This window comes from Bufo gargarizans, chromosome 5 (assembly GCF_014858855.1).
Source record: "Bufo gargarizans isolate SCDJY-AF-19 chromosome 5, ASM1485885v1, whole genome shotgun sequence".
Taxonomy (NCBI): domain Eukaryota; kingdom Metazoa; phylum Chordata; class Amphibia; order Anura; family Bufonidae; genus Bufo; species Bufo gargarizans.
Window position 1 is genome coordinate 313,275,921 of NC_058084.1, and position 144,179 is coordinate 313,420,099.

The following is a 144,179-nucleotide window of genomic DNA, read 5'->3' on the forward strand; positions in this document are numbered from 1 at the left end:
ATACTTTTGTCTATCCATATAGTAGGAAGAAATATGTCATCAGGGATTTCTATACCTGTAGATCGAGGGATGTGGTATATATGATACAGTGCCCATGTAGCTTGATCTATATTGGTGAGACAACCATGGAAGTTAGGGAGAGGATCATCAAACATAAGAGTACAATCTGTAAGAAAATGGTGGATAAGCCGGTGGCAAAACACTTTGTGGAGTGTGGTCACTCTGTCAACCAACTGAGATTCCGTGTGATTGACTCAGTGGGGTTTTTGAGAAGAGGAGGTGACAGAGAACGTATCCTGTATCCTTAGAAAAAAAGGAGCTAAAATGGATTTTTACTTTAAAGTCACTACAACCCTTTGGCCTTAATATTGAATTTAATGTGAGTGGTATTGAATGATATAGAATTATATACTTTATATGTCTGATTCAGTATAGAATAAACATGATGATTTTATCCTGTTTTCAACATGTCACTTATTGTTATTATATCACTTTTTATAGATGGTGTATGAGATCTGGTGACCCATGAAGAAATCTGGATTCTGCTGAGAACTGTATAGGCGGTAGGAAGAGAAAACATATACATATATGACAGCTTTGATCCATCATGTATATTTAAATATGAGGGTGGCAGTCCCATGACTGAATTTGTCTATGGGATTGCGCCCTTATACATAGCAAGCATCTGTGTATCAATTCCGCCCATAGAAGCGTATCTCCATAGTTATTAGGACGCTTAGCAGCCATCTGTATCGGAGTAAATGGGCGGGAGTTGGGTTGAGATCATGTGACTTGCACATGATCGTTATGCTATGATGCAGAATGATGTGAATGGTGTGCGGCTGAGGCGTGGTGTGCACAGTGATGAGCTGGTGGACATGCGCAGTTGGGAGAGAGGAACGCCAGTCTGCAGCCCGGCTCTCTCCATGTGGACACCATGATGAGTTATCGCCTCTTCTTAAGGTAGACACTGTCGGGTGGTAATAATTCAATTAAGAATTATTAATTATGGTCATAAAAATTATTAACCATAAAAAAATTGTTTTTATAAAATTTGTCATAAATTCTTAAAATCATGACGTGGTGAATTGTAGACAACCTAATTGATACAATTCACATCTGAGTCCGACTATTTCCTCAGATAAATAAGTTCTTTTTGACGTGAGATGACGTTAATGATAAAACATGTAGTTCTGCATTATACAATAATACACAGGTTTTATAAAAATATGCAGATTTATTGGTTACAAGATTATAAACATATATAAGTAGATAAACACAATGATACATGCAAATGAATATATATAGCATTACAAGCTTAACAATACATGTGAGTGGAAATAACTTGTCACATTATAACAAAGCTATTATTAGGTTAGGATATCAAATAGGAACATAATTTATATACATTACTTTTGTTCAGAGAAAGCCTCATGATATCAGGACGGGCATGTCTAATCCTAGACATCAATATAGAATGCGAATTACATTCTGCCCCCCTCTAACCAACTACACATCACATGACTTCAGGCATGGGCAAATCCATTCAAGGATATAGCTTAGAAGAGATAACTGCATCCTTCCGCCCCATCCTGGGCTATTTTTTTACACATATGACTTTGGTAAGATTATTAAGACAAATAACAGGGATCTAGGATCATTGCTAGGTCATATCTTAAATGGGAAGGACTTTGAAATATGTCTTTCCTGTGGGAATCCATCACTTAGCTTGGCGAAGAATGTTCTATCAATATATATATATATATCTAAGCAATTATTTAATGCTTTGCTAGATTATGAGTCTTGATTCTTCTGCAGGTAGAATGAAGCCTCACAATATCCTAAAACTACATCTCAATATGGAGATGATCAATTAATTAATGTATTTATTCGCCAATCTAGATGGTATAATTTCACCCACACTATCAAATTAGTCTTAATAAAATTAAATATAATTTTCTGTGTCTCTTACCAAGTCCTAGTAGAAATCTCACTTCTGCTCCTAGGAAAGCTGGGTGGTCCATCATAGCACATCTCACCATGGCTTTCATCTTGATAGACCCCTCTAGAGAGCTCCACTTCTCTCTCCTCTCTTTCTCTTTCTTGTGTGTGTCTTTTTCTCTGTCTTTTTCTCCCCCCTGTGTATGGTTTATGAACACAAACTTATCAGTTAGACACACCTTCCTAGTTTGGAAGTTTCCAATCATAATCGGATGGGCGTGACTATTGATAAGAAATGACATCATAACCTTACCCAGAATGCACTTTTGCTACTGTTGTAATGTCACCTACTCATACCTAGGTGGCACTGCTGTGTAAGCTATTTGCATCCTAGTATAAAGGGTTAACTTCTGTAAGTCTGAATAAAGGTATAATATACATTTTGACCTTAAAAGCTTTAATTCAAGGCTATAGGGATTAGATTTGACACTTGTAGCCATTAGAGACAGACCTCTAGGCGTCTCTCTGAATGTTTCTCACATTGTTTATTTGTGTATCGTAAATAACTTCAATGGCTTTGTTTACTCAGGGATATCAGTACCTCCTCTCATACCAAAGAGGTGAATAATTGTTACAAAACACACATCTTCACAGACACTCTTTTAGAGACAAATATTCTCCTAATGAGAAATATATATAATATACTGGATACATGTTGTCTTCATCACATATAACAGTATAATATATATTATATGTTCTACTGATTGTCTTATGCTAAGGACTAAGGCTCATTAAATGAATACCTACATATTATATATTTGCTTCATTGATAAATGCCTAATTGTATAGGTAATTATCACCAGCTGCATAGAGCTTATCTTTACCTCCTGTCATAAATTTGAGAGTAGACAAGGAGTATTCTTCTCAGACTGGTACACTCATGAAAAGAATAACACTAAAAAGCAGAAACCTTTGTACGACCTTAATTTGGCCTACTCAAGACATACAAAATTGTAACTATAGTCGAGCATGGCTCTTAAACGTAATGAACATTCATCTTGACTAAAATAAATTGGATATCAATGCATTTACCTATGAAAAGGCACGACAACACAGGTGTCTTTTAACACATTTGATTATTAGTGTGGGAGGTTACATGAGGGATTAGGTAACCCGATTATATTTAGGTGTGTTTGGGGGTTGTGACACCCGATGGATTGGTCTCCTACCATTTGGGGAGGGACCATATTCACTATATATGGATTGTTAGAGTCACTTGTTATTAGCTTGAAAACGGCTACCATGTAGCCGAAACGTTGCTGCTGTTATGTACATATTCTTTTTACTAGAAATAAAGATGGAACCGGAGATGCTGCCGTGACCGTGTTGTGATTGCTGATTTGTGGACTGCTGAGGATCTGCGGTCGTGGTTGGGCTGTTGCATTCCGGTGTGGTCGGCGAGGTCCGTGTGTGCTGCTCTTCAACTATTATTTTACACTATCCTCAGGATAGGTCATCAGTATTAATTATAATCTTGGAAAACCCTTTTAAAGATGCTCTAGGGAAAAAAACTAAAAGTGGCCCCATGTTGTAAACAGGTACAAACAGACATAATTCAGGGCCAACAGAAGTAGGCACGGTCAACACAAATAGATGGGACCAGAAATACCATGGTGCAGCATGGAATACTGCTGCTCTAGCAGAACCAAACACCAAAGTGCTGCACAATATACTGCACCAAACAGAAAGAAATACCACAGTGCAGTAAAATATACTGCACCAGCGGAAACAAAAACTATAGTGCAGCACAAAATACTGTCACAGCACCACAAAATACCTCCCCAGAAGCTGCCCCTCTGGGTAACCAGAGCCATGTTCTGTCCTCCTTCTCATCCTATTGCCTGCAATTAAGACATGGAGGAGGTGGCTGAGGAGGTGATATGCAGGACACAGCACCAAGCAAGCCTTACCTTCAGTTCGCTACCAAGCATACAGGAGAATAACACACTACAAACCTATTACATGTAGTGACATCTCCTCTGATGTAGATGTTCTCTTTCCTCACTTTCTCCATTCGACCCAGACTGCCATGACAACGTATTTCAGCCGTGTCTCATCTCTGCAGAGTTTCCCACAAAAACATCTTAGAGTCCTCACTTTTCCATCATTCTCCCCATCCTGGTGTCCCAACAGTGCCATCCTGCTGACACCCCCAATACTGTGCTGCCCAATGCCTTTAAATACTATACTGGAGAAAATACTGTTCCTACTAGTAATAGTGGCCCCTATAGTGCCACCAGTAATAATAATGCCCCTAATAATAATGCTTCTATAGTGCTTCCAACAATAATACCCCCTAATGTGCCTTCAATAATAATAATGTCCCCTATAATGCCCCCAGTAATAGTAATGTCCATATAGTGTCCCCAGTATTAATAATGTCCCCTCTCATGCCTCCAGCCATAATAATACCCTCTATAGTGCCTCAGTACTCATAATGTCCATGTCACAGATGGTGTTGCAGAAAACTAGAAGATACAAATAAAGATCCGACTGACTTGATCCCAAACTAAGGAACATAAGGGTGAGCCCTATAAAAGCCCTAGAGCTCTCCCTGACTGCTTAGTCCATGCAAAGATCTTTATGATAGATAATTGCATGCCCTCGTACCTAGACTGTGTGACACCTGAAAACCCTATATGAGTGAGGGGACATGACCACCGGCTCCCTACACTTAATACGGAGGGAGTCAGGGTCACCTAGGATCAAGCCAACAGGAAAACACAAATAAAGGAACAGACTTTACTGAGGAACCAGCAGTTGCAGCATCTAGCAGTGAGCACAATCCAGGAAGTTGTATAAACTGCAAAGTGATGCAGTATGGGAGGGGATATAATCATTGCAACTAGATGACAGCTGAGAGAGGGAAACGAGATGACAAAACGAAACCAAAACAAATGAACCTCAAGCAAGAGGTACTGAAGAACGTCTGTCAGAGCTTCTCAGAGATCTGGCGGTGACAGTACCCCTCCTTCTACGAGTGGACTCCGGACACTCAGAGCCCACCTTCTCAAGATGGGACCTTTGGAAAGCCCTGATGAGATGAGTAGCTTTAATGTCCGCCACTGGGACCCACATCCTCTCCTCAGGACAATAACCCTCCCAATGAACGAGGTACTGGAGAGAACTGCGGATAATGCAAGAATCCACAATCCTTGAGACCTGAAATTCAAGATTACCATCAACCACAATCGGAGGAGGAGGCAAAGAGGAGGGTACAGTGGGTTGGACATAAGGTTTTAACAGGAACTTGTGAAAAACATTATGGATCTTCCAAGTCTGAGGAAGATCAAGACGAAAGGCAACGGGATTGATGGCGGAAAGAATCTTGTAAGGCCCAATAAACTTAGGACCCAACTTCCAGGGGGGAACCTTCAATTTGATATTCTTAGTAGACAACCACACCAGATCACCCACATTCAGGTCCGGACCAGGCACACGTCTCTTATCCGCCACACGCTTATATCTCTCACTCATCCTCTTCAGATTGTCATTTATTTGGCAAAAGATTCAGGGTAAAGACAAGGAAAATCTCTCCTCATCAGGTAAACCAGAAGACCCCTCTCCAGAGAATGTCCCAAACTGCGGATGAAACCCATATGCACCAAAAAATGGTGACTTATCTGAGGACTCCTGGCGACGGTTATTTAAAGCAAACTCTGCAAGGGACAAAAAAAGAACACCAATCCTCCTGATTCTCAGTCACAAAACAGCACAGATATGTCTCCAGATTCTGATTGACGCGCTCTGTCTGGCCATTCGACTGCGGGTGAAAAGCAGAAGAGAACGACAATAGAGATGTCGAACATAAAATTTTCCGTTCGCGAACGGCGAACGCAAATTTTTGTAAATGTTCGTGAACGGGCGAACCAGGCAAACTGCCATTGACTTCAATAGGCAGGCGAATTTTAAAACCCACAGGGACTCTTTCTGGCCACAATAGTGATGGAAAGGTTGTTTGAAGGGGACTAACACCTGGACTGCGGCATGCCGGAGGGGGATCCATGGCAAAACTCCCATGGAAAATTACGTAGTTGACGCAGAGTCGGGTTTTAATCCATAAAGGGCATAAATCACCTAACATTCCTAAATTGTTTGGAATAACGTGCTTTAAAACATCAGGAATGATGTTGTATCGATCAGGTAGTGTAACGGTTACGCCCGCTTCACAGTGACAGACCAAACTATGACAGACCAAACGCACCGCAAACAGTCCATTTGCGCAACAGCAAACTCCCCATTTGCACAAGGTTGGATACCAAGCTAGCCATGTCCCGTTCCTTTTCCTCACTAATGTCATTGAAGGTCTCTTCCTCCACCCAGCCATGTACAACACCAAGGGTCCCTGAAAGGTGACAACAAGCCCCCTGGGACGCCTGCTGTGTTTGGTCTTCCACCTCCTCAAAGCCACCTTCCTCCTCAGACTCCTCTTCTTCAGACTCCTCTCTCTGCGTTGCCTCTCTCTGCGTTATTATAAGGTGTGTTAAGTAGTACTATTCCTATCAGTTTAATCCCTGTTACGTCCCCTATCAGGGGACGTGTATATGAAATCGATTTTAGGAACCGGGAGATGGAAAAAGATGCTTGGTTGGTCCTCCTACTTCAAATTTGGGGCACTGCGCGTGCAATCGAATGTGCCACCAGATATGAGCGGTGTGTTAAGTAGTACTATTCTTATCAGTTTAATCCCTGTAACGTTCACTAGTATTATTATTATTATTATAAGGTGTGTTAAGTAGTACTTTTCCTATCAGTTTAATCCCAGGGATTAAACTGTTCGCGAACGGAAAATTTTATGTTCGACATCTCTATTGTCGTTCTCTTCTGCTTTTCACCCGCAGTCGAATGGCCAGACAGAGCACGTCAATCAGAATCTGGAGACATATCTGCGCTGTTTTGTGACTGAGAATCAGGAGGATTGGTGTTCTTTTTTGTCCCTTGCAGAGTTTGCTTTAAATAACCGTCGCCAGGAGTCCTCGGATAAGTCACCATTTTTTGGTGCATATGGGTTTCATCCGCAGTTTGGGACATTCTCTGGAGAGGGGTCTTCTGGTTTACCTGATGAGGAGAGATTTTCCTTGTCTTTGTCATTTATTTGGCAAAAGATTCAGGGTAATCTGAAGAGGATGAGTGAGAGATATAAGCATGTGGCGGATAAGAGACGTGTGCCTGGTCCGGACCTGAATGTGGGTGATCTGGTGTGGTTGTCTACTAAGAATATCAAACTGAAAGAGACGCCGTGAGGCAATTCTCTCTGCAAAAGTCACTCCAATCATTTATTTGCCTTGCTTGCCAATGAATGGTGGGATTATGTTTAGTGAGCCAGGGTAGCCCCAACACTAGAGGCGTAGGTAATCCGTTTAGGACGAAACATGACACATCCTCAACATGAGCATCACCCACAGTCAAACGGATATTGCGAACTATGTCCTTTAATGATTTTTGCAAAAACAGGTATATCTTTTCCCAAAGTGCATACCTGGAAACCATGTGTTATAGCAAATTGATTATCAATGAGATTGACAGCTGCTCCACTATCTACAAAAATCTCACAAAAAAATGTTCTTGCTCTCTAGCGCCACCCTGGCAGGTAGGACAAAATGGGAACTACAAGCAAACGGAAAAGCTTCAATTTCCGCAGCAACCTCGCCAATGGTAACAGATGGATTTTTTTTCTTTTAGTTTCTTTATTACCCTCAAAATTCTCCCTGAATCTTCTAGAGGGGCAAACATGTGCCAAATGATTTATACCTCCACAACAGAAACAGACCCTGCCCTGAGAGCTGAATCTTCTACTATCAGAGGCAAGCAAACCCATCTGCCTGGTTTCCTGCTCAGAGGGGATTGAGAGAGACTGAGACCCTTGCGCACTGAATGAAAATGCCCCACTGTCCTTGGACTGAATATGACAGGAAGGAGTGATCTCTCCTCTCTCTCGAAGACGCCTGTCAATATGAACAGCCTGAGACATGGCAGATTGCAAGGAGGCAGGTCTCTCATGAAAGGCAAATGCATCTATCAATCCCTCCGAAAGACCATAGCAAAATTGACTTTGGAGTGCAGCATCATTCCAACCAGTATCAGCTGCCCATCTCCGAAATTCTGAACAGTATATCTCAGCGGACTGTTTACCCTGGCATAGAAGACGCAGTTTAGATTCAGCCAGAGCAATACGATCCGGGTCATCATATATCTGACCCAGGGCTGCAAAAAATTCATCCACCGATTGGAGTGCCCCCACCGACAGCCAAAAAAGCCCAAGACTGAGTGCTATCCCTGAGCAGCGAGATGATGATCTCCACCCTCTGCTCCTCATCACCAGAGGTTTGCAAGCCTCTCTAAAACTAACAAAATTCTCACTACCCCCGGAGAATGTATCCGGAAGCGAGATCTTAGGCTCAGAACAAACTCCATGAACGCAAGCTGAACCGGTCACCTGAAACTGAGATACAGTTTTACGGAGATATGCTACCTCCAGTGACAGACCCTGCATGCGTTTAGTCAAGAGTGAAACCGGATCCATGCTTAAGACGGTTTTGGCGGTTTATAATGTCACGGATGGTGTTGCAGAAAACTAGAAGATACAAATAAAGATCTGACTGACTTGATCCCAAACTAAGGAACATAAGGGTGAGCCCTATAAAAGCCCTAGAGCTCTCCCTGACTGCTCAGCCCATGCAAAGATCTTTATGATAGATAATTGCATGCCCTCGTAACTAGACTGTGTGACACCTGAAAACTCTATAATAGTGAGGGGACACGACCACCAGCTCCCTACACTTAATACGGAGGGAGACAGGGTCACCTAGGATCAAGCCAACAGGAAAATACAAATAAAGGAACAGACTTTACTGAGGAACCAGCAGTTGCAGCATTTAGCAGTGAGCACAATCCAGGAAGTTGTATAAACCGCAAAGTGATGCAGTATGGGAGGGGATATAAAGGGATGCAATCAGTGCAACTAGATGACAGCTGAGAGAGGGAAACGAGATGACAAAACGAAACCTAAGCAAAAGAACCTCAAGCAAGAGGTACTGAAGAACGTCTGTCAGAGCTTCTCAGAGATCTGGCGGTGACAGTCCCCTAATATGCTCCCAGTAATAATGCCCTCTATAATGTCTTAGTAAAAATAATTCCCCCCTATAGTGTCTCCAACAATAATCATGCCCCCTATTTTGCTAAAGCAATAATTATACCCTCATAGTGCCCATAATCATACTTGCTATCACATCATGGAAGCTCCTTGTATGTGGATCCTATGGAAATGTGCTAAATATTTAATGTGGTAATACTTACATTGTATTGGGGAGTATTTACAATGTATCACTAATACTAATATCAGCTGTATTAAGATGCAGTGGTGAGAAATCAATTAGGCACTTAAAAGGAATTGCCTTGTCTGGATAACCCCTTTTCATAACATGATACTGCAGATGTAAAATAGCAAGTGTAAAGAATCCAGAAAATTCACTCAGGACTGGTTTATCCCTATGATACCCCACATAGTCGTTCTCAGCTCTTACTAATAGATATGGGTGCCAAATGAGGGTGAATCCTGCTCCTCGTTAAGTTCTACAACCACTAATAGGGCATTAAAGGTTATCTAAGAAGTGATTTAGCAAAATTGCAAACAATAAACAAAACAAGTATAATAAGTAAAAAATGGCCATAAATCTTGTTGGTAGGCAGTAACAAACTTTCAAAACAGATATGGTATAAGACTGGCTCTTGCTATGAGTAATGTCTCTGTCTGTGTACAGTACCCTATGTCTGAGTGATTGCATTGGTGTGTTATTACTGAAAGCTATTTATTGCTGACGAGAAGTTAGTTTCATACGTTTTAGGTTTTGTCTTCACAAGTGATTGTAAATGGATTGAAAAATTGGTCACAAATTGATATCAGGAGCCATCGCTGGACATGTTGCTTTTGCATTGACGTTGAACAGCTATTTTAGGGTATGACTTTGTTGCAAGTTGTGCGAGTTGTAGGATTTTCAATGCCTAAAGGTGGTCATACACATAAGATTAAAGTTGGCTAGCATGGCCGACCGTCATTTGAAAAACTAGCGCAAATAAGCATTCACGATTGCCGATGTCAGACTGAAAATGTAATTCACCATGCTGGAAAACTGTATGTTAATGGAATGACCGGCTGAATTCAGCCGATCACTTGCCATTGTCCTCAAGTACCAGGGAGTCTGTTTTTAATAAAAAACAGACTCCCTGTTCAGGCAGGTTAGTTGGTGGGATTATTCATATAAACAATCCCATGGACAACTGATCAGCCGCAATGTGGCTGATTATTATCTTAGATGTATGGCCAGCTTAACAGACACTCATAAAAAATGGTGACATATTACAAAGTAATCCCAGCAACTTACACTAAACTCTTTTTTTTTTGGACTGATCTGTTACGTGCTTATCACATTTCATGTAGTAAAGTGAAAATGTTCACACAAAAAAAAAACACTGGCTGCTCAAACAAATGAGTCATTTCCTGTTCCATTAAAAGCGATCAAGAAAAATTCTAGCTGTCATTATCGCTGAAACATGTCAGAAGATGTTATGGTTGGGGATCTGTTCCTATGACCCCTCACTGCGCTAGAACCAATGGGCCATGGCACTCTTCTAAGCACAATGCCCATTTGACTATTAATGCAGAGGTCTTTAGACCACCAAGCCTATCATCAGACTCTGCCATTCAGGACTGCAATGTGCATGAATCTTAACTTTAAAACTGCCTTCACGTGTGACATTCTTGTATCCTTTTTGATGCCAAAGGATTAGTAGGTCTGAAAAGAATGGGCTGTATAAAGTAAAGTGCAATACTTCTCTTTTTTTATATATATTCCTGTGTTTGGCTTTAAAACTGCATCAAAGAGTGCCACAAAACTTCTGTGATTCCAGTCTAAAGATAAATTGCTGCATAAATATGCATTCGTTTTTAACCTATTTTTCAAACGTATCTAGTATCATGTACCAATCAATACTGATACCTCATTAAAGGGAACCTGTCATCAACTATATGCTGACCTCACTGAGGGCAGTATAAAATAGTGACAGAAATGCTGATTTCAGCGGTGTGTCACTCATGAGCTAAAAGTAAGTGGTTGCTGAAAAACAGCATCATAATCATTGCAGCCCAGGCCTTGAAAAGAGTCAAATCTACCTGAGAAGAGTCCTGGTTATTCATAATCTCCTGCTCTCCAGCTCATCTGCTGATGATTGGCAGTTCTCTCCTAGAGAGAAAGGGGAAAACTAGGTAGAAGGCTGTCAGTCATCAGCAGGTGGGCAGGGTAAACAGGAATTCATGAATAACCATGATTCTCAGGTGGCCGTGACTCTTTTCCAGGCCCAGTCTGCAATGATTGGGATGTTGGTTCTCAGCAACCACCTACTTTTAAATTATAAATGACAGACCGCTGAAATCAACTTACCTGTCTCTACTTTATACTGCTGTTAGTATGGGCAGCATAAAGAAGATAGCAGGTTCCCTTTAATAAAAATAAAAAAAAACATAATGGATCAAATAAAAAATGTCAAAAGGGTATACTTGAACTTATATATAAAGCTGGATTACTTACGGTTGTCTCACTGTTAAATTTACAGATTGTGACCTTTTATGTACTCGTCATTGCTCATAACCAGAAGCTGCTCATTGAGCTCTACTGTTTATTATCCATACAAGAAAAATAACTCATCACTTGTACCTGAGGTGAACAGCATGTTTGTTTGAAGACATGAACCATGGAAGCAGTGAAGCATTTCCATGGTTAGGTTTCTCATGAAACTTCTGAAGCATTTTGAAACCTTTTAACCAACTGAAGACAAGGTTGCAATATTGTATTTGTGGCTGTGTGAATGCCTTGTAGATCTTCATGTCAATTGTTGTGTTACACTAGAGAAAATCTCTGACAACTCTGGCTGGGTTCCATGACATTATTTCTAAATACTTTCCTATAGTTCTCCCTTGACCAACTGAAAAAAAAAAGCAGATATTACTGTATGTGCCAACTCAGAGTAAAACTTTGGGGGCATTTTTTATGAAGGGAATTTTTAAAGTCAGTTTTTCTTGAGTCTGCGTAGCTGTAATTTGCACTAAATTTCTAAAACGTTGCTTGATAAATCCACTGCATCGTTACAAAGTACACTTTTGTTTAGAGATGGTAAATGGTTAAAAATAAAGATTTTTTTTTTTTTTAAATCCCTGAAATAGTAAACAAAAAAAGTTCAAAATTACACTAACCAATTCCATTTACATATCAAGGTTCATCTTGTGTGAGTCAAATGTACTTTGCATGGGAATCACACACTCAGTAAAAAAAACACATCTATATCAGGCAGAATGTATGTTACCTCAGATATATAAAACTTTACCCCTCATTTTTTTTCTAAAGCTTGGATCTATCTGACTATACTGTTGCTGAAAAAAAAAATGTAAATGCTTTACACTCATGTTTTGATCCTGCATACTGGCCAGGGAGGGAGACAGCTTAAAACTATTCTCTGTCACGCTGGACAGGATACAAGATACACAGAATACAACAAAACAAATGTCTAGGCAAGATGCTGGGGATAAAGGTCACCTCCTGACAACTCCCTACCAGCTCTCCCTAGACTTCTATGCCCACATTCAGACCCTGAAGGTGGGAATGAACGTGTCCTAGTGCCTAGGCTGAAGATTCCCTAAAATCCCTAAGATGGTGAAAGGGGGAAAGAGGCAGCCTGCTCCCTCAGAACCTGGAGGGGGCAGGCGTCTCTCTAACAGCCTAGACAATTACAAGAAAACAAAACCAATTTATCCTGTGCTGAGCAGGAACAGCAATCCTTCCCTCCTTCCTTCCTCTGAACAAGACAGAAGCTATAACCCGCACAGGACACTGGGAGTGGGCGTAATTTAAACTCATACCAACGACCCCACCCAATGCACCTGAAGGGAGGCGGATACAGCTCAACTCCAAAACAATAACAAAAGGCTACACATGTGCTGCTAACCTAGCAGACCTCCGCACATGACCTTCTCTTTTTCAGAGTAATACTAGCGTTAGAGATCATGCAGCCTGCCAGATATCTGCACACTCCGGAGATTTGTAAGGCTCCGTCCGGCCCCCTTCACTATAATGGGGACTGGTTGCATTTCGGCAAATATGGCAAGAATCGGCGGGAAGAAATCTCCTGTGTGCTGCAGTATATTATTTATTATAGTGAATAGGGCTGGACAGAGCTAGTGTGCAACTGGCCTAACCCTTATTCAGGAATATTATAGTTACACATTTGGTCAAGCACACATATTTGGAATTGCTATTCTAGGAAAAATAAGATAACGTAAAGGTGAATTCTATTGATTAAATCATATGCTTCAGAGGAAGTAACTAAGGTAAAATGTTTATTATCCCTATTAAAGTTCGATTTCACCTAGAAAACGGTCACAAAAGCTATTGATTTAGAAATCATATGGTAAATCCATAGCTGTTATAGACCCACACACACAAAACAGAAAAAGGAGCGGAAAATTGCTGTAGTCTAAAAATAAATAATAAAAAAATATCCTTTAATAAAATATTCCCAAAAAGTTAAATGCTGTTATGGTCACTGAGGTTTTAAAGCATTCCAGTCATTAAATGGTTAAACAATTTTAACATTCCTGGCAAATAAATAGATGCAGTCCCTCCACAGTACAAATCTAATAGTAATACAGTTTTTGGAATAAAATACTAATCGTGCATGTAGTACTAGCAGTGTCAGACTGGGGTGCGTAAGGCCCACCAGTAAAATTCATTTTGGGGGTCCACCATACAGATACATTCAAATATTACCTGCTTACAAAGCGGCAAGATAATCCCAGATGATTGAATGTGTGTATATGTGTGTGTGTGCGTGTGTAGCAACTTTGAGAAGGTAGGTCCTGGGAAAAAAGAGGATACTGGCTAGCTTTCCTCTATACCTAGAAGTCATCTCAGCTCTGATCTATAATAATAAACTGGGGCGTTTCTTTAATAATCTATCAAGTTTTTTATATGAACATAGGCTGGTTGTGGTGCTGTACATTGAATATATCTATGTAGTGCAGTAATTCTACTGTGTTATGTGCCACTTGTGCAGGGGGTGCAAGACTAGCAGTTCACCTTTACCCCTGTGGGCCAGTCCGAGCCTGATTACTAGTACTATATGTTAGTATATCCTACTACCTATATAGTGAAAACACATTTCATGGTGTTGTACACATGCTAATCACTGACATCATGCCCTGTATTGTTTCATACACAGGCCAAATTGCATAAAAAAACCTGATAACCTATGGGGATGTTCTTGGAGTGTGGGAGTAAAACAGAGAACCCAGGGAAAGCCACAGAGGAAATGGTAAGAAGGTGTAAACTTCAAGCAGATGTTCCTCCTGGTCACATTCTAGACTCAAAACTTTCAACAACTTAAACCAGGGTTTCACAATGTTTTAGGCCAAGTACCATACCTGTTCAAATAAATTACTTCAAAGTCCCCCAAAAGCTATAAGTTCACACTGTGTGTGTTTAAAACATGAAGGTACAGTAGGTGGAATATCCCCCTAGGGCCTAAATTGTACCAGCAAATAGTAAACAAATTAAAATGGCATTTTGTTTTTAATCTTAAAGGGGTTGTCCAAGTTATTTTTTTGATGACCTTTCCTCAAGAAAGGTCATCAATATCAGATCAGTTGGGGTATGACACCCAGCACCCCCTCCGATTAGCTGGTTGAAGAGAAGCTGCGTGCCATGCCAATACTGCCTTCTCTTCATTGTTTACCTGCTCGCCGGCACAGTGAGCAGGTATAATTACACCTAATTCATCTCATTAATTTCATTGGGATGGCTCGTTCCTACACAAGTGTATAGGAGCGAGCCGTCCCATTGAAATCAATAGGATAGCTTCTGGTAGTTACACCTGCTCACCGCTGTAATTGTGACAGTGAGCAGGTAAACAATGAAGCTGATTGGCCGGGGTGCTGGGTGAGGATAGGTCATCATTAAAAATAACTTGGACAACGCCTTTAATATTACATATAACATTTTGTTTGATATGCCAAAAGGAGTGGCAAAGCTCTGTTGGTGCCCAAGACAATGGTCCCATCAACTATGGTCTATGAAGTTCAGCAGTTGTTCGATGAAGAATCTTTCATTTAATTGTACATGTTGCTACTTTCCCCATGAATTACTCGTGATCTTATTTTTACAGGGAAAAATGTTAAAGGCACAGAATATTGTCATTTTTTTTTAGAACCAATCAACTGCACCTTCCTGATCAATGATGTTGCCCTAGACATGAGCCTACTCTGCCTACTCCGTGTCCTGACCCTCTTAGCAGGTGCGTATTGGCCATAAACCTTACAGGGGAAATTTGCTGGTGGGCCAATGCCCAGGGGCCGCCTGGGCCCTCCTCATGGCCATCCAGTGGAAGTTTTTGGGGATGTATTTTGTGCTGCTGGCAGTATTTTCTGATGGACTGTGGTATTTGGCTCTGTTGGGTGGTATAATGTGCCACAATATGGTATTGCTGGCCCTGCCTTCGATAAATTTGGACCCGACTACAAAACAGGGCCACTTTTAGTACTTTTTCCAGGGCCACTGTAAGTTCCCAGTCCGCCCCTGCTTTATAGCATGTTTCTGTTATATGGTATACTGTATATATGCATTACACTGCTGAATTTGGGAGTTTTGCAAAAAGGAAACTAAACAAATCTGAGAACATGGCCGACTTTGTGTGCTTGTTTCATATGAGGAGCTACTTTCATAAGATGGATTTGATGTGAAGTCATTTAGAGAAGATCACAATGCAAACATTACTTTTGTTACCTTTGCTGTGACATTATAGCTGCCTTCTCAATGAAAGTTCAGATTTCAATTTATCAAAGTATCTCAGTCTCATAACTGGTTGGTTTCGAATTTTCTCTGCTCATTGTTCTCATTCACTCTCACTCTTCAACAAAGTAATAAAACAATAAACACAAACAAAAACTTAGATTTTTTTATATTCTTAAAAGGGTTGGCCATCTTTTTTCAAACCCTCATTCTGTCCAGACCTGCGAAAGATAAGCATACTTTCCTGTCCCCTGTTGCTGGGTCCGGTTCCTTCTTTTCCCAGTCTCGGCTGCATCACTTGGGCCCTCCGCTGCAAACATCCGCTTTGATGCTGCTGCATCAGTGACCTGACCCCCCCTTGTAATCAATTGGCATGAAACAAGGGGGTCAGGTCAGTGCTGCAGTCAGTCATTGGCTGGAGTGGTATCAAAGCGTATGCTTACAGAGGGGGACCCAAGCAAGGTGGCCAAGGCAGGAAAGCAAATGAACTGGGAATGGCAGGAGCTGGAAAATATACTCCTTTTACAGGTCTGGCCAGGAGGAGAGTTTGCCCAAAAACAAAAACAAAAGGTAGCCAACCTCTTTTAAGGTATGTTTGGCATCTACGGTTCCTGGAGTTATACTTATTTTAGACATAAAATAACTATTTATTCTATAAAGTAATATAAGTAAATCTATATGCATATACAATTATATGTGTTATTCCTCCTACTAACAATAAATTATTCTGGGATAATATTTACAAAACGATTTATAAATATAAATTCCTTGAAGACAGTTTTTATATATTCTAGAAAATAGATTTCAATTAATCTGATAATGTCTGGTTCCAGGTATAATTTATTAGCATGAAAAGCTACAATTTTGGCTGATATTGGATCTGCTGTACAAAATGTATCAATAACACTAGTGGTCATTTTAATGAAGAACTGGTTACATTTGGAAGATCAGGAGGAAGTCACAACATTTTACACTATTAGGTCTGACAGTTCTCTTAGTTAATATAATTGCCCTTTTTGTGGAACTAACTGTAGGTAAAATGAACCAGAACAGACAAAAGTTCAGACAAACCTAATTCAAAACTAAGAGTACAGTTTATAGTTCTAGAAGCAGGCTGTTGCATGCACAAGTCAATAAGGCCAGTTTCACACTTGCATTGTAGCTTTCCAGTTTTGATATCGGGCAGAGGATCTCAAAACCAGAATTAAATGGATCCATGCCATTTAATACATACGGATACATCAGTTTCATCTGGTTGTATTAAATCTAAACTGAACAGAAAAACTGTACCCGGCATCATAGGCTTACATTGACTTTCATGCTGCATCAGATTTGTTCTGTTTTGCAGACCGGACACACAACCGCAGGTTGTAGCGGTTTTGTGTCCGGTCAAAAAACGCAACAACAGAACAGAATGCATCCTGATCAGTTTGTTCCCTTTGACAATGGGGAGAAAAGCCACAATGCAAGTGTAAAACAGGCCTAGATAAAATAGTAACAGTGTCCACAAGTAATGCAATATCCTGGTGGTTGTTAGGAACTTGGTAAAATTGTTACTGGTAGAGATATAGCAGACCTAGTATGGAGAATCAAATTGACTAGCCGCGGTAAACTAACTTCAAGTTAAGCCTCTACATGAGAAAGTAGGTCAAGAATGGTATGTTGCCTTAAACTCTTAAGAATGGGTTTGTTTTTTCCACCCTGTATTGCAAAAGCCATGTCTTTTCACTTTTCCATTTACATGAGAGCTTGTTGTCAGTCAACAAACTGCCAAGAACGCTAGAAGCAAATGAGAGAGCCAGACATTCCAGAAGTTAAAAACCAGTAGAGCAATACAAGACCAAATCGCCAGAAGCCAGAAAGCGGGTTTGTCAGGGTGTGACTCATGAAATCTCTTCGTCCACATACGGGTAAAACTCGAAAAAATTAGAATATCGTGCAAAGTTCATTTATTTCAGTAATGCAACTTAAATGGTGAAAATAATATATGAGATAGACTCATTACATGCAAAGCACAATATTTCAAGTTTTTATTTGGTATAATTTGGATGATTATGGCTTATAGTGGCTTACAGCTTATGAAACTCCAAAGTCACAATTTTGAGGTACCCTTTGCTTAGGGGGTTTGGATTAATTAGCCGACTAGAGTGTGACACTTTGAGCCTAGAATATTGAACCGTTTCACAAAATTCTAATTTTAAGCTGCATTAATGCAATTCCTTTTAATTTGCATTACTGAAATAAATGGACTTTTGCACGATATTCAAATTTTTGGAGTTTCACCTGTAGATCTCTTCAGCCAACACCCATGATCTCTCCTTAGGACCATAACCTTTCCAGTAAACAAGATACTGTAGTTAATTATAGATCCTTCTGGAATCCAGGATTCTACCACCTTCACACTCCATCTCACCTTCCACCTCCAGCAGACCATGAGAGTCCTGTGTATCTTTTTTTTTAATAAAGACTTATGAAACACATTATAATTTTTAATGAATCAGGTAATTTCAGGCGGAATGACATAGGGTTCATAGTTTCAACAATCTCATAGAGACCAATAAAGTTTGCAGCAAGTTTTTTAGACAGAACCTTAAGATGAATATTTTTAGTGGATAACCACACCTTGTCACCCAACACAAAATTAATTTCTAGAGACCTCTTTCTGGGGTCCAGACTGTGCACAGTTTGTCAGACATAACTTCAACCTCAGGATTATCAGAATTAGAAGACTTAAAAGAACCCATGCGAAAATGGTAACCATAATTGCAGAAAAACTGTGAAGTACTCATAGAACTGTTAGGACAATTATTGATGGCCAGTTCAGCCAAAACCAGATACGACACCCAATCACTTTGATTGTCAGCCACATAACACCTCAAAAACTGTTCAAGGGTCTGATTCAACCTTTCAGTCTCTCCATTAGTCTAAAGGTACAAGGCTGAAAAAAACTATAGAGTGACACTTAAATGATTGCAAAATGATCTCCAAAATTTTGACACAAATTGTACCCCCCTGTCGGACACAATATTTTATGGAATGCCACGGAATGCCATGGATCTTGACAATATCATATAAAAACACTAAGAACAATTCCTTAGTTGAAGGATGTCTGCTTGAACGAAATAAGACATTTTAGAAAACCTGTCCACCACCACTCAGATTAAAGTCTTTCCTTGGAAGCGTGGCAGATCAGTGATAAAATCCACGGAGCTATGTGGCCAAGGCCTCTTGGGAATAGGCAATGGACACAACTCTCCAGCAGGGCAAGATTTGGGGGGTTTGGGGGCACGGGTCTTACAGGTCAAAACATTCGTCTAAATATCCTTAGTCATAATAGGCCAACAATAGTGTCTAGCAACCAGCCTCTTAGTGCCCTCAATACCCGGAAATACCCTTGGGTACCTGATTCTGATTGTCGTATATTCCTGAGGCCAGATCAGGAAAAATAGCGGAAACGACAATGCCTGCAGGTAAAATCAGGACCAACTCAGACCTCAGGGCTTGGGTGGCACAGAAGCTTCTGGACAAGGCATCCTGCTTGATATTTTTGGAAACTGGCCTTTAAATGACAACAAAATCGAAAAATGTAAAAAAAAAAAAAAAGTTGTCTACATCATAATTAGAACACCAAATACAATCAATTAGAAGGTCTAAGACCGCCATCCTTTTTTTAACAAAAAAGAATCCCACCACCAGAGACAGACGGTCTAATATGCCCATTTACCGGACTTTCGTTAATATATCCTTTCATGGCCTGATGTTCTGGACCCGTCATTTTAAAAATGCACCCTTTCAAAAGCTTGGAATCAACTCAATTATGCAGTCATGGTCTCTTAAGGGAGGAAGAGAATTAGGCCTCTTTCACACAAGCAAGTTTTCTGTGTGGGTGCAATGCGTGAAGTGAACGCATAGCACCAGCACTGAATCCTAACCCAGTTATTTCAATGGGTCTGTGCTCATTTCTGGGCTGCGTGAGAATCGCAGCATGTTCTATATTCTGCATTTTTGACGCAGCACAGGTGCTTTTGGGGAGCACAGTGTGGCAGTATAGGGTGTTGAAAAGGTGGGAGGATGATGGAAATGTAGGAACCTAAGATGTCTCTGTGACAAAATCTGCAGAGATGAGACATGGCTGAAAGTTCTGGTCTGAATGGAGAAAAACTTAGAAGAGAACCTACAACAGCAGCATCAGAATAGCCTTATTTTGTTAACATTTATCACTCCGCTTCCTTGGGGGTACTCATTTTGGACTTCACACCTAAAACTTTAACCTGGCAAGCATGCAAAGAATGCAAGATACGGACCACAGAGGGAGTCCCTCCTTGGTTGGTATTTTGCATTCTTTGCATGCTTACCAGGTTAAAGTTTTAGGGCTTGCATTCGTAATTTTTTTTAGCCTACTGTAGTAATTTGATATATGTGTGCTTTGAGGTAATTACATGTTACTAGCTAATACTTTATGGTATATGTCTGGCATATGGTTTGCTTTAATTCAAAACATTTTGGGCTATTGCGTGTTTATATCTAGAGGGGCTTTCCCATTTTAATATATGGAGTTTGCTACCAAAGCATAATTTTCATCAAATAAAGGTCATAATTTGTCTATATGGTGTACCGTATACCGTATACAGTATATTGACTTCATTGTGGATCTCACTGCTGCAACCAGTGGGCAGCCATATAGAGCAGTGGTGAGAAGACACTGGCATAACAGCAGACAAAACCAAGGGGCAAGGCAATAGGCAAGGAGCAGAACAAGTTTGTATACATGCAATTAGAGGGGTTTTCCCATCTCGGACAATAGGGGCATATCGCTAGGAGGTGCATATTACAAGAGGTGGGACCAGCACCTATCTCGTAAACGCAGCCAGCAAACTGAAGGAGGGGACACCGCGCGTGTGTGGCCACCCTCCATTCATTCCTATAAGGCCACTGAAAATAGTAGAGCGCTGGCTTGGCTATTTTCGTCGGCCCCATAGAAGTGAATGGAAGCAGTGGCTGCACAAGCGTGGTGAACTCACATTCATTTCTATGGGGGATTATGAAAATAGTTGAACGTGCAGCTTGGCTTTTTTGGTGGGACAATAGGAACGCTTGGTGGAGCCAGACCCAGCACTGCCGGACACCACTTTGACGGCTTTGTTTTCAGCTGCGTTTACGATATAGATGCGGGTCTCAGAGGTGGGACCCGCACCTATCAGACAATGAAGGCATATCCTAGCAATATGCCTCCATTGTCTGAGATGGGAATACCCCCTTTATATGGAAATATAACAGGCTGAAAGCAAATACAGAACAGACTTGAAAGTGTCATGATTCAACTCATGACCTCATGATTTAACTGGCTTATATGGCAACCTTTGATAACCCCATCATGAAAGCAGCTAATGTAGGGTATTGCTTCCAGAAAAGAGAGATCAGTAGAGGAGTTAACTTATACAAGCTGTAGCTGTTGACAAGCCTAGGGAAGTCATCTGTATAACATTTATTTAAAATGACTGCAGAATCAGGTTCAACAATTATATTAGCAGTGTGCACTGACTGCCTAGCGACATGGCACAACCGCCACAAAGGAGCGAGAGATTTATGCTGGAGAATAGTGAGAATAGCTTTCAAAATTAGAGTTGAGCGAACACCTGGATGTTCGGGTTCGAGAAGTTCGGCCGAACTTCCCAGAAATGTTCGGGTTCGGGATCCAAACTCGACCCGAACTTCGCCCCAAACCCCATTGAAGTCAATGGGGACCCGAACTTTTCGGCACTAAAAAGGCTGTAAAACAGCCCAGGAAATGGCTAGAGGGCTGCAAAAGGCAGCAAAATGTAGGTAAATCCCCTGCAAACAAATGTGGATATGGAAATAAATCAAAATAAAAATAAAATAAATAAAAATTAACCAATATCAATTGGAGAGAGGTCCCATAGCAGAGAATCAGGCTTCATGTCACCCACCACTGGAACAGGCCATTATCAGATATTTAGGCCCCGGCACCCAGACAGAAGAGAGAGGTCCCATTGCAGAGAATCAGGCTTCACGTCACCCACCACTGGAACAGGCCATTGTCAGATATTTAGGCCCCGGCACCCAGACAGAAGAGAGAGGTCCCATAGCAGAGAATCAGGCTTCATGTCATAGCAGAGAATCAGGCTTCATGTCACCCACCTCTGGAACAGGCCATTGTCAGATATTTTTAGGCCCCGGCACCCAGACAGAAGAGAGAGGTCCCATAGTAGAGAATCAGGCTTCATGTCATAGCAGAGAATCATGCTTCATGTCTCCCAACACTGGAACAGGCCGCTGTCAGATATTTTTAGGCCCCGGCACCCAGACAGAGGTTCATTCAACTTTGGGTTGCCCCGGAATATAATGGTAAAATAAAAATAAAAAGAGGATTGAGTGAGGAAGTGCCCTGGAGTACAATAATATATGGTTAAGGGGTGGTAGTTATAAATGTCTAATCTGCACAAGGGATGGACAGGTCCAGTGGGATCCATGCCTGGTTCATTTTTATGAACATCAGCTTATCCACATTGGCTGTAGACAGGCGGCTGCGTTTGTCTGTAATGACACCCCCTGCCGTGCTGAATACACGTTCAGACAAAACGCTGGCCGCCGGGCAGGCCAGCACCTCCAAGGCATAAAAGGCTAGCTCTGGCCACGTGGACAATTTGGAGACCCAGAAGTTGAATGGGGCCGAACCATCAGTCAGTACGTGGAGGGGTGTGCACATGTACTGTTCCACCATGTTAGTGAAATGATGCCTCCTGCTAACACGTTCCGTATCAGGTGGTGGTGCAGTTAGCTGTGGCGTGTTGACAAAACTTTTCCACATCTCTGCCATGCTAACCCTGCCCTAAGAGGAGCTGGCCGTGACACAGCTGCATTGGCGACCTCTTGCTCCTCCTCTGCCTTCGCCTTGGGCTTCCACTTGTTCCCCTGTGACATTTGGGAATTCTCTCAGTAGCGTGTCTACCAATGTGCGCTTGTACTTGCGCATCTTCCTATCACGCTCCAGTGCAGGAAGTAAGGTGGGCACATTGTCTTTGTACCAGGGATCCAGCAGGGTGGCAACCCAGTAGTCCGCACACGTTAAAATGTGGGCAACTCTGCTGTCGTTGCGCAGGCACTGCAGCATGTAGTCGCTCATGTGTGCCAGGCTGCCCAGAGGTAAGGACAAGCTGTCCTCTGTGGGAGGCCTATCGTCATCATCCTGCGTTTCCCCCCAGCCACGCACCAGTGATGGGCCCGAGCTGCGTTGGGTGCCACCCCGCTGTGAACATGCTTCATCCTCATCCTCATCCTCATCCTCCTCCTCTAGTGGGCCCTGGCTGGCCACATTTGTACCTGGCCTCTGCTGTTGCAAAAAACCTCCCTCTGACTTACTTCGAAGAGACTGGCCTGAAAGTGCTAAAAATGACCCCTCTTCCTCCTCCTCCTGGGCCACCTCCTCTTCCATCATCGCCCTAAGGCCTTGTTCACACTTCAGTGTTTGGTCAGTGATTTCCATCAGTGATTTGTGAGGCAAAACCAGGTGCAGCTCTAAACATAGAACAGGAGCAGATCTTTCCCTTCTACCTCATGTCTATGGAGGCTCCACTTCTGGTTTTGGCTCACAAATCACTGATGGAAATCACTGACCAAACACTGAAGTGTGAACGAGGCCTAAGTGTTTTCTCAAGGAGACATAGAAGTGGTATTGTAACGCTGATAATGGCATCATCGCCACTGGCCATGTTGGTGAAGTACTCGAAACAGCACAACAGGGCACGCAGGTCTCGCATAAAGGCCCAGTCATTGGTGGTGAAGTGGTGCTGTTCCGCAGTGCGACTGACCCGTGAGTGCTGCAGCTGAAACTCCACTATGGCCTGCTTCTGCTCGCATAGTCTGTCCAGCATGTGCAAGGTGGAGTTCCACCTGGTGGGCACGTCGCATATGAGGCGGTGAGCGGGAAGGCCAAAGTTACACTGTAGCGCAGACAGGCGAGCAGCGGCAGGATGTGAACGCTGGAAGCGCGCACAGACGGCCCGCACTTTATGCAGCAGCTCTGACATGTCGGGGTAGTTGTGAATGAACTTCTGCATGACCAAATTCAGCACATGCGCCAGGCAAGGGATGTGCGTCAAACCGGCTAGTCCCAGAGCTGCAACGAGATTTCGCCCATTATCGCACACCACCAGGCCGGGCTTGAGGCTCACCGGCAGCAACCACTCGTCGGTCTGTTGTTCTATACCCCGTCACAACTCCTGTGCGGTGTGGGGCCTGTCCCCCAAACATATGAGCTTCAGAATGGCCTGCTGACGTTTACCCCGGGCTGTGCTGAAGTTGGTGGTGAAGGTGTGTGGCTGACTGGATGAGCAGGTGGAAGAAGAGGAGGAGGAAGCCGAGTAGGAGGAGGAGGCAACAGGAGGCAAAGAATGTTGCCCTGCGATCCTTGGCGGCGGAAGGACGTGCGCCAAACAGCTCTCCACCTGGGGCCCAGCCGCCACTACATTTACCCAGTGCGCAGTTAGGGAGATATAGCGTCCCTGGCCATGCTTACTGGTCCACGTATCTGTGGTTAGGTGGACCTTGCCACAGATGGCGTTGCGCAGTGCACACTTGATTTTATCGGATACTTGGTTGTGCAGGGAAGGCACAGCTCTCTTGGAGAAGTAGTGGCTGCTGGGAACAACATACTGTGGGACAACAAGCGACATGAGCTGTTTGAAGCTGTCTGTGTCCACCAGCCTGAATGACAGCATTTCGTAGGCCAGTAGTTTAGAAATGCTGGCATTCAGGGCCAGGGATTGAGGGTGGCTAGGTGGGAATTTACACTTTCTCTCAAATGTTTGTGAGATGGAGAGCTGAACGCTGCCGTGTGACATGATTGAGATGCTTGGTGACGGAGGTGGTGGTGTTGGTGGTACATCCTCTGTTTGCTGGGCGGCAGGTGCCAACGTTCCTCCAGAGGCGGAGGAAGAGGCCGAGGCAGCAGCAGCAGAAGAGGTAGCAGGGGGAGCCTGAGTGAGTTCCTTGTTTTTAAGTGTTTACTCCACTGCAGTTCATGCTTTGCATGCAGGTTGTGCTAAGGTTCAGAACGTTAATGCCTCGCTTCAGGCTCTGATGGCACAGCGTGCAAACCACTCGGGTCTTGTCGTCAGCACATTGTTTGAAGAACTGCCACGCCAGGGAACTCCTTGAAGCTGCCTTTGGGGTGCTCGGTCCCAGATGGCGGTGGCCAGTAGCAGACGGACTCTCTTGGCGGCGGGTGTTCTGCTTTTGCCCACTGCTCCCTCTTTTGCTACGCTGTTGGCTCGGTCTCACCACTGCCTCTTCCTCCGAACTGTGAAAGTCAGTGGCACGACCTTCATTCCATGTGGGGTCTAGGACCTCATCGGCCCCTGCATCGTCTTCCACCCAGTCTTCCTCCCTGACCTCCTGTTCAGTCTGCACACTGCAGAAAGACGCAGCAGTTGGCACCTGTGTTTCGTCATCATCAGAGACGTGCTGAGGTGGTATTCCCATGTCCTCATCATCAGGAAACATAAGTGGTTGTGCGTCAGTGCATTCTATGTCTTCCACCGCTGGGGAAGGGCTAGGTGGATGCCCTTGGGAAACCCTGCCAGCAGAGTCTTTAAACAGCATAAGAGACTGCTGCATAACTTGAGACTCAGACAGTTTCCCTGATATGCATGGGGGTGATGTGACAGACTGATGGGCTTGGTTTTCAGGCGCCATCTGTGCACTTTCTGCAGAAGACTGGGTGGGAGATAATGTGAACGTGCTGGATCCACTGGCGGCCACCCAATTGACTAATGCCTGTACCTGCTCAGGCCTTACCATCCTTAGAACGGCATTGGGCCCCACCAAATATCGCTGTAAATTCTGGCGTCTACTGGGACCTGAGGTAGTTGGTTCACTAGGACGTGTGGCTGTGGCAGAACGGCCACGTCCTCTACCAGCACCAGAGGGTCCACTAACACCACCACGACCATGTCAGTGTCCGCGTCCCTTACTAGATGTTTTCCTCATTGTTACCATTCACCACAATAAGAAAAAAATTATTTGGCCCAATGTATTAAATTCAAATTCAGGCCTTTTTTTTTTTACAGGCACCTAACACTATCTGCCTATCTATTTAGGAACCGTATTACACTAATACAGGCACAGCAGTAACGACAGATTTAGCTGAATATAAATTGTAGGCCTAGTATTTAGGCCCTGGATGACAGGTATCCCTTTTACGGACAGAATTAGACTTGGAAATGCACGGTAGTGTGTGAAGTTATTGAGGATGACCCTATCCGCACCTTCAATCTAATATACCCTTTTATGGATAGATTTAAACTTGGCCTGATACAGCAGAAACCACCGATTTAGGGAATTGCTAAGTTGGGAATTGTATTTCAACCCAGAACAAAAATATATCCTTTGCCAGACAGCAGACAGTATTACAATTGGCTAGCCACAGCTGAAACACCAGATTTAGGGTACTGCTATTTTGGCAATTGTATTTCACCCCTCAATAAAATAGCAAGCACAGCCAAGCACCTGATGTAGGATATAGCAAAAAAAAAAAGAAAAAAGCACTATTGATGGTTAAATGTATTTGGTGGCAGCTTGTGCTGGCGCACCACAAGACACAAAATGGCCGCCGATCACCCCAGAAAAAAGTGACAGAAAAACGCTCTAGGCAGCCTAAAAACAGTGAGCAATTAAATAGCAGAAGTTGAATGATTCACAGCTATAGATCGATCACTTCATTAAGTGTTTTTGCTGAGTAAATCCCTGCCTAATCTCGCCCTAACAGCAGCAGCTGCATCCTATCCCTACACTGATCAGAGCAGAGTGACGTGCGGCGCTACGTGACTCCAGCTTAAATAGAGGCTGGGTCACATGCTGCACTGGCCAATCACAGCCATGCCAATAGTAGGCATGGCTGTGATGGCCTCTTGGGGCAAGTAGTATGACGCTTGTTGATTGGCTGCTTTGCAGCCTTTCAAAAAGCGCCAAGAAAGCGCCGAACACCGAAACCGGACTTTTACGAAAATGTTCAGGTTCGGGTCCGTGTCACGGACACCCCAAAATTCGGTATGAACCCGAACTATACAGTTCGGGTTCGCTCATCCCTATTCAAAATCCATTATAGAGTTCAATATAAAATCAAAATGTCGACTCTGGAAATATCATCCACATGTAGGATGCTGCGAGACTAGAAACCAGCTTGTACAGTCGTGGCCAAAAGTTTTGAGAATGACACAAATATTAGTTTTCACAAAGTTTGCTGCTAAACTGCTTTTAGATCTTAGTTTTAGTTGTTTCTGTGATGTAGTGAAATATAAATACATGCACTTCATACGTTTCAAAGGCTTTTATCGACAAATACATGACATTTATGCAAAGAGTCAGTATTTGCAGTGTTGGCCCTTCTTTTTCAGGACCTCTGCAATTCGACTGGGCATGCTCTCAATCAACTTCTGGGCTAATTCCTGACTGATAGCAACCCATTCTTTCATAATCACTTCTTGGAGTTTGTCAGAATTAGTGGGTTTTTGTTTGTCCACCCGCCTCTTGAGGATTGACCACAAGTTCTTAATGGGATTAAGATCTGGGGAGTTTCTAGGCCATGGACCCAAAATGTCAATGCTTTGGGTCCCCGAGCCACTTAGTTATCACTTTTGCCTTATGGCACGGTGCTCCATCGTGCTGGAAAATGCATTGTTCTTCACTGTTGTTGGATTGTTGGAAGAAATTGCTGTTGGAGGGTGTTTTGGTACTATTCTTTATTCATGGCTGTGTTTTTGGGCAAAATTGTGAGTGAGCCCACCACTCCCTTGGATGAGAAGCAACCCCACACATGAATGGTCTCAGGATGCTTTACTGTTGGCATGACACAGGACTGATGGTAGCGCTCACCTTTTCTTCTCCGGACAAGCCTTTTTCCTGATGCCCCAAACAATCGGAAAGAGGCTTCATCGGAGAATATGACTTTGCCCCAGTCCTCAGCAGTCCATTCACCCAATTTTCTGCAGAAGATTAATCTGTCCCTGATGTTTTTTTTTGGAGAGAAGTGGCTTCTTTGCTGCCCTTCTTGACACGAGGCCATCTTCCAAAAGTCTTCGCCTCACTGTGCGTGCAGATGCGCTCACACCTGCCTGTTCCCATTCCTGAGCTAGCTCTGCACTGGTGGCACTCCGATCCCGCAGCTGAATCCTCTTTAGGAGACGATCCTGGCACTTTTTGGACTTTCTTGGACGCCCTGAAGCTTTCTTAACAAGAATTTAACCTCTTTCCTTGAAGCTCTTGATGATCCTATAAATTGTTGATTGAGGTGCAATCTTAGCAGCCACAATATCCTTGCCTGTGAAGCCATTTTTATGCAACACAATGATGGCTGCACACGTTTCTTTGCAGCTCACCATGGTTAACAATGGAAAAACAATGATTTCAAGCATCACCCTCCTTTTAACAGGTCAAGTCTGCCATTTTAACCCGATCAGCCTGACATAATGATCTCCAGCCTTGTGCTCATCAACATTCTCACCTGAGTTGACAAGACGATTACTGAAATTATCTGAGCAGGTCCTTTAATGACAGCAATGAAATGCAGTGGAAAGTTTTTTGGGGGATTACGTTAATTTTCATGGCAAAGAAGGACTATGCAATTCATCTGATCACTCTTGATAACATTCTGGAATATATGCAAATTGCTATTATAAAAACTTAAGCAGCAACTTTTCCAATTTCCAATATTTATGTAATTCTCAAAACTTTTGGCCATGACTGTACACTCAGCAATATGACTTTTCAGGGCACCGCCACCTTTCTCAAGCTGTGTGGATGATTCCCTTTACGGTGGGGATCCCTGATCGCTTGGTCAGGTTCAATACACCATGATTCAATAGACAGAACAACTGTTTAAAATTCTTTAAACTTTTGTACTGTGTACTGAATCACTGTGTATTGAACCTGATGAAGGGATCAGTACAAACCGAAATGTGTTGTTTAGTTCAAATAAAAATTTGTCCACAGTAGCACCGATACCAGTCCTCATCTAGCATCCAGTGAAGTTTTGGATCTACCTAGACCAGAGGGGCAGTGAGCATCAGCAGATACCTTTCCCATAATGTGTGCTACAGGATGTTGTGCCCTGAGCACAACGGCTAAGGGTGAATGGCTATTTGAGAATAGTCCATTGCTATACTATTGCAGTCCTGTCTATGATGCTTCCATCTTTCTTTCTTGCATGAACGAGTGTGCACTAAACATATACACTACTCACAAAAAGATTGGGATATTTGACTTGTGGGTTAAATTTCTGGATGAAACTAAAATGCACCCTAACCTTTACAGGTGAACTTAATGTGACCTTCTCTAAACTTTTGAAAGCACATGTCCAACTGTTCAATGTTTCAGTACTTTTGCTCAACTTGCTGTGCTCTAACAAGGAGCTTAACGGCGAAATTAACAATAGGTGCTTGATACATGAATCACCCAAAAAATGCGCTGATTCAATTAGAATTGGTATTTAAACAGTCCTCCTCATCATACGGTTCCCATTTTGACATCATGAGACGACACCTAACAATTGATCAACAGTACCTCGCCATTGTGAGGCTTCAAGCAGGATGTTCTCAAACGGAAGTGGCCACTGAGTTTAGAGTGTCACAGAGTGTGATCAGCAGGTTGCAACAGAGATACAGAGAGACTGGAAGAGTCACAGAAAGGCATAGAAGTGGATGTCCTTTGGCCACATCCCACACTGATGACCGCTTCATTGCAAACAATGCCCTGTGGAACCGGATGAGGAATGCCAAACAACTCCAGGCACATTAAGGGAGGTAAAAGGCACCCACTGTCACTTCAGACCTGCAAAACAATTTATAGACAACCTGCAAGGGTACCTGACCACACCACCAGGCACAGGCATCATTGTTTTCCATGGGCCAGGGAGCATCTACACTGGAAGATGGACCAGTAAACCCCCGTGCTATTCACTAATGAAATTAAATTCACGCTGAGCAGAAATGATGGCCAACAACGATGTTGGAGATGTCAAGTAGAGCGCTACTGTCACGGCGGATGAGCACTCAGACACACAGATAAACTGACAACCAGGCTCTAGGCGAGAAGCAGTGGAAGGGTCACCTCCTAGCTAATCCCTGACTCCCTGCACTGCTCAGCCCACATTCAGACCTTGGTAGTAGGAATGACGTGTCCCCGTGCCTGGGCTAAAACACCAGAGATTCCCTGAGATGGTGAGAAGGGGAAATAGGAGCAGCCTGCTTGCACAGAACCTGGATGGGAGAGATGACACAAACACAACCTAGACAGCAAACAACAAAAACTGATACCACACTTATCTTTTCTGAGCTGGAACAGACAACCTTCCTTCCTGGCTTGCTTCCATGGCCAGACTGATTTCTATAACCCGCCCAGAGCACTGGAATTGAGAGCTATTTAAACTAAACTAATGACCCCACCCAGTGCACCTGATGGGAGGCGGATCCAGCACGACTCCAAAACACAACACTAAACACGTGCTGCTATTCTGGCCGACCTCCGCACATAGTCAGAGCAGGGCATGACAGCTACGCATCAGTCACTGTTGTCACCAAATGAGTCTTTGGTGGTGGTGGTGGTATTACAGTGTGGGCAGGTATGTCTAGTCAATACAGAACTGCACTACACTTTGTAAATGGTACAGTGATTAGCCCATACTACTTGAATACCATCATTAAACCAGTCATTGTGCCTCTGAATGAACAACACAGGCCTAATTTCAACTTCATGGACAACAATGCACTAGCTCATCGAAGCCGCATCATTAGGAAATGGCTGCTGGAGACTGGGGTACCTTAAATGGAGTGGCCTGCACTTTCTCCAGACCTGAATCCCATTGAAAACCTATAGGATCAGCTGAGTCGCCGTGGAGAGGTTCATAACTCTATACCACAGAACCTCAATGACCTGAGGGACACCCTTCAAGAAGAGTGGGATGCCATACCTCAGCAGACAATAAGTCGACTTGTGAACAGCATGAGACGTCATTGTCAAGCTGTAATTGATGCTCAAGGCCACATGACAAGTTATTGAGGCATTGACATTTTTTGTGGGGGTATACCCACCACTGTTGGCTTTTGTTTCAATGATTTGTTTGAGTTGAGGAAATCACCATTGCCTGCTTCCACTTAAATGCCCTACTTTCATGATATAATATCACTGCAGCGTGAACTTTTTACATTTTCCATACATTTCACCCAAAAGCCAAATATCTCTAACTTTTTGTGAGTAGTGTATAATGATATTTATAATGCCCATAAAATGCACTTGCCACTATCCTCTTCTTCATGTTACTTCCAGAGGTTGGTCTGGTCATCACCATAAGTTTAATAGTACCTACTAGGTTAAATTAATTACAATAACTTGCCTATAGTGATCATAAAAAAAAAAAATTGTTATCTCATACACTAACTTATTAACAGTGCAGTGGCCTTGAATTGACCCCGTTGATAGTAGACGCCTGACAAAAAGTTATCCTTCAAAACTCAGGAGAGGAAAAACCCCCAGTGGATGAAACCTCTAGGCTGTAGCCTAACCTTTAAAAAAATAGTCAAAGGTGCTGTTTTTTAAGCTGCCCTCAATACTTTTCCAAAAGGGGCATGGCCAGCCACTACAACAAATTTATCTTTATTTACATCAGTTTTCTGGCACAAATGAAACCAGAAATCTACAGCAGATCCGAGCTATCTGTTTAGTCACACTGACTGCTCAAGGATGCACCTAATTTATTATATGACGAGGACAGTGCAGAAAGGGCCGGTCTTGATAAATCCCCCCCATTTCTTCACAGCTTAATACCAACTATTGGAGCTATGCAGTTCGTAATTTTTTTTTTTTTCTGGTGTGCCATTAGGAGGCTCCTTCAGAAAAAGAACAGTCAGCAGGCCTGCTAGAAGGGAGGGACCAGGGTGACCATTATGTACCTAGAAGGTCCAGTTCCAGATGCTCTCTTCCATGGTTGTCACATTACACCCAACAATGTAGCCAAGACCACTGTTATAAACAGAATTAAAATGGTCTATGTAATGGATTTAGACATTTGTTGGCACACTGCTAACTACTCCTTTCCCTCTCCCAAACCTTTCCTTTGAGTTTTAGTATTGTGTATTTTCTGTTTTCTTCACTGCCTTTTTCATAAAAATCTTGATATTTTCCTATAATCAGAATATGGCTGTAATGTGAATTGGGTTTATGGTTAAAAAAAGTGTTTTGCCTTTTGAGAAAGTTAGATTACAATATTGTCACCAATAGCTTTGTATTGATATATACTTTGATGAGGTTATTCATTTGGATATAATATCTTTAATAACAAAAACATTGTTAAATAAATAAAATGAATGACAACGTTGGCATTTTTATTTTTTTCACTCTGACAGAAAGTCAATAGAAGTGGGGGGGGAAACGGCAGTGCGTCCTATGGGGCGAATGCTGCAGTTTACACTGATACATCGCCGACCGCATGCTGCACAGCGCGGTCGGCCATTGTACTAGTGGGGAGGGAGAAGGGCTGGGGGCCGGCATCTAGTTTCGAATGGCAGCGGGCCCGATGCAGTCACTGTATTCTATTGCACCGGGCCCCGCTCACTGTAGTAATCCTATCTATAACTGTAAGCATTGTTTAACTATAATAATCTTCAATACAATCCATTAATCTTCACTTACTAACGTCCGTATCAGGCAGAAGGGCGGGCAGGCGGTCACTGGCAGCGTAACTCATTACGTCACGAGCTTGCTCCGCCCACTTTATGAATGAAGCAGGCGCGGGCCGTCTGACGTAGTAAGTTACACTGCCAGTGAGCGCCCGCCCTCCTGCCTGATACGGATATTAGTAAGTGAAGATTAATCGATTGTATTGGAGATTATTATAGTTAAACAATGCCTACAGTTATAGATAGGATTACTACAGTGAGCGGGGCCCGGTGCAATAGAATACAGTGATTGCACTGGGCCCCGCTGCCATTACAAAACTAGATGCCAGCCCCCACCCCCTGTTTTGGGGGTCATTCACACCACACAGGGACAGTGTTATGGGTGGGATCTGTGGATGAAACATAGCATAAGATGCTATATGTGTCATCCACAGATGCCCCCATAACAGTGCCATCCACAGATGCCCCCATAACAGTGTCAGCCAAAGATCCCCCATAATAGTGTCATCCACAGACCACCATTAGTTCAAAACCCACCAAAAGTACACCTTTTGGTTCAAAATTATTTTTTTCTTATTTTCCTCCTCATAAAGCGTCTTATGGGCTGGTGCGTCTTATAGGGTGAAAAATGCGGAAAATGGTTGTACGTGCTCCAAAATGGTGGCATTTAAAAATACAAGTTAGCCTATAAAAAACCCTCATATAGCTATGTCAAAAGAAAAAATATATAATTTGCTCACAGTATGCAGCAATGCAAAAATTAAAATATTCTTGTGGTCCTAAAGGCTCAAAACATGCTAGCTCCTGAAGGGAATGAAAATAGCCTGTCATCACTCTGTCTTAGTAAATACATGCTTTATTATGCCAGCAGTCCACATTCACCGCCGCCACTCTCTGGTGGGCACAGCCCATTGGAACATTTATCTTGTTTCCCTGACAGCGTTCTCCTATTCCATCCTGATGGGTATGGCCGCCAGAGAATGGCAGCTATATCCTCTCCATGCAGGCTGAGGCATGCTGATCTGCCTCCGTCCATCTGTGGAGCATGTGTGCTTGCCTCCTTTGGCTCTTAAAGGGCCAGTGTGATCAGAACCTGTGCTGCCCCTCCTGACCTTTGGACTGTTTACTGGATAGCTTGTACACCATCTGCCCTGAGCTCAGCTTGTTTAGTAACTAAGATTTTGCCTGATTCCTTTGTGCTCCACATAAATATCTCTTGACCCCCCCCCCCCATTGGTGAGCAGCCTCTTAAGAGACTACTTCTGGAGCTAGCAGCGGGGTAGTTCCCCTACATAGGAGTCTAGATACCTGCGTAGGGGATAAAGGATGAAGACCAAGGACATGTTCTATTTTTTTGCAGAGCTGCGGACCGGAAGTTCGGGGCTGCGGACCGGAAAGGCAGATGCGGACAGCTCACTGTGTACTGTCCGCACCTTTTCCGTCCCCATTGAAAATGAATGGGTCCGCACCCGTTCTGCATAATTGTGGAACGGATCCGGGCCCAAAGTGTGGACGTCTGAATGGACCCTTAGGAGTAGCCCCAAACAAAATATAATTTTGTCACGCCTCAATTACTTGCCAGCAGATGCCTGTTGGGTATATTTCTTCAGTTACTAACTAAAAGCTGTTTGGTAATTTTAACACATTTTCCCCCGACATCTGGCAGTGTAAAGAAGAACTGATCAGTTTTTGTGCAATTTCTCCACTCGTTATTGGTGCTTTATGACCCACTTTTCGCTTACCCTCTACAGTCACAGCCATGACGAGAGATCACCCACACATTGAGGAAAAAGTCTGCTTCAGGCCACAGATGACACGTTAGCATTCAAATATGGTCTATGTCTTGTACAAGTGGTTATTTTTAGTTGATAGCAGCATGTGCATTTACGAAAATAAAACAACAGTCCTTATTAATGAATTATATTTTCTGGTAACAAACATTACTACTTGACTGAACACTGAAGGGGAAATTGTGGTGCTTTTGGTCTGGTTTTGTCTTTATATCCATTTTATTCAGCGTAATTACTATACATAAAATTAGAGTACAGTATAGACACTGGGGGAGATTTATCATGAGGGGAATATTTAAAGTCAATTTTACAGCAGTCTGTTTTGCCATAATTTGTGCCAAATTTCAGAAATTTCACACAAATGTTAAATTTGATGTATCTTTAAAGCATCACTGAGCTTATATAAAACTTTTGGCATGCCATAGAGACATAGCAAAGGTTTTGATCCGTGGCAGTTTGAATGCCGAGACCCCCATCAATCGTTAAAATGAGGAGAGAGAAACGCTCTCCTTACTTCAAGAGACAGAAGCGAGATGAGCTCATAATCTTTCTATTAATTCTGTCTTGTTTCCTCTCCTGCAGCGAGGAGACAGCAAACGTTCTGCAAGTTCTTCTGTGTCTCCATTCTCACGACCAGTGTGGGTCTCAGCATTCAGACCCCCACTGATCGAAACCTTTGATACGCTGCTATGACATAAAACATTTTCTGAAAGCTCAGTGAGTTTATGTAGCTGGAATTTTGGTGTGGACATCACGCCAAAATTTAATTGGCAGCTGCATGGCGTCTACCTTCCTACCAGCAGTTTAAAGCCACGACTGTGCCAAGAAGGGACATGTCCCTTTTTGGCGCAGTGTTCAAACGGATGCCGTCTGAAGCCACAATAGGTGTCAACTCCTGGTTTATCTCCATTCCATGAAGCTAAAGTGCAAGTGGCTGCACGGCAGCAGCATCAAAATCTGCTATGTAAATGTACCCTAAGAGTGTGACAATTTTTGCAACTTTTTAAAAAGTCACAGTTGATAAATCTGGCATAAATCAGGTTGACATGCTTAGCAAGTCCACTTTCCCATTCCATCAAAACTATAGAGAGTATTGTAAAAATGCAAAGTCGCAATCTTAATTTTTTTTTACAATTAAAGGAGTTATCCCATCTCATTGATCTTATTTTAATTTGTTATAGAAGTGAGCATTTTTGTAATTATGTTCCTTTAGCAAATCCCTACCTATCTTGGAAAAAATCTTTCAATCCTACCCCACTGCTGTCTTCTGGTATCCACTAGATACGGCCACTGCTTGTGGGCCGCACCTGCGTAGAACACATTTTCTTCCCCCGGCTGGCCCGCACATCGCTGTCTTTAACGCGCATATCGCTGTCTTGAACGTGCACGCCGCTGCGCACACTCAACTTCTTCCTGGTCAAGTAGAGTACAGAGACGCGCATGCTCTGTATACAGCGCAGCTCTGTACTATACTCGGCCAGGAAAAACTCACCATTGCGCATGCGCTGCGGCATTCGCAGCTCTGTACTATACTGGTCAGGAAGAAGTCACCATGGCGCATGCGTGGCGGCGTGCACGTTCAAGACAGCGATGCGCAGCCCGGCCGGGACAATCCTTCAATCAAGCTCATTAAGCCTGCCCAGCCTCACAAGCCAGAAACCAGGAAGTGAACAGCGCAGCTCGCAGCAGGTGAGTATGAAATTGCTAGATGGGACAACCCCTTTAAGCCAGAATTCTAGAGTGCAGGACTTGATGAATACCTCCTGTGTCTAACAATGTATAAGTATTTTTTAATCATATTTATATCTTAATTTATAAAATATATATAAAGGTAACGTATCTGAACAGAAAACACTACAAATTGACTTTAAAATAAGCTATTAACCCCTTTAGGACCGCCCATTTTCCGTTTTTTAATCCCTGCTTTCTCAGAGCCATCAGATTTTTTTATTTTTTCATTCACATAGCCATATGAGGGCTTGTTTTTTGCGGGACAAGTTGTACTTTATAATGGTACAATCTACTGTTGCATATAATGTAGTGGGAAGCTGGGAATCTTTTTTTTAAAACAGGGTGGAATTAGAAAAAAATATTCTGTCACAGATTTATGGGTTTTGTTTTTACAGCATTTCCTATGTTATAAAACTGTTACCTTCATTCTCCAGGTTAGTATTATTACAACAGGCCCAGATTTATATTGTTTTTCTTTTATTTTAATTTTTTAAACAAATTTTTACTTTGCATCGCCATATTCTGACCCCCATAACTTTTTTATTTCTACAGGGCTGTATGAGGGCTCATTTTTTGCAGAACGATCTGTACTTTTCAATACCATTTTATTACATTTTATGGCGTAGATAAAGTGAAAAAAAAAATGGCGAATTGAAAATTTTGATGTTTTTTGTCATATGGGATAAATATTTTTATACTTTAATATTATGGGCATTTTTGCACACAGTGATGATTTTTTTTTTTCATTTTGGAGAAACAGGAGATTATTAGAATTTTTATATTTTTTAAACCTTTTTTTTTTTTTTTTTTTTACACTTTTTAAAAGTTCCCCTAGGCAACTTGAACATGTGATCATCAGATTGCTTCTCTTATAGACAGCCAGCATTAGCATTTTCACTATGTTCCTATGGAGCCCTGGGGCAGCCTTGGATCCTTAAAGATCAAGCCTTGGATGCTAGTGGGAGAGACTGCCGCAGGGAATGAACAGTTCCCCCAATCCCCATTAGGGGGAGCTGTTACAGTCCCGGAAACACTGCGCTTCTGGGTCTTTGGCTCTATGATGCCGTGGTCACGTGACCACGATATCTGAAGGTTACATGTCTGCAATCGGCATTATCTCTGGTCACAGACATTAGCCTGGGTGTCTGCTGTTTGAAACAGTAGGCACCCTGCGGCTATGGTGCCCACTGCACTCACGAGCGGGCGCAAAATTTAAATACCTGACTTCTGCCTTACATTTCCGGTGGTCAGTTGGGAAGGGATTAAATAAGCAATTCTAATATGCCCTTTTCATCTGATTAAAGACAATGTATAGTTCTCACTACTTTAAAGACTTAAGGAGCAAAACACTACAGAAATAACTGACGGCTTGCTTCTGATGCTGTGCTACAGCATTTCCGGCACTATGTGGGCCAATGACACAACGGAAAAACAAATAGTTGTGAAACAATCTTCTTCCATAGGTTGTATGAAAGCTATAATTTTGTCAAAGACCCGGAGAACCTCTTTAAGTCGGAAGCGTCTGGCAGCTGCTCTCTCTCCTCTCCCCATTCACTACATATGCATGATTCGCCGAGGGAGCAACAGCTATCCCATGTGCATGGCCCGCTTAAAAAGGTTCTCTGGGATTTTTATATTGATGGCCTATCCTTATGATAGGTCATCAATATCATATAGGCAGGGGACAAATTTGTGGCAGAGCTCTGTCCTCTGTATAGTGGAGGGAGCTAGTTACTGCATCAATACTGCCATTCACTTCAATGGGAGCAGTGCTGTAGTAACCAGCTCTAGCACAAAGAGATGGACCCCCACAAATCTAAAGATGGGGCATCAATATAAAAACCCAGAAGAACCCATTTAAATATATGTTTGGAAAAGGACAATCTTGTTTGAAGTCAAACAACTAATCATTTTTTTTTTTTTTTTTTTTAACAATGGTCATTAACCCTTTCACGCATATGGACGCAACTGTACATGCAAATTGCATGTAATTATACCCAGACTGTTAACTGAGGCTGTGACACCGAGAGCAGAGACGCAGGAGAAGCCGGCCAGCTTTAACATACAGCTGACACGTTGTTGTAATGACTGAGATCGGCGCGGGCACTGATCACTGCCGTTAAACCCCTTACATGCAGCAGTTGGTAGTGACTTCTGATGTAAGGGGTCAACAGAGGGAGGGAGTTCCCTTTCTCCCCCATTGGTCAGTTTGCTGTGATGGCAGCTTCCCAATGGTTACCATGACAACCATAGACCTTACAAAGGCAGTGTAAAACAGAGTACTGTACATTGCAATACGTGAATATTGTGGTGCTCAGTACAGCATCAGCCCCACAGGATCTTGAAGAACCAAGTGGAACTTGACCAATCTAAAAAAAAAAAAAAAGTAATTACATAAATAAAAACTTAAATAAAAATGTAAACAAAAAATGGCCTTTTCCCATATCCGCTCATTTGTAATCAAGAAGAAAATGAAAAAAGTAAAATAAAGTACACATAAAATTGGTATCGCCGCATCTGTAACGACCAGATCTATAAAATAATAATGCTATTAATCCTGCGTGGTGAGCGCTGTGAAAAGAAATTCAAAAACAATTATGAAATTTCTGTTTTTATCACCTTAACTTCTGAAAAAATTCAGATGTATCCCAAAATGATACCAATAAAAACTACAGCCTGTCCAGCAAAAAAACAAGCCCTCACACAGCAACATTGGTGGAAAAATATAAATTCTGTGGATGTTGGTATATGGTGATGCAAAATATAACTTTTTATTAAAAAAGAAATACATTTTTTGCTGCAAAAGTAGTAAAACATGAAAAAACTATATAAATTTGTTATCGCCATACCCGTATCAACCCACACCGCACTAGGAACCCCATAAACAATTATAAACACTGACAGAATAGCAATTTTTGCCCACCTCACCTTCTAAAAATGGTATAAAAAGAGATTAAAAGGCAATTTGTACCACAAAATGGTACCAAAAAAACCCTACAGCTTTTCATGCAACAAACAAGCCCCACACAGCTCAGTCAACATTTTTTTTAAAATGTTATAGCCCCTAAAAACAATTTCTGCAAATTCCATATTAGAAAATCCCAATGTCACTCCTTCCCTTCTGAATGCTGCTGTGTCCACAAACAGCAGTTTACAACCACATATAGTGTGTTGCTGTATTCGGGAAAAACTACATTAAAAAAAGTACTGAAACACTAGACTTGAGGATGCTCACCAGCTGTACTGGAGCCTGGGCCGTTGATCACAATCACAATTTGCTGCCACAGACGCATTTCGCAACAGTGTTCCTTCCTCGGTGGTATAAAAGAAATGGATTTATACCACTGAGGAAGGAACACTGTTACAAAACGCGTCTGGTGGCGGCAAATTGTGGATACTGTGAACAGCAACCTATTTATGAACTTTTATCTGGATTTATTCTGCTTATCCTATTGGAACACTGAGTGCATCTAGGAACTGCATGAACTTCACTGGAGCTGCTGCGGTCGGATATCGCTACCACGGGCTGTAAGCGACTGAGACTAACAAAACGGCTGTGAGTAATAACAAAAGGATCACATTTGGCACTAACCCAGTCTGTTTGTAGCTTAGTGTTCAGTACTTCAGCATATGAGGACAGACTATCACTTACACCTTGATCACAATATATCTGAAGAAGTGCATTAATTTTGCTGTAGGTGCGGCGGTCAGATATCACTCTCATGGACTGCAAACAACAGAGGATAATACGGCACTAATCCAGTGTGTTTCCAACTCGGCGTCTACCATTTCACTATATGTGGACAGACGTTATAGTCAGCACACAGAGTGCTGAAGCACAGGTGTAGCTGTGCTAAATATACGGGCTCTGAGCCATTTATAACGATGGGATTCTGTATAGCATATCTAAAAAGGTATATATTTGAAATATATAAGCAGAACTGTTCAAAAGGAAATATCCTACTAACTTTATAGACACTTGCAGTTTTATTTTTATTTTTTACTAATAATGTGAGAGCTCCGCATTTAGGGACCTGAATCATCTAATGTATTAAATGTTATATATAAGGTTTTAACAATATATGAATTGTATAGTATTCCTTGTGTAGAAATTTTTAGAACTTATAAACTTTTGTATGTACAGCAAATAAATTACTGTGAGCCAGCCTATTTTATTTTCCATAAAAAAAGTGCTTTTTCTCCTGTTACACCCTGTGAAAATGAAAAATTTGGGGCCAAAGCAACATTTTATTGGAAATAAAATATACGTTTTCATTTTCACAGCCAAGCGTTTCTAAATTCAATTTAACGCTTGTTGGGTCAAAGCACTCTCTACACTCCTCGATCAATTCCTTGAGGGGTGTAGTTTCCAAAATAGGGACTTTTTGTGGGTTTCCTTTGTAGAGGTACCTCAGGTTCTCTTTAAATCTGACACAGCACCCAAAAACAATTCAAACACAATCTGCCCTTCAAAAACAACATTGTGCTCCTTTCCTTCTCAGCAATGTCGTGTGCCCATGAAGAGATTTAGGACCACATATGGGGTGTTTCCGTATATACTGCAGAATCAGGGTAATACATATTGAGGTTTGTTTTGCTGGTAAGTCTTGCCGTGTTACAGGAAAAATTGATTCAAATGGAAAATCTGCACAAAAAATTAAATTTTTTAATTTCACCTCCATTTTGCTTTAATTCCTGTGCAGCACCTAAAGGGTAAACAAAGTTTGTAAAATAATAAGGCCTCATGCACACGACCGTATGTATTTTGCGGTCTGCAAAAATATGGATGACGTCCGTGTGCATTCCGTATTTTGCGGAACAGAACAGCTGGCCCCTAATAGAACAGTACTATCCTTGTCTGTAATGTAGACAACAATAGGACATGTTCTATTTTTTTGCGGAACGGAAATGCGGACATACGGAAATGGAATGCACACGGAGTAGCTTCTGTTTTTTTTGCGGACCCATTGAAACGAATGCCTGCTGAGGTGTTTCTCTTGGCCTATCATGTGTGATACACTGTTTGATACAACCATGACCAGCCGGGGAAACACAGTCCGTGTGCAGGTTGCATCTCCCAGGCTGCCAGCACTCTCCTGACTCGTACTGACTGTATCACAGTAATATATGATACAGACAGTTTCTTATCTGATCATAGGGTATGTACACATGATGAGGTGAGTACACAAAAATGGTCCCGTTGTCAGAAAAAGACTGGCTGTATCATAAATTACTATGATCCAGTCAGTTCGGGTCAGGTAAGCCCCGGTCAACCTAGAAAATCTGGCCGACACATGGAGTGGGGCGATCATAGTCGTTTCAAACTGAACTCGCATAACAGTGACATCCACAGCACTCCCCATCATAGTGAACTCTACAGCGCCCCCCCCCCCCTGTCATGTTTCATACTGAGCTCACATAACAGTGACACCCACAGTGCCCCCATAACCGTGAACCTCCACAGCGCCCCCATAACAGTGAACCTCCACAGTGCCCCCATAACAGTAACATCCACAGTGCCCCCCAAGTAACATGCACAGCATAGCGACAACAGAGGCTGATCGCTATGCTGTGACTCGTACACAGTGCTTACATTGCTCTGTGCATGATTCAGTACAGGGTCACACAGAAGCCTGTACACTGAGAAGATGACTGGTGGTCCTGGCGCATGCACACTAGCGTGGTGGTGATGTCAGCTATGACGCACCTTCTCCTATAGAAGAGATGAAGATGGCGAGGGAACAGAAGCCCTGGAAGTGCTGCAGAATCGTGAAAACATCAGCACAGCGGAGGGTAAGTATTCTTGAAATAATATTCCCTCCACCGGTTATGTGCAAAAAGACATTTTAACTTTGGGCAGGACAACCCTTTTAAAGGGCTTTATTCAACAGCCGTAAAGAATGTGGTGGTACAGAACAGCAGCTGCACAGAGCATTTTGCAGCCACATGTTGGCTGCCTGTCTATCAGCGGCAGAGGGGCATCCAGTCAAGAGCGGAGAAACATTATTTATTTTCCATTTTTGCCTTTTTGACTTACACAGGCCTGGTATCCTTCACTAGACCTAGGTCTGCCATGAAAGGCGATTGAATCATACAGGACCAATTGAGGAACAGAGGGAATTATCCCCCCCCCCCCCCTCTGTCTACACACTCAGGTGCCACAGCTGCTATTGAGTGGTACACTATATGGACAAAAGTATACCAACACATTACATCTACAGGAGCTTTCATACCATTCTATTCTAAATTCCCAGAGATCGATACGGTGTTGGACGTACTTTGGCCACATCCCACACAGATGATCACTTCAATGATCTGTGGCACACAATGACCTGTGGCACCGGATGATGAATGCCACACAACTTTAGGCACATTTAAGGCACCCAAGTGTCATGCGAGACCATTCAAAACCGTTACCATCAGTGTGGTCTGTGTGCTAGTCGACCTGCAATGGTACCTGACCACAGGCATCATCGTCTTGCATGGGCCAGGGAGCACTTTGGACGAGGGACCAGTGCTGTTCACTGATAATAGTCAATTCACACTGGGCAGAAATGATGGCCGCCAACGATGTTGGAGATGTCAAGGAGAGCGCTATGCATCTGCCATTGTGGTCACCAGACGAGGCTTTGGTGCTGGTGGTGTTACAGTGTGGGCAGGTGGGTCTAGTCAATACAGAACTGCCCTACACTTTGTGAATGGTACAGTGACAAGCCCATACTACTTGAATAACATCAATAATCCAGTAATTGTGCCTCTGCATGAACACCACAGGTCTAATTTCATCTTCATGGACGCCAGCTTATCGAGGTCACATCATTAGGGAGACTGGAGTACCTCAAATGGAGTGAAATGCACCCCTTTGAAAACCTATAAGAACAGCTGAGTCACCGTGTAGAGGCTCGTAACTCTGTACCCTAGAACCTGAATGACCTGAGGGCCGCCCCTTCAAGAAGAGAGGGATGCCATGCCTCAGCAGACAATAAGTCAACTTGTGAACAGCAGGAGACGTTGTTGTCAAGCTTTCAATTGATGGTCAAGGCCACATGAAAAGTTTTTGAGACATTTACATTTTTTGTGGGGGTATACACACCACTGTTGCTGGCTTTTGTTTCAATAAATTGTTTGAGATGAGGAAATCACCATTGCATGCTTTTACTTAAATGCCCTACTTTCATGATATTATATCACTGTAGCGTGAACTTTTTACATTTTTCATTCAGTTCACCTGAAAGCCAAATATCTAAAATTTTTTTGTGAGTAGTGTATGTGAGGTCAAACACCGATGTTTGACAAGAGGGCCTGGCTTGCAGCCTCTGTCTATCCCAAAAGAGTTTGATGGGGTCAGTGCAGGCCAATCAAGTTCTTCCACACTAAACTCACCCAAACATGCCTTATGGACCATGCTTTGCTGAGCTTTTTCTAAAGAACATTATTTCACAAATGTTTGTAAAGGCAAAGTGTATGGCTAGGGGCTTGCTTTTAAACATCTGAATTGAATGATTAGGAGACGTGTCCCAATTATTTTCTCCATATCTGTAGTGTATATCTGATTCCAGCCACTGCAGGTGGGTAACCCCTTCCCGACCTCCACCATATCTGTCTTTAAAGATGGTGCCCGCTCCACATTGCTTAGGGTGGCATAACCACCTGGGGCTAATGTCTGTAATAGGCAAAAATGCTGATCATAGACATTTAACTAATTGCGACCACAGGGGCCGAGAGGGCTTTCCTCGGGAGAATTGCTTTTCCAGGGCCCGAATGGCTTTCCAGCACTGATATTGAGGAAGCCATTCATTTAGGGTCCCCTGGGTCTCTCTGGGCCCCACAAGAACTTAATTTAACTCCCATATGTTACAAAAGTAATTTATTGCGGTCTATGGGACAAGAGATTTAACGATCGCAAGTCTTATGAGGGGACTTAATGTAAGTGTAAAAAAGTAACAACCTTTTTAACAGTACAAAATAAATAAAAAATATAGAAAAATTCTAACCACCCCAATTTCCTTATAATAAAAAATAAACAAACAGAAGTATCGGTAATCCTGCTCCAGCTCCCACTCCGTTGTCACTAGAGCTGCCAGGTCTTGTCTCACCTCTCTTGCTGTAGCCCAATCATGCATATCCTCCCTGTAGTCATAGATATCCCAGAACCGGGACTCTCCAGCAGCTCCAGACTCCGGTTCGGGCGAAGGACTCAAACAACAGGCCAGGGCCATCATAATCCTCCCCCTCGGGTCTGTGGTGCTCAGCCGTCCAGGGGGAGTGCCGAATCACATACCAGCAGAGTGCCTGGTAGGTGTCGTCTAGCCAAAGCTCCTTCCATACCAGGCTCTCGAGTTCTGTCACCCACTCATCCAGGGGCTGCTCTCCCAGAAGGGGCATTCACAGGGCTACTCGCATCTGCAACCGCTGCTCCTCACTGGGAAGACTCTCGCCCTGCCGAAGCTGTACATCTTCTAGGGCCTCATACCAGACGCCTTTCTGGACTGCATCCCTCCAGTCCATGTAATCCTCCTCATCAAAGTGTAACGCTGTCCGAAGACTAGCCAATTCCATCCTGCTGTAGCCAGAGGCGCTGTACGGATACTAGCGTTGCCCTCAATATGTTCCACGAACGGTGTCTCCGAAGCCGCTTCTCCTCGCACTAGGGCGCCATCCCACTGCTGCTACCACTGTAACGGATCTCCTGGCACCCCGACCTGGTACCTCCGTTGATGGATGCTCCTAGCGCTTCCGAGGACTCCAAGCACTCTACTTGACACCGTAAGCACTGCAGACCCCACGAACCACCAAAGTTTGGTTGAGGTCTCACCGTCTCCTACCCATCCTGGACCTACGACAAGGCTCCAGTGGGCGAACCTCTCCTAAATCCAGAGAGCAGAAACAGCTCTTAGAAGAGCTAGTAGTTATAGCCAGGGGAGTATAGCAAATCTTCAGCGTATAGCAATCCCCAGTGTCGATCAGTTACCTAAACACCAGCCTCAACATGAGGAAGGGTAAAACAGGAACTCTTCATTGGAGCACACAAGCATTGACTTATAAACACATTTTCCAACAAGGGTACCACCCCCGTGGACCTGGTTGGGAACTGAGGACATGACATAGCAGCCAATCCTTTACAGTCTAAAACACAAAAACTAACCCTATTCAACAAACACAATAGCATTGTCTGTGACACAATTAACAAACACAATGGCATTGTCTCTGACGCAATCAACAATGTACAACATGCAAACAGACATCTTCACCCCCTCCATAATGAATGAATAGGAAGAGAGGAGACACATGTGATGGGATTATCTCCTGAGTGTATCATAGGGTGATCTACTCATCTAGGAGTCGGCTGCTATTATAATCAACTATCTTAATCCCATCACTAACACAATCAGTGGGAGTCTCAGTGCAGAGTTTACCCTTTTTGTGTTGCTGAATCCACACCATGCCTTTTTAATAGGTAATAGGAAATATGTGGCATATAAATTACACACATAAATCAGGGTTCATAGTTCCTTGTAACCCCAAAAGGTCTTAGGGGGTCTCCATAGTTCTCGGTCCATAGTCTGTAGGAAGGAGGCTGGCCCCTTAGGCTCAGTCCGTCAGGCTGGCCCTCAGGCTCAGTCCGACGGTTCAGTCTGTCACATTTGTCACTTCACCTCCCAAGAAAACCTCCATAAAAAGTGATCAAAAAGACAAACTCTGGTATTAATAAAAACTACAGACACCCCCCAATCGCAAAAAATAACACATAGCCCCATAGATGTAAGTGTAAAAAAGTTAAGAATATGGTAATGCAAAGAAAGAATGAAGTTTTTTTTTTCCAGGAAGAAACATATAAATGTAGTATCGCTGTCATTTTACTTACCCGGACAATGAAGGTAACAGGTCAGTTTTACCACGTGGGGAACATCGTAAAAACGAAATCCATAAAAGTATGGGGGAATCGTTTTTTTCTTTTCCCCAATTCCATCCCATTTAGAATTTTTATTTCCAGCTTCCCGCTACATCGTATGTGACATTAAATAGTGCCATTAGAAAGTGCAGTTTGTCCAGCAATATCATACGAATATTTGAACGGAAAATTGAAAAAAAGTCATGGATCTGGGAAGACAGGGAGTGTAAAGCAAAAATGAAAAATCCCAGGGTCTTTAATTACCATTAAAATAAATCAATAGTAGGTTGATAATTGTGCAATCCTAATTGCTATTTCATTATACCTTGTACTATATTTTTAATATATCTGCCATGTCAAATGACTTGTGATGAGATATGCTACTATTACAATCTTGATGTTAATACTCTATTTAAAAATCCCCCAAGAGAAAGATCATAATCTATTGATTGTCCTATTAAATCATTTAGGGGACATAGACGTTAGATGGACTACCAACTTCATGCGATCTTCAACCATTTCATGTTCATCCTTGCCTATGTATTAACCCAATGCATATTTCATTTCTTCCAACTAGAAAAACCTCTTGTGAACTGCAAATGTACAAAGAGGAAAGGTGGAAATACCCCCAAATCATCTGGTGTATTTGCAATGAATGCTAATACCAAGGAGAGAATCTTGTACAAATACAAACCCTGTTGTCTTGCTTTAGATGAATCAGTGCCCTAAAATTGACAACCTGCCTAGGCCCCTGGGCTATTGCAGACACTGCTGGTGTTCTCGACCTTGAGGTCTAGGGACTTTATTTGGAGGGGCTCACTGTCCAGTCTGATTAAGAAGCATGGGCATACCTGGCTTTGCCTACTGTTATAAATCTACAATGTTGGCATCACCTCTAAATTTATAATAATGTATATAATCAATTAGAACATCCTCCATTTTTTATGGCTTATGGCTACATCACCAAGTACATTCCACACACTTGAGACAGTCTCCACATTTTTAGGCTTCTGGGATAACGACTCTTTAAATCATTTGCTTTTCATAGCCCTGTTCTGTCATTATTTCATAATAATTTTCTGGCCTGTATGACTAAATAATTCCTTCTAGGGTTACATGGATCATCAATCCCTGTTACGCCATGTCCTACAGAGCCGAGGAGGTCTATGGATGCACTGGCACGCTCTCAGCCCTTGCCTATTGCCAATTACTTACTTTTTTAACTTTACCAGCCTCAAGGGCTCATCACCATTGTGGGCTGCTATTGGCTGCTTCCCCCGTCGCCAGATGTTTTGATCCTCGCAACGGGTGGATTCAGCGGCGGCCGTGCAGGGATCCGGAGTTACGCGGGTGCAGGGGAGCAGATAAGTATAATCCATACAAGGAGGGGATCTTTTAAAATTTGGATAACCCCTTTAATTGTACTCATAGTGTACAATATATATATATATATATATATATATATACACACATACACATATATATACACACACACCTTACACTGTTTGTTCTGGGCCAACAATGGATTACTACATGTTCTTTGGGCTACTTTCAAACTTGCGTTCGGTGCGGATCAGTCTGGTATCTGTACAGACGGATCCGCTCCTATACTGCAAACGATGGTATCCGTTGAGAACGGATCCGTCTGCATTATATTTCAGAAAAAAGTCTAAGTTTAATTTGTATTCAGACGGATCAGTCCAGACTTTACATTGAAAGTTAATGCGGGGCGGATCCGTTTGAAAATTGCACTATATTGTGTCATCTTCAAACGGATCCGCCCCCATTGACTTCCACTGTAACTCTGGATGGATCCGTTTGCCTCCGCATGGCCAGGCTGACACCCGAACGCTGCAAGCAGCCTTCGGGTGTCCGCCTACTGAGTGGAGCGGAAGCCAAGCGGAGCCATACTGATGCATTCTGAGCGGATCCGCATCCACTCAGAATACATTAGGGCTGGACTGATCCGTTCGGGGCCGCTTGCGGGAGCCTTCAAATGGAACTCACAAGCGGAGATCCGAACACTAGTGTGAAAGTAGCCTATGGTCTTCCTCCTATTACTCAGTTTTTGCACAATATGAAAAAAAATAAGTATCTGGTCTTCATTGTTTTAATGGATGCTAATGCGATTTGTGCACATGTGGTTTTACACATCACTTACATTCAGTAATTCAATGCTTTTGTACTTTAACTCTTAAAAAAATCTATGATAAACTGATCGTTCATAACGATCTGTAAATTAAATGGGAAATTTGCTGTGTCACAAGGACAGCATGATGTACTCACTTAGCAATTACATTTGCATATCTGTCAAAAGGATGTAATCCAGTACGTTCAGTCATGTAAGGACAAGAATGTAACCATGTTGGTTGATGGCTATAAATACATTAACAGTCACAAAGGGTTTTTCTTCTCTATTAGATTTCGAATCCTAGGCCTTAAATACATGATTCAAAACAATATCTTAAGAAAATGCAAGAATTGATTAACCTATCCCCCCCACCCAAAAAAATTCTCAAATTAAGGGTACTTTCACAGTAGCGATTTTGTTTTCTGGTTCAGTCACAGGAGCTCAATACCAGAAAAAAAAAAACTTTTATCTTAATGCATTCTGAATGGAGAGCATTCTGTCCAGGATGCATCTGTTCAGTCCCTAGTTTTCTCTTTGGCCAAAAATACTGAACACTTGCCGGAATGCCGGGTCATAGTACCAGATCCGGCATTTTGTGTGTCGGCAAAATGGATCCCCGGACCTTTAACAATGAAAGATTTTTTTTTACCGGATACGTTTTTCCGAATGACACCGGAAAGACTGATCCGGTATTTCAATGCATTTGTCAGACGGATCCGCATCCGGATCCGTCTGACAAATGCCATCACTTTGCGTCCAGATTGCCGGAATCCTCTGCCGCAAGTGTGAAAGTACCCTTAGAAAGATGAAATCTATTCTGGGCATTTAATATATGAAGGCTGTTAATTATTTCACTTGGCTGTCACTTGCTGCAGTACAGGTACTGGCTGAAGCTGCACCTTACACACTTCCTGTTCTGACCATCCCCTGTATACATTCAGCACATAAAATACTGTTAATAGAGTGGTTTGCTTATTTGCAGATATGGCAATTCTCCCTATTTTCTGTTCTAAGGCTAAAATGGAGCAGAGACCTCTCAGTATTACCAGTATTATGTGAAGACAGTATGCAGGGGGTGAACAGAACAGGAAGCTTGCAAGGTACAACTTCATCAAATAGCTGCAGTGTCTGCCCTGACACATTTCGTCTGGATAGCCCTGAGGCCAAGGCTATCCAGCCGAAATGCACATTGAGGAGGGCACTATCTCTATGGTCTGATTTATTAAGGGATAAAGGGTTTTTCCGGGCTTTTAATATTGATGACCTATCCTCGGGATAGGTCATCAATATCAGATTGGCGGGGGTCTGACTCCCGCCATCCCCACCGATCAGCTGTATGAAGAGAAGTCCAACGGTCAAGTGGAGCGTGTCAACCAAATTCTTACCAAGTTTTTGTGCCACTTCACTAACATTCATCACAATAACTGGGTTGAACTTTTACCCTGGGCTGAATTTTCGTACAACAATCTTTTTTTTTTTTGTTTATGGTCAACAACCTAACATCCCACTCCCGGTGTCTTCTACTTCTGGTTTCCCTGCTGCGGATGCGACTTCAAGATATTTCTCTAAAATCTGGGAGGAAACCAGGGGAGTTCTCAAAGAGGCTTCTGTGCACTTGAAGGAGGCTGCTGATAAACGACGTAGATATTCTCCTAAGTTCTGTCCTAGTGATAAAGTGTGGCTTGCCTCCAAATAAATCAGGCTCAAAATACCCTCTTGCAAATTGGGTCCATGCTTCATCGGTCTATTTGAGATCCTCAAGCCAATTATGTTTCTTACAAGCTTAAGCTGCTGGCCTCTCTCCGGGTACCAAATTCCTTCCACGCCTCCCTGCTGAAACCAGTCATCCTGAATGGTTTTGTCAGCTCCTGTTGCGGTCGGTCATGAAAACGTCTATGAGGTAAAAGCTATTCTGAGCACGAAGAAGAGTAGAGGTAAAACTCAGTTTCTTGTGGATTGGAAGGGGTTTGGCCCAGAGGAAAGTGGGAATCAAGGGAATCCAAGAGAGAACAGCAATGCCCCTATTCTTTTGAAATATTTATTGTCTAGGGCCAGGCCTGAGGAGTGGGGTTGAAAGGGGTGGTGGGGGGTTTACTTGTTAGCTCAGCGGTCCATGCCGATGCCCCTACCCATGGGCGCCGGGCTCCCTCTTTCCTTCCTGCTGACAAGCACGGGCAGCAGCTAGCGTAACTGCTGTATATGTGCTCCATGCCAGAGCTTACTTCCTGCTCGAGTCCTGTACTATTTGTTAGGGCTTTCCTCTCCTCCCTTGTGAGGTAGAAAATACACGCCCTCTATCTTCCCAGCCTATGGCTCAATTGCAGGAAGTATTTGAAGGCGCTTCCTGGGGCCAGGAAGGCGCCTGAGCAATCTTGGTCACGAGCTTGTCTAGTTCCTAGTGTGAAGGTGTTTTTGGGGTATTGGCTTTTCTGTGTACAGGACCCTGCTTTTGGATTTAATGGATTTTGCTTGCTTGCCGCCTGCCTCTGACCTTGGACTTCATTTACGGACATTCCTTGATCGCTGCCTGCCCTGACTTCAGACTTTCTGTCCACATCCGTCCCCTCAGTGCTTGCACCGATATCTCTGACACCCTGGTCAGCTGTCACTGACTAGGGGACTGCTCTGGAGTGGCACCTGGCAACTACCCTAATGGCCAAAGTCTATCCTCACCATCAGAGGCTCTAGTGAAGACCAGGTAGTTGCTTAGTCACGCCCCTCCAGGGTATAGCCAGTGAGTGACACAGTGGGTCCACACCCACTTGCATAACACCCAGGCTTCTTACTTCCTCTTTTTAACATGCAGTAGCCATTTTAGGAAAAATATAATTTGTTACCACGAAGCATGAGGAAATTCGATTTCCGGACAAATTTTTTCGATTCCCTCATCTCTAGGGCTGAGCTATGGTGCAGTGAGCAGCACTGACCAATCCTCAGCAAAGAGCTAATTTGTATATGGATTAAAGGACATTTTTCTCAAGATTACATGATCGGATCTGGGAGCTAATTTGGGCACAATATTGGAAAGCAGCCCTACCAGGCATTATTCACCATTTAAAAGGTGAAATTGGTGCTGACAGATTCACTTTAAGGTCCCCATACACCATAGTGTATTGTCAAACTACCCAACCGAGAAAGGCAGGATTTGGGCGACAACCTAGTGTGTATGGGGAGCTCCCGATTGGGCGAACAAAGAATTCAGTTGTCCCAGGAGATAAACCACTGTCAGAGGTGGCTAGCAATGGTTTTCCCCTCTCTCACTATTGACAAAACAAACATGCTGGGCTGAACTGGGTATAAATGTGTATGGGAGAGTAGAGACATCTTTAGTTCTTAGTTATGACAATGATATAATAACTACTAGTAAGGCACTCTTGTGGCTATTATGTCAATTTCCCAGATCGCTCCAACAGAAAAACCTACACTCTCAATTCACAATCATTTGTTAGTTTAGGCATGAGAGTCACTTATATTTCCTAAATATCTGACTGTTGATTCAGTGGCTTTCAGAATGACCTGTCCATGCTCATAGAAGTTTAAAAGAGGTCTAGCATGGTTACAAACTCATAACAAGATTATTGGTGACATGCACCACTTATTACAATTGACATCACATTCCTCTAAAAATGTGTTTGTCAGAATGGCATGTAGGGTATGTCTATCCTTATTAGGTTCTGAATTGTGCTACATAAAACAAGTGTAAATTTAGCTTATCAAATGAACACGCTATGCATTGCACTCAACATAGTGGCTGTTGGCCAAAACTACTGGTGGAAGTTATTTTCTCACGAAGTAAGAATGACAAACATGGGCTGTTGGTTGTATTTATACAGAGGAGAACCAGTCTCTTTAGGAAAGAGAAAACTTGCATGAATCAAATTGCTACATGAGGAAAAATAGAAAACTTAGCTCATCACTACAATAACAAATGCTCTATATACCTGTCTTCAACGACATAAAAATGAGATGCAAAATATAGAAATCTAAAGGATTTAGGTCCAAACATCCATTAAACCACTCAATGAAAGGTCTAAATAACCAAAGCTTTTGTACAGGTTATAAACCATTTTTATTCAAAACTCATAAAAGGGGTATATCCTATGTCTGAGACCACAGGTGTGTTCTAGACATCAGTTCACAAGGTGCAGTACTGCGTGGTTGCTGCTATGGTTTTGGTACTGTGCTTGTGGGTTGTTGGGGTGCAGTGCCAAGAGGTCTCAGTCTGACAGCAGGGGTGCTGTTGGGTCTCACTGTCTGTGGGTGCGGTGTTTTGGCGGCATTAGTTGCCACATGGTGAAAGAGGTCATCTTGACTTGGTGAATGGGCTTATGCACTTTGATCTAAATGTATACAAATGGCCTTGTGTACAGTTGGTGGATTATTGCGTTGTAAACTAGTAATTATGCTAAGACGTAACGTAAATTCTGCAGAGAAGCCACAGATCAATGCATAACCTGTGGATGTATGATACACGTTTTTTTCCCTTTCATTTGGAACATAACTTTTTTATTTTTCATTGGATGTAGCTGTCTAAAGCCTAGTTTCATGTGGGATTTTTTATGTTGGATCAGAGTAAATCATATACATTTTTTGCTGCAGAAATATAGAAACGCAATTTTTGCCATTATATATTTTTTTCATCATGTTTCACACTAAATAACACAGATATTATTATGGTTGTGTGGATATCTATAATGTGTTATTTTATTTTTATTTAAGTGTGCATAATTAAATGCATTTTTCATTAAATAAGTGTTTTATTTTTTTTTGGGGGGTGCAAGCATACTCCTATGTGCTAATACAGTATGCTATGTGCCAGTTTGACACAGGCTGCTGTTAGGGCAACACTATAGAATGGACTACCCTGGGTCCTTTATAGGTCCTCAGGGCTGACTGCAGAAGACTCTTCCTGTCTACGACTGGGTCACTGGGAAATGAAGTGACCCAACTGCAGTTAAGCATCGTCTACTGCAACAATGCCAAAAGATGTTGCTGCAGACTGGAGCCCTGCACAGCCAACAGTCAAAAGACAGTGGGCAGTCATTATAGGGTTACATTTTTATTTTTTTTTAGCTTTTTAATGTCCACACCAAGCTGAAATATCTATGGAGAAATGCATTATCACCTTCTCCCCACATTTCCGTTCCAGCTCCTTACTAGGGAGCCAGAATGAACAGATGAGTATGGATTTTTCCACAGATATTCCAGTCTGGGGTGGAAATTATTGGAAATTCCTTCAAAAAGGTTTTCCGAGGCTTAAATGCTAATGACCTATTATCAGTATCTAATAGATCGGGGTCTGAGAATCGGGAACCCCTGCCGAACAGCTGTTTAAGAAGGCAGCGGAGCTTGCAGTCGCTCCGTGGCCGAATCTCAACTTCACCTAGGCCAAGTGACGACATGATCACATGTCCTAGGCACAGCTCAGCCTCATAGAAGTCAATGGGGCTGAGCTGTGATACCAAGAACATCAGCTATACTATGTAGGACGCTGTGATTGGTGCAGGGAGAAGGCCATAGCGCTCACAGGAGCACTGATGCCTTTTCAAACAGCTGATCGGAGTGGTAGAAGGGGTTGGTTTCAGGTGTTGGACCCCCACCAATAATATACTAATGACCTATCCAGAGTCTCAGAAAATCTTTTAAGCTTGAATTACATGAAATCTCCGTTCTCAATAATACCTGCCAACTTTGTGGCATGTGTAGAGAGCTGTCAATATTTGCCAGTTCATTTACAGTACTCCATAGCAAATGTGCTCCAAAAAAAATTGTAGTCATTTAAATACATTGCACCATATGCTTCTGATTGAAAAAAAAAAATAATCAACACCCCAAAACAGTACAACAAAATTTCAGTTTATATTTACACACAGGGATTGGAAAATTTATATATAATCATACAGTAAATACAGTGGTTTTGTCCAGTAACCCAACAGGAATTATCAAAATGTCCACAATAGTCAAGGATTTACCTTCTCAATCATAGTTTGTAACCCTCATAATCCACTATGCTCCCCTACATGTTGCATCTCTGTAGGTTGTTCCTTTTGCTTTAATTTCCAAACATTTGTTCTTCAACATTATACTTAGATTAGAAGAGACAGTTCCTTAAGAATCCTAGAGCGCTAGTCCCACCAAAAAAGAGGTCCGTGAGGTTACCACTTGACACTACAATGCATCAGGGAGTAAGATATAGGCAAACCAGTGTAGAATTGGGCAATCTAAGGTTAGTAACCCAGCAGAGGTATAATAGTCTTCTGCCATGTTTAGCTTTAAAAATGCATTCTAGATGGCCTTTCATGAATAATCTGATATTTAAAAAGCAGTTTTTAATGACATCAAGTTTGATTATATGACTTTGCATGAAAGGAAGTCTTGCCCACATTACAATAGTGTATGGAACAGAACACGTTAATATTAATATGTTGGTCCATTTTAATGGCACCACAGTATACAAAATACATTGCTTAAGCAAGTCCCATACTGACCATGGCCCACATGGAGTTCTTTAAATGCATAACCGTGGGAGTGACTCACATCCAAACTAAAACTATATTGACGTGATAAATGTCGATATATATATTTATTTTTCTATATATTTTTTTTTTAACCGCATACAAGAAGACATTGTTTGATGTCCACTTCCAGGAGAAGAGTGCTGATGTACAGATACTTGCCACTTTCAATCTCAATACATTGAGTTCTATAGTAAAGTCTACAAATGTGTCTTTGTCTTCCTAATTCATAGTGCAAAGTCTTCCTGTCTTTTTAATCACTCATTTTAGGTATAACTGAATACTTCATCAATTTGAGCGACACAATATATCAATGTTTTCAACCATTATATCTGCATCATCCTTTTGCCATATTGCAACCGTGTACCAAATGGACCACTGTATATATAAAAGTGGGAATAAATTGACTTTGCATATTACAGTATGAAACAAGCCTTTTTGCATCCAGCAAAATACCAGGATTGTATTCACATTTATTCTGAGAAAATACTTAGCTTTAAGCTAAAAAATAATTTTATATTTTATGCAGGCAATGGTTTTTTTTTTCATTACCTGCGTCTCTTTCGGCATAGAATTCACAACATATTTGTGTTGGAACTGAATGGTTCAACCCTTTCTTATGTTATTCCCTACCTGAGAAATACAGTCTGTTACTTCTTTTGTTGGTGAGGGATAGTCGGGGTGTTTGTTTTCTTTGAAATAATTGTTATCTTGAGGTAGAAAATGTTAAAATATACATTTAAACCAGAAGCACAGTAAAAGTGATGACACAGTTGGTACCTATAACAAAGCTTTAAGGAGACTTGAGTTTAAGATTTACTGTACATATAATAAAGTGGCAAGATGTCAATAAAACACAATAGTGGAATTAGACCTTTTCCTGTGTCAAACTAGAACTTCATTCAAGGTCTGCACTTTAATTTGTAATGCACCGCTCATCTCTGCAAGACTGCAGACAGAAACATACATCTTAAGACCTCTTAACTCTAAGCTCTTGCTTGGATGGCAAGCACCTATGTGGTGCTTGCTTTTATATTTGTAGTGACTGTTGAAGTACATTAGAAAGTAGATATAAGTGTTGTGATAGAAAGTTATGTCTCTGTAGTGTAATTGCTGTATGCCATTGATGAGAGAGAGGTCAAGTGACTGCTCCATTGTCTTCCTGAACTTCCAGCACTCGATTCTTCTTCTTGTTGCTTATGTTTGGCAACAAGTTGTTTGGCTTCTTCTGCATCAAGAAAAGGGCTTTCACCATACGTCTCCTTCAACCAAGTTTTTAGCTAAAGAAGTAAAAAAATAAAAAAAATAAAAAAATAAAAAAAATTATTAAACGAGGCATTACCACTGTCCCAATTGTGTCTTTTAGTAAAGAAGAACACAAATTATGATTAATTTTATATTTTTACACTTAGGGCCTATTCACACGATTGTATATTTGGGTCTGCATTAATTCCACAATTCATTTCAATAGGGCCACAAAGGATGCGGACAGCACACGGTGTTGTCCACATCCATACTTCCATTCCGAGACCCTGCAAAAAAGATACAAGTCCTAGAATAGGCATTTCTATCATAGGGCTGGCCACACCATTCCACAAAAATGCAGAATGCACACGGCTGGGTATCTGTGTTTTGCAGAGCCGCAAAAACGGATAAAGTCAACTGAATGCCCTAAAAGGCATCTGTCAGCAGATTTGTGCCTATGAAAGAGGCTGACCTATTGCATGTGTACTTGGCAGCTGAAGGCATCCGTGTTGGTCCCATGTTCATATGTGCCCCCATTGCTAAGGAAAATTAAGTTTTAATATACGTAAATGAGCCTCTAGGAGCAAGAGGGATGTTTACATTACACGCTGCGGCCATCCAGCTGTTGCAAAACTACAACTCCCAGCATGCCCTTATAGCTGTAGGCTGTGCAGGCATGCTGGAAATTGTAGTTTTGCAACAACTGGAGGGCCGCAGGTTGCGTATTCCTGACCTAGAAGGACCGGTCAATCAAAGTGCAGAGAGCACAGCAGATGCAGAACGAGCAGAGCCCTTATGAGTAATGCCTGCCCCCCCCCCCCCCATTTGCATATATTAAAACTAAATTTGTATCAGCAATGTGGGCACATATGAAAGTGAACAACACAGATACCTTCAGCTGCCAAGCGCACATGCAACAGGTCAGCCAGTTTCATAGGTACAAATCTGCTGACAGATGCCCTTTAAAGGGGCCTTCTGGGATATCAGTAAAGTAATCCTTAAAACACCTTTAATAAAAACATGGTTATACTAAATGCCATACATATTTAACCCCTTAAGGACCAGGCAATTTTTTTGCAAATCTGACCAGTGTCACTTTATGTGTGAATAACTTTAAAACGCCTTGATTTATCCAGGCAATTCTGAGATTTTTTTTCCGTCACATATTGTACTTCATGACAAAATTAAGTAAAAAAAAAATAATTTTTATTTATAAAAAAAATAGCAAATTTACAAAAAAAAAATCTAATTTTCAAATTTCCAAGTTTTAATTTCTCTACTTCTATAATACATACTAATACCTCAAAAAATAGTTATTAATTTACATTCCCCATATGTCTACTCATGTTTGGATCATTTTGGGAATGCCATTTTATTTTTTGGCGACGTTACAAGGCTTAGAAGTTTAGAAGCAAGTCTAACTTTTTCAGAAATTTTCCAAAACCTAACTTTTAAGGACCAGTTCAGGTCTAAAGTCACTTTGTGAGGCTTACATAATAGAAACCACCCCAAAATGACCCCATTTTAGAAACTACACTCCTCAAGGTATTCAAAACTGATTTTACAAACTTTGTTAACCTTTTAGGTGTTCCACAAGAGTTATTGGCAAATGGAGATGAAATTTCAGAATTTCCATTTTTGGGAAAATTTTACAGTAACAAAGCAAGGGTTAACAGCCAAACAAAACTCAATATTTATTGTCCTGATTCTGTAGTTTATAGAAACACGTGGTCGTAAACTACTGTACGGGCACACGGCAGGGCACAGAAGGAAAGGAACACCATATGGTTTCTGAAAGGCAGATTTTGCTGGACTGGTTTATTTACACCATGTCCCATTTGAAGCCCCCTTAATGCACCCCTAGAGTAGAAACTCCAAAAAAAAAGTGACCCCATTTTGGAAACTACAGGATAAGGCGGCAGTTTTGTTGGGACTATTTTTAGGGTACTTATGATTTTTGGTTTCTCTATATTACATTTTTGTGAGGCAAGGTTACAAAATATTTAAATTCTGAAATTTCATCTCCATTTGCCAATAACTCTTGTGGAACACCTAAAGGGTTAACAAAGTTTGTAAAATCAGTTTTGAATACCTTGAGGGGTGTAGTTTCCAAACTGGGGTCACTTATATGGAGTTTATACTCTAGAGGTGCATCAGGGGGGCTTTAAATGGGACATGTCCAGCAAAATCTGCCTTCCAAAAACCGTATGGTGTTCCTTTCCTTGTGCGCAATGCCGTGTGCCCGTTCAGCAGTTTACAACCACATATAGGGTGTTTCTGTAAACTACAGAATCAGGGCAATAAATATAGAGAGTTTTATTTGACTGCTAACCCTTGCTTTGTTAACGGGAAAAATTTATAAAAATGGAAAATTTGGCAAAAAATAGCTGTTTTTTTTTTTTTACTGTTCATCTGAGGGGTTAGGTCATGTGGTATTTTTATAGTTCAGGTTCTTACGGACGAGGCGATACCTAATATGTATACTTTTATTTTTTGGAAAAAAAAATAATAAACATTTGGTTTTAGTGTCTCCAAAGTCTGAGAGCCATATTATTATTTTTTCTGGGCGATTGTCTGTAGCCAAATAGAAATAAAAATTGAGGAAAGGGGATTATAAATTTAGTACTCCATGGAAGTGTGGTACTCCCTGAAGCAACCGTCAATGCAGAGGCCAAGATGATCGGGGCACGTGTCACACTGAGTGGTGATGTCCTTCTGTATCCCCCTCCTGTGATACACTGCACTTTTTTTGTGACTGTCCCTTCTTTCCAGTATGGGGAACCACACCTGGAAAGCGTTGGCCAGGGACGATCCAGGCGCCTCCAGTTCCCGAGGTACTCCGACCTGCTCTTTCCAGGTCAGAAAAGATCAGGGCCTTGAGAACTGCCTCATAGAACTGCAGGAATTTCCCTGTGTTGCCAGCGCTCCGAGACAGCACAAAAGAGTTGTACAAAGCAACCTGTACCAAGTAGACCGCAACTTTTTTGTACCATGCCCGGGTTTTGCGCATGTCGTTATATGGCTTGAGGACTTGATCAAAGAGATCAACTCCTCCCATATACAGATTGTAGTCCACTATACAATCGGGCTTGAGGACCGTTGCCGCAATACCTTGTACAGAGACAGGGGTGATGCAGTTACCGTGAATTGTGAACAATACAAGGACATTCCTCTTGTCCTTATATCTGACCAGCAACAGGTTTCCACTGGTAAGGGCACGGGTCTCACCCCTGGGGATAGGTACCTGGAGGGAATGGGTAGGGAGGCAGAGTTGAATTTTCCGCACAGTCCCACAAGCGGACGTGGATCTGGCGTCGAGGGACTGGGATACTAGTATAAAAGTTATCCACGTACAGGTGGTAACCCTTATCTAGCAGTGGGTGCATAAGGTCCCACACAAGTTTCCCGCTAACACCCAGAGTGTGGGACATTCTGGGGGTTCAATACGGGAATCTCGCCCGTCATACACATGAAACTTGTAAGTGTACCCTGAGGTACTCTCACAAAGTTTGTACAGCTTCACGCCATACATCGCACGCTTATAGGGAACATACTGGTGGAAAATGAGTCTCCCCTTGAAAGCAATGAGACACTCGTCAACAGCGACCTCCCTTCTAGGTACATAGGCCTCCAAAAATTTGGCTCTGAAGTGATCGATCACCTCGGGGGGGACATGTTGCCTTATAGTTAAGTCATATTCAGTGAAGCCCACTGTGCGAATCTGGATTCCTGGTTGGCCAACAAAGTCAGGATTTACGGGCTCAAAATCCTCTGGGGTACACCAGACAAGTTCACTGGTAGGGGGCTCAGGTGGACTTATCTGGTGGGCCGGAAAACTAGTACGAGCCCTAGGGCTGCTCACTAGTGTGGGCCACAGGGTCCCTGGCATGGGCATTCCCTGGCTCCGGCCTGGGGCTCATCATCACTAGATGATGAGGAGGACGCGGATGACAAGAGGAAAGTGGGAACATCCTCGTCCTCACAGGGGCTCTCAGAGTCGGAGACAAGCAGGGCGTATACCTCCCCGCCCAAGAACGTCTGGCGGGCCATAGGTGAGTGTGTGCGTGTGTGGAAAACTTTATTTAGTGTGCGTGTGTGTGAGGGGACGGGTGTTCACGTTCACTTATAAACCTAACAGAACTAAAGTTTAGTTTATTTAACAAAATTAAAAAAAATAAAAGCCCCAAAAATAAATAAAAAATTATTAAAACTCGCTAATCAGCATCGCTAACAGTGACCGGACGCTAAGAGTGCCGGCCACAGTCAGCGCACGCACACAAAGAAAAAAGCGCTTGCGCCCCAAAAAAATGTGTGTGTGTATGTGTGTGGAGGGGAAGGGGAGGCAGGCTGCAGCACCCCTGGGACGTCTTGGGTCGCACAGCTCAGACACCCGATCAGGGTGAAGCCCAAAAAAATAAAACCTTTTTTTTCCCCCTAAAACTGTCCCTCAGTCTCCCTGCCTAATCTAACCTTTCCCTAAGCCTGTCCCGGCAAACTTTTGAGTGCCATATGGCACTATGGTGGCTCACGTGGGGGTGCTGGGCTCAGAGGTAGACGGACGGGCTCCTTTCTCCTGGCTCCACGGAAGCAGTGTGGCGGAGGAGAGCAGAGCTGGGGGAAGTTAACCCCCGCATGCCCATCCAGCCAATAGGATGCGATCCTGAGAGGTGATGTTACCGCCACTTCTCAGGATCTAAGGATGGTAATTGGTGGTGTATTATCACACCACTGATCACCATCCTATTCCGGGTTATCTGGTCACCGGAGACCCGAATGACCTGGAAACGCAGCAAACCGTAGGTCTGAATTTTTTCTCATTTTCCTCTTCTAAAACCTTGATGCGTCTTATCGGCACATGCATCGTATAAGGTGAAAAATACATTACTTACTTTATTCTATGGGACAGTATGATTACAATAAAATACCAAATATGTATAGTTTTATTAGCTTTTTTCACACTTTTTGCAGAATTTTAGCACTGCTGCACCCCCAAGTGTGTGCAAAAAATAATAATATTTGTGTGAGTTGTGGATCTCCAAGTCTGAATGCACTTCTATAATCCCATCCGGTCCAGAAATGCTTTTAATTAGTGTGATACACGTATTTGAGTTTTCTCTTCCTCTCATTGGATACCTAACTAACAGCACACAGAGTAGGTCTGTTCTCCTGAAGTTAGATGCCCAATGACATAGAGATAGATATTAAATTAAGTAGGTTCCAGTCTGCATTGAGGTAACTTTGCTGTAGTGGGTGGGCACAGATATTTTTTGATCAAAATATATTTGCCAAGAACCTCATATGTATCATATAAAATGTGGTTTTATAATAGAGAGTTTGCATTTAGGGTCTTGAAAGTACTGTTATGTTTAGTGTTTTTCTCTACAACATGGGCTACCAGGTAAGGTCCAGGAAACCTTATGGTTCCAATAAGAGTGCCTCAGGGGGTTCCCCAAAATTTTTTAAAATTATATTAGAAAAAGCTCACATAAGATAGACTGAGGTCTCATCAAATAATACATGACGCCTAACATACAGATGCAGAAAGTGCCAATGCAATTACTAATAAACTTAAGTCTATGTCTATAGCTTGTACCCAAAACAACTGGGAAGCTTTTAAAAAATGTAATGCTTTGGGCCCATTAATTTATTTTATTTTATTTTTTTCATTTAGCAATACTACCGCACAAGCCCACCACAGAAATGGTGTAGAACAAAATGAAGGAAGTGGAAAACCCCAATTATTTTCATCCATTCATAGAGTGAATTAAAAGACTGGGAAAAAAAACTGTACAAACAATTCTTCACGGTTGACATCATTCAATGTTGGACTAACACATTTACACTGTCTAGATGGAATAAATTACAATTTGAAACTTAAAGGGCGCAAATAAGTTTCAGAAATTAGGCTTTTTGTACGATTCATACATATTATATACAATAAGCCTGCTGGAGAAGACCAAGTCTGTGTGTGAGGTAATGATTGAGAAAATGCCTTGCACAGATATGGGCATCAACATGTGAGAGGTGCACCCAAAAAGAAAACGGTAATAACTAGCAGTGGCTAAAATCACTACTATTTTAAATTAGTGTACAACATTGAAAGAAAAAAGTAAATGAAAAAGGAGCCGATAAACTACATAAGACATGAAAGGAGACTGAAAATCAAAGCTTCTCAAACTGGGTTCCAGGGTGACTCAGAGTACCACCAAAAAATTATAAGGATTCCCCAAGATGAAAAGGACAATGAATCCATTACATTGGGGCCTTGTTGGCAGTTTGGAATATAAATATATATTTTTTTTATACAGAGACAATTTTCCAACTACCCTACTATTTACTCAGATAATAAGTCTCTACTCTTAGGAGGGCACTCTGTAGACATGGGGATGTGAATGTTCATTTGGAGCACAGCTTGCACGTACCCAACACACAATGTCAGTTCTTAAGACCAGCTGTGGGTAATAAAAGGGCATCTCTCAGCATATCTGTACCCATAAAACTGGCTGACCTGTTGCATGTGCATTTGGCAGTTGAAAGCATCTGTGTGGTTCCCATGTTCATATGTGCCCACATTGCAAAAAAATTGCAATAGGGAAATTGCCGTTACCCCTTGAGATTAAGCTCCCTCTGCAACTGCTGCTCCCTCTCCACTCTGATTGACAGGGCCAGGCAGGCATGAACATGTTTACACTGCCTGGACCTGTCGATCAAAGTTCAGAGGGCGTGGCAGTTAAAAACAGAGCAGAGTCTCTAGGTTTAATGGCAATGCCCCCATTTCTCCTAGAGGCTCATTTGCAAATATTAAAACTTCATTTTTCTCAGCAATGTGGGCACATAAGAACATGGGACCAACACAGATGCCTTCAGCTGTCATGCACACATGCAACAGGTCAGCCAGTATCATAGGTACAAATATATAATTTTGCATAGTACCCGCCTCCAAAACAGCCTCCGGCAGCGCTAGAGACAACCCATCTGTGCCAGTGACGTCATTGGGCTCACTGTTAGGCGGAAGTATCCGCTTAGCATAGTGATGAGAAGCTCGGTACATCACCGGCACAAAACAAATTGCGCTGTGCAATGCAGCGTGACAAAGGGGAGAACTGGAGCAAGGCAATGCTCCTATTTTCCATTCATAAGTAGTCTATAAATAAAGAGCAGCTTATAACCAAGAATCGACCCTGAACCTGGAAAAAACTAATTAGGGGATCATGATAACAAAAACGAAGTGAGTGAGCTTTGTCACTCAGTGGCGGTTCCTATGCACACAGGGCTGTTGTCAGCCACTGCCTATTAGGCTGTGCCATAGGCCAGTTTCAGACTGTGCAGGGACAGACCCCCAGCCAGTTATCCCCAGCTGTACTTTTAGCCATAAACTGTTAGCAGGAATCAGAGAAGAATGGCATAACAGTCATAAGAATAGATGCCCCAGAATTGCTATTACATGAGCGATGCAAGTAGTCACTAAAACAGAGACATCAGGAGAGGCGACGGTGCTCTTTAAAGTGTACCAAACCTTTCAACAAGCTTTATATTAATCAATAGTACATTGTGGGACATGAGAAATAATACTATTTCTCGCCATTAAATCACTTGTATTTGGTATTTTTGGACAGTTTTCCCCTCTGAATGCTGAATATCTAGTTTGCAGTTCTCCCAGATTTGTTGGGTGGAGATTAGCTGCCATCCACCAGACAGAAATCAGAGGAGATTCAGATTCCTAACCTTCTCTTAGTCATAAACAGTCCCAACGTCATGGAGGACATTGTAGGAAGGTGTTGATGTGGATGTGAATACAGCACTTGGGCTCAGATATAAACTTCAAATGCAATAGTCTGTTTGTGTGTGTTTCACTCAGCTCCTGCTCCCTCCTCATCCCTCCACAGACTTGTACTGACATGTGTAATACCTGATCCTTCTGTGAGCTGCACACATTGTGGTTGGGTTTAAAGCATCTTTCAAAAAGAAAAGCATTTAGCAAGGGGAAGGAGGATGGTAAATGGTAAACGGCTAATAACATAGGATGTAGAAATTTCTGATAAGATATATTACAAATTTTGTTATTGTCGCTTGTACTATTGATTTTTAAAAAATGGTGAGAAAAGTGACCATCAAAAGACCCATTTTCCCCCCTGTATTCCATTGGTCATAACTTTTTTATTTTGTATTTAGCTGTGTGAGACCTTGATTATTGCTAGACAAAAGGGGGGTGGGGTTAGGGGTAGAAAAAATACCCTACACCTATATCAATACTGCCTCTGAACCGTGCGGCCATATGCAGGAGTTCAGTGTGTCATACTTTTTTATTTTGTAAAACAAATTGAAAATGATAGTTCATGGTGAGTGTCAAAAATATATTAGATATTCACCGCTTGTGCTAGTCATTATCACTATTACAGCAGTGTGTATCAGAGAAGCATAGAGAAGCAGTCTGCATGTTTTAGGCTGAACATCCAGTATGGACAGAATGGGAACAGTGTAAAATGGCAACTTTATTGATGTGTGTGGGAAGGGGGGGGTTGGGGGTTCAAATGTTTATTGTGACTTGACAATGTGATCCTCACACTGGTAAAGGTCTGAGTCATGGCATCAATGAATAGCTCAGTTAGGCACAAATGAGTAATTAGACGAGCAAGAACTCATCTTTTCATTCATTTTCGAGGAAAAAAGACATCATACATCAAGCAAGTATGCTGTCTTATGGGAGATAGAGAAGGGGAGAGATAACATGCACAGAAGTCCATGCAACCCTCCTCCAGAGGATATGTACAGTAATACGGGAGAAACATCCTATGTTACTCGTGTGCAGCTGTCCCCCATCTCCTACTTCAGACTAGCTGACATCTCATGCAATTGAAGGGGGAGGGCTGCTTTAGCCCTTCATATCTCAGGATGTGTATCAGCTAGAGGTATGATCCTGATCTTGTTGGAAAGCTGACAATCTAAGATTTTAAACCATAAGTAGTGCTGAACTACATACAAAGATAAAGCCTTTAGAAATCAGGTCCATAGTGAAACCTTCAGGTATTGCAGCTCCAATGGGACACATTTCTAAAGACTCTAACCTGCCATGTATTATGGCTAATGCTGTGATCTTGTCAGTTTTAAAACAAGACTAAAATCATGACTATATAAGATATAGTCCTCATAATTCTCCCCCCCCCCCCCCCCCAGCAGAACTGATTACCTCCATAGCCAAAGGGTTGGAGAAGAGCCTCACAACACACTAAATTCCAGCACTTGTATACACTACACATTGGTGAGCACTCCTGTAAGAATGCTCAGCCGTTATGGTATATCATAGGTAGGATGGCATCATTACCTTCTATTGTAGAGCAGACTTACTAGTAGTATATACAGGGCGGCCGATGAAAAAGTAGTAGTATGACAAGATAAATGAGCAAGTGGATTTTATTTTTTTTAATTACCCGCAAGTCACAAAAAATGCTAAAAGCAGTCCCCGTTCGTGTATCTTTGGGCATTTTGGATTATGTTGGCCGATATGGCTTGCAGCTCTTCAGCAGCGATGCTGCGGATAGTGTTTGTGATGTCTACCTTGAGTTCATCCAGGGCAGGAATGGCCAATCTGCGGCTCTCCAGCTGTTTTAAAACTACAATTCCCACCATGCCCTGTTGTAGGCTGATAGCTGTAGGCAGTGAGGGCATGTTGGGAGTTGTTGTTTTGCAACAGCTGGAGAGCCGCTGTTTGGCCATCCTTGATACAGGGGATGTGGATTGTTCGTGTACACTTTGTTTTAAATTTTCCCTCAGATAAAAATCGCATGTGTACAAGTTTGGGGAAGGTGGGGGCCACAACCCCTTGCTCACAGTTCGCTCTTCCGTAACCAGTTCATGAACCCATGCCAATTAGTTCCCTGCAGTGTGGCATGTTTTCCCATCTTGTTGGAAAAGGCGGGACATTTTTTCTTCTGCTCATCACTGTTGATGAGCTGCAAGCAGTATCAGCCAACATAATCTGATGTGCCCAAAGATGCATAGACGTAAATGGGGATACCTTTCAGCATCTTTTGTGACTTTTGGGTAATTAAGAAAAAAAAGAAAAAATCTTGTCATACTATCGCTGGAGGCGGGCTACTTTTTCATGGGCCACCCTGTATAATGAGGCCACACCCTCTCACCTGCTCTGCAGGTGGAGACAACCAGTCCTACTCACATTTTAGGACAGGTTGCTTGCAGCCATTGTAAATCCTTTCTGGAGAGCCCTTTAACCTGCAGCACAGGTGCAGGACTACATTCAGTGGGATCCCGAACAATCAGTCAGTCATCAGAGGACTAATCAAAAGAAAGGTGATTTTTTTTTTTTTTTTAAACCAAACTATTCCTTTGGGACAATCTGATAGTACCAAGTGCTTTTGTGATGAAAGCGCTCATGTTTTAAGAAGGCATTGTTGTGATCCAAGAAGCATACTACAAAATAACTATACTGTAATGGTTTTAAGTCACAACTTGTAATGTAGCATTAGTGGAAATAAATAAAGGATAAGACGGACTGAACTACCAATGATATCTGAGAGACAGCAGTCAAGAAAAAAGTAAACTGCCGATAAGAGTGACAATGGACTATAACACACAATGTAATGCAGGATAAGTGAAGACAGTTATTCATTATTCTGCCCTTATTAAACCCTTGATTCTTAACAGAAACATGTACTTTAGTTAGACAGAATTTAATGGTGAGGGAGGGGGAAGCAAATTATTTTGGTCCTAAAGTGGATTTTTTGTGCCTAATGGAAATGAGTCAGCATTTAAACATAGATTTCCACAGTTGACTACTGAAGTTGCCTGTAGACTTCTTTTGCATTTTGCCTTTCCTGTACAATACATAATTTAATCTTACATGTCAAAAAGCATTAAAGAGGTAAAAGGTGTTCTCTTAAGTTATTTACACTTTGTGCTAAGCACGTCTTACTAATAAAGTACATGCTATGTTTACTTACGTGATGGACATCATGTTTTCCAAAGTCTTCAAGTTGCTTCTGAAAACCCATGTTGGGGTTGGCACACGTTCTTGCTCCCCTAACAGCAGCCAACGCATCTTCCCAACCCAAATCTGTGATTGTCATAACATAGGCTACTACCAAAGTAACACTTCTGGACACACCTGCCAAACTTAGAAAAAAAAAATAAAAAAATCATGGGAGTGAAAAAGAAATTGATGTCACAGAGATTAAGGACAGTGAATTTCAGTCTGGTATCCATTTGCAATTACTGATCTTGATGTTCTATTTCTTTTACTACTGCTACTAGAAATATCATTTTAGCAAAATATAGCATTAACAGTTTCTAAAAATTTCCAAATACAAATTAGAACAAAAAAAAATAAAAAATCTGTTTATGTCGATGATCAAAATGGGGTTATGGTTGGCCATTCTAAAGTAAATTAATATTCTAAGGGGAATAGAAGTCTATTCAATAAGCAAGATGGCACCGCATGTTTCAGCCACCAATGCGCATGTACTGCCCTCCACAGTAGATGGGCTGGACACTACAGAAATTATGAGAACGCTTGCTGCATCTCTGCGATTGGTGGCACCACTGACTGGCATGCAATATTCAAAGCAGTTCATTGTGACAGTCCGCCTCATAGGCTGCGTAACAGTAAGTCCTGCCTATTTATGCTTCCTACACCCCCTGACTTGCACTCTATATGCATATGGTCTAGGAGGTCATAGATACACTGCTAGTGTCTATGACTGATGCTGTCTCACCGATGTACTGTAGCTTGGTTTGATTAGTCTTTATGGGGATAGGATCTGCATATCAGTACACGGACAACCTGCTCGCATGACATATCCATCTGGACTCTATATTCTGTTTTAACCTTCCTAATGCCACTGTAGACAGGATGTTCTCTCTTTTTCACCTCTATAAATGTTGTGTCTAAATATATGTGATCTCCTATGTGACAATGAGGCTACAGCTTGCTTTCTTGTAATGACCGACATTTGTACTTTACTGGGGGATAGGGGGTGTCTTGTAGAAACGTGCCTTTCTTGCATATATTATGTGATGACAGTACAATATGTGAATACCATTATATGCTGCTATTTTATTCCTGTATTGACTGTACTGGTGCTACCAGCCCATTTTTAGCACTGGTTTATTATTGTGTATAGCCTTTATATGGCTGACAAAATTCCAGTGTATTTGTACTTTTTTCTCTGTGTATCATGTTATATTTACTTTCCATAGCAATTTATGTATTCCATGCGAGTCTAGTTTCACGTTTCTGTTTACCTCACTGTATCCACCATAGTTGGATACTGATGTTCGTCTCCAGACCCTACCCCTATAATGGGATCCTGACAGTTTCTGGCACAAGTGCCAGGTTTCGGCTAGACAAAAACCTCTGCATGCACTGGTTTTTGTCAGGCCGAAATCCAGCACTCATGCCGGAACCTGGCCCGATCCCAAGCAGATCCGATTATAGTCAATGGGGATGGTGGTGAAAGGCAGTATCTGGCTATGCCAGAGACGGAACTCTAGAAGGCTCCTCTGCTGAAACAGCATGCCAGATCAGGTAAATGGAGATGTGAAACGAGACTTAGGCCATCACAAATTCTGGTTTTCACAAAGGTTGCGCCTTCAGTTTTTATCATGGCAATTTGCAATAACTTGACATTGTTATTAAGAGAGTTCAGATTATTTGCAAAGTCATTCCTTGCAACAAAAAGAAACTTACAAAATTTACAAATTTCTGTCCTGCCACAAAATGACCTACTGTACTAGCATAATTTCAATAATCTTCTTGTCACCTTAGGAGAAAAAAAGTTAACGAGGACAAGGCAGCTGATATCTCTGTCAAGCTGACTGAATTAAAAGAAGAGCAGACTAGTTACTATAAGGCCCCTTTCACACGAGCGTGACGGATTAGGTCCGGATGCGTTCAGGGAAACTCGCACCATTTTGCAAGCAAGTTCAGTCAGTTTTGTCTGTGACTGCGTTCAGTTTTTTTCACTCGGGTGCAATGCGTTTTGATGTGTTTTTCACGCGCGTGATAAAAAACGGAATGTTTACAAACATCATCTCCTAGCAACCATCAGTGAAAAATGCATCGCACCCGCACTTGCTTGCGGATGCAATGCGTTTTTCGCGCAGATCCATTTACTTCTATGGGGCCAGGGATGCGTGAAAAATGCAGAATATAGAACATGCTGCGATTTTCACAAAATCTTCTGGAGGATGGCCTGGTGTTAAGAAGGGGGCCAAAGAAGCCACTCTTCTCCAAGAAAAACAAACAGACTGCCATTCTGCAGGAAGTACAGGGATTGGACTGCAAAGGATCGGGGTAAAGTTATTTTCTCTGATGAAATTCAGACAATTTGGGACATGTGAAAAAAAAATTGTCCAGAGAAGTCATGTGTTATGCCAACAGCAAAGCATCCCAAGACCATTCATGTGTGGGGTTGCTTCTTATGCAATAGAGTGATCTCAATTTTGCCTAAGAAAACAGCCATAAATAAAGAATGATATTAAAACATCCTCCAAGAGCAACGATCCAGAAGCAATTTGGTGATGAAAAATGCTTTTTCCAGTACGATGGAGCATTAGATCACAAGGCAAAAAATTTGTGGCTACGTGAACAAAACATTAAAATTTTGGGTCCATGGCCAGGAAACTCCCCAGATCTGAATCCCAGAATCTGGGATTCAGAACCTGTAGCCAATCCTCAAAATGCAGGTGAGCTAACACAGAAATTATTATAAAACTCCAAGCAATTATTATGCAAGAACTGGTTGACATGTGTCAAGATTTGGCCCAGGAGCTGATACCCAACATGCCAGGGGGAATTGCATAAGTCTTGAAAAAGAAGGGTCAACACTGGAAATACTGAGACTTTTGCATAAATTTGATGTATTTGGCAATAAATAAAAAATAACTTATGAAATGCTTATTACTGTACTTCAGTATATCGTAGAAACAGCTGACAAAAAGATCAGAAAAAAACCCTCAAATTTGTGTAATTCTCAAAACCTTTGGCCATATATCTCTGCAGCTTAAAAAAGGTTTTTTAATATTAGCCTGAACTTTGATTCTATTTGTACATTATGCACACGTTGGATTAATAAACATTGTGTGTTGACTTCTATTAGAGTAATATAATAAAATTAATATTGGCGGAAATTTATCAAGACTAGCGTTGCCATACACCAGTCTTGATCCCCTGTCCACTGGAGTAGGATGTGTTTACTGCATTTTTCGCCTCATAAGATGCATTTTTTCCCCCACTATGGAAGCACTCATTCGTACCGGAGGACCGGGAAGCGGTGAAGGCTCTATACTCACCGCTTTATGGTCCTCGGCTGTGTTGTGGCTGCGCACAGCATGAGGGCGCTCAGGGTCACAGCACAGCCAGCAGCAGAATGAAGAGGATCGCGCTGGAGGAAAGGAGCGGCGGCGTCCGGAGCAGGAGAGCCAAGTGATTTTTTAAGCATGAGGCAATGGGGGCTGATGTGAGGTCATGGGGACTGATCTGAGACAATGGGAGCTCATCAGGGGGGCTGATATGAGGCAATGGGGGCTGATATGAGGCAAAGGGGGCTGATATGAGTTGTATGGGGCTCTTATCTGAGGTCTGATTGGTTGTCATTCATATTGTGGTCTGAGTTGAGGTCTGATTGGGGGTCTGATCTGAGGTCTTATTAACATTGGGGGTCTTATTGGGGTTGCCAGCTGAGGTCTGATTAACATTAAGGGTCTGAATGGTGGTCTGACCTGAAGTCTAATGAAAACTTTTTTTTTTTTTTTTTACTGTCCTCCTCTAAAACCTAGGTGCATCTTATGGGCCAGTGTGTCTTATACCGGTGAAACTCGAAAAATTTGAATATTGTGCAAATTTCATTTATTTCAGTATTGCAACTTAAAGGGTGAAACTAATATATGAGCTAGACTCATTACATGCAAAGCGAGATATTTCAAGCCTTTATTTGTTATAATTTGGATGATTATGGTTTACAGCTTATGAAACCCCTAAGTCACAATTTTGAGGTACCCTTTGCTCAGGGGGTATGGATTAATTAGCTGACTAGAGTGTGACACTTTGAGCCTAGAATAATGAACCTTTTCACAAAATTCTAATTTTAAGCTGCATTAATGCAATTCCTTTTAATTTGCGATACTGAAATAAATTGACTTTTGCACAATATTCAAATTTTTCGAGTTTCACCTGTATGGAGAAAAAATACAGTTATTTATTAAGACATCTCACCCTCTGCGCACTAGAAAAATTCAAATCTATAGTATATACTATATCTACTATGCTATAGTACATACTATATCAAAAGCTATAGTAAATCCAGTGGGCCTTGATAGTCTCTGCGCCCTTCCACTAAACCTCTACCCCTTTCTCTCCATGTTAGAAAAGTGGCAAATTATAGTGCAAATATGGTGTGTTACATAATTTGCGGCTTTTTAACACCACAAAAATGGCATAAACACATTGATAAATGACCCTCATTTTATTTAAAGTTGTTCCTAAAGGTTTGATAAGGCACATACCAGTGGACAAGGCATCCTTCACCTTTCAGCCGACACTCATGGATAAATGCTGTGCTTTCTTTAAAATGTTGTATTCTAGAAAATATCCAAATAAAAACGTATGTTACTAGGGGCTACACAAAGACATGAAAGTTGCATTATGTTAACTAATACATTTGGCTTTTTATTAAATGCATCACAAAAATGAACACTGAAAACCAAAACTAGAATTCCAAGCTTGCCCGATACAAGGACACTTTCCTCAAGTGGGTTTTCAAAGAAACAAATGAGCTGAAATGATAAAAACGGCACCAAATGAGGTTTGGTATGATTGAAAAGCTTTCTTTATGGTTAATCAATGCTTCACTTCTGTGGTCCTTAAAGAGGACCTGTCACATCTGCTGACACGCCTGTTTTAATAGCTACTTGCATTCCCCATGTAATAACAATTCTGGAGAATCTATTTTTATGGCTCTATGTTGTTCCATTTCTTTATTATTTCTACTAGAAGTTAAGAATGAATTACTAGCAGTCTGCAGTAAGGGTACAGAGGGGAGGTAACCAGTTGGGGGGGTGTCTTTGCCCAGTCTCCAACTATCCAGTCATTGCTGCCATTGCTAGACTGTGCAGGGACACACCTCCAACTAGTTACCACCCCTCTGTACCCTTACTGAAGGCTGCTAGTAATTCATTCTTAACTTCTAGTAGAAATAATAAAGAAATGGAACAACATAGAGCCATAAAAATAGATGCTCCAGAATTGTTATTACATTGGGAATGCATGTGGTTATTAAAACAGGCATGTAAGAAGTGGTGACAGGTCCTCTTTAACAACAACCATGCTGTTGCTTGTTCCTCTAGGTGTCATTGTACATTGCACCATTACTACAGTATTTTATGTTGCTAGAACATTGTGACTTTATACACCCTTCTATATACAGCTTTTTTAGTCCCATTAAGCTTATAGTACATTGTTATAGTGTACCAATAGAGATTATATATTTATTTTATACACCCACATACTCATACAGTGCCTTGAAAAAGTATTCATATCGCTTGAACTTTTCAACATTACACCCACAAATGTAAATATATTTTATTAGGATTTTATGTGATCGACAATACAAAGTAGTAAGTATATACTGAGGGCTCATGCACATGACCGTATGTATTTTGTAGTCCTTAAAATACTGATCCGCAAAATAAACAAATGACATCCGTGTGGCATCCATATTGCATTGTTTTGGGGTTATTTGCGGATCTATTGTAACAATGCCTGCCCTTGTCCGCAAAACGGACAAGAATAGGACATGTTCTATTTTTTTACAGAACGGACATGCAGAAGTTTTTGTCCGGCCGCCTCTCGGTATGTTTGCCGTGCTGCGGCCGGACCTCCAGCCCGCCCCCATTATAGTGAATGGGGTTAGAGCGCATATCCGGCGGCACGGTGGGCTGGCGTTAGCACGGATCCAGCAGGCTGTTACCCCGCTGGAGCAGCCTACCGCAAGAGTGAAAGTAGCGTTAGATGGCTAACCAATTCCATTTAAATCAGCGGGTTCAGCTTGCACTGACCTGTTCCCAACCGCCTAATAAATATACATCAGCAGTCAGATATTTAAAGACAGTGCTGCTCGTAAGCGCAGCGGGCGCCATAAAAACAGCAGGCACCCTGTGGCTAAGTGGCTAATGTTTTAACGTTGATCGCACACATTTAACCCATCAGATGCTCTGATCAAATGTGCCAATGGCATCTGGAAGCTCAAAACCCAGGAGTGCACGTGCTTCTGGCTGTGCAACGGCTCCCCCTAGCGGGGATCATGGAGCCAGATGTTGTGTGTGACAGCCTCAGTTCTCTTGAATGATCAAAGGCTGCTGCAGCTATATTTTTTCAAAAAAATTCCATTTTTCACTTTTGGTTGTAAATTTTTTTTTTTAAAACGACATCTATATATAAATTTTTCTCTAAATTTATTGTTCTACATGTCTTTGATAAAAAAAAAAAATGTTTGGGTAAAAAAAAAAAATGGTTTGGGTAAAAGTTATAGCGTTTACAAACTATGGTACAAAAATGTGAATTTTCGCTTTTTCAAGCAGCTCTGACTTTCTGAGCACCTGTCATGTTTCCTGAGATTCTACAATGCCCAGACAGTAGAAAACCCCCACAAATGACCCCATTTCGGAAAGTAGACACCCTAAGGTATTCGCTGATGGGCATAGTGAGTTCATAGAACTTTTTATTTTTTGTCACAAGTTAGCGGAAAATGATGATTTTTATTTAAATTTTTTTTTTTCTTACACAGTCTCATATTCCACTAACTTGCGACAAAAAATAAAAAATTCTAGGAACTCGCCATGCCCCTCACGGAATACCTTGGGGTGTCTTCTTTCCAAAATGGGGTCACTTGTGGGGTAGTTATACTGCCCTGGCAATTTAGGGGCCCAAATGTGTGAGAAGTACTTTGCAATCAAAATGTGTAAAAAATGGCCTGCGAAATCCGAAAGGTGCACTTTGGAATATGTGCCCCTTTGCCCACCTTGGCTGCAAAAAAGTGTCACACATCTGGTATCGCCGTACTCGGGAGAAGTTGGGGAATGTGTTTTGGGGTGTCATTTTACATATACCCATGCTGGGTGAGAGAAATATCTTGGCAAAAGACAACTTTTCCCATTTTTTTATACAAAGTTGGCATTTGACCAAGATATTTCTCTCACCCAGCATGGGTATATGTAAAATGACACCCCAAAACACATTCCCCAACTTCTCCTGAGTACGGCGATACCAGATGTGTGACACTTTTTTGCAGCCTAGATGCACAAAGGTGCCCAAATTCCTTTTAGGAGGGCATTTTTAGACATTTGGATCCCAGACTTCTTCTCACACTTTCGGGCCCCTAAAAAGTCAGGGCAGTATAAATACCCCACATGTGACCCCACTTTGGAAAGAAGACACCCCAAGGTATTCAACGAGGGGCCTGGCAAGTTCATAGAATTATTATTTTTTTTGCATAAGTTAGCGGAAATTGATTTTTTTTTGTTTTTTTCTCACAAAGTCTCACTTTCCGCTAACTTAGGACAAAAATTTCAATCTTTCATGGACTCAATATGCCCCTCATATTGGGGTGTCTTCTTTCCGAAATGGGGTCACATGTGGGGTATTTATACTGCCCTGGCTTTTTAGGGACCCTAAAGCGTGAGAAGAAGTCTGGAATATAAATGTCTAAAAATGTTACGCATTTGGATTCCGTGAGGGGTATGGTGAGTTCATGTGAGATTTTATTTTTTGACACAAGTTAGTGGAATATGAGACTTAGTAAGAAAAAACAAACAACAAAAAAATATATATTTCCGCTAACTTGGGCCCAAAAAATGTCTGAATGGAGCCTTACAGGGGGGGTGATCAATGACAAGGGGGTGATCAATGACAGGGGGGTGATCACCCATATACACTCCCTGATCACCCCCTGTCATTGATCACCTCCCCCTTACAAAGTCTCATATTCCACTAACTTGTGACAAAAAATAAAAACTTCCATGAACTCACTATGCCCATCACAAAATACCTTGGGGTGTCTTCTTTACAAAATGGGGTCATTTGTGGGGTAGTTATACTGCCCTGTCTTTTTAGGGGCCCTAATGCGTGAGAAGTAGTTTGAAATCAAAATGTGTAAAAAAATGCTCTGTGAAATCCTAAAGGTGCTCTTTGGAATGTGGGCCCCTTTGCCCACCTAGGCTGCAAAACAGTGTCACACATGTGGTATCGCTGTACTCAGGAGAAGTTGGGCAATGTGTTTTGGGGTGTCATTTTACATATACCCATGCTGGGTGAGAGCAATATCTTGGCAAAAGACAACTTTTCCAATTTTTTTATACAAAGTTGGTATTTGACCAAGATATTTATCTCACCCAGCATGGGTATATGTAAAAAGACACCCCAAAACACATTGCCCTACTTCTCCTAAGTACGGCAATACCACATGTGTGACACTTTTTTGCAGCCTACATGCACAAAGGGGCCCAAATTCCTTTTAGGAGGGCATTTTTAGACATTTGGATTCCAGACTTCTTCTCACGCTTTAGGGCCCCTCTAAAATGCCAGGGCAGTATAAATACCCCACATGTGACCCCATTTTGGAAAGAAGACACCCCCGAGGGGCATGGCGAGTTCATAGATTTTTTTGGGGGCACAAGTTAGCGGAAAATGATTTTTTTTTTGTTTTTTCTCATAAAGTCTCCCTTTCCGCTAACTTGGGACAAAAAGTTCAATCTTTCATTAACTCAATATGCCCCTCAGCAAATACCTTGGGGTGTCTTCTTTCCGAAATATGGTCACATGTGGGGTATTTATGCTGCCCTGGCATTTTAGGGGCCCTAAAGCGTGAGAAGTCTGGAATATAAATGCCTAAAAAAAATTAACGCATTTGGATTCCGTGAGGGGTATGGTGAGTTCATGTGAGATTTTATTTTTTGACACAAGTTTGTGGAATATGAGACTTTGTAAGAAAAAAAAATGAATTTCCGCTAATGTCTAAATGGAGCCTTACAGTGGGGTGATCAATGACAGGGGGGTGATCAGAGAGTCTATATGGGGTGACCACCCCCTGTAAGGCTCCATTCAGACGTCCGTATGTGTTTTGCGGATCCGATCCATGGATCTGTAAAACACATACGGACGTCTGAATGACGCCTTACAGGGGGGGTGATCAATGACAGGGGGGTGATCAGGGAGTGTATATGGGGTGATCACCCCCCTGTAAAGCTCCATTCAGACGTCCGTATGTGTTTTGCGGATCCGATCCATGGATCCGTAAAACACATACGTACGTCTGAATGGAGCCTAACAGGGGGTGATCAATGACAGGGGGGTGATCAGGGAGTCTATATGGGGTGATCAGGGGTTAATAAGGGGTTAATAAGTGACGGGGGGGGGGGTGTAGTGTAGTGTGGTGCTTGGTGCTAATTTACAGAGCTGCCTATGTCCTCTGGTGGTCGATCCAAGCAAAAGGGACCACCAGAGGACCAGGTAGCAGGTATATTAGACGCCGTTATCAAAACAGCGTCTAATATACCTGTTAGGGGTTAAGAAAAAAAAAAATCGCATCTACAGCCTGGACAGCGAACGAGCGCGCCTCTGTGTGCGCGCGTTCACAGGAAGTCTCGCGTCTCGCGATATGACGCGTAGATGCGTGACTCTGCCTGGGATGGCCGCCTCCGGATTTTTTTTTTCTCCAAAGTTTTTTTCCTGGAAAATAAAAGTAGACATGTAACAGATCAGTTTTACGGCATTGGAAACACTGTAAAAAGAAAACCCATAAAACTGCTTGCAGCAGTCTTGTGTCCGGCCCCAAAACACAACTGAACTGATGTATCCTGATCATTTTTGTCCCCACTGACAATGAATAGGGATAAAACTGATAGTTTACTTCAGTTTTTGAGCTCCTCTGCTGGATCTCAAAACATGAATTGAAAACACAGATATGAGCTGTAGGCTACTTTCACATGTATATGTATTAAAAGTACTTTTTCTCCAGATCGCTAAGTAAAAGGTATCATTGCATTCATCCGAACTAACTGTACAAGGCATTGCGCCTGGTTTAACAGTGAATTTCACTGTAACATATTCCCTTTAAAGTTCAGAATTCTCAACACCAACTAACATTTTCGTGGTAAACTGTAACAGTCCAGCGGGCTCTCACTGAACATCACTGGTTTCCAAAGGAGTACAAGGTTTTCCATCCCCAACAGAAACCACATGCCCATATGGGAAAATACGTGCACATCCTAATATAAATAGGACGTGTTTCCCTCTTCTCTAGGGACAAATGTTCTTGATTAACGTCACACATTACCAAGTTCTAGTTGGGTTCATTTTGCATACAGTCAGGGACTTCCCCTTTATATTACCTTTAACGTTTTTGTTTTTTTTCAAAGTTCTAAGTTTCTCCTTTTGAAGGTATGTTAAACTTTCTTTCAGTATCTGCCCACACTAAACAAAGTCATCAAAGATTAATTGAATATTTTGTAGATTCCACTACTAAAAAAAGCACTTTATTCTTCCTTAGTTTATGTGCATTTTTCTTTTTGCTGTTATAATTAAGATACTATGATATCTTCTGTGTCAAATAATACGCTAAAGAATAAAGCTACAATCTTGAGAAATATTCTACATTTTAGTAACCTAGAATAAAACAATGAATCCTTGTTTGGGTAGTATTTCACATACAAGAGTGGAAGGACTACCATATGGCTTTTGGAGAGTGGATTTATTTGGAATGGTAATTGGGAGCTATGTTGCATATGAAGACACCCTGAGGTGGCCCCTACAGTGGAAACCCCCAAAAAGTGACCCCATTTTGGAAACTACACCCCTCAAGGAATCCTTCAAGGTGTGTAGTGAGCACTTTGACCTCAAAAGGTGTTTCCTAGAATTTTCCTTCTACGTTCCAGAAGTCACTTTTTAATTTTTCGTTCACATAGCCATGTAAGAAGGGATTTTTTTGTTTGTTTTTTTGCGGGACCAGTTGTATTTTTTAATAGCACCATTTCATTTACCACATCATCACAGCTTGGATCGGGCACAGGCAGGAGCCTGTTCTGCTCATCTAAACCCGGTATAGCCCATTGTTGCATGGCACACGTGTGCAATTCCAGCCTTCTGCCAAGCTCAAGGAGGACAGGCAGGAGCAGTGATGTGTGCTCTTGCTCGTATACCGTACGCTGTTGTCCTATTGTACTCCGTACACTGCTGAAAAATCTCCGATGTGTGAAAACTGTGAATTTAAAGTGCTATAGAAAACAGGACAGCACTTGTTTGCCTTCTGTACAATTTTTAATATATTAGAATTGTGACTTAATCAAGATCCTTCCAGAACAATGTCAAAGTACTTACAAATTTTGATTTGGTGAATCAGATGCTGGAATGCAAAGATATTTCATGCCCTGAGGAGACAAGAAGACAGACTTTCTAGTGATTCTGCATACACATCCACAGCTCCTTCAGTAACAATCAATGATACATTTATTAGCATGCTTTTCTTTTACAGAATAAACTATTTTAGCAGAGTCTTACATGAATATAAATAAATTATTATATGCTTCTGTTACCCTAAATATGACTGTCCTTAATACTTGAAAACATATGAAAATTGTACATATTTTTAACAAGTATAGAATGTGGGCAAATTTCTATACATTTCCCCGAGTGGATTGTCTGACCAAAAATGTAAACAAAGCAGAGGCGCAGGTGGGGGGAGGATATAGTTTGAAAAGTTAAAAAAAAAAAAAAAAAAAAAAGTCACTCCCCTTATGAAAGTCCTGCCAATGCAGTTCTGTAGCATGTGACTCCTGTGATTCTGAGAGTCCCTCCTTGCCATCAGTAAAACTAATTGGATGGATAGCGGTAAATGATTTTGTTACCCCAAACTCTCCGCCTAAGACTAAGAGTGACGCCTGGGGTACATACTGAGTAACCGCGAATCCCACAGCCAAATACAAGGGTGGTGGGATAATAGTGGATGTCCATTGCTTCCGCAGTTGAGATCCTAACTGATCAACTAGGTGCGTTACAGCATGATTATGTTTTTATGCACTTCAAATAAAGATTTGGAGTTTTTAACCACAAGTGCCAGAAGATTTGTCCAGGATTCACAGTATAAAAGGGTGGACGGAACAGACACAACCAAGCCTGGGTTCCTCTAGAGCAGGGTTTCTCAACTCCAGTCCTCGGGACCCACCTACCGGTCATGTTTTCAGGATTTCCTTAGTATTGAGCAGGTGATATAATTAGTGTCCATGCATCAGGACTTACCACAGGTATTTATTCTGTGGGATATTCTCAAATCCTGATCGGTAGGCGGGTCCCGAGGTCCGGAGTTGAGAAACCCTGCTTTTGAGCACTGTGGAGATCCAAAAGGTACTGCTGCAAAAGGGTGAGTTAATACATGTCTATTTACTTTTTTACTTTACCTGGAGAAAATGAACTACATTGCCCAAAAGAGTATAACAATTTTTCTGATACAATATTATTTAAAAAAAAAAAAAAAAAAGCAATGTTTCGCCAAGTGGACAGTGTTCCCCTCAGCAAAATAATATTTCCTTCATGGCCTCTCATCCACCTTTTTCTATGAGATACCAGTGGTATTGAAATTATAGACATATCTGATACTCTCCTCTCACTCCCAATAGGAACTCTCTATAATCTGTTTATTTTCCACATTCCACTAATGCATAAAGAATGTTTTACTCTATAGTCACTCACTAGGATTGTTCTAGTTTTTGTATGCCAAAAACTTTTACAGGATGAGTTGTATTTTTAAATTGGAGAGTATCTAATGTATTGTAATTTTTATTTTTATTTTTTTGGGGGGGTGACCGCATAAAAAAAAAAAAAGTAATTATTCCACTGTTTTTAGATTTTGCTTTAATGGCACTCACTGTCAGTTTGATTAAGGCAATACCGTTGTATATGGTTTGTATTTTTCACTTTTGCACCATCATAACGGTTTTCAAATAATTTGTTTTTGTATCGCCACATTCAAAGACCAAGAACAATTTGAATTTCTTTTTGACAAAGTTGTGTGAGGACAAGTAGTTTTCATTGTAAATAAAGGTTTGGCTGGAAGGAAAGGCCATTTTTTTTTAAATCACTCAAACCCCGCCCCCCTGCCCCCCCAAAAAAATAAAAAAAATAAAATTTCCTTCCCTTTTGGTACCTTTTTATCCAGTCACCCATATAACATATGCTGCAATGCAAAAGTACTGCAGTCTGTCAGTTACATTAAAACTGTTAGCAGATCCTAATAGGCATTTGTATATAACGGTTCTCAGTGCCATTTTTAGGCTCCTCTGCAACCCACAATTGCATCACTTGGGGTAGTGATGGGGTGAGAGAGGCCTCTTTCACAAGTCAGTGAATCACGGACATGTGCTGTCCCTGGTCTACACGGACAGAACATGTACTCGCTGACTTTATAGTGTGCATTAACACATAAAAGGTTTTCCATTGCCTTGGGTCTGTGGCGACGGAAGCATGCCCTCTTTTTTTCCACGATTACAGATACTTCATGCATATTATATTCTAGGTGTCTGAAAACCATGGAGGCGACACGGATGCCATTTTTGTTTGGTCTGTGGTTTTCACAGATCATTGCAAAATACAGTATGCTCTGGAAATTCATTTTCAGCCTAGTAGTGTCTGTAAATTACGGATTACACAAACACTTAAAAGAGAGTGTAGGACAATATTGGAGAGGGAGAGTGGAGGGAGAGCGTCAGACTTCTGAACTACAATTTACCGCCGTATACATAACTTTGCAGTGCACCAAGAGTCATAGCTGTAGAGTTACTGTGCATCAGTATTACGGGCCACTGTTACCTTTAGGCCGATTAGTGATGAAGTTTGATTCGTTAGGAATTAATTTATGTCAAACTTCGGTGATGCAGCGGAATCAAATTTTTCAAAACTTTGCTCATCTCTAGTAATTTGTGACAAAATGATCAGTGGTTCGTCTATGAAGGCTCCATGTTTGGTCCTTGTGTCTGTTTTTGTTCGCTGTGAGCAACACTGTCCCTAGTGCATGACCGTTTTGTCACGTCTCTCCCTATGCGAAGCTCACAGGAAAATGGCGGAGACCGCGAGGGATCAGGGTTTTATAGGGTTATAACTAGCTGTGACATCACAGGGGGATGGCTACCTGCAGATTGGCTGGCTGCATGGCATTATGCGTGATTTCACGTTCCTGGGCTCTACACTTACTTTCACTTTCTAACATGGCAGCTTCTATTTTACAAAAACTGACTCGTTACCACAAAGTCGAATTCGTTTAGAATCCAAGTTTTCCGAAATCCTATTCGGACGTTTTGCTTCGCTCAACACTACTCATCACGGACGTGTGGTAGAGGACTTCGATACAGCGGGGTGCCAGCTGTATAATGCATGCACCCATTAGTGATGGTGCAGATACAGCTACTGAGCCCGTGCCATCACTGTGAATCCGCTCACGAGAACTACCTTTCTGCCGTAACGTACCATTACCGAGCAGGCCAGGATTGGGTTAAATATTGCTCTATTTTGAAAATCAATCGAATCATCAAAGTGACTTTTCAAGAACAATGTTCGATGACCTTGAAACTTGAAATGTATAATACAACCAGTTTATATCAAGTTTAGAAATAGGAAACTAAGTAAGGCAGCTGTGTCATATGAAACTCGAAAGTTAAATGTCGAGAGGAGAAAAAGTAGTCGATGTGAAACATGCTGAGCTATAATGAGAGCTTTTGTTTCACATGAAAAACAGGTGTTGTGGCCCAAGAATCCGAGGTTACCAGTGGAAGAACTGCTTGCACAAAAGCCAGAAATATGTCACTGCCATGTGTTGTGCTGCTGCAAAAGGAAGACTGGGAGCATTTTGAAAAGCATTAAGTGTCAAGAAGAAAGTAATGCTAAGTAGTCAGTATCACATTGCATCCACATCATATTGAAGAATTAACAAAAGTATTGATAAAGTAAATTGAAGGGTGCATTTTTGCATTGCACGCCAATTGCTTGCTACAGATTTCAACGAAACCCACACAATTTACATAACCAAGAGAAATTTACATACTCAGTCTCAATTTTAAGATCTCATATGTCTAGAAAAAAAAAAGTTAACGCTTTCTATCAAAAATAAACTTCTGAGAAAAAAAAAAAACTTCCTTCAGCTTCTCAGTCTAAACTTTATAGCCAACGGCATTCACTAAGCACATTACATTGTAATAGAAATACATACAGGGACACACATATCAGTTAGGTCTAATTTGGTTAGCCATTGGCTAAGCCTTTTGTTTTATTCACTAGAATTTCAGAATCCTGCAACATCAAAGAAAAAAAAAAATAAGAATGTAAAAAATATAAATAAATTACTAAAAATCGGGGTCAGTGGTCTTTAAAGGGAGTCTGTCACCTCCATATGGCCATATACAGTGCTTACATGGCTCTGTAGCACACCTATACAGGATTGTAATGGTACCTTTGTTCTTTTCTTTAGACTTGCACAAGCAGGAAAAACAAAGTTTAATTCATATGCAAATGAGCACTTGCAAGTGCCCAGGATCGGCATGCAGTGTATAGGTGCCCAGGCTGCTCTGCCTTCTTTTCCCTGTACTCCTCCCCAGCCTCTTCCTTTGCCCGCCCTCCAAGTCCTTTACGTCATCGCTAGGTCCGGCCAAGATCCCACGCATGTGCACTGCTTCGCTGGGCTGGGGCATGCGCACGGTTATGCCAATTGTGGGCACTGCATCGCTTCACCTAGTGCGCATGCCCTCGGCCGGACCTATCGACGAGGCAAGAGACTTGGAGGGCGGGCAAAGGCAGAGACTGGGGAGGAGTAAAGTGAAAAGAAGGCAGAGCAGCCTGGGCACCTACACACGGAACGCCGCCCCTGGGCACTTGCAAGTGCTCATTTGCATATGAATTAAACTTCATTTTCCTGCTTGTGCAAGTCTAAAGAAAAGAACAAAGGTACCGTTACAATCTTGTATAGGTGTGCTACAGAGCCATGTAAGCACTGTATATGGCCATATGGAGGTGACAGACTCCCTTTAATCAACCCATAGTGAATCTGAAGGGTCTCAATATCTTCTGTATCATAGATGTCAAAGTAAAAATTTAATGGGCTGGACTGTAAATAAAATCTGTAAATCACCACTTTGAGGTCAGAATCTGAAGATTATACTGTACAGATTGGAATAGATCTGCTTATCTATGTCATGGATAGCTTTTGCAGGAAGTTCCTTTTTTTGTGCTCGTAAAGCCCCTTTATACAAGTAGATAATGGATTCGATCAAGCAACAAGCAAATCATTAACAATCAAATGGGAATGAGGGTTATTTCATATCAAATCGGTTTTGGACAAAACAAAAAACCTACTCTGCTGCAAAATAAGAATAAGGTTCTGCAGAAGCTTAAGTGCATATTGTAAGTAATTATGGTATTGCCTCCTAGTTTTAAGATCTGTATACATGTACTTGGCCTATAGCCGTATGTTTTTATATGTTAAAGAAACTCCTTGGTGACTTTTTATACTTTACAACTACCCAACTCTATACTTTTAGGTAATGGCAACTGTTCAATTCCTTTAAAAAATAGAAGCTAGAAGTATGACTTTTCAGTGTTCTGTTTCATTCATGTTACATGTTTTTATACTAATATAGTATTAAAGTGGAATACAATAGTGTATTTCATAGGCCATGCTTACAGAAACTGGATATTTTAAAATCCATAGAGAATTCATACAGACATTTAAAGTACCATATAGATATTTAAAAAAAATGACTCAAAACTTAGCAAACAACACATTTTATGAAGAGCAAACTGTAAGGTTGCATAGAGGGTCATCAGGATTGACTTCAACAGGAAGCAATATGAAAGACATATAAAGCTAGATAATGGAGACCTGATAAAGCTCATTGCGTTAATGGTAACCAAATAAACAGGGAGGCAGGAATAAACAAGAGCCATTACTTCATTGATGTTAGAAATGGACACCAAGCAATGTGACAGCCAGGACATTCCCTAAGTGCTAACCAAGTCACATATAGAGGACCTACACGTGTTCCAAGTACATCAACATGTAATGCAGCTGGTTAACAATTACAGGCAGGGACTATAAATACAAGTGAAGGGCATTTAAACTACCAGAAGGTTAATAAATATCCTAGTTACTTTATTTGTAGTTTATATAACACAAACACACACAAACCTGTTAATATGGAATCTAAAAGTTTATAACTCAGCAGTTTATGTTGGGTTGGCTGGGTTATATCAATAAAAGTAATTAAATAAAAAGAAGTGATACTTACCTCTTCTCTCTGATGGTCGCATCCTGGTCCTCCCTGCTGCTGATGTTCCTCTTACACCATGTCTCTGCTGCAGCCAATCACAGATATACTGCTGAGGCCAGTGACCGACTGTATGGTGACCTGTGCGCATAGAATGTCACTGCTGCAGCCAGGAAGAGGACGTTAGCAGTGCAGGACTGAAGTGCGACACTGGAGGCAGCAGGGTAAACTGTAAAATGGTAATTATCACTTCTTTTATCACATGTACAGCTGCTGCCCAAGTTTTTATTTAAAGGGGTTGTCCGGGCTTTTCAATATTGATGACCTATCCTTTGGATAGGTCATCAATATCACCCCCGCCAATCAGCTGTACAGGGAGACAGCTCCCTTCTCTCTTCCTGCCCACTGCTGCTGTGCCATAGACATACAGCAGCGAACAGGAAGACAGAAGGGAGACAGCACATGCGCACTGCTCGCGCCGTCTCCCCATAAGGCTGATCGGCGGGGATGCCGTGTGTCGGACCTCCGCCGATCTGATATTGATGACCTATCCTAAGGATAGGTCATCAATATTAAAAAGCCCAGACAACCCCTTTAATATTTCAGCATGGAATATTACACTACACAAATCACTATGTGGCAGATCTACTGACAGTGTATCACTTTGTACTGTCTAAGAATATAAATCACAATTAACATTAGACAAATTTACTATTCTGGCGCATAAACCTTATTAATTTGGAGTGCTGTAAGGCTACTTTCACACTAGCGTTGTTTTAATCCGGCGTTCAATTCCGACACCGGAACTGCCCGCCGGATCCGGAAAAACGTGTGAAAACGGATTACATTTGAATCCTGATCAGGATTTTGATCACAATGAAAAAATGCATTGGAAAAAACGGATCCGCCATTTATAGACTAACTTTTTTTTCACATTTTTCTGGTTTAACATGCAAAAGCCGGATCCGTTTTGACTGAACACACGGGGCCGGATCCGGCGTTAATGCAAATCAATGGGAAAAAAGCCTGATCAGGCGTTCAGTCAGTCAAAGTGTTCAGGCTTTTTGGCCGGAGGTAAAAATACTGCATGCTACGTTTTTCTGAAAAGCCTGATCAGTCAAAAAGACTGAACTGAAGACATCCTGATGCATCCTGAACGGATTACTCTCCATTCAGAATGCATGGGGATAAAACTGATCAGTTCTTTTCCGGATTTGAGCCCCTAGGACGGAACTCAGCGCCGGAAAAGAAAAACGCTAGTGTGAAAGTAGCCTAAATTATTCTCCAGATTTATGCTACAATGCTATCCATGTCCAAAAATGTGTGCCAAAAAATGTGTCCATGCGCAAAAATGAAAAAAAGTCTATTCTAAGTTTACGCCACCCAGTAGGTGCGGCTTCACTCCAAAAATGCGCCAAAATTTAGGTGCATTTTTGGTGCACAGGGGGGCATTTAATACCGGGCTCCTTTCCTGCAAAGTCTCCTTGTCGGACGAGGCGTAAAATGCTTAGAAAAGTGTATCCACGCCAGTTTTTGGCACATTTTCAAAAGTAAATCTGCCTCATCGTATTTTAAACATTTCCAAAATAAAACAATCAAGAAATGTGTTAATAATCATGACGCTCATGACCTTGTTGTCACAGGCAGCTACTCCATTTAACCCCATTTCTTAAGTTTAATATGACTTGCAGTGGAGGTGAAAACACCTGATAGTAGCACAGGAAAGCAATTTATTTCACTGCCTCCATTTGTCTTCACCATCTTCATGCTTTGAAGAAAACTGATTTTGTTGTAGACATTTAACTCTCGCTTGTTTCAAGTCTTGACAATCTGGAAATCCTACAACTTGTTCTGTGTTTCAAGCTCTCACTGTATCGGTTTAACTGATTTTTGGTTTCAGGAGAGGCAACAATTTCATCTAGTTTTGGTGGTTAGGAATTGGATTGATCAGCACCTTTCATTTATCGCACTTACACGTATCTATTATGTGTAGTAAATATATGAGGTCACATACAGATATAAAATGGCCCCTTTCTAGTGATGGCCTTGCATACACACACTGCTCATTTTCTATCAAGGCTGGTAGGTCTGTACAATGTATGCGTGCAGATATAGCAAATATACCCCGTGGGACACTTCTATCAGAACGGGATACATTTTTTGGACTAAATATTTGCAGTTGAATTTTTGGTTGTATTTCTTTTTCATTTCGGCAGTACTAAGCCATTGAAAATTACCATAAATACAAAAAATATTGTTCTTCTGCAGCAGTCAATATAAATGATAAAACATCCTATATAGGCATATGATCTGTGGTTAGTTTACTGCTGCTGTTTACTGCTTTACACCAGAATATCTGACCAATTTCTGTCCAATCCGACCAATAGTTGGTGTGTATAACAAAAGATCTGTGTGTGTAAACAGCCTTTCTGACCAATGATTGATCAGAACATCTGTCAGATAGATAATCTGTTGATGTAAATGCACCCTTACTTTCACTTTGAGCCATTATCTGCCAGATATGCATATCCCTCATCTTTAAACTACTAACAGCTCATAAACACTTTTCTATAATCAGCAAGATAAGAACTAAGCTATAATATAATGAGTTTTTATGAGGTCAGGAAATTAAGGAGCCATAAGCTGAGTTGCCTAACAGGAAACCGTACAAACACAGAGCCTGGTACTAGAGAATCTTGAGGCTGTACAGAGAAAGGGGCTGACATTTCTTAAAAAAAGACCAAATAAAAAAAATAAAAAAATGTATTTTTAGCTCAAAATGAGTACAATGCGATAATTACTACAATAAAGGGAGCACGGAGGGCATTATTACTGTAAAGGGGGCACAATGAGGATTATTACTATGAAGGGGCACAATGGGGATTATTACTGTGAAGGGGCCACAATGGGGATTATTACTGTGAAGGAGCACAATGGGGATTATTACTGTGAAGGAGCACAATGGGGATTATTACTGTGAAGGAGCACAATGGGGATTATTACTGTGAAGGAGCACAATGGGGATTATTACTGTGAAGGAGCACAATGGGGATTATTACTGTGAAGGGGGCACAAAGAGGGCATTGCAACTGTTAAAGGGGCACAATGTGGGCATAACTACTGTGAGGGGGCACACATCTGTACAAAACTACTGTGAAGGTTTTACAATGAGGGCAATACTGAGGGGGTACAATTTATTTTTTAAGTATTGGGGGGGGGGGTGCCAGAGAAAGGACCCGCCCCAGGTGCCAAACACCCTAGGCACGCCACCGCATACAATGGGGGCATATCGCTAGAATATGCCCCCATTGTCGGATAAGTTATACCTCTGGGACCCACATCTACAACGAGAACGGAGTAGGGAAATTAATGGACGGCACACTCATTTCAATGGTGCTGCCGAAAATAGCTGAGCACTAGCTCGCCTATTTCCGTCTGCCCCATAGAAATGAATGGAAGCAGGGGTCGCGTGTGCGCAGAGCGCTCCCATTCACTTGTAAGGGAGCAGTGGGGAGCAGCGCTTAGTGGTGGACGGACCCCGGGAAACCCGGGGTTCTCCTGCCACAGCTCTACCTGGTCCGTTCTCCTTGTAGGTGCTTGTCCCACCATCTTAGTGATATGCCCCCATTGTACATGATGGGAATATCCCTTTAAAGAGCCAGGAGAGGAAGTACATAACATGCAGTGACTTAAAAAAAAAAAAAATTATTATATCCAGAAAAAACAATCCACCCGTTATTCATATATAGGTTGCAAATATGTGATTAACATTTTTTGAAGTAATTGTCCTTTTAAACATTTTTTGTACATTATGGGAGCCTTGGTGTCCTAAGAGTAATTCCAATCAAAACTAGTGTTTAGTTGAAAATGTCTACATAAAATGTACCTAAGTAAAGCTTAAAGGGAACCTATCACATTGTACAACCTCTGAGCAGCATGGTACAGAGAAGACTGATTATTTATATACACTTACAAAATATATTTGCCAAAATGTTCTCTTCATTATTGGTATAGAAAAAACTGTACTTTCAAGACATTTGGGGTCTAAGGTTAAAACATTGTACAATTAAATGGAAAAGCCTGAGTACACCCGACATCATTTTCTTGCTTACGCAGCAATATCCAATTCATTGTTTTATTCAGATCTTTTAGAAGTAATTTCTTTTTGTCCCAGACACATTGCTAAACACACAATGATAATATCATGAAACCGAACCGTGCAGAAATTCTGGCACATAGGTCAGTATACAGTATACTCATTGGTTTAAGCATATTGAAGCAAGACTCTGATTGGGTTGGTTTGCACATATTTTATCCTCCGAGATTTGGTAATTCATTTTTTAAGAAATTCTACTTATAATAGGCTCTGTATATTTTGTTCTGCAGGTAAAACTGCAGGTGATAAATGTTTCAGTGTAGTCACATCAAAATATCTGTTCTACGGGACATTATACTAAAGTTCATCATCAAAGCATTGAAACATTCTGCCTAACAGTATTTCTGTCTTAGATTCCTTTAAGGCGTTGTGTCACTTCAGCGTGGCATTGATCATGTAGAGATCGTTAATACAAGCAAGCACTTACTAATGTATTGCGATTATCCATATTGCCTCCCTTCTTGGCTGGATTCATTTTTTCCATCACATTGTACACTGCTCGTTTCCATGGTTATAACAACCCTGAAATCCAACCGCATTGGTCGTGCTTGCACACAATAGGAAAAAGCAAAGGAGGCAATATGGACAATCACAATACTCTAGTAAGTGTGTTGTATTAACTTTCTGTATGTGATAAATGCCCTTGGCTGAAGAGAGGCAAGCTCTTTAAAAGGCATAATTTTTGGAACACTTATTGAGAACAAGACACTGACTTATAAGATTAAAACCAAACTATCTTAAAGATTCCTGACAGTGCAGTGTTAGATTAGACCATTGTCAAGTAAAACATAAGAAAAATAGGATTAAAGCTGGCTTAACGCGTTCGATGTATGTCGGCAAACTGGTTGATTTTCCCATTCACGACAGGAATCACAGATGTTGTTCAGCTGGATTAACATGTGTATGGGCAAACTTAACTCCATAAGTAGTTATAACCTAAAATGTTAAAGGGTTTGCATGAACACTCGTTCCTAATAACTGACCGGTGTACATGTGCCATCGATCACCCACTGCAAGGTGAAAGCATAGTTGGTGCGGTAACCAATAACATAAATGAACGCAAATTAAATCAGACACAAGGATCAAAAGAATAAATATTTTATTTCAGGACCTGTAATATATGTATTCTGCAGCACAAGCACATTTACACTGATAGAAGCACATTTTTTGCTTTGCTTTAATTGTAGTATTAAATGGCATCTGTGTTGATCCCATGTTCATATGTGCCCACATTGTTCAGAAAAACGATGATTTAATATACGCAAATGAGCCTCTAGGAGCAACGGGGGTGTTACCATTACACCTAGAGACTCTGCTCTCTCTGCAACTGCTGCACCATCTGCACTTTGATGGACAGGGCCAGGCAATGAAGACATGATCACACCTAGAACTGCCAAAGTGGAGAGGAAGCGACAGTTGCAGAGGGAGTTGAACCTCCAGGTGTAACGGCAACACCCTCATTGATTCATTGGGGGCACATATGAACACAGGACCAACAAGATGCCTTCAGCTGCCAAGTGCACAAGGGGGTTTTGTGGAACATTGGCTAAGAGCAGAAAATGATATAAAATAAAGATGTTTACTATACACATGCAATTAAAACCACCCCTGCTCCAGTGGTCCCTGCTGGTCCTGCAGAGATGACGTCATGTACATCATTCACATGACTGCTGCAGTCAATCACTGGTCTCAGCAGCCATACTTGGAAGTATGGCATGTGACCATTGACAGTAGGGACTGGCTGCAGCCATAAGAATGATGCAGATGACATGCCTGGTGCAGGACAGATGGATACTGCTGAGTTGGCACTGTAGAGGGGGGGGGGGGGAGGGGATTAAGGCCTGTTTCACATTGGTGTTAATGGTTCCGGCAGGGGAGTAGCCTGCTTGACCCGTAACTGCTGTGTGCAGCCGTGCGCTGCCGGAAATCCGTCCGGCCCCATTCACTATAATAATGGGGACTAGCAGAGATCCGGCCACAGAACAACAAATATGCAGAGAGGCGGCTGAACAAATACTGCTGCACACAGCGGTTCCTCTGCCGGAAACAATTAATACCAGTGCGAAACAGGCCTTAACAGGTAGGTTATTTCTTTCTTTTATACCATTTTGTGCTCATAGCCAATTATTTTAAAATCTCAAACAGCCCTTTATACTACACACAGGATATTTGAAAATTACATCTTTAAAAAAAGAAAAATACAGTAATTTATCTTACTCTTCTGTACAAAGGAGAATCTGAGAAAACAGTTGCTTTCTTGAGAAGGCTTGTTACTGGATTGACCCCGTTTTCAGATCTTAAAATCATAATCATTATTAGGTGGCTATTTTTCTATAATGCTCCAATTCTAACATGTAACATATCCTTTTCATTTGAAATATTACGTAGCCAAAAAACTGTTTTCACAAATGATTTCCAGGAAAACATGCGACAATAGATCTAGCTCTAGAGTTAACCCGAAAGTTTAATTTGTTTTGCTATATGCAAATAACTATTTGCCACCTGGCTTGTCCTTTCAGATTTGCCGCCCCTTATTTGACTTTTACCGGCAACTGGGGACCGAAATAGCCCATTTTCAAGGACATTTTAATTTCGGTGTACATATGTTGTCAGCGTGAAATCTGTCAGTGGTTGCATGAGGGAACACTGAAAGTCTGGAGGATGTCCATCATGCCATAATAACTCTGCATCTGCCTGCCGCAGCTAACATGACTCATGAACATTTTCCAAGCATAAGCCCTGACAGTGTAAGAAAAGTATAGTTCATAGGCCAGTAAACAAGGTGTTGAGATAAAACAGCAGATGCACTTACCAGAACCATGTGTCTTCTAAATTAAAGGGGTTGTCCGGGTACAGAGCTGAACCTGGATATATCCCCCTTCTTCACCCAGGCAGCACCTCTGACATGAGCATCAGAGCATTTCATGCTCCAAAGCTCTCCCTTGCCATGCACTGAATGGCGCAGGGCAAGTGCTTTTTCATTAGATCCGGTGACATACCGGGTCTCTGCTAGGCGGAGGCTTCTAGTACAACGAATAGGGCAGCGCTAAAGCTCGCCCATTAGTGCCGGAGACGTCACCGGGAACACTACTAGATGGAAGCCTCCATTTAATGGGTGCAACCTCCTGATCGGCAGGGTTGTCGGGTGTCTGACTCCCACCAATCACATATTGGTGGCCTATAGGTCATTAATATTACAGACTTCAAAACCCCTTTAATGCTTGGCAGAGGGAAACGGAAGGCAGTAGAAAAAAAATAAAAATTTGTAATCTGGACTACTTATTTGCTCATGTTTTACAGCAGATAATCATAATTTCAATAGCAATGAATAAGGTTGTGGTGATAATTCATTCCATAAGGCTGTCTGGAGTCCAATACAAAAATCTAATATGATTCTCTTCCAAAAAGTTTTTTTTTGGGTGATCCCCTCCACAGACTGGTCTGAACACATTCTATCTCCATAACAGAGAAAAAGGACACATCTCCCCCATGGATTTCTATAAAGTGTGTGCAAAGAGGTACCTCATTAGGAAAGAGAACCATCTCACTAGCCCCACCTATTGGAAGTGGCTCCCTATGAGTCAAGATCCGACTTTCCAAGAAGCCTTGGGATTTGAGAAGGCTAGCTATCCATTCTTAGACAGCTGTTTCAGGGTGCTCACTCCTCATCAGTACAGAATAGAATTCTCACTGGCCCAGTGGGGTGCCTTGGAAGCAGTTTGGGTAGGGTGCTAAATATCCTTAAAGATATCAAGCCTGTATGGAGACTTACTGGAAGGAGACTTATTGGCAATGCTCCATGGGAAACTGATATGCAAAATATACCGATGACGATGAGGGTCAAGCACCCCGAAACATGATGAATATCTGGCCTGGCTATGTTCCCTTTTAAAATCCCATGGCTTGTTTTAAAATTGGATTTTAAGTCATGCGGAGCCATTGTCAACAGGTGGCAATGGCGAGATGGTCCAATTTCTTGGGAGATACCCGTTTATATATTCGTTTCCCATGGAGCATTACCAATAAGTCTCAATACCATTGAGTACTTCCAGTAAGTCTCCATACAGGACTGGTCTCCAAGAAGAGTCAGCACCCAGTCTAAAGTGTTTAGTCACTGCAGAAACAGTTAGGCTGCTTTCACACTAGCGTTCGGGTTTCCGTTCGTGAGCTCCGTTTGAAGGAGCTCACGAGCGGACCCGAACGCAGCCGTCCAGCCCTGATGCAGTCTGAATGGAGGCGGATCCGCTCAGACTGCATCAGTCTGGCGGCGTTCAGCCTCCGCTCCGCTCGCCTCCGCACGGACAGGCGGACAGCTGAACGCTGCTTGCAGCGTTCGGGTGTCCGCCTGGCCGTGCGGATCCGTCCAGACTTACAATGTAAGTCAATGGGGACGGATCCGTTTGAAGATGCCACAATGTGGCTCAATCTTCAAGCGGATCCGTCCCCCATTGACTTTACATTGAAAGTCTGGACGGATCCGTCCCAGGCTATTTTCACACTTAGCTTTTTTTAGCTAATATAATGCAGACGGATCCGTTCTGAACGGAGCCTCCGTCTGCATTATTATGGGCGGATCCGTTCAGAACGGATCCGCCCGAACGCTAGTGTGAAAGTAGCCTTACATTTTTATTTTTAACATTAGTCAAATATTTGCCTAATCTTTTCCACAGAGGGCCAGACATAAACCCCGCATAATATTGATTTCATGTGACGTGTATATGCTGCTAGATACAGAAATACATAGTTTGGGATCCTCACCACAATACAGTGAAGAGGCTGCTATACAGACAGATAGAACGCAGAATAACCCAGAATGCAGTAACACAGTGTCCTTCCTGTCTTCTTCACAGGTACCACTCCGATATTTCTTAACCCATGGGAGGCTTCAGATCTTATATGCCCCACCTTTGGAAGAAAATTAACATGGCATAGATCCACCAAAAACTTTTCAACAAAGCACTTAATTTACTTACAAGATTCTTGTTTATGTGTGCATAAAATCCACCCTGGGCATTAAAGTAAGTAAATTAAGTGCTTTGGTGAAAAGTTTTTGGTGGATCCATGCCATGTTCATTTTCTTCCAAAAGTGGGGCATATAAGATATGAAGCCGCCCGTGGGTTAAGAAATACTGGAGCGGTACCTGTGAAGAGGAGAGGAAGGACATGGTGTTACCGCATTCCGCGTTCTGTCTTTGTAGCAGCCTCTTGACTGTATCATGGCACGGACTCAAAACTATTTATTACATACAAAAAGGAGAATTTGGATAGTCTCCATACGTGGACCCTGAAGCAAAATACAGATACCCACCAAGTAACTTTTAGCTAGAAACAGAATAATAAAAATTCAATATACCATATTTTTCATATTTTTCAGCCTATAAAGATGTGCCTGCCCATAAGATGCACCTAGGTTTTAGAGGAGGAAAATAAAATATATATATTTTTCATTAGACCTCAGCTCAGTGCCCCAATAAGACACCTAATGTTAATAAGGCCGCCTAATCAGACCCCCATGCTCAGAGCAGACAAAAAAAATAATAAAAAAAATAAACTTACCTCTTCTGCTCCAAACGCCACCGCCACTCCTGACATCTAGCACTCTTCCTGGTACTCCTGCCGCGCTGTGCTGTGACCCAATGTCACAGAGCACTGACGTCCTGAGGAGAAGACTAGGAAGTGGTGAGTACAGAACTCGGGCAGCGCTGCATTCAATGCTCCCCGGTCCTCCTGTACTAATGAGGTAATGTAGTAGCTAGAGTGGATATGGCCACCACTCTAATGCCAGATGTGACCAAATCACACATCACATCATCTTGCATCAATACTGTAATGTACTTGTATATACACCTTGTAGGCGCAAGGGACCGTCGTTGACGGAAGGTATGTGTTGCCGAGCGTCACAGTTTTCATGTGTCAGCAGCAGTTTCTGTTTGACACCTTGCTATTTAGTATAGCTGTAATAGCTGATCCGGAATGGCTCTTACTGGGAAGTAGCCAAAGTGCTAGGTGGGTGACTACTCCCCACTTTCCAGGCCGGGTTTTGAGAGGCCTATAAAAAACAGCCAGCAGTGTCAGGTGGTGGTGGTGATCTCTGTCTGACATTGGAGCTCCGTCAATCTCTGTGGAATCTGAGCCTTGTGCCAGGCTGGAGGCCTGAATCCGGGAGGACTGCTCTGTTCTCTGCTATGCCGACCGGGTGTGGATTAACACCCAGGATAAAAGGTGACTGTTTTTGCTTTTTGAACTGTCCAGGTGTGAACGAACATCAAAATCGCAAATGGGTTGCCATAAGGGTCCATTCACATGTCCGCAAAATGGGTCCGCACCTGTTCCACAATTTTGTGGAACAGGTGCGGACAGATTCATTTTCAATGGGGCGAGAATGTGCTGTCCGCATCCGCATTTGCAGATCCACACTTCCGGAGCCACAAAAAAATAGAACATGTCCTATTCTTGTCCGCAATTGCAGACAAGAAAAGGCATTTTCTATGAGAGTGCCGGCAATGTGCGGTCCACAAAATGCGCAACGCACATTGCTGGTGTCCGTGTTTTGCGGATCCGCAAAACACAGACGTGTGAATGGACCCTTAGTGTGAAAAAAACCCACTGTGAAACTGGTCTTTGCCTCTATACTGCGTCCGCTTGTCCTGTCTACCAGAGCGAATCCCCACAACCTGTAATAATACGAACATTAGGGAACTGGTTGCTATAATTTTGCAACAAATATTAATATATTATCCTTACTAACTTCCTGTTAATATCACATTTCTCACCTAGCAAGAGGCAATAGTAAAGCAGTTTGTCAGCAGTCGTGCCATTTCCCCATAGGGGATATTATTTATGACATGGCAAAGAAAACAGGAAAAAGTTAGTAGTGAAGTCGTTTTCCTGTATGATGTAGTAGAAAACAAATCTAGATATCTAGAAAGTTAGAATCATTCTTCCTGATATTGCCCGTGAATTGCAGATTCATACTATTATAATTGAGGAAAGCAAAAATGTTTTTCCCGTTACCCCTCCAAATAATCAATATAATGGCCGAACCCCAAAAATAGGGTTGGAATTATTCAGCAAATTTTTTTTTTCCCATAAGGTCATGTAATTATTTGCAAAGGGGAAAATCGTTTGCAAAATATTTTTTGTGCACTCTCTCTGTATAAGACAGGGCTCCCTTCGTTCTAGAGATTGTGGGGGTCTCCGTGTTCACACCCTGACCGATCAAAATTTTTGATAAGTCTCTATAACATGCCAAAATTTTTTGAAGAGCTAGTGACCCTTTAATTGCCTGTGCAGAGTGCTTTTTATCTGTGATATTTCTGGTAATGCTGTACATGTGTAGATTTTGTGGTCCACTGACTAACCAGATGCTGTATTCCCCTTACATCAGAACATTGAATTTGCATTCCTTTTGGAGGACAGCCAAGAAACAAATCACGTTACAGCCAACCTTGTGCATTAGAGAGATGAAAAACGCAAATTATTTTCCTGAAGACACGCATTGCATGTGCAATCATCAAAAATGGTATACCAAGTTTTATGGATACAGTAAATTAAGACTTCACATGGACAGTAAAATAATAGGTTTCAAACTAACACAAAAAGAAAAGTCACTGGCCTAACAAATATATATCTTACCCACAAATACATGACAAATTTGCCACTTTTAAACAAGGCCCACTTCACACAACATACACTTCTTGAGCTGGCCATAAAAATAAGGAATCTGCCATACACTATTGCATTGATTTACATCCAGATATAATTTATTATGTAATCATCTTGCTTTTCTTGCTTTCATACATTTATGTCTTTATATACACTCTACAGGGGAAATAAATCATGAGGGAAATTTCTGAATTCAGTTTTGCTTTGAGTCTACGTTGCCGTTATTTGCTCCAATTTATCAAATGTTGCACGGTGTTTGATAAATTTGGCGTATCTTTTAAAAATAACACTTTTGTCTATAGATGTTACATAGTTTTTATGTGTGCAGCCCGTCTACTGGATTAACATTGCTCCCTTTTTTACAACTTTTTGAAAAGTTGAAGTTGATAAATCTGGAATGCACCTAATCAAACTTGCAGTACCATGCTATTTGTGTAGCTCCCGATGCACTGGGAGTTATAAAAATCAGCTCTTCATCTCCTCCTCCTAAACCATCATTCTTTGCTAATCCATCTTGAGAGATAAGAGACTGTCAAGCTCACTAAAGGACTAGATTCTAGCTGCCTGTAGATGTCTAAGGAGAAGGGAAGGAGTAAAATAAATTAGCTGCTAGAGGGAGAAAGAAGCATTTTTTTTCTGATTACATTTCTTAAATTCACCTTTATTATGGATTTGTGTAAAGTTTGTAGATCGGTTAGTGATCATTTAAGTATCCTAATGTTGCTGGTAAATTCAAAGTTACAGACAAGTGCGGGTGAAAAGATAATACAAGAATAATAAAAAGAAAGGCAGTTCTGCTTACCTCTAACATTGGTCTGGCACTGTCATGTATAGACAGAATGTGAGTAATGTTATTCTTCTGTAGCTGTTCAATATCTCGAGCATCTGAAAGGAGGGACAGAGGGGGTTCAGTAAAAAAGAAAAAAAAAAATCTGAATCATCGCTGTGGAACAAAAAAATAAAATAAAAAATTGATATTTTTAAATTACAACTCCGATTAGAGAAGTTACTTAGTTAACCAAGTGGAGCTTTACAAAAAGGGTTACCTACGATCAAATAATAGGACAGCACACTGACCTAGATTTATTATACAGGAAATTGAGAAGTTTGTGAATGGCATTCCTATATTGAAGAAAATGGAAGCAAACATTCATACATTAACATAACCATTGTTATTTGAATTAGAAGTCCAATGTGCTATCCACTGCATCACAAAGCCATAACCATTATTCTTAAAAGGTGCTGTTGAGCAAACTTTTTTGTTAAAGGTGAGATGTGATAAATAAATAAATAAAAAAATGTAAAAATTTTGAAATTCATTCTCACCACACCGATTCCCTGCTAGTCCTGTTACTTTAGCAGTCTCTACTTCCTGGTCCCTCCTGACACAGGAAATGCGACTACTCAGCCAATCACCAAGACCCACCTTAGCCAGTGAGTCGAGCTGTTTTAACCAATTCCGGCCAAACAAATTTGTTTCCGTTAACGGGATAGTCATTACATAATTACATAGTTAGTATGGTTGAAAAAAGGCTAAGTCCATCAAGTTCAACCAAGGGATTGGAATTAAGGAAAAGGGAGTGAGACCCATACTTCTACATTTTCATAAAACATTAATATTGTTTAGTTTGAAGAATTCATCTAAGCCCTTTTTAAAACAACTCACTGTTCCTACTGTGTCCACGTCCTGAGGTAGGCTATTTCAGATTCACAGCTCTTATGGTAAAGAAGCCTTGTCACCACTGTAAACTGAACTTTTTCATTTCCAGATGCCTCTCCCATGCTACCCTTTGTCTTTTGAGGGGATTTTACATGGAACAGCTTTTCACCATTTTTTTTGTGGCCCATTTATATATCTGTATAGGTTAATCTCAAATCTAAATAAATTTAATTATTTTAGCCTGTCCTCATAACCAAGACCCTCTATCAGTTTAGTCCACCTTTTTTTTTTTTTTAAGCAAACTGCATGGGCCCTGATAAAATAATGAAAGCACTTCTACTCACCTTTTTAAGACTATTCCGATCCAGCGGTGCCGCTCCTTCCTCTCCCCAGGATATAGCGGTATTGTCCCATACACTAATGCAGCCAATTACTGGATAAAACATTCCTCTGGTTCAAGAAAAAAAATTACATTAATTGGGGAACAAACAGAACTCATACAATGTGACCTCCTTTACATCTTTTTAATTGCAAACCCTTTAATTCCCAGGCTTCTGTTCTGCCATCCAAGGTGGCCGCACTGCTTATCTGACTACCTGATGCAAACTGTACATCGGTAGCCCAAGACATTTCCTACTTGTCGAGTCCTGCTCTTCGATTAGCCAGCTCTGTTCACATAAGCAGGGCTGGCTAATCCAAGGGCAGCAAAAGTGTCTTGGCATACCAAATGCACAGTATGCATCAGGCAGTCTGAGAAGAGATGCAGCCATTTTAGAGCTCAGGAATTCATGGATCTACAGTAGGCATGATCAAATGGATTTGTACGCACATGAACATATTCTCCGTCTGATGGACTATCCTTCTATAGACGATTCCTCACTGTGCCAGCAGATTAACATGGCCACACATGTTGCACGGCCTTAATCTCGTGCATGTGCAGAAGATATGTCTACACAAAGGAATCAGCGATTGTATGCACTTTGCTAAAATTTGTTTACTGGTGCATGCAAATTCACTGATGCAAATTCGTAGGCATAACATCTGAGCGTGCGCTGATACTCGCATGTAACAGCGCATGTGCGGAATTATCAAGGCCACAGGAGATGTATGGCCATGTTAATCTGCCAGCAGAGGGAGACTAGGCATCTACAGATATGGGGACGCTCCCTCACAAGATAAACAAATCTATTTGTACAAATCAATTTGCTCATCCCTAATCTACAGCTAAAAAGATGGAAAGGAGAGCGCCATGTAATAGTTCTGTTTGTTCCCCAGTTAATGTGATTTTTTTTTTTTACTGAAGGGTTATTTTAAACTGCAGTGGTGCACAGGATGTCCTAGGCAGCCACAATAATACATCACTGCCTGCAGTCTGAGGAGATGAGGGAGCAGTGTCGATTAAAAAATAAAATAAAAAATAACCCCTTTAATCCATCAAAAAAATTGTGCGACTCGGCATTCATTGCATTACTTGTACTAATTTGGAGTTCCAGCCTGCAGTATACTGTATACCTGCTTCACTGGCTTAACGTTTGCATAAAGCTTGTTTCTATTTGGCACATGTAGTCTTTACACTGAGTGAACACAACCATATTTTTGCATTGCATTTTTTCCCCATTAGTATGCAGGTGGCATGGGGAGCCACGAGTATAAGACTAACACAGTGCACCACGCTGCACTGTCTTGACTGCGTATAGTGTCAGGTTGTGGTGCATCTAGGTCTGCACTATGACCTGACACTGTGCAATATCAGGTCATAGTGCGGCATGATGCAGGCAGCAGTGAATGCAGGAAGAGCGCTCCATCCAGGAGAGGCAAGTTCATTTATTTTATATGTGATGTGAGGTCTGATGAAGACTGGGGGCCTGATCTGAGGTCTGATATAGATTGGGGGTCTGAGTGGGTGGTTGGTCTCATCTGAGGTCTAATAAAGAGTGGGGGTCTGACCTTTGGTCTGATACAGATTACGGGTCTGATTGAAGGGGTCTTATCTGAGGTTTAATAAAGATTGGGGGGTCTGACCCGAGGTCTGATACAGATTAAAAGTTTGATCTGAGGTCTAATAAACAGTGGGGTTCTGATCTGAGGTCTGATAAAAACTGGGGGTCTCATGAATATTGCGGGATCTAAACTGAGGTCTAATGAAGATTGGGTATCTAAATTTGGGGGGCCTGATGAAAAATATTTATTTCTTATTTCCTCATCTAAAACCTAGGTGCGTCTTCTAATCAGGTCTTATAAAGTGAAACATATGGTAATCTGATGTAGCATTAATACTGCTACATTTTAACACTATGAATTCCCTGTTTCAGAAGAAAAGAAGCTGATGCTGGTCGGTAGCAGCTTATTCCCATAGCGCCTTAGAGAGTGAGAGTATATGTACAAGGTGGAGCGGGATGAAATAGCTGTAGATCAAACAATCATACAAATAATTTCAAATAATATTTCTATGTATTTTAACTATATAATAGTAACTTATTTTTAGTACTCCAACAGCATTTCTAAACCAAGCAGAGAAAGCCCTACTACCAGCATTATTATTTTTAGAGCAGTAATGTCAGTGCCCAGGGTCGTACATGTTATGCATTAGGGAGATTAACAACATAGCTTCTAATAGCACACAGAGCAGGCAGAAAGCAAATACGCTGAATACAAAAGGCTAGTTATATAGCCAGGAGCCTTACAAAACACCTAATGAGATGCTACTTATGCCAGTACAAAATGTATATGGGAAGATGAATCTTCCAGTTACACGGACAGGCTTTTTGAGGCTCATGATGATAGGTGGAATTAACACTGACTGAATTTATGACTAAATTTATACTCCACGCCTGGTGTAAGAGCTACATGAGGAACAGGTTTGGCAAGTATTACTACATCCTGGGCTGTCTTCACGTATGGCGCAGTCTGATATTTATAGCTATTCTAGCTGCCCAGTTCTGAATGGTAGGAAGAAAGAAGGAAATATATTAGATATACCGTATTAAAAAACAAAACAGTCAAAAGGAATATATGCCAGACCAAAAACATTCAGACATGGGCCAGGACACATTTACTTTGAAAGTATACATCGAGAGATCTAGATTATTAACAAATTATAGTATTCTCAAATATACAGTATTTTTAGAAATGGACACAGGAAATTCCACGATTCTTCATTGTATCATGTCAATAACCTACAAACCACTTTATAATAGAATGCCAAAAACAGCAGTCTATAGATTGTTGATGGCCTCTGCTGCTCCTTTACCAATGCATTACTAATAGCAGTGCTCAAATTAAAGTGATTAAACCACAAGAAGTGGAGGGGGAGGGTCCAACCACCGGGACCCCCAGCAATCCTGAGAATAGGGGTCCTTGGCCCACTTCTTTTTTCATTTCTATGCTCTCTGCTTGCTGCAGGAGATGAAAGCAAGGCAGGCCAATGGACCTTCTACTTTGTCAGTCTCATTTCCTTTCCTGCAGCGAGGAAAGAGCATTCGCTACAAAAGCGTTTCTCTCGCATTGTTCCAGTGATTGGTGGAGGTCTCAGCACTTAAACCCGCTCCAAAAAACTGAACCTTTGATATGCTCCTATCAAGAGTTTTGTGAAAGCTCAGTAACCCTTTAAAGAAAAATTGGATGCTTGAAGTTTGGTTTGAAGGTTAATTAAGCCTCATTCACACAGACAGTGTTTGGTCAGTGATTTCCATCAGTAATTTTGAGCCAAAACCAGGTACAGCTCTAAACACAGAACAGGTGCAGATCTTTCCCTTATACCTCATGTTTGTTGAGGCTCCAATCCTGGTTTTGGCTCACAATCACTGACCAAAACATGGACGTGTGAATGAGGCTTTAATGAGGGGCACTTTGGTCATGTAGAAGTCAGTGGAGGTACGGTAGGTCTGCCAAAGTTTTAGTTCACATTTCTGTGCAATAAGATATCACTGGTTACACGAAGAGTTTAATTAAAACTCTAAAGCAGGCCTGCTCAACCTGCGACCCTCCAGCTGTTGCAAAACTACAACTCCCAGCATGCCCGAGCAGCCTACAGCTATCAGACCATATAGCAGAGCATTGTGGGAGTTGTAGTTTTACAACAGCTGGAGGGCCGCAGGTTGAGCATGCCTGTTCTAAAGTATAGCTCAGTGGTTAGCTCAGCTGGTGCCTTGCAGCGGTGGGTTCCTGGGTCCATAACTCAACTGTTTCTCATTAAACCGTACAGGCTGGCCATACGCATTATACTTTTCTTGGGCGAACCCATTGAGAACGGTAGACACACTAATTTGTATGGGGAGCTCCCCTGACAGATAGTGTCGGGAGAGACAAGGATTGGGCAAAAATCAATATGTTTGCACGATCCTTTTGTTCTCCAGAATGGCCTATCGGTAGCTTTCTTCACTCTCACCATAGCATACACAGACATGTTTGGCCAAGCTGTATGCACATGGAGAAGCCTGGAGAGAGGTGGGAGAGATAGCTGCCGGCCAAACAATCGCTAGACTGACAGCTATTGAATGAGTGTGGGCAGCCACAGGCTTTCCTGGTGTACTCCATCTGTGTGAGAGTCTATAATGCTACATATAACAGGCTGGAAAAAATAATCTACAATATTTAACAATTGGTAAACACTACATACATAAAAGTAGTAACATGTGAACATACCTTTAAAATTACCAATGAATAACCCAGGGAGAATCTGTAAAAAAGATAAAAGCACATTAATCCAGGATACAAAGCAAATATTACATGGCAACATATAAAAGACGAGGATGCATGAACATAAAGGGGTTACCCCACAATTAGATATTATATTTCTGTTAGATCATGCTATCCTTCTCAGATCTCCAGTAGAGATGGGAAGAAGCTGTATCTAAAGAACCAAAAGCAGGTAAGGGGGCATCATAGCGTGTCTACGGAGCATTGTTGTAAGGGATTCCAGTTAGAAAACGGTTATGTTCTCCGTGATCTAACAAAGCAAAGAATGATATTTAATCGTGGGACAAGTTTAACCCTCTGCGCTTTCAAATCCACAATCATATCTGCGTGGGCATAGCCAAGTACGGGCTAGTCTGCGAGTAACCAAACTGAAAATTAAGAGGTTTATGTTTGTCGAGTCACCGTTCCCTGCCAGTCTGATACCTGAAAACCAGGGCAATACTTTCACATGTATATGAAATCACACAAACAGAATGACTCCAGGAAAGTCACTTCAAAAGATATAAAACAGAAACCAAGAGAAAGCCATGTCTGGAAAGGTCAGACAGTAGCAATAGTAGTAGCCAGAGTATTCTACCCCTTGGTGTTTTTCCAGTTTTTTTGCATTGCAACCTGGGACTGAAATGGATTCTCTTTAAGATTGTATGTATGTAACGGACCTGACAAAAAAGTCCACATTGTTAGGCTACTTTCACACTTGCGGCAGTGTGATCCAGCAGGCAGTTTCGTCATCGGAACTGCCTGCCGGATCTGCTGATCTGGATGTGACTGAAAGCATTTGTGAGACGGATCCGTCTCACAAATGCATTGCAAGGACGGATCAGTCTTGTATTTTTTTTTTTCTTCACAATTTTCCCGGTCTGCACATGTGTGAAAGTACCCTTACAGTGGAATGAAATAAAAAAAACAACAGAAAGGAATGATGGACAGAAGTAAATACTGGGCAATTCTTCAGGAAAAGCTGCTTCAATCTGCCAGAAACCTGAGACTGGGACGGAGATTCACCTTCCAGCAGGACAATGACCCAAAACCTGCTGTAAAACTACGCTGGAGTGATTTAACCCCTTCCTGACATCCACTGTACATGTACGGTGGATGCTGTGAATTTAAAGATGGTGCGTGCTCCGGAGCAGAGCGTGCGCCATAGCAGCCGGGTGTCTGCTGTTTCATACAGCAGACACCCGCACCCAACGTTAACCTCTTAGATGCCGTGGTTAAATGTGATCACAGCATCTGAGAGGGCTAAAACCCATGTCAGGCACACTTTTCCCCAGCGGGAAAGCGCCCGGTTATAATAATGAGCCGGAGTCTGTACTAGGCTTACATAATTAGTATAGTCCAGTTCAGGCCAGCAGGTTGCAGCACTGAACTAGGATATAACGATTTCTTTACAGAGTAATGGAGAAAATTTCCATTATTCTGTGCAAGTTGCAATCTGATGTCCACTTGGGTACCTAACAAAAAGTTAAAAAAGTAAGAAAAAGTTTTGGAATTATTTTTTTTTAATAAAAATTCAAAATCAAACCCCTTTCCCCAAAATACAAAAACTATATTAAACAAAAACAAAACAACATCATGGGCATCGTCATCCCATACGGTGAATGGCGTAACGGAAAAAAACTAAAAGTCCAATTCGCCATTTTTTTATCACTTTACCTCCCAAGAAAATTGCATAAAAAGTGAGCAAAATGTCATGCACACCCCCAAAATAGTTTTAATCAAAACTACTTCAAGACTACAGATTGTTCCACAAAAAGACATACCGGTAACTATAAAAATGTTATGGGGGTCAGAATATGGCGATGAAAAGAAAAAAAAAATGTTTACATATGTGGTATCGTTGTAACCGTACTGACTTGAAGAATGAAGAGCACAAGTCAGTTTTACCGCATAGTGAACACCCCCCAAAAAAAAACCTGTAAAACTATAGTGGAATATTTATTTTTTTTTTCAATTCCACCACATTTGAAATTTTTTCCCGCTTCCCACTACATCCTCTACAATATTAAATGTTAAATGGTGGCATTAGAAAGTACAACTTGTCCAGCAAAAAACAAGCCCTCATAAAGCTATGTGAAAGAGAAAAAAAAAAAAAAAAAAAAAAAGTTATGGCTCTGGGAAGGCAGGAAACTTAAAAAAAAAATAATAATAATATTTCGCTGAATATAGAACATGCTGCTATTTTCACGCAACGCAGAACTGAGGCGTGAAAAAACAACGCTCATGTACACAGACCCATTGAAATGAATGGGTCAGGATTCAGTGCGGGTGCTATGCGTTCACGTCACGCATTGCACCCGTGCGGAAAACTCGCTCGTGTGAAAGGGACCTTAAGGACCTGTGCCTTACATGTACGGCGCTGGTGAACGTGACTTAAGAACCAGTGCCGTACATGTACGGCGGGCTGATCGGGCGGGTGCAGGTGCTGCACCCGCCCGATCAGCGGCAGGGGTCCGGCAGTCACTGACAGCCAGATCCCTGCTGCATATGCCCGCATCGGTGAAAACACAGATGTCGGCGTATTAACCCCTTGTATGCTTTGACCGCAGCATGCACCGGGTTTGTGGAGGGTACGGGTGCCCTCCGATTCCCTATCAGGTCCCAGCGCTGCAGTGACGGGGACCCGATGGCAGAGAAGGCAGCCTTTGAGATCCAGCCCTTAGGCAGGATGTATTGTAATGCATTGCAGAGGGGGATCAGACCCCAGAAGTTGATGTACCAGAGCGGGACAAAAATAAAAAGTAAAAAAAATAAAAAAAAATAATAAAAGTGTTCTTCATAATAAAAAAAATAAAGTTTCAAAAAAATGAATAAATAATAGAGAAATACAGACATATTTGGTACTAAAAGTGCAACACTAAGCGATCAAAAAGGTATATGCCCCCCAAAATAGTACCAATCTAATAGTCACCTCATCTCGCAAAAAAATTGCCCCTACTGAAGACAATCGCGCACACAAAAAAAACAAAAAAACAACTATAGCTCTCAGACTATGGAGACACTAAAACATGATTTTGTTTCAAAAATGCTTTTATTGTGTTAAATGTATTTTTTTTTTTAAAGTAGGTATTAGGTATTGCCACATTCTTAACAACCTGCTGTATAAAAATATCACATGAACTAACCCCTCAGATGGACACCGTAAAAAAATAAATAAAAACTGTTAAAGCAATTTTTTTGTCACCTTACATCACAAAAAGTGTAATACCAAGCGATCAAAAAGTCATATGCACCCTAAAATAGTACAAATCAAACAGTCTTCTCATCCTAAAAAAAAAAAAAAAAAGGAGCCCCTACATAAGACAGTCGCCCAAAAAAAAAAAGGCTTTCAGAATATGGAGACCCTAACAAAATTTTACAAAAATGCTTTATTATGTAAAACTGAAACAAACAACCCAAAATAATGTGGTATTGCCGTGTCCATAACAACCTGCTCTATAAAGATAGCGCATGATCGAACCTTTCCGAAGAACGTTGTAAATAACAAAAAATAAAAATGGTGCCCAAACAGCTATTTTTTGTTACCTTGCCTCACAAAAAGTATAATATAGAGCAACCAAAAATCATCTGTACCCTAAAATAGTACGAACAAAACTGCCAGCTTATCCCATAGTTTCCAAAATGGGGTAAATTTTTGGGAATTTCTACTCTATGGGTGCATCAGGGGGTCTTCAAATGTGACATGGCAACTTAAAATTATCCCAGTGAAATCTGCCCTCCAAAAACTTATGGCGCTCCTTTCCTTCTGCGCCCTACCGTGTGCCAATACAGCAGTTTAAGATCACAAATGGGGTGTTTTTGTAAACTACAGAACCAGGAAAATAAATATTGAGTTTTGTTTGGCTGTTAACCCTTGCTTTGTTACTGGAAAAAATGAAAAATCTGCCAAAAAAGTGAAATTCTGAAATGTCATCTACATTTTCCTTTAATTCTTGAGGAACACCTAAAAGGGTTAAAGTTTGTAAAATCAGTTTTGAATACCTTGAGGGGTGTAGTTAGTAAAATGGGGAAACCACCCATTTTTGGGTGGTTTCTATCATGTAACCCTCACAAAGTGACTTCAGACCTGAACTGGTCCTTAAAAAGTGGGTTTGGGAATTTTTTTAAAAATTTCAAGACTTGCTTCTAAACCTTCTAACGTCCCCAAAAAATAAAATGCCATTCACAAAATGATCCAAAACATAAAGTAGACATATGGGAAATGTAAAGTAATAACTATCACTATCTGTTTTAAAAGCAGAGAAAATAAAATTTGGAAAGTTGCGACTTTTTACAATCTTTTGTAAATTTGGTCTTTTTTTTAATAAATTTTTTTACAAATTTGACTGAAATTTACCACTGTCATGAAGTACAATGTGTCACGAGAGCACAAACTCAGAATGGCTTGGATAAGTAAAAGCGTTCCAAAGTTATTACCACATAAAGTGACACGTCAAATTTTCTGGCCTGGTCCTTAAGGTGAAAAATGGCAGGGTCCTGAAGGGGTAACCACAAAGGTTTTTGAGCAAAACAACTTTGGACCCATGATCTGAAGCTCAATTCGCTTAAGTCTCATCACCGTGTTACATGTTTCTTTCTGAGGCCTCATGCACACAACCATATCTGTATTTTGAACGGCAAACCACTGATCCACAAAATATAAATACCTTCCATGTGCATTCACTACCATCAATAGAAAGGTTTATTCTCCTCCACAATGTAAACAGGGCATGTCCTATAAATTGCAGAACGGATATATGGATGCGGACAGAACACCGACGACCTTTTTTTGCAGACCCATAGAAATTAATGGATCCATGTGCCATCTGCAAAAAATGCGGATCTGACTCGGATTCAAAATACGGTCGTGTGCATGAAGACCCTATGCATTTTATTATCCCAATATTAAATAAGCCTTTATTACCAGTAGCAGTGGATGCATTCCATGTTGTTTTACTGTACTTTCTTTGGTCACAAAATGCGAAATAATTTTCCAAAAAGCTTAAAGTATTTTGCATAAACTTGTGATGCCGTAGCAAGCAAATCCTGCACTGCAAGAAAAATGCTAAATGTTTCTTTGTGTCTCCGATTATAAATAAATGGGCATCCACCATGGCCGAATGCTTCCTCTAGCCGTAGCAACGATTTAGTATCCTCACAACCAGATCAACATACAAGGGAGGAATGCTTTTAAATATGCCAGACGGCATATGTGATTAACTGCGCGGTGACACCGAGAAGACTATTTTCAGAACTACACATCATAGTGACTAGGCAGCATCAACCAGAAGTATGAAATCATCTCATGGGGTTTAACTATTTACTGCGACACCTCACTTTGCTGAGCAGGTATTTCTCACGTTTCTGTCCTGTATGCACAGGGTGTCGGTGTAGTGTTGGCAAGGTGTGTCGCCACCACACAACTGTCAGAGGAGACACACCTACAAGGTCCTGCACTAGTCTGTGGACCCTGGGTCACAAGCTTCACCGCACTCCAGACGAGACACACAGGCAGTGATGACTTTATTGGCTATGGACATCCTTGAAATGCATTTTCCTCTTAGGCTGAGTTCACACGAGCGTGACAGATTAGGTCCGGATGCGTTCAGGGTGCGTTCAGTTAAACTCGCACCATTTTGCAAGCAAGTTCAGTCAGTTTTGGCTGCAATTGCGTTTAGTTGTTCAGTTTTTTCCACGCGGGTGCAATGCGTTTTGATGCGTTTTTCACGCGTGTGATAAAAAACTGAAGGTTTACAAACAACATCTCCTAGCAACCATCAGTGAAAAACGCATTGCATCCGCACTTGCTTGCAGATGCAATGCGTTATTAACGCAGCCCCATTCACTTCTATGGGGCCAGGGCTGCGTGAAAAACGCAGAATATAGAACATGCTGCGATTTTAAAGCATTGCAGAAGTGATGCATGAAAAAAAAACGCTCATGTACACAGCCCCATTGAAATGAATGGGTCAGGATTCAGTGCAGGTGCAATGCGTTCACCTACTGCATTGCACCCGCGCGGAAATCTCGCCCGTGTGAACGCAGCCTTACATTGTAAATATATTGGTGTCAAAACATTTTTTTCCCCAATAGGTCTTAATTAAAAATTCTTCACCTTTATGTTTTCACATACATTGCTGGCTGCTCTGTTATGTTCAGCGTAAAAAAAAATGTCAAGACAGATTATCTGACAGATCAGTCATTAAAACGCATTTCTGGGGGTTCTCTGGGCTTGAAGTACTGATGGGCCCCCCTCATCACCAGATGTTTTGATCCGTGCAAGGGGGAGATGCAGCGGCGGCCATGTGGGGACCAGTGTAAGTATAATCTATATGAGGGGCATGTTTTATAGTTTTGATAACTCCTTTACAGGGATTATCCAAGGCTGGAAATGCCGCCCCAAACGCTCCTCACACGATTCTACTTACCTGGCAGGAGGTGGGGAGCCAGGTAAGTGAAATCAGTGTGAGGGGCCCAGGCATATGGGGGGGGGGGGGGGGGCATTTCCAGACTCAGATAACCCCTTTAAATATTGGGGTAACCCATTTAATAATAGCTTATGTTGCACTATGTAGTAAAAAAATAAAAAAAATAATTATAATAATAAATAAATAAAAATCACTGGGGCGTTTCTTTCAGTCTGTACATAGCTGCTCCAGAGACCCATGCTAGGAATGTGTTTTAACCTAATGTTACTTCACATTTAGAGAAAACTGGAGCACTGAAGGTGGAGCTCAGTTCTATTTTTAAGTAACTACCAGAATATAAAAATAGCCCCCAAGTGTCCTCATCACTTACTCTATAGTGTATGGCAACAAAGATGTACGCTAGTAAAAAGAATCAACTCTAACCTACAAAACCGCGTAACTGTAGTGTTGTAAAAAATATAGGCCCCTTGCAGAGTCCCTAATAGTCCTCCTTCATCAAATTGTGAAAATGTAACATATACCCATATCCCCATGTAAAAAAGGAACTGCCACTTATAAGCAATATCTGCTATTAATATCAGTCTTCATTTAAAAAGGTGACTATAATTTGCACAGCAGGCCTCATACAGTACAAGAGTTTCTTGGGCAAAATGTGATTAATAAATAAAAAAATTTTTTAAACACTTAGACAAGTTTTCCCAACACTTTCAAGGCACAATAACTAGTTAAACCAGAAAGGCGAGACTGGTATGGATTAGAGCACTGAAAATTGGGGGGGCCAGTCCTTGTTCCTGGAAGAAGTGCGACTTCATGCATGGCAACTTTTCATTAAAGGTCACTGACCTTTCCAAAAACATATGATATGTCAAAGTGACTTGTCAAAAATTGTGACAGTTGGTGTCAGAGTGCCGAGACCCCCACCGATCACTAGAACGAGGAGAGAGAAGGGCTTATGTAACAAATTCTCTCTCCTCACGGCAAGGGACATGGTCAGTAGAAGTCTGTAAGCCCTTCTCCGTCCCAATTACTGCAGTGGGGGGAGAGAGCACTATATGAGTGCTTTGCTCTACTCATTCTAGCGATCAGTGGGGGTCTCAGCACTCAGACCCCTCTCATCAAAACCAAGTATTATCCCTGTGCGCATTATAAAACGTTAAAAATAATCTTTATAATCACCTGTCCTTTCTGCCCAAGGGGCGTTCTTTGTGCCGCATTTGTGCCCAGCCCGCGCCCCAACTGCCGGATCCTTAGACACGGCCATCTCATTAGTATTCACTTCGCTGGGCGGCATTTTCCTGTCCCCTGACATTCGGAGATCCTGCGCATGCCTTTTTGTTTAAAATTTAACTTTTTGAAATATCTGAATCTCGGAAAACCCCTTTAACAGTAGGCAATGTTTGAAGGAGTTTTCTGAGATTTCAATACTGATGACCTATCCTCTGGATCCATTTTGCCGGAACACTTAGGAACGGATCCGATATGAATGCATTTCAAAGGAAATTAATACCAGACCCAGCATACCGGCAAGTGTTCAGGATTTTTGGCCAGAGAGAAAAATGCAGCATGCGGCAGTATTTTCTCCACCCAAAAAACATAAGAGGGACTGAACTGATGCATCCTGAACAGATTGCTCTCCATTCAGAATGCATTAGGATAAAACTGATCAGTTTTTTTCCCAGTATTGAGCCCCTGTAACGGAACTCAATACCGGAAAACAAAGACGCTAGTGTGAAAGTACCCTTACAGGCAGTACTTCAGCTGTTGGGCAGCTCAGCTTTCAACATGCCATTGCTTGGCCGGGTATGCAGAGTATTGTATTTCAACAAAAGCTAAAGCAGCACATGGTGCTACAAGTGAGCGTAAGGACATCAAGCTGTTAAAAAAGGAATGTACTATCAAACTCCTTAGGGAAGACAAACCTGGAGCAGCTTACCCATGCCAAGCAGAAAAGCTTCATTCACCAACTCTGCCTTTGCGTCGAGCATGCAGGTCAATGTTGAGGATACGATAACCACAAGTGGTTGATGATACATGCTGCAGAGATGTGCCAACTCTCCACTAATGCCATGCTTATAATACCATGATACCAATTATTACTAACTCAAGTTACCTGGCCACCAAGCAATTGTACCACGTGATGCACTTGAAGAAGGGCCTAGCTATAGAGAGTGCAGAAGAAGCAGTTGCTCCCAGGACTGTGGAGGTCCAAAAGACCTTCTGACATTAAGAAACCGCCAGTGTTAGTTATTAAATGGTATATTGGGGGACGTTAACGATTTGGCATTTTGGCTAGGAGCTTTAACCTACACTTCTGACCACTGAAACATTAAAAAGTAGTGAGATCTTAAGGCCCCTTTTCACATGAGCGAGTTTTCCGCGCGGGTGCAACGCGTGACGGGAACACACAGCACCTGCACTGAATCCTGACCCATTCATTTCAATGGGTCTGTGTACATGAACATTTTTTTTCACACAACTGTTCTGCGTTGCGAGAAAAACGCAGCATGTTCTATATTCAGCGTTTTTCATGCAGCCCTGGCCCTATTGAAGTGAATGGGGCTTCAGTGAAAAACGCATTGCATCCGCAAGCAAGTGCGGATGCAATGCATTTTTCACTGATGGTTGCCAAGAGATGATGTTTGTAAACCTTCAGTTTTTTTATCATGTGCGTGAAAAAACGAATCAAAACGCATTGCTCCCGTGCGGAAAAAACTGAATGCAATCGCAGACAAAACTGACTGAATTTGCTTGCAAAATGGTGCGAGTTTCACTTAACGCATCCGGAGCCCTCGTGTGAAAGAGGCCTAAAGGGTTCCCCGGGTTGTTCAGACCCTGTGGAGGAAAGATTTTCTATATATGTAGCACCCCCTGTGCAGCTTCGCTCAGACTGGCTGCAGGCTCTTCTCTTGGGTGCCGTCCAGATGCAGCTGAACAGAAAAACTCGGGAATACATCTGGTCGGGACCCGAGTGGAAGAGTCAGCAGCCAGTCCAATCACAGCGGACATGGCGGCATCAGGGGTGCAATGGAAGACAAGTACAGAGGAAATAATCTTTCCTCCACAGGGGCTGAAGCCCAGTGAACCCCTTTAAAAGGAACCTGTCACCAGGATTTTGTGTATAGAGCTGAGGACATGGGTTGCTAGATGGCCGCTAGCACATCCGCAATACCCAGTCCCCATAGCTCTGTGTGCTTTTATTGTGTAAAAAAAACTATTTGATACATATAAATTAACCTTAGAGGAGTCCTGTCCCTGACTCATCTCACATACAGGACTCATCTCAGTTTAATTTGCATATGTATCAAATCATTTTTATTTTATTTATTTTTTATACAATATAAGCACACAGAGCTATGGGGACTGGGTATTGCGGATGTGCTAGCGGCCATCTAGCAACCTGTTGTCCTCAGCTCTATACACAAAATCCCGGTGACAGGTTCCCTTTAAATGCTGTGAGGACACAGGCCACAGCATTTAAAGGGAATGTCCCACAGGATTGGCGCATGGCATATGTGGTGCCAATATTCAAAAAGGGGCCAAAAACAGACCCTGGAAACTATAGGCCGGTAAGTTTAACATCTGTTGTGGGTAAACTGTTTGAAGGTTTTCTGAGAGATGCTATATTAGAGCATCTCAACAGAAATAAGCAAATAACGCCATATCAGCATGGCTTCGTGAGGGATCGGTCATGTCAGACTAATTTAATCAGTTTCTATGAGGAGGTAAGTTCTAGACTTGACAGCGGCGAATCAATGGATGTCGTATATCTGGACTTCTCCAAAGCATTTGACACTGTACCACATAAAAGGTTAGTATATAAAATGAGAATGCTCGGACTGGGAGAAAACGTCTGTAAGTGGGTAAGTAACTGGCTCAATGATAGAAAACAGAGGGTGGTTATTAACGGTACACACTCAGATTGGGTCACTGTCACTAGTGGGGTACCTCAGGGGTCAGTATTGGGCCCTATTCTCTTCAATATATTTATTAATGATCTTGTAGAAGGCTTGCATAGTAAAGTATCAATTTTCGCAGATGACACTAAACTGTGTAAAGTAATTTACACTGATGAGGACAGTATACTACTACAGAGGGATCTGGATAGACTGGAGGCTTGGGCAGATAAGTGGCAGATGGGGTTTAACACTGATAAATGTAAAGTTATGCACATGGGAAGGAAAAATGCAAGTCAACCGTACATACTAAATGGTAAAACACTCGGTAACACTGACATGGAAAAGGATCTAGGAATTTTAATAAACAGCAAACTAAGCTGCAAAAACCAGTGTCAGGCAGCTGCTGCCAAGGCCAACAAGATAATGGGTTGCATCAGAAGGGGCATAGATTCCCGTGATAAGAACATAGTCCTACCACTTTACAAATCATTAGTCAGACCACACATGGAATACTGTGTACAGTTCTGGGCTCCTGTAAACAAGGCAGACATAGCAGAGCTGGAGAAGGTCCAGAGGAGGGCAACTAAAGTAATAACTGGAATGGGGCAACTACAGTACCCTGAAAGATTATCAAAATTAGAGTTATTCACTTTAGAAAAAAGACGACTGAGGGGAGATCTAATTAATATGTATAAATATATCAAGGGTCAGTACAGAGATCTATCCCATCATCTATTTACCCCCAGGACTGTGACTGTGACGAGGGGACATCCTCTGCGCCTGGAGGAAAGAAGGTTTGTACACAAACATAGAAAAGGATTCTTTACGGTAAGAGCAGTGAGACTATGGAACTCTCTGCCTGAGGAGGTGGTGATGGTGAGTACAATAAAGGAATTCAAGAGGGGCCTGGATGTATTTCTGGAGCTTAATAATATTACAGGCTATAGCTACTAGAGAGGGGTCTTCCTCTGGATCAACTTGCGGGATAACAGGCCGAACTGGATGGACAAATGTCTTTTTTCGGCCTTATGTACTATGTTACTATGTTATCTGTCCTTTCAAAGATTCCATAAGAAAAAGCAAAGAAAGTCCACTGACTTGAGGCTGGTCTGGAAGATGGGGGGGGATGTCATATGCGACATGCAATGTGCTATGCATAAGACCAGGTAAGGTGTTCACTGACATTTTTTACACACACAGCAACAGCGTTTTTTTAGCTTTTGTCCTAATAGATACATCAGGAACGTGCTTGCCACTTATCTGGCAGGTATTTTTGGTAACTGCAATGTCTACAGGGAGTCTGAGGTACAGTAGGTTAAAATCCACTTCCTGTGACTACATCCTCTGTACTTTAGGGCTCTTGACAGCGGATTTATCACAAGGGGAACTTTTTAAGTCAGTTTTTCTTGAGTCTGCCTTGCCTTACCTTGCACCAAATTTACAGCGTTTGATAAAGTTGGCATATCTTTAAACACTGCACTCTTGTCTAGAGAGCTTAGGGCCAGTTCACACGACTTATTTTGAAAAACACGCTTTAAAAAAAATCTGCGTGGAATCCACATGTCTTTTCAGTGCAAAAAAAGTGTTTCATGCTTTTTTACATGCTTTTTAACCAATGGGCTCAATACAAAGCAGAATTTTCAGCTTCAGGTTTTTGAAGCACATCTGCACCAAAAACACAAAAAACACCTGGACTTTTTTCTGCTTCCTATTAATTTCAATGGGATTCAGCGCTGATAGTACACCAAGATAGGGCATAGTGCTCCAGACTAAAAGAATAACCAGGAGCCATTTTCTCCTAAACTGAAAAGTCAGCACTACATACCTCTTACATCCAGTAACATCTTCTGTCATGTAGACCTTCTCTTTCCTCTTCTCCTCCATTTGACCCAGACCACCATGACAAATTCTTTCAGCCACATTTTGTCTCTACAAAATCCCCTGCTGTCACTCCCAATACTGTGACCATTGTGCTCTCCAATGCCCCAGTTACTATACTGCTGAAAAAAGCGACCCCAGTAGAAAAAATGTCCCTATAGTGTCTACAGCTATTATAAATGCCCCCTAGAGTGCCCCCAGTAATAATAATAAACCCTAGATTGTGCTCCAGGTAATAATGCCTGTATTGTGTCCCCAAAAATAATGTCCCCTAATATGTCCCTGTAATAGAAATGCTCCTACAGTGCCTCCCCAATAGTAATTTTCCCCCAAACACACTGCCCCCACATAGTAATTTCCCCTCACATAGCCCCTACATAATAATTTCCCCCCCATACTGCCCCCACAGTAGCAATTTACCTACGCGGCCCTGACATAATAATCCCTCTCACTGCCCCCACAGTAGTAACTTGCCCCCTCACTGCCCGACAGTAGTAATATGCCCCACACTGCCTGCACATAGTAATTTCCCCCCCATACTGTGCCCCCCTTCCGGCCAGTAATGTGCCCCAGTGCCCCCCTTCCGGCCAGTAATGGCTGGTGCCTATTGTTGCCGGTCCAAAACACGGAAATGTGTGAATGCAGCCTAAGGGTTCAAATAGCGGTCTGCAATGCACGGGTACCATTCACGTGAATAGGGCCATGATCTGCAAGATATGTTCTGCACCGCGAAAAAAATAGAACATGTTTTTGCGGTGCGGAGGCACGGAGAGAAACCCCACAGAAGCACTCCATAGGGTTCCCATGGGCTTCCAATCCATGCCTCCGCTCTTCACCGTATCTTGAGGACTGCAGGCTCATTCAAGTCAATGGGTCTGCATCTGTGATTCGGAGTGCACACGGCCGTTGCCCATATACTGCGGACCTGCTGTTTTCCACCCACAATATAAGCACAGGGCACCTACGCTCCCTAACAATGGATTATGGCATTTTTTTTTCAGGAAGGATTCAGGCAGGAAAATAAAAATGGTGTGCCTTGGAGGAATTGTACAGATCTGATTTTAGTGGGGAAAGTTTTGCAACTGTGTGTAAACAGGATTGTCCCACAAAAAAAATATTCTACATTTCTCAAACCAGCACCTGGATCCAAATACTTTTGTAACTGCATGCAATTAAAAAAATTGCGTACAGCTACTTATTCAATGAAACCTGCTGTTTGTTCTTTTTCCTATTTCTATGTCCTGCTCACTGAGATGGAAGCACATGCTCCATTCAATCCATCAACTGAAACCAGTGTCAGCAGAAAGGACTTGTCCCCCCCGAGCTACCAGCCTTAAATACATCTAGAAGACCTATTGGAGCAATGAATGGAGATCTCTGGATCGATGTGAGGTACAGGGCTGGTTCTAAGTTTGTTAGAAAGAGAATGTCATGTAGTACAGTATGCGATTTTAATTTCTTACATTATTCATGGGAAAACCCCTTTAAGGTGTGGCGGAATTTCTGAGGCTTTGTTCAAGCCGGGGTCGGGCGTGACTGATTGGCGCTGTACAGTACCAGCAAAGTGGATGAGCATTTCTAAATTTTCTCATTAAAAATTGCAGCAGAAAAATTGCGGTTAGGGGTGCACCGAAATTCCGGCGGCCAAAAATATCGGCCGAAAATGGGCCTGATCCATTTCGGCCGATATTGGTACATATCGGCAGAAAAATATGGTTGGTTATATACAGGGCTTTTTTTCTGGCGGAACGCACCGGAACGGCGTTCCGCCACCTTTTGACATCGCAGCCTGCCATGCTCCAGCATCGCAGGCTGCGATGTATCAGCGGGGAGGGACTGGGAGGAGGAGCTGGGGGCCGGTGCGTTCACTGTTCTCCGGCCCCCAGCTCCAGTAGTTATAAAATGTGTATAATTAATAAGGATTCTATTCATGAGGCCCCCTCTGCAGTAGAACATTCAATATATCCATCCTACTCACAGGGCTGTTATCTTAATGCAGGGCCGGCCGGGCAGACGAGCGGCAGCGTCACGACTGACGTCATGTGCCCGGCCTACTTTCTGAATGAAGGAGGCGGCGCAGGCATGTGACGTCAGTCGTGACGCTGCCGCTCGTCTGCCCGGCCGGCCAGCACAGACCTGTGAGTAGGATGTGGCTATATTGAATGTTCTACTGCAGAGGGGGCCTCATTAATAGAATCCTTATTAATTGTACACATTTTATAACTAGTCTGTACTGGAGCGGCAATGGGGGGGGGGGGGGGGGGTCTGTGGATGGCACTGTTATGGGGTGGGTGGGGGTCTGTGGATGGCACTGTTATGGGGTGGGTGGGGGTCTGTGGATGGCACTGTTATGGGGTGGGTGGGGGTCTGTGGATGGCACTGTTATAAATATCATAAAAAAAAAAGTATTTTAAAAGTATTTGGGCAAAAAGGCAGTTTCGGTTTTCGGTCAAGGGCATCCTGAATTTTCGGTTTCGGACCAGAATTTTCATTTCGGTGCACCCCTAGTTGCGGTATTGCAGATTTGAAATCCACAGAAAGTCAATTTATCCAGTGGACTTCTCCCTTGCAATTGGAGAGGGGGAATCTCCTGGCTTTTCTGCAGCAAAAACCGCTTGTAATACATGCGGTTTTGTTGCAGTTTTTCATCGGGAACGGGTGCGGACCGATTCATTCTCTATGGGACTGGAAGAGATGCGGAGAGCACACAATGTGCTCTCCTCATCCACATTTCCGGAGCGCGCCCCCGAACTTCCGGCCCACGGCTCCGAAAAAAAAAATAGAACATGTCCTATTCTTGTCCTGCAATTGCGGACAAGAATAGGACATGTTCTATTTTTTTTCGGAGCCGTGGGCCGGAAGTTCGGGGGCGCGCTCCGGAAATGTGGATGAGGAGAGCACATTGTGTGCTCTCCGCATCTCTTCCAGTCCCATAGAGAATGAATCGGTCCGCACCCGTTCCCGATATTGCGGAACGGATGCGGACCCATTCGCGGACGTGTGAATGGACCCTTAGCGTGCAATACATGTGGATGCAGTTTTCATAACACTATCTGCACGTACAGTAGCTGAAAAATTCTGCACAGATTCATCAATGTTCACGGCAGTATAGGGGGAAATCTGTACCGCAGCACAACCTACCGGAAAGTCCACACATGGACGCCGGATTCACTGCAATCTGCAGGATGTTCCATGGTGTTGTTTCGCCACATCTGAATTTACCGTTATAGGGGCCACGTGCTGGAGTCAGGCTACTTTCAAAACTGCACTTTCCCTTTCTGCTATTAAGATCCATCATAGGGTCTCAATAGAGGAGGAAAACGCTTCAGTTTTGTCCCCATTCATTGTCAATAGGGACAAAACTGAACTGAAGGGAACGCACCAGAATGCATTCAGTTTCATTGCGTTCCCATGCCGCACACAAAAGCATGGATCTGTCTCCAATGACTTACATTGCGAGTCATGCTGGATCCGTGCTTTTGTCGTTTTCTTGTCAGATCTGTCCCCAATTGACTTACAATAGTTTTAGTGACGTCATGGCTATTTTAGAGATAATACAACCGGTTGTATTATCATGACGGAAGCCAGCAAAAACGCAGATGTGAAAGTAGCCTCATAACCACAATGTCACCAAAGAAAACCTACCAGGAACTTCCGAGGAGCTCGAAGAACGCCTTCAAGTGTGAATGTGGTGCAGAACTGGAGACATTTTCATCCATGAAGTAGCATTCTTGGGTCAATGCCTAACACCCAAATATTTTTAATGTAATATCTGTATAAGGGTTCATGCACACAACCGTTGTTTTGTGGTCCGCAAATTATGGATACCAGCCGTGTGTGTTCCACATTTTGCAGAAAGGATCGTCCACAGCCCTTAATAGTGCGGTCCTATCCTTGTCTGTGATACGGGCAAGAAAAGGACATGTTCTGTTTTCTGGAGGGCCGCGGAACGGACATGTGCTGTCCGCATCTTGTACGGACCCATTGAAGTGAACGGGTCCGCATCTGACCCAAACCACAGTCATGCCCAAGAGGCCTAATAGTTTGTAGGGATCGTCCCGGTGATTTCATGCCGGTGGAACCCGATACCCTGTGGGCGAGGAGTTCATCACTGTAGGATTTAGCAATGTAGAGGACTGTGTGTGTTCATTGGGGAATTGCTAGTCGTGTAATTTCCCATTATGTTTTATAGTACAGGCTCCATAGAAGGATGAAGACATGGGTCACCTGTCACTGAGGACATGAGTAAGGGGACAACCAGTCCACTGGCCTGGATCTCAACAGGAAACACCAAGAAGTTCTAGTCCCAGGAAGCCATGCAAGTCACACCCCTGAGTGAGGTCACCAGCAGGGAGGACCCCAAGACAGGGAAGTGCCCGCATGCTATGTAGTCACCTCTGCTCGTCATGGCTGCTGCCCTTCTATTTACATGATAGTCCATCTCCCACAGGGTGGGGCCGTCTTCTCATGGACGCGCTGTGTGGGACAGACAGAAGCAAGCAGATAGAAGCCATGCAGTACTGTACCTTGTTCATTCCATTACCCATGGCTGTGACCGGAGCGCACTACACGCAGCAAAGCACCTGCAGCCCTTCCGCGGATAGAACACGTGTGCCCGGCGCTCCCGGGATCAGGACTGCTGTGGTTTCCCTGGCTCAGGGACTTGTCAGTGATCAGTCAGTAACAGCTGGAGCAGCTCGTGCCGGGCCCGCCTTCCCTGCACTGCCTCCTCCTCTGCTGACTCCCAGTCCACTGGCTGAGGCTCGTTACTGACATCTGCTGGTCGCTGGCTGCACCTTCACTAGCGTCCGCAGCCATTCAGTCTACCTGACACAAAAATTGCCGAAAATCCTTGGAAGAGGGGAATAAAAACTATCAGGCCATGGTCACACTTTGGTTGTTTCACACACCTTTCAACATTTTCCAAATAGGCCACCACAAACGCATACTGCTGAAAACGAAAGTTGCCCATAGCAACCAATCAGGAGCCACCTTTCATTTTGCAAAGAAGCTCTGAAAAATGAAAAGTGGGATCTGATTGGTTGCTAAGGCAACTAAGTCAATTTGCCTTTACACCATTTTTGGATAACTCTAATACCATAGTTCTTTTTGAGAGGCCCTCACAGTCCCCCCCCCCCCCCCCCCATACAGAGAAACCCACACACAGCAGTGGCCCCTATAACACGGCCAGTATCCTATTGTACCTGACATGGTGACTCTATAAGTGCCAGGAACAATTTCTCCAAAAGCGTATGGTGTCCGCATTGAATGGATCGAAATTCGATCTGCAGCATGCAAACTACGAAACCGAAGCAGAAATGTGAGGGTCGACCTCCGGTTTCTGTGTGTGGATTCTGAGGCTAATGTATGGCAGAATTTTCCGTTGTACATTTATACCACTGGAACATACCCAGATTTATACTTTCTGTACAACAGTGATGGCCACAGTCTCCCTATCAGAGCAGGAGCAACGTACCCACACTCTTTACATAGAGGATCATTTATTAAACAGAAATTCACCTAAATTAGGCGTATTTATTGTACAGATTGCGCCCCAATCTGCAACTTCTCCCCGCTCGCGCCAGGTCTAAAAGAGTGGGCGTGGTGTGGGAAGGGGATGGGCCGGAAGGCCCGTATCATTCATAATTTTCTACGCCTAGAAAATGGTCTAAAAATGTTTCTTATTATAGATTCATCAGGTGGCTGATGCGGCGGTGGATACGCCAAAGTTATGAAGTGGCCTGAACCTGGATCCATTGCCAGCACAGGGACTTATTAAGACCGAAAGCTGAAAAAATACAACTGTCCATCCAGTTCAGCCTGTTAGGCTAGGGCTACATGGCAACATGTGTTGCGTAGCAATGAGTCATTCGACAAAAATGGTACAGCTACACTGCGATGTGTCAATACATTCTGCAGAAAACAAGCTCCCACGCAAGACCAGCACCAAAATAAAAAACAGAAAACATGCTTTTATTTTGTAAGGCTATGGCTACACGACGCCGTGTGTCGGGTGACATTGATGTTGCACCAATGTCGAGCAACATTTTCTGGTAATGATAGTCAATGGTGTCACACTGCGACATGCTACAACTGCGACATGATAGTCACACATAAATCCAACTTGGATGGATTTTTTGCAACTGTTGCATTGCAGTCGCTGCATGTCGCAGTCGCTGCATGTCGCAGTGTGACACCATTGACTATCATTATAAAAATGTTGCCTGACTTTTCTGCAACAAGAAGTCGCCGTGTAGCCCTAACCTTATCCTGCAAGTTTATCCAGAGGAAGTCAAAAAACCCCATGAGGTGGAAGCCAATTTTCCTAATTTTAGGGGGAAAAGTTCCTTTCCTAATGTTGGCTGAACTAGCCAATTTTAACAGCCCCCCAGTGTCGGACTGGGGGACTTCGTGCCCACCAGTAAAATTATATTTGGAGGCAGCTACGTGCAAATACTACCTGTTCACAAGGCGTCAGGCAACAGCCACATATCCAAGATGATCGATTACAGTGCCCCTTTAGTGCAGTCAGTCTGCTCACTTGTGCAAGTGGTGGGAGACTAGGAGCCCACCTTGCTCAGTGGCCCACCAGGGGATTCACCTGTTCCCCTGTGGGCCAGTCGGAGCCTGCAGCCACCCCCAGCATTCCCCTCTTCTACTAAGAAGACATGGACGCTCAACTGAACCAAGAGTGTGTAGAAAGGCCCAGGAGGAATACCTAAACCAACTAATCCAACAGTGTTTGGCTGAGGTGTATGGTGACCTTAACTTCCACTCTTGGAAGTGTGGACATGGCTTAGGAATCCATGAGCAGTGAATTGCTGTGTGCACATGCCCAAGATGGTGGCACCCAGTGTCCCTACCAGTCTCTGTTAGGTTTGGCATTAAAGGGACCACTGTCTTGACCTATTGGAAAAAAAAGTCAGAATTCTTGTAAGGTTTCCACAATATTAGGAAACATTGGTCTTGTGTCAGTCATTGTAATGCCGGAGAGCAGATTCTGCTGAAATGTTTTTTTGACATCATGTCACATTTGAAGATATCCTGAAGTACCCCTACAGTGTTAACCCCCCAAAAAGTGACCCCATGTTTGAAACTACACCACCTAGAAATTTATAAAGGGTGAAGTGAGTACTTTATGTAGAGAGGCTGAGCACTCTCCACATGGACCACACAGAGGCTGACACAATGAATGAAGTGAGTACTTTGACCCAACAGGCATTTCATAGAATTTAGCAACATTTGGCTGTAAAAATGAAAATTTTTATTTTTTACAATAAAATTTTCACATGAGGTAACAGGAGAAAATGCACCCACAATTTCTTACCCATTTTTTATGGCAACACCCCATATGTACTCGTATACGGCTGTATGGGCACACCATAGGACTCAGAAGGGAAGGAGCTATATGGCTTTTGGAGGGCAGATTTTACTGAAATGGTTTTTGGGTGCATTGTCGCATTTGAAGATACCCTGAGGTATCCCTACAGTGGAAACCCCCAAAACATTATTATTATTTGGAAGCTACACACTCCAAGGAATTTGGCAAGAGGTTCAGAGAGCATTTTGACCCCACAAGTGTTTTTCAAAACAGATGGTGCAATGTGAAAATTGCAATTTTTACACATATTTGCCATTTCAGTGCCCAATATCTTGTGCCCATTGTGTGCCAGTTTGAAAAGTTAGCCCTCTAATTATTATGCTGCGCTTCCTGGTTTAAACACCCAATGTGTACCTCTTGTCTTTTGCTTAAACATATGAGAGGGCTCAGAAATAAAAGAGCACCATGCACATTTGAGGCCGAATTTGGTGATTTATTCCACTTGTGCTGACAACTTTACAGGCTCTGGGGTGAAATAATAAATGTAACCCCCGAAAAGTGACCCCGTTTCGGAAACTCAGGTATTTATTAAGGGCTGTAGTGAACACTTTAATGCCACGTATATTTTGCAGAAATGAATGCGCAGTGGACTGTGCAAAGTGAAAATGGCAAGTTTTTCACAGATATGGCATTTCAGTGCTCAATATATATGGCGCCATCTGAGACACACCAATCCCTTTAAATTGTTAGGCGGATTCTACTAGGTACGGAAATGCCATAAATGTGGACATATACTGCTGTTTGGTATGCTGCAGGAAGTTCAGTGGGGAAAGACTACCCTTTGTCTTTTGCAGTGCAGATTTTTATGTATTGGTTTACGAGCACCATGTTTCTTTCGATGGCCATACAGTGATGCGTTTTTAGTTTTTCTTTCAATGGAGCTGTGAGGGCTTATTTTTTGCGGGATGATTTTCTATATTGATTGGTACGATTTTGAAGTATATACTTGTGGCGAAACCAACCTCGCCACTGGGTTTTGGAGAGGGCTGTTTAAAAGCCTTTTGCCTCAGGATTATGGCCAATAGTAACTTTAAAGGATAAGACAGACCGGCCGCACAGCTTAAATCTGTCTGTGGAATTGTATTTTATGTTATTATGCGTTCGGTTAAATTGTATGTTATTTGAGGGTACCCAGATAGCTAATATTATTGTATTCGTGTAGTCTAAGTGCCATTCACCTAATGATATGCACTCAGACTTGAGCTATCTGGGGATATGTTAAATGTCTGTGTTTTGCTGTGGGGGTGTGCCATTGTGTGTTTAAATGGTGATGTCTGTCCTGTTGTCTCCACATGTGTATTGGTGATCTCCCTTTGTCCTGAGAGATAATTGGATTGCCTTCGGTTGTCTCCGGGACAGAGAGGAGGAAACCATGATGCATTGTGGGGATATGTTGTATCTGTCCTGTGTCGCAGTCTCCCTTCTGGTCCTCTGGGGGCGTGAACGATTGGTTGCTGTATTTACATTGTATGTGTTGTAAATGACTGATTGGTTGTATTTCAAAACCCTGTGGGTGGACCTGTATTGGCAACAACTGTAATAAAAACCAGGCTGGGTGTGCCAGCACGTCAGATCACTGCTGACCCTCAACACGGAGCCTTGTATGCTGTTGGAGACCGATTGCCAGGAGTGTAAGCCGATTGTATGCTTTTCCTGTTCGTCTGCCGGCAGCTATTCGCGAGGTTCCAGTTTGGAGTGCTATTTTGTATCCAGTTCGGGAGGTTGGTGTTCTGCAGTAGCTGTGCCTGTCTCTCAGAAAGGGGCATATCGCCTAAACGGATTTTAACCCCTTGTCTGCTGAAACGGTTCGTTACATTGGTGGCAAGCAGCTGGATCGTTTCCTACAGCCAGAAGGACAGCTACAGGAGACACCATTTCTGTGGATTCTACAATTTAAGGGCAACGCATGTCCCAGTACAGTGACCCTAAAAGCAACAGGATGGAACCAGCAGTGTTATACGAGGAGGAGGACCTGGATGGCCGGGATGCATTAAGGAAAGGCATCTGGTACCAGGCCCTGGATAATGTACAATACCAGCGGGGTGAAAGTCTCCCGAGTGAAGAGCAGCGGTTGCAGAAGCAAGTGGCCCTGCGGATGCCCTTCCTGGGATAGCAGCCCCTGGAGGAATGGGTGAAGGAACTAGAGCACCGGGTATGGCTGGAGGATGCCTACCTGGCGCTCTGGTGGTATATGGCACAGTATATACCCTGGACAGCTGAGCATGACAAGCCAGAGGGAGAGGAGTTTGATGGTCCTGGCTTGTTATGGGAGTCCTTTGCAGAGCCTGACTTCGGGAGCCCTGCACAGTCCAGACTTCAGGACATTTTCTATGAGAGGGAGGCTAGGCATGAGTGGGATGACCCCCATGAGGTAGAGCAAGACCTGGCTCACCTAGCAACCCTTGAGTGGGAACTGGAGCAGGACTACCGAGATCTCTTACACTCCATTGGGAAGGCTCAGCAGGACAGCAAGAAGTCAGACCCAGGTCCAGAGCCCTTCAGCTGGGAGGATATTGTGGATGTTTACTGGGAAGAACCCCAGGTGGCCGGTGGAGATGGGACCGAGGTCTCTCCACCGGTCCTGCAGGGAATTGGGAGCCTAGTCTCCATTCCCCAGCGGCAGGCTGAGTTACAGGGGGCAGAGGTAGTTGTTCCTGCCCCCCAGCAGCAGCATGATTTTTGGGAAATTGGGAGCCTAGTCTCCAATCCCCAGCGGCCGTGTGATGTACAGGGAATTGGGAGCCCAGTCTCCATTCCCCAGTGGCAGGCGGAGTTACAGGGGGCAGAGACAGTCGGTCCTGTCCCCCAGCGGCAGAGTGTCCTACAGGGAATAGAGAGCCCAGTCTCCTTTCCCCAGCAGCAGGACACTGTATTGGGAGCGGAGGCGGTCGGTCGCCCTCCCCAGCGGCTGGAAGTATGTATGGGAGAGGAGCTCGTTACCCCCTCTCCCCAGCGGCAGCTTAACGCACCAGGGGGAGACAGTAAGCCCCACAACAGTGCAGATGGGACCGTGGTCTCTGCACTTACAGCACAGGGGGTAGGGACAGTCGGTCCTGCCCCCCAGCAACAGGGCTGTTTAGCCAAAGGGGAGACAGTCGGTTTCTCCCTCCAACAACCAGACTCCAACCAGGCTTCTTCCGTGGTAGTGCTGGCATCAGGGCAGAGTCCCGCTGATCCCTGCCCACAAAGCAACCTCCACTCCAAGCCAGGGAACAACTCACCGGGAGACCGGGAGTACCAGCTACCAATATAACCTTGGTGGATTCACTGGACAGAGACAGCCTACTAAATTCAACAGGTCCAGTATTGGGTTGTGGGTGGGCTGCCAGACTAACTCAGGTACCGACCAGCGTGAGGTCAGGTATCTGGTTAGTCTTCCCTGGGGGGGGGAGATGTGTGGCGAAACCAACCTCGCCACTGGGTTTTGGAGAGGGCTGTTTAAAAGCCTCTTGCCTCAGGATTATGGCCCATAATAACTTTAAAGGAGAAGACAGACCGGCCGCACAGCTTAAATCTGTCTGTGGAATTGTATTTTATGTTATTATGCGTTCGGTGAAATTGTATGTTATGTGAGGGTACCCAGATATCTAATATTATTGTATTTGTGTATTCTGAGTGCCATTCACCTAATGATATGCACTCAGACTTGAGCTATCTGGGGATATGTTAAATGTCTGTGTTTGCTGTGGGGGTGTGCCATTGTGTGTTTAAATGGTGATGTCTGTCCTGTTGTCTCCACATGTGTATTGGTGATCTCCCTTTGTCCTGAGAGATAATTGGATTGCCTTCGGTTGTCTCCGGGACAGAGAGGAGGAAACCATGATGCATTGTGGGGATATGTTGTATCTGTCCTGTGTCGCAGTCTCCCTTCTGGTCCTCTGGGGGCGTGAACGATTGGTTGCTGTATTTACATTGTATGTGTTGTAAATTACTGATTGGTTGTATTTCAAAACCCTGTGGGCGGACCTGTATTTGCAACAACTGTAATAAAAACCAGGCTGGGTGTGCCAGCACGTCAGATCACTGCTGACCCTCAACACGGAGCCTTGTCTCGTTATTGGGGGGATTCCCTGTATGCTGTTGGAGACCGATTGCCAGGAGTGTAAGCCGATTGTATGCTTTTCCTGTTCGTCTGCCGGCAGCTATTCGCGAGGTTTCAGTTTGGAGTGCTATTTTGTATCCAGTTCGGGAGGTTGGTGTTCTGCAGTAGCTGTGCCTGTCTCTCAGAAAGGGGCATATCGCCTAAACGTATTTTAACCCCTTGTCTGCTGAAACGGTCCATTACAATACTGATCCTTAAAATTAAGAATTTTTGGGTGACAAAAAAAGGCTGTCCTGACATTTTTTTTTTTTTTTTTACAGCACTCTCACCTGATGGGATAGGTAATGTGATATTTTTATGGAACAGTTTATTACAGATGCAGTGATACCAAATATGTCAATTTTTTTTACTTTTCAGTTTTAGGCTAGGGCTACACGACGACATGTGTCGAATGACAAATACGGTGCAACTACCAACATGTGTCGCCCGACAATAGCATAAAAATCCATCTTTGATGGATTTAAGGATACGGTGATACTTATTATGTCTTTTTTATATATTTTTTTTATTGTAAATGGGTTGATGAGGGGAAAGGGTGCTTTTTTTAACTAAAAACTTTTTTTTTTTTACCTTTTTGTTTTTGTCCCACTATGGGACATCAACTTTTGGGGGTTTTCTCCCTGTTTCAATGCAGTACAATACATGCTGTATTGTACTTTATTGGAACTGTTAGTATTACTCCATCAGTGTGCGGTAAATGTACGGCACTGGTCCAGACCTCCCTGGCGGCTGTTCCGCACATGTATGGCGCATGTCTGGAAGGTGTTAGAAATCACAGACAGCTAACATTAGTACTTGTTATACAACAAAACTTTAAGATTTAATAAAGGAGGTCTTCTAGCATAGAGCGAAGTAACAAGTCGTGGCCTGCTGGATTAGAGAGGAAACGATGGTCCTTAACAATACAATAGCCCCAGTATACAATATTTTCAACATACAATGGTCTAGACCAGGGATGCCCAACCTTCAGCCCTCCAGTTGTTGCAAAACTACAACTCCCAGCATGCCTGGACAGCCTACAACTATTAGGGCATGCTGGGAGTTGTAGTTTTGCAACAGCTGGAGGGCTAGAGGTTGAACATCCCTGGTCTAGACTGAACATACAATGCCTCAAATTAAGATCCAACAATCAACATGACCATTTCACTGGTAAAACACCTTTATTGGTTGCATAGTAGCTCCTCTAAATGCTCTGTACTGCCCCTTAAATGTACCAAGATGAGCTGCCCCTATGGACACCAGGTAAGCAATGGCTTCATTTTTTCTTTCTGGTACATATACTGTATGCACTATGCAAGACCCTGAAGAAGCTCCTGCCTTCACCATAGAAAGTGATTTAGAGCTTCCTATTTCTGTTTGTTTTACGTAGGGATTTGCTTAATCTGTTTTGGTTATTTACTTATTTTTCTTAAATCTTCATCTTCTATTATCTTAGGCCTCTTTCACACTTGCGTTGTCCGGATCTGGCGTGTACTCCACTTGCCGGAATTACACGCCGGATCCGGAAAAACGCAAGTGTACTGAAAGCATTTGAAGATGGATCCGTCTTCAAAATGCTTTCAGTGTTACTATGACACCCAGGACTCTATTAAAGTCCTGGTTGCCATAGTAGGAGCGGGGAGTGGGGGAGCGGTATACTTACCATCCGTGCGGCTCCCGGGGCGCTCCAGAGTGACATCAGAGCGCCCCATGCGCATGGATGACGTGCCATGCGATCACGTCATCCATGCGCCTGGGGTGCCCTGACGTCACTCTGGAGCGCCCCGGGAGCCGCACGGACGGTAAGTATGCTGCTCCCCGCTACACTTTACCATGGCTGCCAGGACTTTAGCGTCCCGGCAGCCATGGTAACCACTCTTAAAAAGCTAAACGTCGTATCCGGCAATGCGCCGAAACGACGTTTAGCTTAAGGCCGGATCCGGATCAATGCCTTTCAATGGGCATTCATTCCGGATCCGGCCTTGCGGCAAGTCTTCAGTTTTTTGGGCCGGAGCAAAAAGCGCAGCATGCTGCGGTATTTTCTCCGGCCAAAAAACGTTCCGTTCCGGAACTGAAGACATCCTGATGCATCCTGAACAGATTTCACTCCATTCAGAATGCATTAGGATAATCCTGATCAGGATTCTTCCGGCATAGAGCCCCAACGAAGGAACTCTATGCCGGAAGAAAAGAACGCAGGTGTGAAAGAGCCCTTAGGATGACATTTTGAGTCTTTGGAGCCAATTACCAATTTTCCACAGAGTTATGGACTCAAGATACATATGTGCTGCCAGAAGTCTATTCCTAGCCAATTTCAAGGCTCTGTTCACACTCCAGTTAAGGTAACCGCATCTTATTAATCTCTGTGCTATATCTATAGACTCTTTTTGATAATCCTGTTTACATGTGCAATTCCGTTTTTCTCTGACTAATTCACCTACATGTATATTCTTAATCGTATGTGCAGGATGGCACGATTTGCCATGAAGTATTGTATTCCCTGCCATGATTTTGTTGTGCATAAGTGTAATGATTCTCCCTGTATTTGGTGAAGCTGTCAGCTTTAAAGGGAACCTGTCATGTAGATATTTGATTATAATCTAACTAATTATATACAATCATTAACTACTAAAAAGTACCTTAGATGTAGCCACTTACTGGTGTGACAGATGGTTACCTCATAATATACACACAAAGATGCCGCATGCTAATGAGCTGATTCGAGTCCGGCGTGATGTCAGTGAGTCCAGCGTATATTTAATTCAGAGCTATAGTCACTCCCCTGCCCACCTGCTGCTGATTCCTATGGAAAATAACTCAATCAGCAGCAGGTGGGCGGGGAGAGTCAGGAGCTCATGAATATTCAGGACTCATCATTATCAGCTGGAGCTTTTCAATGCAAGATGTTAGCAGAGTCAATTAAAGAGAGTGAGCCAGCATTTCGCTAAGAGAATCAGTCACTTATTTATGTTGCCCTTAGTTAGGACACCATAAAACTGGTGGCAGATTCCCTTTAAATCAAGGAATGAGATTTCAATAGGATTACAGTGATATGTAAAACTCAAGTTTTTTGTATTGTTATTTATATATTTTATTAAATTTGGCACGGTCGCCACATCGCCGACCCATATAAACAACAGGTCATCGATGTAGCGACCGTACCAATCAAGGTGACCACTGCATGGATTATTATCTGAGAACAGATATTGGTGTTCCCACTGGCACATGAAAATGTTTGCAATCGAAGGTGATACCGTCGCCCCCATAGACACACCTGATGTTTGTAGATAATATGTATTACAAAACATAAAGTAGTTATGTGTCAACAAATTGTGTATTACTGTACATATAAGAATCTCCCAAAAGAATAATCACTATATGTCGACCAAAACCACTGTAGTGCAGATATAGCCTGACCTTGGGGTATAGACGTGTACATCGGTTACCCATAAAAATCTTTTCTCCACTGGAGACTGTGCATTGCTTGTAGTACATGCTTTGTGTCTCGTATAAAACCATGCATGGATCCAATCAATGGCTAAAGAAGGTTGTCAGCCCATTTAGACAGTCTTTCATTCAATGAATCCATGCCTGAGACTATAGGTCTGAGTGGAGGAGGGAAACAATTTTTATGAACTTTAGGCAGAGCATGAAAGATTGGAAGGACTGGATGGGCAGGAATAAAATATTCTGATTGTTTGAGAATAATAACACCACTTTGTAGTCCCTCCACTACCAGTCTTTTTCATTCTTTTTTTAAAAGTTGATGTAGGATCCGATGGTAATTTTTTTTATATGTTGACATATCTAAAATTAATAAACATTGTTTCTTATATAATCTTCTTTGTAGAAAGAAAGCGGGCGGCACTCACCATTGTGAAGATATAAGATATTCAGGGAAGTGACTCCTAGCTCCGGTGCCGCGTGTGTTTTGCTTGATGCAGCAATAAAGGAATATCTTATATCTTCACGATAGTGAGTGCCGCCCGCTTTCTTTCTACAAAGAAGATTATTGTCCTGGACTAATTGTTGTTTGGGCTCGTGCACCGCTGAGATCGTGATATCAGAGGAGAACCGTTTGGGATCTGCAATTTCGGGTTACGTTAAAGGAGAGACGTGGAGTGTGCCGCTCATAATTCTATTTAGAGTGTGAATTGTTTCTTATATAGACCTACATCCAAAATAACAATAACCCTCCCCTTATCTGCTTGTTTTATAATTATATCATCCAGTTTACTTAACAAGGTCAACTTATCTCTTTCTTTCCTAGATTTTTTATTTTGGGACTTGTTCACATCATATAATTTAACCAAGTCGAGTTCTACCAGCTTCTGAAATCGATCAAGAGCAGGTGACATGGAGTTAACTGGATAAAGCAAGGTTTTTTTGGTCACAAAGGCAGTAGACATACCAATCTCTATAGCAGTGCCAGAATCACTATGTAACATTTGTAATTCACATCTGATTTTTAATTCATGAAAGGGCAAAGACAATGGACCACTCCAGGAAGCGCTGTTTGACTGAGCCCCACCCTCCAAATTCTCAGGAGGATTGTTATCCCTCAAAAAGGGCTTCCTGACAGTGATATTCCTGGCAAAAATATTCATATCTAAGATAGTGTTATATTAATTAAAAGTATTTGCCAGGGAGAAGGTCAAACCTCGCGATAAAATCCCCAATTGTTCATCAGAGAGGATTTTTGCAGAAAAGTTATACACTTGAATGTCAATTTATTTTATTATTTCTCCCCATGTGTCGGTTTTTTCCTTAGAAGCATATTGGGGTGCTTTTAGAGTATAACTAAAATTGACCCTCACGGTATTTCCATGATTTTTCTTATATCTTTTACTATTTGATTTTTGGGAATAGATTTATGACGGATTCAACATGCTATTGGATATAGCTTCCACCAGCTATAGACAGAATTTGTTTTATAATCTTGTAAGTTCTGCAAGAATTTATTATTAGAGATGAGTGAATCGAAGTTGACTTGGGGCGCAAGTGCTGTGTGATATAGCCATTAACAAGAACTATTTCTATGTTTTATTAGTCCTTGTGCAGTACAGTTTTATGTTCTAAAGCCTTTTTTGGCGTGTATAAGTGGGGAAAAAAAGGGCTTATTAGCTGTTGTGTGGTGAAAAGAGAAAATGACAGCCCTTTTTGGGGTGTATTAGTGGCAAAAAAAAAAGTTTTATTTGCCGTTCAGGGGTGCAGTTATATGCTCTAAAGCATTTTCTGGCGTGTATTAGTGGCAAAAAAGCATAATTTGCCATTCAGCGGTGCGGTTATATGTTCTAAAGCCCTTTTTGTTGTGTATTAGTGGCAAAAAAAGTATTATTTGCCGTTCAGCGGTGCAGTTATATGTTCTAAAGCATTTTTTAGCGAGTATTAATGGGGGGATAAGGGCTTATTAGCTGTTGTGTGGTGAAGTGAGAAAAATTACAGCCCTTTTTGGCGTCTATTAGTGCCAAAAAAAGTATTATTTGCCAATCAGCGGTGCAGTTATTTGTTCTAAAGCTTTTTTGGGCGTGTATTAGTGGCAAACAAAAAGTATTATTTGCTGTTCAGCCGGTGCAGTTATATGTTCTAAAGCCTTTTTTGGTATTAGTAGCAAAAAAGTATTATTTGACGTTCAGCAGTGCAGTTATATGTTCTAAAGCCTTTTTTAGTGTGTATAAGTGGGGGGGGGGGAGGGCTTATTGGCAGTTGTGTGGTGAAGTGAGAAAATTACAGCCCTTTTTAGCGTGTATTATTGGCAAAAAAAATTGTATTATTTGCCATTCAGTGGTGCAGTTGTATGTTCTAAAGCCATTTTTGGCGTTTATTAGTTGGAAAAAAAGGCTTATTAGCCGTTGTGTGGGGACGAGAGAAAATTACAGCCCTTTTTGGCGTGTATTAGTGGCAATAAGAAGTATTATTTTCCGTTCAGCGGTGCAGTTTGTGGGGTTTCGCTCTGGTAGATAGGGTAAGCGGGCGCAGTACAGAGGCAAAATACAAGTTCTTAACTCAAAACGTCAGTGTTTATTCACACTTGAGGCAATTGCACAAAACAGCACGTAACTTTGCAGTCTTGGTGATAATTCATACACAAAGGAAAGTTCATATAAAACAAGTCACCTTGCTGGCAGTTCTGCCTCCAGTAGTCCACAGCAGGCTTTAGAAGGCCTGTTTCTCCAGCATGCGACTCTAAGACCTCCTGCACGGCACAGAGCCTCAGATCCCAAAAACAGAGACATCTCTGCTGAGCCCACCTGCCTTTTAAAGGACAGCCAGGTGCTGCCAAAACCCAGACCGGCACTTAAACTCCGGTCCGGTATTTGACCTCACCTGGCTGGAAACCAGCCCAGCCGTACATACTGGGAGAAAAATACCTGCCTTGTCAGACATAAACCCTCACTGTGTCACAGGTTATATGTTCTAAAGCTTTTATTGTCGTGCATTAGTGGCAAAAAAAAAATATTATTTGCCGTTCAGTGGTGCAATATGTTCTAAAGTCTTTTTTGTTGTGTATTAGTGTGAAAAAGGGCTTATTAGCCATTGTGTGGTGAAGTGAGAAAATTACAGCCCCTTTTGTCGTGTATTAGTGGCAAAAAAAAGTATTATTTGCCGTTCAGCGGTACAGTTATATGTTCTAAAGCCTTTTTTGTTGTGTATTAGTGGCGAAAAAAAGCTGTTGTGTGGTGAAGTGGCAAAATACTGCATTTTTTGGGATGTATTAATTTCCTTTTTATTTACTTATTTGATCTAACAGTATGTCAGACAGAGAAGTGACAGGCCCTGCACAGGGGAAGGGCAGAGGCCTAAATGTTTCTGGCGCAGGCCCAGATTGCAGCAGAGTAAGGGGGCGTGGCAGCAGGGGTCACTTCCATAGGCCTGAGCTCTCAGTGTCAGCTAGCGGTCGTGTCTTGACAGCAACCCAGCGGTTCTTGAATGGTTGCCTCGGTCATCCACCTTGTCCCAAGTGACATCAGATGTGACGCTTTGCGATCCACAACGATACTAGGAAATCACAAATGCGCCATATTTCTCAATCACAAAGACAAAAGAGCCTTCACTAAGAATCTTCTCTTTCACTAAAGGAGTAACTCACAGATCAGAGGTACAATTAGCACCTTCTTGCCAAAGAATCTTCCTGCCCCATGCCAGGTTGAGTAGCCATCAATCTGGTATTCTCTTGACAGAACCTCATAAAAAACTTCCTTTCTGCAGCCATAGTGTCTCCAATACCAGCAGGGGTCTCCCACCTTTAGCCTGGGCAGCGAGCTTCAGAAGAAAAGGACAGATCCTTATCACACAGCTGGTTGGTACAGGAAGGAAGATGACCTGAAAGTCCTCTTCAATCCATAAGCTTCATATTTTTCCCATATTTTCCTAATATTTCATGGGTTATGGAAATGTGAAAGGAACCATCTTTTCAGAGATGGTTTTGGTTCTCCTAACCCACCTTCTAGGAAACCCGCGGACAAATCAGAGATTCCCGCTCTGAGATATAAAGGTTCTCAGGCACCCTGTGTTATCTTTTAGTCGTATTTGTTATCAGATGATTCGTAAAATTGTACTGATTATCAATATCAACTATATTTCTTGATTGGACGTACGGGATATGGAGAAATGGGCAAAGCAAAGATGCTGCCAGGTTTTCTCCCTATGGGGCAAAGGACTGCCCCCTGTTCCAATTACACAAGGCTGGACCTGAACGTGTCATAACCACTCCCCGCTTCAGAGTAGGTAAAAACAGTGACACACTCAGGTCCCGCGTCCTTCACCTACCATCTGACGTCATCTAACCTCTCGACCGCCCGCAGGGACACGGGCACCCCACCATCTTGGATTATTCTACAAAGACTTTGGCTATTACTGGACACTACCACGGTAATTCTGAACTTACAGACATTCTATTTCCTTCCACCTCTTACCTATTTCTATCCAAACCAATCTGTTCACCTGGCAGGTATATTTATCTGTCAGCTTTAATATATATATTTTTGTGTGTAGTTTTAGAATAAAAACTAACGATTTCATCGTTCCAGTTTTGCCCTTGTTACTTGATGACCTGATCTATGCTAAGAACTCTGTCCTCAGAAGACAATTGTTAATGTACTAGCTAGGTTGCAAATAACCGTTTTGTCCCTTAAGGATTAGCTAGCCGGGGTCTCTTCGCCCCGATTCAATACGAAGAGTGGTGGCAGCAAATTAAGTTGATTTCCAGCGTGAAATCAGTAATTTTATTTTTACCGATTGTACATACAATCGTGATTGCATCCTGTCTGGGCCCACCAACCAATCTTAAACGTTTTCTGTGCTCACAGTGGATTCGCCTCCAGGAGTCTCTAGTGGAGACCTGTATGGCAACTGTGGCTTAGTACGACGGGATTGGCGGGTGGTCGTCACATTGTTGGCAGCCAGTGGGATAGCAGAACCCAAAACCAGGCAGAAGTCAGCTTTTGGGAGATCAGAGCACAAAGAACTGACAAGTGCAGCTTTTTGCGCAATCATAACAATAGGACAGTGGTTACTTAGTATCCTGTCCTGCGGAACTTGTGTTCCGGGTGCAAAACGGTACACATTGATAGGAATAGATTGGTTTACATTTTCCCCACCTTTTCTTTGCTATATCCTATTCTTTTTCTCTTCTTTTCTGAATGTCTGATTCAGTTCCAAATTACCAAAGTTGGTCTGTCGCCGACTTACAAGCCGTGTGTGAGTCGCAAGGCATTGCCATTCTGAACAAAAATCGATCACAGCTGATCAAAGCTTTGACGGAGAGAGACGGCCAAGCGATGGAGGATTCCAATCCCGTGCGGGAGGCTTCGCTGCCCCTTCGTTCAACGTCACCCAGCATCGCCAGCTATGGGAGTGCTGATGTTGCTACTTCAGCTCCGGGTGATGCAGGAACCCTGGATAACAGCATGTCCACAGCTCCTGCTAACCCTCAGCAAGGAACAAGCAGCTCTGGACTAAACTTCACTGCCTTGGGCCCTATGAGCCAGCAGTTGTTACCAGGCCTGACTGGCGCGGATTTACGTTTTTACCTGGAGATACAGCAACAGCAGCAAAGAGAGGAGCGGCAGTTCCAGCTTCAGATGCAGCTCGAAAGAGAGGAGCGACAGCAGCAGTTCCAGCTTCAAAGAGAAGCGCTGCAGCACCAGCGTGCACTAGAACTGGCCCAAGTGAGACAGGCCGAGCGGTCTTCCTCTCCTAACACTCCTGCTGCAGGAGGCATTCCTCTACCCGGGGTCCCCAAAGCAAGGTTTCCAGTTATGGAGAAAAACGGGGACATTGATTTATATTTACGCTCGTTTGAGAGAGCGTGCCGCCAGTTCTGCATCCCTGAGGATCAGTGGGCTCTACACCTGACGCCTCAGCTGACTGGTAAAGCGCTGGATGCTTTTGCGGAACTACCCACAGACCAAGATTGCGATTATCAGACTATCAAGGAGGCCATAATTGCTAAGTTCCAGTTAACCCCTGAGGTTTACCGGAGAAAGTTCCGTGCCATCCAGAAAGGATCCACAGACTCTTACGCGGATGTCGCTAGCTGCTTAGGCACCACATTCCGCCAATGGACTAGAATTCTTAAAGAAAAGACTTATGCTAACCTTGAGGATTTGATGATCCATGACCAACTCCTTGCAATATGCCCTACAGATGTGAGACAGTTTGTGTTGGAGCGCAAGCCCCAGTCTGTGAAAGAAGCTGCTGAGCTGGCAGACATGTTTGTCGCAACCCGGGTACCGGACATTCGCAAACCTGTGATGACGGACATCCGCAGGCCGGTGGTATCAGACATCCGCAAACCCCTGGTACCTGACAGCCGCAAAACTCCAGTACCCAACCAGGACAGAGCCATGTCCCAGAACTGGAGAGAAGGCAGGCCCACTGCCCCTGTGAACCGTGAGACAACCAGGCCCTGGTGTGAGCTGTGTCGCAGGCCCGGTCACACCAAGCAAACCCGTTACGCAGGGAAGCCGGCCCAACCTCCTAGCACCGTGATGACACCAAGCCCTAAAGGGGCCAACGCTTCCACACCTACCTCGTCTGCTGTATTGCTGGTCGGAGGACCCGAGGTGCACCGCGGATCCCAGAATCACCAGCCTGTCACGGTGAACGGCCAGACTGTCATCGGATTCCGTGATACCGGTGCAGATGTCACCTTGGTCCGTTCACATCTTGTTACGGAGAAGGATATCCTTCCAGGAAAGTACCTCGCTCTGACCGGAGTTGGGGGCACTCGCACTCATGTGGCCCAAGCCCAAGTCACCATTGATTGGGGAATGGGACGACAAAAGCGGGTTGTTGGGGTCCTGGATGATATTCCCGTTGCCACAGTGCTTGGCACTGATTTGGGCAACCTTGTTTCCCATTACGAATACCCTGCAAGCGTGCAGGAGGCCCAAGCAGGACTCCCTGACCAAAACCAGGTACTGTACAGCCCTTTGGGGAAACAGGGAGACGGGGACACTTTGCCTGCTATTCCTACTGTCCCTAACGCACCTAGGGAGGTATCAGATTTAAATGTACAAGCAACCGAATGTCATTTGCCTACTTCTGCACCTGTCATTGTTGATCCGAATGCGTGTGTTAGTGTTAGCAATGGTGATATACATGATGCTGTACCTGTTCTGGCCATTACACGTTCCATGGCCAGCCGCCTGAACTCATAACCGACCGAAGGGACCCCCTCGGGCGATTCTGACCCTCAGGCGGATGACAATGCGAGAAAGACCTTTTCATGTGATGATGATGATGATTGGGTAACTGCGCTGGTAGACGCTTCCAGTGTCGCCAGTAACCTGGACTCAGAGGGGGCTGCAGGGACAGAAACAGCCGTCCCTCCACCCACCTCTGACCCCAGCATTGAAGGTAACTCTCCACAGCTGACTTCATACGTCACTGGTCAGCTGGAGGAGACCGGTGGCGCTGCATTCGTGCAGGCCTTAAAGGGTGACCCTAGTCTGGAGGCACTTAGGGCCCGAGCTGGCCAGCCTCCAGGTGAGGGCACTCCATATAAAATCTATTGGGAGAACAACCAACTGTACTGTGAAGCTGTACAGCTTACAAAAGGTGGCGCAGGTGAGAACACGAGACAGCTGGTAGTCCCTAGGGAATTTCGGGCACAGGTGCTCAAAACAGCCCACGACATTCCACTTGCAGGACATTTGGGTATCAGAAAGACCCACAAACGTGTTCAGAACCATTTTTACTGGCCCACGATGGGAACGGACATAACTAAGTACTGCCGATCGTGTACCACTTGCCAGAGGGTTAAGAAGGCTGGAGGACCCCGCAAAGCTCCTTTGCAGCCACTGCCCGTGATCACAGAGCCCTTCCGGCGAGTGGCAGTGGATATAATTGGTCCCCTTCCCATTCCTAGCAGTTCTGGCAAGCGCTACATCTTAACGGTCGTGGACTATGCCACCCGTTATCCAGAGGCGGTAGCACTGTCTTCCCTTAGGTCGGCCACGGTGGCAGACGCACGCCTTGATCGGGATTTTCTCGCGTGTAGGTTTCCCCGCCGAGATGATCTCTGATCAGGGCTCTTGCTTCATGTCGGAGCTAATGGAAGCCCTCTGTGAGAGGATGCAAATCAAGCACACCACTTCCAGTGCGTATCACCCGCAAACCAACGGCCTTTGCGAACGTTTCAACGGAACGTTAAAGCAAATGCTGGCCACGTTCGTGGAATCGCAGGGGAAGGACTGGGAGCGGCACCTGCCTCATTTGCTGTTCGCTTACAGAGAAGTGCCACAGGAGTCCACTGGGTTCTCACCCTTTGAACTCCTATATGGACGAGATGTCAGAGGGCCCTTAAAACTGATTCGGGAGACCTGGGAGGGAAAAGGTGACCCCTCAGAAGTCTCCGTGGTTGAATATGTCCTAAAATTTCGGGACAAAATGGAGTCCCTCATGACCATAGTGACGGAAAACCTCGCAAAGGCACAGGCCAAACAGAAGGCTTGGTATGATCAGCATGCCAGAGAGCGGTCATACCAAGCAGGTCAGAAGGTATACGCCCTACTCCCTGTCAGGCAGAACAAATTGCAGGCTGCCTGGGACGGGCCATACACCATTCTGAAACAGGTGAACCCAGTCACTTACCTAGTGAGTCTCGGGGGTAAGCGACAGAAACTGTTCCACGTGAACATGTTAAAAGCACACGAGGAAAGAGAGCAGTATGTATTAGCAGTGTGTAGCCAGCTAGAACCCGAAGAGCCAGATCCACTGATAGACTTGCTAGCAGAGCTACGAGACGTGGCAGATGATTGGAACATCAACCCCCACCTCTCGTACCCACAGAAGCTTCAGCTCACCACTCTCCTGAGTGCGCACAGCGCCACATTCTCAGGCATCCCTGGCCAAACCAACCTAGCAGCTCACCGAGTTGACACAGGGACCCACAAGCCCTTACGGCAGGGCCCCTATCGCACCTCACCCGAAGTGCAGGCTGAGATCAAACGAGAGATTGATGAGATGCTACAGTTAATGGTCATCCAGAAATCCTCTAGTCCATGGGCCGCCCCGGTTGTTTTAGTCCCCAAAAAGGACAAGACAACCCGGTTCTGTGTCGACTATCGGAGATTGAATGACATCACCATAACCGATGCGTATCCCATGCCTCGAATTGATGAATTGCTGGATCAGCTGGCGTCCGCCAGCTATCTAACAATCATGGACTTGAGCCGTGGATACTGGCAGATTCCGCTTGCGCCAGAGGCGAGAGCGAAATCCGCATTCATCACCCCTTTTGGCCTCTATGAGTTTACTCGTATGCCCTTTGGGATGAAGAATGCGCCCGCCACCTTTCAGCGGGCAATGAATGAACTGTTGGAAGGAATGCAAGGGTATGCCCTAGCATATCTGGACGATATAGCCATATATAGTCCAACCTGGGAAGATCACCTTGACCATCTGTCACAGGTATTGGGAAGACTGTCCGCTGCCAATCTGACCGTTAAGCCCAACAAATGTCAGATTGCCATGACAGAGGTTCAGTACTTAGGACACAGAGTAGGCAGCCAGACCCTGAAACCTCAGATAGGGAAGGTCGATGCCATTGTAGCATGGCCACGGCCTAACACCAAAAAACAAATACAGGCATTTCTGGGAACGGCAGGGTACTATAGGAAGTTTGTTCCATCCTATAGTACTCTGGCTAAACCGCTGACCGATGCAACGGGCAAAAAACAACCCAACACGGTCACATGGAACTCGGAACTAGAACAGGCATTTCGGGCCCTGAAGGAAGCGCTAGCTAGCGCTCCTGTCCTTCAAGCTCCCGACTTCTCCCGTCAGTTCCTAGTACAAACTGACGCCTCAGACCACGGTCTGGGAGCCGTCCTTAGTCAGGTGGACGCAACCGGGAATGAGCACCCTGTCCTCTACCTAAGCCGAAAACTACTTCCGCGGGAAACCGCATACTGCACCACTGAGAAAGAGTGCCTAGCGATCGTATGGGCCCTACAGAAACTACAATCGTACCTATACGGACGATCCTTCATGGTCATCACAGATCACAACCCTCTCAGCTGGCTGAAACGTACTTCTGGTACCAACGGAAAACTTCTCCGCTGGAGCTTAGCGCTCCAACAGTACGATTTCACGATTCAGCACAAACCGGGAAGTCGCCATCAGAATGCTGACGGACTTTCCCGCTATAACGAGCTCAAATAGGGAGTTGGGATTGCTTCAGTCCCAGTCTTGCTGACCACTCCTTCCCCAATCTTCCAAAGGGGGGAGGTGTGACGCTTTGCGATCCACAACGATACTAGGAAATCACAAATGCGCCATATTTCTCAATCACAAAGACAAAAGAGCCTTCACTAAGAATCTTCTCTTTCACTAAAGGAGTAACTCACAGATCAGAGGTACAATTAGCACCTTCTTGCCAAAGAATCTTCCTGCCCCATGCCAGGTTGAGTAGCCATCAATCTGGTATTCTCTTGACAGAACCTCATAAAAAACTTCCTTTCTGCAGCCATAGTGTCTCCAATACCAGCAGGGGTCTCACACCTTTAGCCTGGGCAGCGAGCTTCAGAAGAAAAGGACAGATCCTTATCACACAGCTGGTTGGTACAGGAAGGAAGATAACCTGAAAGTCCTCTTCAATCCATAAGCTTCATATTTTTCCCATATTTTCCTAATATTTCATGGGTTATGGAAATGTGAAAGGAACCATCTTTTCAGAGAGATGGTTTTGGTTCTCCTAACCCACCTTCTAGGAAACCCGCGGACAAATCAGAGATTCCCGCTCTGAGATATAAAGGTTCTCAGGCACCCTGTGTTATCTTTTAGTCGTATTTGTTATCAGATGATGCGTAAAATTGTACTGATTATCAATATCAACTATATTTCTTGATTGGACGTACGGGATATGGAGAAATGGGCAAAGCAAAGATGCTGCCAGGTTTTCTCCCTATGGGGCAAAGGACTGCCCCCTATGTCACTGGGCCACTCTGTGGTCTCCTCATGCTGCTGCTACCTCAACACTATGTGATTGGGCCACTCTGTGGACTTCTCAAGCTGTTCTCTGACCCTCCCCACTCCATGACTGGGCCACTATTTTGCCTTTTTGGTCTGGTTGACATCATCATTTATTTCACCCTTCTCCATAGACATCTATGTGGAATTAGCTGACAACAGTGTAAAAGGAGTGTGCTCCTTCACACTACAGTAGGAACTTGGGCCCCCGCATGGTTCTTTATACCTGGCGCTAACATCGACCTGTAAGGGCTCATTCAAACGGCCGTATGCTATCTTCAAAAATGCAGATACGTTTTTTTTGCGGATTAGATGCTGACCCATTCACTTCTATAGGGACCTTTTCTATTCCATGGTTCTGCAAAACAAATAAAACATGTCCTATACTTGTCCGTGAAAATCAGGACATGGCCCCATTAAAGTCTATGGGTCCGCAAAAATACTGAATGTTATCCGTTTTTTTGCAAAAAAAGGATAGCATTCAGTATTTTTGCAGACAGCATACGGCCGTCTGAATGAGCCCTAAGGCTGAGTTCACACTTGAGTTATTTAGTCAGTTTTGGCCCCGTGACTGCCCTAATAAGTGAAGTGTGCAGTGATTCTAAGAGCGACGCATGTTATGTGTGTGTGTCATACTGACTCACAGTATTGTTTCACTACCACAGCAGACTCCCTATGCCTGTTACTACAAGGCACAGTGTTCTACACCACTATACAGGCTCTCTGCAGCCAGGAAATAGATTTTTCTAATGTGAATTGGCGCGAATAAATTTGCGAATCAAATATTTTCGGAAAATTCAGCTAACCGGGCGAATTGAATTTTTGAGAAATTTACTCATCTCTATTTATTATGCTTTGTATCAGAAACCTCATTTTCAAAGTTTTCAATAGTCATCTTTACTTTAGCATAACAAGTTTCCATAGAGGTTTTATTTACCATGCTGTCCAAACTTCACGTGTCTGCTCAATATACGGTACATCCATAATGCAACTAAAGTCAGTATATTAAAGGAGAATGATTATTGTACTGAGATACCTGGTCCCAGGAGCAAGGCAAGTCCAATATACAGATACGATTGCAAACGCCAACTTCCGCTCGGACCTCCGGGGCATTTATGATGCAAGACTGCACTCACACAGCAGCTAATGTAAACTATTTCCAGCCACGAGTGTAGGTAAAATCTTACATCACGCGCTCAGCCCCATAGAAATGAATGTAGAGCTCACTCCCTATTAATTTCTATAGGAGCGCCGAAAATTGCTGAGCAGTGCACTCAACTAATTCCGTGAGCCCCATAGAAATTAATGGGGAGTGCACTCGGTGCTCCCATAAAAATTAATGGAGGGCGGCTGCGTGTGCACTGTGTGCCATCCTTCACTTTCCTGGCTCTGGGGCTGGAAGCCTTGGGAGCAAGCACGCACAGGCAAGGGGTGGTGTTGCATCCTTTCTGACAACCCCTTTAAGGTTTAAAAAAAAAAAATTGAAGCTTGGCAGGTAAGTATGGCCACAAAAGGGAAGTCACGGGTGGATGAAAAGCACTGAAGGAGAACTGTTCATATTCAGAAAGGAAGTTCATATGACAGGTGCCAAGCGGTGGTGGATGTGCAAGGATAGCTGCTAACTCTGGGAAATCCATTTACTACAGTACTGTGTGGGTGTGTAAGGGGTTACCCCAAGGTGTTTAAATATTGTATGATGAACTGTAAAACAGTTCTCCTCATATTTTATCACTGTTATTACATAATCAAGTACTAAACTGTAAACATGCAGATATGTCTTTTGTTTGAGCCTTCTCAGCCAATCACCTGCTGAAATATTAGTCCTTAGTTATTCATGGAGAAGATAGTAATTTTATATAGTTTAACATATTTTTGTATATAGTAATGTATGCCATGAGTATATAGTAGCATTCTAGTTACTGCATTAAAGTAAAGTAAAGTTTATTGAAGGGGTTGTCCAGCCTTTCTTAAAAGGGTTGGCCACTTTCTGGCTAAAGCTGATCAATGTGTGATTATACAACACTTACTAACATAGTCTTTGCCTGATCACTTGACCGTCCATCAGCAGCCATCTTATGGACAGGACCTCTGTGTGGACAGCACAAAAGACTTTGTAAACAAGGGAGCATACCAGGGGCGGGCGTGCTAGGTTAAAACATTCGGAGCCTGAGCCCATGATGTTTTGTCCCAGGCCGCAAATGTACTGCCTGCCAGCTAGATACAACTGTATTGCCATCCTGAGGGCGGCAATACAATTGAATCTAATGCACTGGAAGAGCTGAAGGACCTGTGATGACATCACAGGTCATGTGACCAGTAAAACAGGCAGTGGTTGAGAAGGACCCGCGATGATGTCAACATCATGTGACCAGTGCAGGAGAGGACGGCAGTGAAGAGGAGAAGTCCTGGGGGTAGAAGCTGTGGTGATCTCTGCTACATGAGGAGAGGTACGTGAAGGGAGAGGCAGAGCAATGCTGGTTGTTATGGTTATTTAATTTATTTAATTGGGACTGTATGTTAGGGCTGAAGCGAGGGATGTTATTTACATGGGACTGTATGTCAGAGCTAAAGGGAGGGATGTTATTTACATGGAACTGTATGTTGGAGGGGGCTGGGGGAGGGAGTGATGTTATTTACATGGGACTGTATGTTGATGGCTGCTGTGGGAGGAAGTGATATTATTTACATGGGACTGAATGTTGGAGGCAGCTGTGGGAGGGGATTATGTTATTTACTTGGGACTGTATGTTGAAGGCGGCTGTGGGAGGGAGTGATGTTATATACATGGGACTGTATGGGGCTGTAAATAGAGAGGGATGTTATTTACATGGGACTGTATATTGGAGGGGCTGAAGGGAGGGGAGTGATGTTATTTACATAGGACTGTATTTTGGAGGGGGTAGGAGAGATGGTGTGATGTTATTTACATGGGACTGTGTAGTGGAGGGAGGATTATAACTGCAGGGGGAATTATAAACAATGGGTAAACTTCAGGGTAAGCATTATAACAGTAGGAGGCAGTATAAATACTGGGGGCACTGTAGGGGTATTATAAATCCAAGGGACATTATAGGTGTCTTATTACTACTGGGGGCTCTATAGGAGTGACTTATAGATTCACCTTATTTTTACTAAGAGGACTATGGGGGGCTTTTTTCTACTGAGGGGTCCGTAGATAGCTTTATTACCTCTGGGGGAACAATAGGGGGCCTTATTTCTACTGGGGGCTCTGTGAGGGTATTATTAATACTGGAAGGCGCTTCTACTAATGGGGGCACTCTTAGGTTGGGAGATGATAGAAATGTGATGAAGCTAAGATGTCTGTGTGTCACACTCTGCAGAGACGAGGCATGGCTGAAAGAAATTGTGCGCACCAAATGGAGAAGATGATGACAGAGAAGATGTCTCAGAGGAGACATCACCTGGAAGACACTGGATGTGACAGGTATGTGCTGCTGTATACCAAGTACAGCAAAATGCTGTGTGTGGGGGGAGGGGGGGCAACTTAGTAAACTGGGTCATATTCATTGGGGCTTAGGCCCCAGATCTTTTGAGAGCCTAGCAACGGCCCTGGAGCATACCTTATGAAATATAGAAAATGGAGCATAATTTCAACAAAGGCTATATTAGTAAGTTCCATATAATCATCTCACAAACACATTGGTCAACAGTAATCAGAAGGTGGCCAACACCTTTAAGTGATGGTCTATCCTCAGGATAGGTCATCAGAAGCTGATCGGCAG

The 144,179-nt window shown here is 42.7% G+C and overlaps 1 protein-coding gene and 1 long non-coding RNA gene across 3 annotated transcripts; one reads left to right on the forward strand and one right to left on the reverse strand.

Moving 5' to 3' along the window:
- Positions 1 to 499: 499 nt before the first annotated feature.
- LOC122937780 lies at positions 500 to 15,333 on the forward strand. Its single transcript, XR_006389917.1, has 3 exons — positions 500 to 563; positions 14,269 to 14,361; positions 15,211 to 15,333. It is a non-coding gene; the product is annotated as an uncharacterized LOC122937780 (long non-coding RNA).
- Positions 15,334 to 53,900: 38,567 nt separating this feature from the next.
- On the reverse strand, positions 53,901 to 119,221 carry DUSP22 (dual specificity phosphatase 22). Of its 2 annotated transcripts, XM_044292817.1 has the most exons (8): positions 119,023 to 119,221; positions 102,262 to 102,295; positions 97,035 to 97,079; positions 96,760 to 96,842; positions 78,210 to 78,259; positions 71,345 to 71,419; positions 66,784 to 66,955; positions 53,901 to 55,860 (listed from the first exon to the last, which is right to left on the reverse strand). In XM_044292817.1, exons 1-8 carry the CDS (start codon positions 119,041 to 119,043, stop codon positions 55,672 to 55,674), a joined length of 669 nt encoding a protein of 222 aa, XP_044148752.1. In that variant the 5' UTR covers positions 119,044 to 119,221; the 3' UTR covers positions 53,901 to 55,671. The 2 variants fall into 2 exon arrangements, with proteins under 2 accessions (XP_044148752.1, XP_044148753.1); XM_044292818.1 differs by lacking the exon at positions 97,035 to 97,079 and having other exon boundaries at positions 119,023 to 119,219.
- Positions 119,222 to 144,179: the final 24,958 nt, after the last annotated feature.

Excerpts from the sequence above, each read along its gene's own strand:
- DUSP22 (XM_044292817.1), bottom strand. The coding sequence starts at position 119,043 with ATGGGTAATGGAATGAACAAG. Across the intron at positions 97,080-102,261 it reads ATTCATTGGTAATTTTAAAG|GAATGCCATTCACAAACTTC; the intron begins GTATGTTCACAT and ends TCTTCAATATAG. Across the intron at positions 78,260-96,759 it reads GTGCCAGACCAATGTTAGAG|GGCATGAAATATCTTTGCAT; the intron begins GTAAGCAGAACT and ends TTGTCTCCTCAG.